General features: G+C 38.8%; 1 protein-coding gene, 1 long non-coding RNA gene and 1 pseudogene across 2 annotated transcripts; 2 read left to right on the top strand and 1 right to left on the bottom strand.

Annotated features, from left to right (window-relative positions):
• The first annotated feature begins 10,434 nt into the window (after positions 1-10,434).
• Positions 10,435-12,412, top strand: LOC119533810. The gene is made up of 3 exons (XR_005216879.1): positions 10,435-10,706; positions 10,933-11,117; positions 11,405-12,412. It is a non-coding gene; the product is annotated as an uncharacterized LOC119533810 (long non-coding RNA).
• A 14,952-nt stretch (positions 12,413-27,364) lies between these two features.
• On the bottom strand, positions 27,365-34,322 carry LOC119535200 (annotated as a pseudogene).
• Positions 34,323-77,753: 43,431 nt separating this feature from the next.
• ITGB1 (integrin subunit beta 1) lies at positions 77,754-130,625 on the top strand. The gene is made up of 16 exons (XM_037835592.1): positions 77,754-77,889; positions 101,292-101,358; positions 106,548-106,633; positions 110,329-110,551; positions 112,122-112,292; positions 113,206-113,444; positions 116,451-116,606; positions 117,406-117,501; positions 117,810-117,899; positions 119,380-119,520; positions 119,687-119,886; positions 121,399-121,637; positions 121,863-122,085; positions 122,752-122,984; positions 125,372-125,538; positions 129,382-130,625. Exons 2-16 carry the CDS (start codon positions 101,292-101,294, stop codon positions 129,445-129,447), a joined length of 2,397 nt encoding a protein of 798 aa, XP_037691520.1. The 5' UTR covers positions 77,754-77,889; the 3' UTR covers positions 129,448-130,625.
• The last annotated feature ends 13,554 nt before the right edge of the window (positions 130,626-144,179 follow it).

Below are 144,179 nucleotides of genomic sequence, written 5' to 3'. Positions count from 1 at the left end.
TTCAAGGAAGGCCTCAAATAAGAGGGAACATCTGAGCTGGGTCTTGAGGAGGAGGGGAGGGATGGGTGTTTCTGACAGGAAATAACATTTGTGAAGGCCCAAAGGTGTGAAGGTCTATGACACATTCAAAGAAGAGCCAGTAATCCAACGTGGCCAGCATGTGAAGTGCAGGGGAGGTGGGGGGTGGGCAGTGAACTGCAAGAGATGAAACCAGAAAGGCTGGTTGGGGCTGAATGAGGAAGGGCTCTGAATGAGATGGCAAGGATGTATACTTCCTTGGGCTAAGGGACCAGTTTGACTTAACACCTGCATGCTTCTTCACAACATGTGGCCATTGCTTGGCTCTTAGATGTAAAGAGGGCTTTTCCCCTGTAGATCTTGGTGGCATGTTCTTCAAATCCATTTCATTTTCCTCTTGGGCACCTAGTCTCCCACACAGCTGCACAGACCCATTTCTGTCCACTGATGTGTGGGCAAATGCCATGGATGCCACTTTCCAGAGCCTTCAGTGGGGAACCCTGAGGCTCCAGAAGGTGGCAGGGCCACCACGTGGAAGGATTGTGGGTCTCAGAATCACTGCAGGGGATAACATCCATCAAATACCCAAGCTGGACTATGACCTGAGTGAGAAATACACTTGTTATGTCATTGAGCTACAAATCACTGGAGATGTTCCTTATAGTAGTTGGCCTATCCTGACCGACTCCATGGGTGGAGAAGTTCTCAGGGGAAAGGTAGCTGCTGGCACAGATGGTATATCCCTATGTATGGATAAATACCAATGGCCCCTGTACCCATTTTTACAGGAGGACTCCCAGTGCCTGTAGGATGTTCTCTGACTCGAACGCAATAGCCACAAGTTTGTGGTTGTTCCCTCATTCTTCCAGCCTGGGTGGACAACCTCCACCAAACCAGGTCTCCAGGGAGGGCCCCAAAGCATCACAAAGTGCTTGGATCCTACTTCCCTTAAAAGTAGACCTTCTCCCCATAAAGTCCTTACAGGGTTCCTCCCAATTTTTCAGTACACTAAAGACAAGTTTCTAAAAAATAAACATGCCTGTGTTTAGAATACAATCAAGGCTGACACTGCATTCAAAACACTGGTGTGCTGGGCTGGGCTGGCCCTGGAGTGGAAAGAACTCTGGTGAGATCAGAAGCTCCCTGGCTCAGTCTGTTTCAGCTCCCCACCTGCTCCTCCCATTCTGCACATGTCCCTTGGGGTGTCAGACATGTTTCTATGACTCTTTCCTCAAGACCACTCTTGACTTTATTTTAACATGATTTAATCCATATAAATAAATTCATTTAGGGGATGTTTGAAAACTGCACTATTTAATAGTTCTAAGCTCCATACCTCTCTGGAGATAAGTCTGAATGCAATTTATGAAAAATTTTGGCAGACAAATCTGAGCCAGTTCTGCAGACAAGAGAATAGTTAAAGGAGAGTCCAGGATGAAAGACCTTATTTGGAATCTAATACTTGCCTGTGATGAGGTTGTCAAGTGTGGCTTTAATCCCTGTTTCCCCGACTGTGGTATTTAACAAGACCTGGATTCCTTTTTGAATCCCGAGATAATGAAAACTCTTTCAGGAGTTGTCCTGTAAGATTTTCTTATTCAGGTGTAAGATTTGGGAATTTGAAATCCTTTCATAATATGGCACCTTAGGCTTCTGTATTTTCTTCTGGGTAAAGACGTACTATAGCAATTCAGAAAGGAGGCTTAAACAGACTCTGTAGGAATCACGTTATTGAATACTCAATAGTTGGATTACATTCATGTTTCCAATAATCCTGCATTGAGCTTTATGAGCTCACAAGTTACAATAGGCATTGATTTAATGTATTATTTCTTGAATAAATCAGTAACATCATTTTTAAAAGCTTTATTATTGCCAAATTTGATTCTTCTACTAAAATTGTTGTCATTAGTAAATCTGCTGAAAATTTAGACAAGATGGTGCAAGTTATTCCACAAATATGAGAGCTCCTGGAGAACGAATCTGGAAAATGACTTGGCATCATGGAGTCAGATGAAGTAGGATGGCTTCTTGGCTCCCCACTAATAAGCTGCAAGACCTTGGACAAGGCCCTCAATCTCTGTGCCTCAATTTCCTTCTCTATAAAGAGAGCTACAACAGTAACTTTCTCATGAGGTGTGGAAATTGGATTATTTTTTCACAATTATTCATCCCCTTTAGACTTTCTCATTCTGTTAATTTTGGGCTTGGCCATGTGACTTGCCACAACGGGCTATGAGCAGATGAGACGTTTACCTCATCTGAGTAGGAGTTTTTAGAGGCATTGCACATTCCATACCCCTCTTGTTATGAACCCCTACCTTGAGATCATCATGTATCAGACAGTGGCTATTTCCTCAACCTGGATTCTAGAACGAGAAAACATGTGGAGCAGAGCCAAGCCGAGTCCAGCAGAGCTAAGAGTCCAGGACTTTTAGAGACAACAATCAGAACTGTTTTTTATTTCGAACAGGTGAAGAGGTCTCAAATTAAGACAAAGATTGGAGCAAATATCCAAACATAGTCCTTTTAAGTCTTCTGATTAGATGAATATGGCCCTCAATAAATTATCTCAGTTGGATCAAATGGATCAGGGAAAAAAACTAAGGGTGCAATCCCTCTGGAGCCTGATAAGCTCAAAGTACCTATAATTAAATCTATAATTGGAGGCCTTCCTCAAAAAGTTATGAGTGTAGAAATTGGCTTACTTGGAGCTGACTGGGTACAGACTGACTAAAAACAAAAGCAGTTTTGCAGAGTGGTGCATTGCCAAGGACATGGCCAGCATGGATTTGAAGAGCCTATAACTGTTCGAGTCTTAAAGAAACCCTTGGGTGTCCAGTTTTCTATGGGTAAGAAATAATCTGAGATAGCTTCTCACCCATAAACAGGATGTATTTTCCAGTGCCCTCTTCAGAAGAGGCCAAGGAAGATAATGGAAAAGGAAGGGCTGTCCCAAGGGTGGAATCAAGAACCACAGAGAACAATGGACTGAGGAGCTACTCCCAGAGAATGTAACTGTGACAAGCCAAGGAGCATTCCCTGCCATCAGGATGAGGGGCGTGGTGCCTCCCAGTCTTCCCATTTTTTAAGGTGTCCCTATTCTACCGTTGTATTATGTTGGGTGTCTGGGGGTACAGGGAGGACAATTTGTTGTTTTAGTTCTTAGGTCTCTGAGTCAAGAACAGTAAGCAGACATTTGATCACTAGATTTTGACTTCCAAGCTCGGTGCCTGGTAGTTTTCAGTATCTTGGAGAGAAGTGAAAGTATTTTGTGGGCAGAAGAGCAAATGGAGGCAGTCTGCATTCTTTTCTCACAATTATTTGTCTTCTCCCCACCTTTGCCAACCTTCCCCATTGATGGGGTAGACTTTAGGCTGGACCGTGTAACTTGCTTTGGCCAGTGGTGCAAGAGTGGATGGGAGGTTTGTCGAGTCGGAGCATGTAAGCCCTTTTGCTGCTCCAGAGAATGCTTCAACCTGGGTTTCAGAATGAGAAAACATGTAGGGTCCTGCCCCGCCCAGAAGAGATGCAGCGGACCCTCAGCCTTGATCAGATATGAGCCTGGGATCAGTATTTTTGATCCACTGAGATACTGAAGTTGTGTACTACAACAGCAAAAGCTAACGAATGCATGGAGATGTTTTGAGGATTTGATGCATGAATGCATGCAATGTGCTCACTACCAGGCCTGGCACATCCTAAATTCAAAATAAATTTAAATGCTGTCATTGGTGTCATCTCTATATCTCCATGTACCTAGCACAGCTCTAGGCTTAGAATTATCATTCTTAAACATGTATTGAATGATTGACGATGAATTATTGAAATGTATTCCTTTTGTAAAGTTAAATAAGATGACAAAAATCCTAGTGAGACCACTTGTAAATTGCAAGGGACATATTTTTAAAAAATCTATATTGAAATACCTGGAGTGAGGAAGCGTAGACTGAAAGATGGTTAAAACAACCAGTTAATATTTCTGCCCAATACTTTTTTGCTCTTCTAAAATAGGAGAGGCAAGTTTTCTGAGACAAAAGGGTGCTGGAACTGTAGGAAACCCTTTGTTAGTTTTTTTAGTGGCAGAAGGTAAAACTGAATCAGACACAAATTCTAATCTAAGGGGTTCTATGAGAACACCATCACAGGGCAAGAACCTAGCAGTCTTTCCTAGATTTTTAAAAAATATCCCCCATGCTGACTTTTGGGATGTTGTTGATGAGTTCCAAGATAATTTATTTTTGGACCTTAAAATGTTCCCACCAATAATAGAGAGTTTATTTTAAAGCTGTAGTAACAAGAAAGGAAGGGTGATAAATGTGGATAATAAAAATCATGGGGGATTTATTTGGAGCTCTTTAAAGTGAAGGGCAAATGCTTATAAGATTTAAACTGACCCCTTGGAAAGTCCCCGAGTGAGCAAAATGCTTTCATGAACCTCCCTCGTTCTGAGGCCTGGAAAGTTTTAAACCAGTACTAAACTGGGCAGTAAGAGTGGATGATTTTTTTTTTTCTTTTTTGAAAAAAAAAATATTATGTGCTTTCATCAATTGTTACAAATATTCCACACCAATGCAAGGTGTTAATAATAGGGTGGCATATGGGAATCCTGTATTTTAAGCATGATTGTTCTGTAAACCCACAAGTTCTCTAAAGAAGAAAAAAATACTTGTGTTAGTTTCCTAGGGCTGCTGTAACAAAGTACCAGAAACTGGGTGGCCTAAAGCAAAGGAAATCTGTTGTCTCACAGTTCTGGAGGCCAGAAGTTCAAAATCAGGGTGTCCGTCTGAAACCAGGGGAGAGGCTACTTCTTTGACTCTTCTAGCTTCTGGGGTTTGCCAGTAGTCCTTGGCATTCCTTGCATTACAGATGCAGCACATCTGTCTCTGACTCTGCTTCAGGTGGCCTTCTCCTTATATGTCTGCTCCATCTCTATGTCTGTGTGTGTGTGTCTTCTCCTTTTCTCATACGGACACCAGTGACATTGGATTAAGGGCCACCCAGTTCGGTTTGCCATCCTCTTAACTTGATCACATCTGCTAAGACCCTATTTCCAAATAAGGTCACATTTGCTGGTGCCAGGGTCTTAGGACTTGAACATATCATTTGGGGGACACAATTAAACCCTTAATAATGCCACATAACTTTTGTATAGTGAATTTAATTTAAAGGACTTTCACATCCAATTTCCCGTTATTCTCTATAGCAGCCTCATGAGTCTGCTATATGGACAAGATTGCTATTTCTATTTGACGGGAAACAAAATATAAACAACTCACATAGCTAGTAAGTGGCAGAGGCAGCTCATTCTGCCTCAAAACTGTTGCTTTTTTATGCATATAATCAAATCTTAATAAAAAGCTACCAATCAACTTCCAGTATTTAAATGGCAAGATAAAGATGTAGTGGCCCGCTTTCCGGAAACATGAGACAGATCTGAATGAGAATCACAGTTATCACATCAGTCCGCAAGGCAGGGTAGAGGTGAGATAGTGCTTGGCGTACAGCGATGCAGCTGCCGCTCTCCTTTGGGGGAGGAGAAGAAAGCGAAAAGAGCTCACTTACACCTCCGACTCTGTTATAAGGAACCTCACAATGATATGTCCCTGTCCGTGGCGTCTCTGGTCCAGGGAGTTCATCCTAATAAGGACGAGTGATAGTCAGATGCAGTGATCATGGAAGGGAGAATGGCAAATAAATAAGCACGCACCAGAGAAGTGCTGTTGCAGACCAGGTAAATAATAAGATGAAGCATATCACCATGGATTCAAAGAAGGCAGTGAAGCTGTTGATTTATAAAACAAGAGTTTAAAGTAGGGTTAAAAGGACCCAGGGAAGAAATGGTGGGGAAACAGGAGATGAAACCAGCCCTCACTGAAATCTGCAGGTGACTTTGGAAGTAACAGGGAGAACAAACGCCGCTGAAAGCACAGTAAGACCAGAAGGAGAAAAGTGAGAAGATGAAATGGAAATGAGCTAGAGTTGAAAGGAGAACCAGAATTCATAGGAGACTCAAAGCTAAATTTTTAATGGCACAGCTTATACCAGGGAAAAAAAAAAAAAAAACAACAGCAAATTATCAGCACTGGATGTATCCTAGTAAAGCCACTGGATATCAAAGATACTGAAAGATTCCCTGACAATGGAAACATTATGATAAACAACAAAATTCAGAGGAAAAGGGAATACAAAAAGGAAGATAATATGGATATGGAGATTTCCTTATCGCCTTTTCTTTTATAGCCAGAGATCAAAGCTGATAAACCAGTCAACACACATTTATTTAAATATGTAAATAAAAACACTAAGGAAAATAGTAAAAATCAACAATATCAGCTGGTAGAAGGGATGTTTGAGGGGAGAAAGTGGAAATTGCTGGTTTTAATATTGATTGTAGTAAGGAACCAAAGAATGCTGACCCAAAAAAGCAGAGGTATTATATAAGGTATACTATGAAGTAGTCTTATAACCACTAGAGAAAGAACTAAAATCTTTCATATTATCGGAAAAAAGAAAACAGGTGACATAGTGAAAGACAGAAAGCATTAATAAAAACAGGAAGCCTATCATTAATTTTGGCAAAAATAAAATCTGTCATATCCACTTTTAGAAATTTATCCTACAAATATAGTCATATGTGTGAATAATGTATATACAAAGATGCTGCCTTACAAACAAAGGTGTTTGTAGTACCAAAAGATTAGAAAAAATTTAAATATCCATTAATATGAGACTGATTGAATAAATTATAGCTCATCCACAAAAAGTAATACTATACAGCAGTCAAAAAGAATGAGGCAGCGTCAAGATGTATTGTTGGGTTAAAAAACAAAGTTTAAAACTATTTGTATAGTACACAATCATTTGCATGAAAAATTATATATACATTTAATTTGTCTATATATGTGGGTGGGAAGAGGGGATGTAGGCAAAGACTGTCTTTGGAACAACAAAGAAACTGGTAAAAACAGAAGTCCCCAGAGATAGAAACTCGGTCCTTGGTGATTAAGGTAAGAAGAAAAGTAACTATTCACCATGTACTCTTTATGCTTCTTGAATTTTGTACATGCACATATTTTACCTAATCAGAAACTAGACAAATTAAATAAATCATTTATAAAAGTCAAAAACAAATTACCAATTGGTTGACCCCGTTATGTAAATACCAGTTTATAATGACTTGGGAAGGAGAGGAGGTTTAACTCAAAGTAATTCTCACCCAGATCCTATCTGAGCATCTGGTTTACTCCTGTGGTTCATTGAGAAAGAAGGTTTCAATTTGGCTGGGAACCACTTAGAGCTTGACTTAGAGGGAACTTGAACAAACAGATCACACTTCCAAACTAGGGACATCCAGCCTAGAGCCTATATTCAGGAGGAGAGTAGTTTGTGATGTGCCAATTGGACACAAGGAAACTGAGCTAAATCAAATTGAGTTAGCAATCATAGTTAGACCGAAGCATAGTGTGACCGTGAACATGACAGTCCTACTTTTAAGGCTGTTGCTCATTACTTCTCATGGTTTAACCTTTCTAACTAAATGTTCACGCCCACTAAAAGCAGCCTCCTACAGATGTCATTGGAAGTGAGAAGCCTTTTTTGGCTTTGCCTGTAGTTCGTGGATCTTTTCAGCTTTTCCCTTTCTGCTAATAGTTGGTCATCTCTAGATCCAAGCCTGAGGGGCAGTTAACCCAAGACTGTTCATACAGTCTGCTCATCCACGATATGCCCTTTTGAGGCATGAGACAAGTCACAACTGCCTAGGGAGAAAAAAATGAATTTTAAGGGCAGCCTACACCTTGAGAGTTGAATGTGGTCCTTTAACGCCAACAATTCAATCTTTTAAAGGGCGTAACTCTGTTCTAATCAATCAAATGTTCATTTTCAATGGGAATAACTTTCCCTAGGCACTCAAGAAATCAGAACCTAGAGTCTTGTATATGAAAAGTCAATACGGTATTTTCTGCTAAGTTGATTTGGTCTTACAACCCTGCCCAGAATTTTTGTCAGCAGGAAATATGATGTTCCAGTATTCCACAGGGTGGGAAACACCATCCAGCAGCCCAAGTCTGTCACTTTAAATGGAAAAGATGTTGTTCCGGTTTGCTAATGCTTCACTGAAGAATACCCAATGGCGTCCAGAACACCTCGATCAGCTGGGAAGGCACAAGGCTGGTGTCTGCTGCTCCCAGGTTGCATTTCAAAATGGCATTCTCCAAAATGTCTCTGGGCTTCTCTCTCAGCCTTTTCAGCTCCTTGGGCATCTAACCGTCTGGGGGCCCTCTCTTAGTTTCTCCAGAGCAAACTCTGGGCTAGCATCTCTTAGTTCAGCATCGCCAAATGTCCTTCTGTCTGCATCTCCAAGCATCAGCCTTCAGTGGCCTTCTCCAAAATGTCTCTCTCAGCTGCTCTCCAAAATGTCCCTCTCTTATAGGTCCTCAGTGATTTAATCAAGACCCACCCTGAATGGGCGGGGTCAATATCTCCATGGAGATAAATTACTCAAAGGTCTAGCCCACAGTTGATTGAGTCACATCTCCATCGAAACAATCAAAAGATTAATGTCTGCCCTCACAAGATTGTATCAAAGAATATGACTTTTTGCGGGGACATAATATATCCAAACTGGCACAAATGTGTTTTACATTTGGGACTTAAGGAAAACAATTTCTGATAAATTTGAGAAGAATCAAAGATAAGCAATAACATTCAGTGTGCTTTTCAACCTCTTATCGCAGTTATATTGTTTTGTGATATCCATGTCCAAGGTTTACTGAGTAGATATTCTAGGACATAGGGAGTCCAAACATTCCTGGGTACAACTGTGGGTTGCTTTGCAGATATTGCTGGCTGATAAATGGGTCAGAAATCACAGACATGCTTTTAGCCCTTCGTCTTCTTCATTAGCTAAGCTTTGTGTGAAGTGTGTGAGAAGGAAGATTCATTATAATCAAATTAACTCACACAATGAAACTGACAGAACTAGACATTTTTATGGATACTTCCCCAAGGTGCTACATTAGAAATTTCTTCTGAGAACATTCAGATTTCCATAGGAGAAGAAAAATAATATTTTAGGTGAACATATTCCAAATACTGGATAGCCAATATTTGTTATGACATGGTGGAGAATGTTTCTTACTGTGCTAGCATATGGATGCTCGGCTTCAGAGCACAGTGTCCTCCCCCAACCCCCACCAGCCATGGGACATTTAAGGGATGGAAGCCATTTGACCCTCTAAGCCTCCAACAGGGGTCGGAAGGATTGGTCTGCCTTCCCAGGGGCCTGCTGGGAGGTCAGAATGGAATGACGATTGCATTCATGCTTTTGTAAGCCGTAAAGGTGATGTCATTACCGTTCGGGACGATCACAGCGGTAATAACTGGCGACTCCTCTTGAGTATTCTGCAGCTGACTCGTTATCTGACAAGTTCCTCAGGCAGTTCTAATTCTTATCTTAAAATTTCCTGCCACTATTATCATGAAGTGTTTTGTAAGCTTGGTTGGAAACCAAACTTCTTTATATTTTAATAGTATTATCTTAAAAGTAGTATCATTACATCTCATGACATTTTAGATTAGTTCCTATCATTTCATTAGACATGCAATTACAAAAAGTCACTTGTTACAACTGTGCATTTAGATTGTCTTTAAGCAATTGAGCTAGAAGCCTCTCTCTACTGCTTTTTGTTCAATTGGTACACAGGATTGTTCTAAATTGGTAGAACTGCATAAGAATCTTGTTAGCCTCTAGTTTCTTGATATTCAATAGGACTAATTTCAGTAATGCTGTCCCTCTGAACCGTTTAACTGCATGGGCATATGATATTTTCATTTTGCTACCGAGTTGTCCCGCTGAGCAAACCAAAGCTGTGGGGCCTACACCAGGCATGGATGGGAGAAAAACACATCAACGGAGGGACTGGACTTTATAAGTCTGTGCAAATGAATAAGGGCAAAAGACATCCTGCTCCTAAGCTGAGGAATCACCAAGAACACCCAATGGAAAATAAATCCATCATGTGGCCGGAGGAGAAAACTACCTAGAAAGCCTCCACACTCCCTGTAATTTCCTAATGATTTCGGTTTAAGACTACCCTGGCTGTCGTCGCCGTTTTTAATAGCTCATCACAGAGCGTGAGTCTCGGAGTCCTTGATACCTTTTTGCAAGTAAGAAAAGGCTGCAGTCAGATCTATGATTGTTTAAATAAATATAAACAAGCCAGTTTAGTCATTTAAATGGAGGGTTGTGCTGAAGAATGTCATAATATCTGTAAGAACACCAGTTTGTGGTTTTCAAAAAAGACAGCTGGGTGTGGGCTGAAAACGTGGCATAACCACTCACAGAGAACTGAAATCTCCAGGCAGGCGTCATAACCACAGGTCCTGATGATTATCAGTTGCTTGGCCGCTCCCTGCGATAGGCACTGGTGTCTGTTCTCTATCTGAATAGGAATATCTGAAAATAAAGAAGGGTTTCGTGTATTCCTTGAGCTGCCTCTCAGTGCCAGCCTGATGCAGCTGTGCGTGCCAGGAGGAATGCTCATCCGGGACGGAAATCCCTGTCCTGACCCTGTCATTGGCTCACTTCCTGGAAGACAAACCAGCAAATGCTCTGGGTCTTTGGTCCTTATTCTTAAATGGGAAGAACAACAGCAGCCCATCTGCCTTGCAGAATGGAGGGAAAGGTAAGGAAAGCCAATCCATAGGTGTGTAACTGGGCTCACAGTGAACCCAGAAACCTTGACTTGGTGGGGGCGGGAGGCTCCAAATGGGTAAGAAATAGTGTCTGACCTGGACCATCTCACAATATGAGATGGGAGGAGATGGGACTAAAATGTGAAATAATGGTAAAGCATTTGACAGTATTTGGACAAGCACTCTGTTATGAAATATAACCTATAATTCTTCTAGGACTTTCCAGGCAAAGGAGGGCACCAGGGGCCCTGAATCAGGAGGAGGACATGATTTGGCAAAAGAAGGGAAGAGCAGACATTCCTCTCGAGAGGAACTAAGTCAATGGAGACTTGAAGACAGCAGAGAGCAGAGCTCGTTCAAGAGGGCATGAGTGACAGGCAGAAAGTTCAAGAAGAGCAGTGGTAAATAATTTTATAGGTGGGATGAAGCCAGATAAATGCAACAATGAAACCAGACAGAAGAGGTGGTTTAAGAATAAAGAAAAATAGGGTTCCTGGAGGTTTTCAAACAATCATGACCCAGTGTTTAAGGAAGATTAGTCTGTCAATAGCATGGAGGCTGGTCAGAGCTAACCCACTGTGTCCAGTTTGTTGAGTGTTTGAACCAGGGTGACTACAGGAATGTCTCCTCTGTTTGAAAGATGCTTTCTCACAACGATATTTTTTGCTTGCTTGCTTTGCTTTATTAGGTTTCACTTCAAGTCATTTTTCCGCAGAGCATCCTGAATGCAGTTGACTGGTGTTAACTTCTACACCGTGTGGAGTTATTCATTCCTGCCCTACATTTTGCAATAAATTTTCAGCATTGTGTCCCTTTAATTCTTTTTGACATGTGGAACTCTGAAGCTGGGAAGGCAAAAGTGGTTCTAGAATTCACAGATCCTTACTTTAATCAATGCATTCCTTTTTTGAATTTTAGCTGTCAGATCTTAGCCATGAGACACAGTTCCAAATAAGAACACTAGATGGCAGACTATAATTACTTTCTGTCCATCCGTTCTAAATTAAAAAACAAAACAAAAAACAAAAAGAAAACAACAAAAGCCCCAGTGTGGAAAAACTAAGCACTGCTACACACATTTTTTTGTTCCCTGACCTCATGTAAGGAAATTCAAATTTTTATGTCTAACATCTGTCTGTACCCACTGAAAAAGTGGGGGAAATAGTTTCAGACCTATTAAGACAGCAGTTTTTTGCTTTGGTTTGGTTTGGGGTTTTTTGCTTGTTTGTTTTTAGGTGAGTTTTTTGTTGTTGTTGCTCGATTTTCTTTTAAGTGTTTTGTCCAGTGTAGGAAAGAAACCCAGAAATAGTGCAGGGAACAGATAATGGAAGTAGTAATGATGATGTTATGAAGTGAGATTATATTGATTATAATAGATTAATTTTTTTTGTTTTCTACAGGAAATGGGTAAGGCGGTTGGGGATGAACAAGGCAGTGGGAATTGGAACTGGACAGTGCAAGGTTTGATCAGGATAAATAGCAAAGGCCAAAAGCCACACAGCATGATCGCTAAAGAACCTTTGCCACACTTCCAGAATTCTCTTGGCATCCCAGGGCTCAGAAATGCTTCTAAAGTTACTTTAAAGAGACATCTAGCCAGAAACAAAGGCAAACACTATAATGGACTAACTACAATGTGTAAACTCAGAATTGAACCTTAGAGCACAGCTTATCAGGGGAACACATTGTAACGGTCCCTAGACTGTAAGCTCTTACAGCAGTCACATCTATTCCTGAGTTGTAATGGCTATCTCCAGATTCTGAGATGCTGATCCCTTTGTGTATAACCTGATCAATCCCTGGAATTTTGGGTGTCTGTGTGAGAGCTAGAACTCACAGCTAGAACTCAGCAGATATGAATGTCAGTGTTAGCACATATAGCAACTGTCAAAAAAGCTGAAAAGGAGTCCAGACTTCAACTAGAAGATATGAATGAAGCACATGTGGTTAGGACTAGGGCAAATCAGGCCAAAGGGTAAAGGACAATACTGGCTGCATTTTAAAACTTCAAATTCCATGTGAAACCAAGGGAAGAGATGGTTAGTTGGTGCAAGATCTATATTTCCTAAACAATTTAGCTCGTACAGTTTGTTCAAATACCATAACTGCATGGAACTTTTATTAACAAGTGAGACCTGGTAGGTTTGCATAGGTTAGTGTGAAACAAAGACACATCCCAAAGTAATTTGGACAGAGAATAAAAATATATATGCAGGGCCCCCCTGAGGAGCTGGGGGAAAATGCACAGGTGTTGGGCTTTCTCACCTGGATTGTTGCTGATGTTGTCACAAACATTGAGAGCTGGCAGTTTGATGTGCCGAGCCCTCTATCACGGGACTTGCCCTTATAAAGCTCATTACTGCAAAGGAGAGTCTAAACCTGCTTATAATTGTGCCTAAGAGTCTCCCCCTGAGTACCTCTCTGTTGCTCTCTCTAGCTAAGCCACCTTGGCAGGTGAACTCACTGCTCTCCCCGCTACATGGGACTTAACTCCCAGGGGTGTAAATCTCCCTGGCAACGCAGGATATGAGTCCCGGGGATGAATCTGGATCCGACATCGTGGGATTGAGAATATCTTCATGACCAAAAGGGAGAAGCGAAATGAAATGAAATAAGGTATCAGTGGCTGAGAGATTCCAAATAAAATAGAGCCGAGAGGTCGCTCTGGTGGGCATTCTTATGCACTATATAGATAACCCTTTTTAGATTTTAATGCATTGGAATAGCTAGAAGTAAATACCTGAAACTATCAAACTGCAACCCAGTAGTCTTGACTCTTGAAGACAATTGTACAGCAATGTAGCTAACAAGGGATGGCAGTGTGATTGTGAAAGCCTTGTGGATTGCACTCCTTTTATCCAGTGTATGGATGGATGAGTAGAAAAATGGGGACAAAAAACTAAATGAAAAATAGGGTGGGGGGGTTAATTTGGGTGTTCTTTTTTTGCTTTTGTTTTTTTTATTCTTATTTTCACTTTTTCTGGTACAAGGAAAATGTTCAAAACACAACTATATAATGGTACTGTGAACAATTGATTGTACACTTTGGATGATTGCATGGTTTGTGAATACATCTCAATAAAATGATTTTTATTTTTAAAAAAAGAGACATCTAGTTTATGCCTCTGGCTAGGACCATGCTTAAATCAGCTTAGCAGAGAGAAGCCAACATTGGACTTCAACCCTGCCTCCAATATTGAATTGCTTTGCAAAACGGAGTTAATATTTGGTTTTAGTCAACATCCTTTGAGTGCCTGTTTTGTGCACCACACTCTACAGTGATTACCCCTACATTGTTGTAACAGGAAGGTAATGACTATCAGCTCCACCCTAAAGGAATCTGAAGCCTACTGAACCCTGTTAGACTTTTGCATATTTTTAATATTCTAACATTCAAGATCTTTCTACTCCTTCTCTAATTGTATCTTGAAAGTATCATAAATATTGTTTTGAGTATGAAATGTGGGTGAAAATTCTATTAACAATTTCCTTGCAAAGTCTCATATTTTTACATATCATTCTGAATAAACTGGGCTTTTTTACGGCCACCTTCACGAGGAAAAACCTGATGACTTATTTGGAGTTGTGTTTCTGCACAGTGGAACATTATATGGGTTTGCTCCCTCCCTAAAACTCCTCTCCTTGCTCTCTCCATATTTTAAGCAGGGTGAGCTGTTCATTTACGTAAAAGCAGACAGCCTCCGGCCCTAATAAACGAATGGCCCAAGGACTGGCCCTCAGCTGCCCGGGTCAGCCGAGCCCCGCGCGCCTGCTCCGCGGAATGGCGGCGACGGCAGCCGTGCGCCTCACGGTTCTGGCGAGAATCACACGTGCTGAGGTACCAGGGCTCCGTGCGCAGGGAGCGGCGTGACCGAGGCCGGGCGGCGCGCGGGGCCCGGGGAGGCGGGCGGGCTGCGGGGCGGGGCCGGGCGGCGATTCCCGGCGGAGCCGCCACGTCGCCCAGGCCGCGGCCACCCCCTTCTGGCCACCCCGGGCCGGGCGACCGAGGGAGCGAGAGAGCGCTCAGTGGCCATCGCTGCTTCCCTTCCGGGGCTAGGTAAGAGAGCTCCGTGAAGATGCAACCGCCTTAATAACTGCCCTTCACCTGCACCAGGAGAGAAACTACAGTGGCCGCCGGGACTGTAAGGCTTTTGTTAGTGCGGTTCCAAGTTCCTGCGTTCCCGGGGAAGCCAGGCTCCTGTGTGAGCCTCATGACCATATATAGGTAGAAAACTGCAGGAGGAGGGGAAAAAAAAAAAAAAAAAAGCCGGAGGAGAGTCCTGAGTCAGCCGCCTTAAGGATGAGTGATGGTTGCGAGGGTCAGGACGAAATCTGCCCTCGGCAGACTTTTGCTAACAGCGTTGAGTCTGCAGATGATTCAAAAGAGAAATCAGACAAGGGAAGTGTCGCACATGCCAGCGCACTCACTGAAATCCGAAGGGTATAAGAGGTGTTAAACGATTGTTAAAATTCTGGAGCACTGATGGAAGACAGACGTTTCTGGAGGGATTTTTTTAAAATAACTTATTGTCTTTATTTCTATGTTTACTTATTTTTTATTTTAAGGAAACAAAAAACATGCTAAATAAAAGAGGCTAGCTTAGGATCTAGCACAAAATCTCTGAATCGGAAGCATTGCTTTAGGTTAAAAAATAATGCAAATATAGGTTCTAGGCATGAGGCAACCTTGCTGACAAGTCGAAATTATTACGTATGTGTATAATAACAGCTCTGATGTTTGTGACATGTTAGTCACTGGCAGACTGAAAAATAGATCAGTCAAGAATTTTAGCTGGACAGGTTTTAAGAGGAGGGAAAGTTGTTTAAAAAGAAGAGTTTCCTAGACTCTTGGGTGAATATTCAGAAAAAAAATTGAAAGATTTTACGTCTATTCTTGACCCTTCAAATTGCCAGTTTGGGCATAGCTCACTGTACCCCGCTATTCTGCTCATGAAATGGTAATGGCATCTATGTCTACTTAGGTTTTCATACTCTACTAAAATTTTCTGTTATCGTGCCCATAAAACATTTTGAATCTCTTAGAAGAAATGGATTCTCATTTGTTAGATTATTTCTGTCTCAGCTTATTATCATGATAATCAATATGATAAAGCTGTAACACAGAAAATTTGCACATTACAAAACAACCAGAATGAGCCACAGGCTTATTCTTGGATTCCATAAAAAAAATGGCAACGATCATAATATAGATCATGTCCTGCTACATGCTTTCTTCACTTAAGGAATATTGTATAGTTCTACAGATTAATATGAATAAATCAACCATACTCTTTTTATTGGCAACAAGCCTGGACTGAATATACTACAATTTATTTAACTTAACCTCATCTAGTTGAACTCAGGGTGTTTCCTTTTACAGAAAATGCTGCAGTGAACATCAGTGAATTTTTGCATACATGAGCAAGGATTTCCAAAAGACAAGCTTGTATAAGGGGAATTTCCCTTTTAAAACATTGTTATAGGTTTTCAAATGGTGCCACTTCTTCTCCCCACCACACCCTACCCCCCAAAATAAAACCACTTAGCAATGTAGGGACCCATGACAGCCCGAGTGTCTATTTTCTGTTCTTGGTGGTGCTGCTATAGTTCTTACTAGGGTAGGTTGAAGTTTTAACAGTTTAATCATTATGTTATTATGACCAGAGACATCCTCCTCCACGACAGAAATTTCTCATTTACTCCAGCCAATCAGTTCCCTTTCCCATGGGCTCTCCACCAAAGATGAATGAGAAACAGTGCCCACTTTATTATTAGCTACACAAGTACACAAGGATATAGAATGCTGGTAAAGCGGGTATCAGCATTTGGTTCAGACGTGAGGTACAGGAAGTGCCTCCCACCCCCCTCAAGCCCAAAGCTAATCTCAAGATTCTCACTTTCTGATGCAAGGTCCTGGTGCAATGAGGAGCATGCTCAGTGCCCCATGCAGAGAGTGGTCAGACATGAGTGGTCAGGCATCAGACGCAGAAAAGAGATGGAGCCAGCCATGGGTGCATCCCTCTTACCACCCAGTGCTGCCCACAAGAACATATGGTGCATAGTCTCCCTCTCTGGGAGTGGGGGTGGGTGGGGGGAGCTAGGAAAGGCCAGGCACAGGGGAAAGTGGCAGAAATCTCCCTTCCCCTACTGTTGTTCCTTTCCAACTTCTCTTTATTTATCCCTTATTGTTCAAGTTTTCATGTGGGTTTTTTTTTTTTTTTTCTTTTATTGACCAGGCAGTTCTATATATTATTTAATTCTACTAGAGGTAATAGTTTTATTTTAACAAGGAAATTTGAACCTATGTTTCTCTATCAGAATCGAATATCAAACTATAACTATGCCCTCTCCTCCCAATCCCAGTTGGAACCTTTTGTAATCCTTTATTTATCTCTCCTTCCTTCCCTTGTTTCCCCAGTTTTATTCACTGGGGAAATAATCTAGTCTTCCAGATTCTTTAATAGTTTCTTACACTATGCTTCTCCTTTTGCATAATTACTTTCTAATCACATCACAGTTCATTTGTCAAGTTATTTACATTTAACTCAAAGTTTTACTTGACTTTTACTACTGATCTTTACTCTGATTAAATTTTTATTGGCTGGAGTATTTTCATAAGTGATTATCCAAAAACATACATGGTATACTTTTACATTCAGAATATCAGAATATCTCAGATTCTGATCCCTTTTGCTAAAAACATTATAAATACTGCTCCATTGCCTTTTTGCATCCATTTTTACCAATCAGAATTCCAATAGTCTGATCTTCTTTCAACTTTAAGGAATTTGTTTTGTTTTGGCTTGGTTTTCTACCTGGATGATCATAAAATACTCTCACTTTTGTAACTAAATTAATGTCGCATGGCTATATTTAGATGTTAGGAGATAAACCCCAATGGGTCTCTCGCATTTCTGCATGTCTTGTAACAGCTTTTGTTGTATACCATCTTTTCAAGGATGTTTGTATAGCAAACAGTCTTGGAAGACTGAGATGGTATCTCCCTCTGGGGCAGAGAGAATTGTTTGCTGACCAGTAATTAATGATAAAGTCTCCTTCTGAAGATTGGGTAGGTTTTGCTTGCAGCCTCTTTAAAAAATTGGAGTTTCCTCATATCAGGGTTCCTTACCTGTGAAGCAAACCCACTGTGTGTGAATCATCTCTACAAGATCTGGGTGTCAAGGGGGATTGATGCAAACACGAAGCTCATGCTGCGTAATGTGCCACGGGTATTGAAGTCCTTTGTCTCTGACCCAGGGGTTTCATGTCTTCTGCCAAGATTCATAACAGGCTAACTTGTTCACCTGTAAGCAGGAAAAATCTCAGATTCTTCATAGTTCTTGATATTAGAAATGGCTTTGAAAGGTAAGACCATCATTCCTTGGTGAACATTTTTAACCTGAAGACACAAACCTTTCCTCAGCTTTGAGTAATTATATTCTACTATTTCATTGATGGTTCATTCCCATTACTTTCTTTTCCTCCATTTAGAGCCCTGATTACTGTAAAATTAGACTTCCAAATCTGGTCTCCAAGATTCTTATCTTTTCTCATGATCTCTTTCTCTTTCTTGGTCTCTCTCCTTCTGCCAAGATCATTCAGTTTGTGGAAGTGTATTATTCACTTGTTATTTAGACTTTTATTGTGGCAATTGTGGTTTAAATTTTTTCAAGGAATTATTTCTTGTTTTTAGAGTGTTCCTTTTTACTGAAAGCCAAACATTTTTATTGATATAATATCTCTCAAATCTCACCATGAATATGAACTAGAATGTTTTCTTCTAATATCTCTCCTGGTTCTCATTTCAGAGAGATACAATTGTTGTGAATGGCCAGCTTAGTGCCCTCTTTCAGATCAGATGATTTTATTTATATAGCTAGGGATTCATTGTTATTATCTAATTTAATCAGTATTACTAGCTGGAGTGAGTCTCTTTAGCACTTGCATATCTCTGGCTCTGGAGTTTCCTAGGAGGAAATGACCTGAGAGTTGACAAATAGGAATGATTGAGCCTTTCTGTGGGTGGGCTGGTGGTAAAGGGATAGGACAGGTGGAGGTGGTTCCCCCTCCCTGTGTGCCAGAGGACACTTGTCCAATATGCCCATTCCTCTCAGTCAAGGCAGGTAACAATGGGGTCAGCATGGCAAATGGAATTGTGCTTTGAGTACCCCAGAAAAACATGTTCTTAAAACTAACAGATTCCTGTGGGTGTGCATCCATTTTAAGTAGGACCTTTTGATGAGTTTACTTCAGTTAAGGTGTGGTTCACCTCACTCAGGAAGGGTTTAATCCTATTACTGGAGTCCTTTTTAAGGGGAATGAAATTCAGACAGAGAGTAAGAAAGCCACAGAGAGAGCAAGCCAGAAGCTGAACATCCACAGAACCCAGAAGAGAAGGGAGAGACCAAGAGATGCCTTTCCATGTGACAAGCTAAAGACCAAAGATTGCCAGCATTCAGCCCCAGAATGCCACAGCTTTGGGGGAGAAAGCACTGCCCTGATGATGCCTTGACTTGGACTTCTAGCTTAGCCTCAAAACTGTGAACTATGAATTCCCCATGTCATGGTATCTGCTTGAGCACCCAAGGAAAATTAAAACAGACCTTCACCTCTGGAAAATGGGCAGGTTTTGGCCAACAAGATCACCCCCTCAACAAGGTTTCAGGCCAAGTCACCTAAGGGTTTCTCCTAGGAAAGGTGTGCAATACCAGACAGCCTTTCTTGTAACCTATACAACCCTATACAACCTCAGTTTTAGTTTTTCTTGCTGCATAACAAATTACCACAAACTTAGTGGCTTAAAACAACAGAAATTTATCTCATAGTTTCCATGGGTCAGAGTCCAGTCACAGTTTAGCTGGATCCTCTGCTTGGGTCTCGCAGGGCTGCAGTCAAAAAGTATGAGCCACCACTGCAGTTCTCATATGGGACTCTGAGTCCTCTTTTGTTGAACAAAAGATACGCTCAAATCTTAATCCGTGCTTTTGTGGGTATGAACCCGTTTGTAAATATGACCTTTGAAAATTATTATTAGTCAAGATGTGGCCTTGCTGACATCTTGATTTTGGACTTTTAGATTCCAAACTATCAATAAATTCTTATTGTTTAAACCAATCCATTCTGGCAAACTAACATGTCTTCCAAGCTTATCGGATTGTTGGCAGAATTTGACTCCTGAAGCTAATGTCTGAGGTCCCTGTTTCCTTGCTGGGGACCTGTCTCAGTTCCTAAAGGCCACTTGCAGTTCCTTGCTGCGTGGCCCCCATCAGCAATTCACAATAGGCCTATTCGTTGTTTCCCAGGCCAGCAGGAGCACATCTTGCTGACTTCCAATCTCTTGCCAGTCTACCGCATGAGAATCTTATATAATGTAATGTAATCACAGCAGGACTATCCCCTTACTATTTGTTGTATGCCATTACCTATCAAGGGAATAACTATCCCATCTTCTTCATAGGTTCCTCCCACTCTCATGTGCATTGCAGGGAGGGACTCGGGAGCCATCTTAGAATTCTGCCTACCCCAATCTCTATGGAAGCAAAAAGTCTCACAAATATAAGAACACTCTCCAGTTTCCAGTGATGGGACAGAATTTTTCTTCTATCTTATTTGAGTCACCTAGTAAAGAACTGGGGGTATGCATTTAAGGTAGCACATTGAATTACCTTAAATTAACACATTGGTAACATATTCCAATTACCTCCTCTTTCTACCTTAAAGGCTTCATCAGCATTTATTAAATACCAGATAGTGCTTTAAGTGTTGTTTTACCTTTTTAAAAAAATATTCTTTAAAGAAATAACTAAACTGAAATTGTAAATAAAACTACCTTATAAGTTTGAAGAAGTGAACTTTTTAGATCAAAAATTTGTCTTTTAAATAATATCTTTGTCCCACCGTGGATCACCCATATGACCCTTTCAGGCAAATGTGGTATGTCTGGACAGTCATTGATATGGGATTAGGGAGTAACAGCCTTCTTGACTCAATAGAGGTTGATCTGAGATCCATGATATTCAAGATTGGTTATTAAGGAGGATATGGCTCAATCTGCACAAGAAAAACAGAGTCTCTAGGGAGGGAAGGACCTGATATCCCCCCAGCTCTGGCTTCCTGGAATCTAAGAGAGAGAGTGGTTTTGGTGTTATAGTATGGTCCAGACAAAAGTGCAGGGGCAGAGAAGTGCAAAGAGTTTTCAGAAATAAAATTATCTTGAGGAAAATGGGTGTACAAACTAGTAACCCAGGCTAAAGACAAGGTGCTCAGAATTTGTGGAGGAAAGCTGCTGTGACAGTGTGTGTGGCTGATGCTCGAAGAACTCCAAGCCCAGCCATTCTGGCAGACGCCGTGCCTGTGGCCTGGAAGCAAGGCTGGGCGTGGCCAAAGTAGCTGGAGAGGGAACCGGAGGATGGAGCATCGTCATGGTCCAGGGAGGAATGCGCTGGCTGTCAGTGCCAGGGAAGTATTGTTATAGAGTCAGCCAACCACATCTGCCACCACAGCATGTCAAAGATTCAACAGAACTCCATTTGGCAGCAAGAAATGATGGCAATGTTAAATTGTTCAGATACAAGTGCTGTCCTTTCTTGAGTATAGGGTGCCCCTTTAGAGGACAGTGAAGACCCAGGGGGTCCTTAGGTGAATCAAGGAGGGAAGATGCACTGGTTTGTATATATTATATCCCCCAGAAAAAGCCATACTCTTTAATGCAATCTTGTGGGGGCAGATGTATTAGTGTTGATTAAGTTGGAACCTTTGGATTAGGTTGTTTTCATGGAGATGTAACCCACCCAACTGTAGGTGATAACTCTGATTAGATGATTTCCATGGAGGTGTGGCCCCACCCATTCAGCATGGGCCTTGATTAGTTCACTGGAGCACTATAAAAGCTCAGACAGAAGGAGCTCAGGGTTAGCTGCAGCTGAGAGACACATTTTGAAGATGGCCATTGGAAGCTGACACTGACATTTTGGAGAGTACCATTTTGAAACGCAACCTGGGAGCAAGCAGATGCCAGCCACATGCATTCTGAGCAAACAGAGGTTTTCCGGATGCCAATGGCCTTTCTCCAGTGAAGGTACCAGATTGTTGATGTCTTGCTTCAGACACTTTTTGGCCTTAAGACTGTAACTTTGTAACCAAATAAACTCCCTTTATAAAAGCCAATCCATTTCTGGTGTTTTGCAAAAGAGCAGCATTAGCAAACTGAAACAGAAGGGAAGGGAGCACAAAGGAATGGTTAGACACTGGACTCCTACTGAACCTTGGAATTGAGAGTTTCCATTTACAGTGGAGAAAAAGAGTAATGGAACACCAATTCATACACGTGACACTGTTGATCTTAGAATGCTTACATTTTTCTTTTGTTTCCATCTGAATTCTTTGGTCTTGTTTTAAACTAAATTGCTATATATATTTGAAACTCAAGAATATACTCTGTGAAGAAGAGGGGTTTGGAAAGTGACCATCCATCTTAGACTCTATGGAAAAAAAAGGTGTTAGTTAACATCATACTTAAAGGATACTTCACCCAAAAGGTCCTATTTATGACTCCATGGAGCCATAGATTGAAGCCATAATACATTCAGCAGGTAACATGTAATCTCTGTGTACCTTCACTTTCTTATGATTCATCAAGAGCCTGCTGCCTTGGGAATATCCATCACGGGGTATAGCAAGGAGATACTACAAAAGTCTGAGTTGCTTTGCTTTTGTGTTAATGTTACTGGATTCTCATACTCATTTGCTCGCTCTCTCTTTCTCTCTCTCTTTCTCTCTCTCTCTCTCTTTAATCAGCTCCGTATCCAATTAAAAACTAGTTAGGCACAGTCTTAAACAGGTTTTTTATTCCATGTCTATTATTAAGCAAGAATGTTTCCACGCTTAACATACCAGCTACTTTATTATTTCCCCTCCACCATAGGGAAAATATAGTATTGGTCCTTAGAATTTAAGACCCCTTCACGTCCTCATGGTTCAGTTTGCGTTCCTGTTTCTTAATCAGATTTACCTTTTAAATGCAAGGTTTTAATACATGAAGTTTATTTTTCCATTGGAAAAGTTTTTAACAGTTTTAATTTTTTTTAGTCTACATGCCTTGGTAAGGTTATTCCTCTTTTAGAACAAACACAAAATGGGTGTCAATAATTGGTATTTCTGACTGATTCCTTGAACAATCAATCAAAATAACTAAAGTAGACTATACCTATATAAAACTCTGAAATGTCCTTGCTGTGACAGAGGTTGAAAAAAATGGCACTTTTGAAAAGCAGTGATGACAATGACAAAGATCAGAGAATTGCAAACTAAAGCCTGTGAACCAAATCTGGTCAGCTTCCTGTTTCTCAAAATAAAGTTTTATTGGAACACAGCCACACTCAGTTGTTTACATAATGTCCATGGCTGTTTTTACACCATAATGGCAGAACTGAGTTGTGGCAACAAAGACCATATAGCCTGCAAAGCCAAAAATGTTTACTATCTGGACATTTACAGAAATAGTTTACTGACCCCTGATCTAGGGGCTAAATACAGGGAAAAAAAATCGTTGCTCTCCTTTCCTGTAGTAATCATATAATCAGAACATTCTAACATATAAATATTCTGCACAGAATTGGAAAACAGGCCTTTAGCCTAATGCTAATAAAAGCTTTCAAATTAAAAGGTCACCGTGTGGTCAGGATTCTTTGCTGCTGGATGACAGGGAGTGTGAGTTAAGATTCCTCTGTCTGTGGAAAACAAAGAACAATTTGCTATGTCCAGATTTCTTAGGCACTGTAATTTGCTTAAGGACAAAAAATAACGATATATAAACAACAGATGACAAAATGATTCAGAACCTTTCCCCAAACTTTTGGAAGCTGATTCTTTTGGATCTAAAGTTTTGAGCCAGAGTACAACTAGGGGTAGAGCAGGTATAATTGAGGCCTTTTCCTCTCCTCCCTCTTTGCAGTCTTGGGACACTGTCCTGTAGAAGAAATGTTTAACACTTCCTGTCTGGGCCTCAACCTTCACCCATGGACCCAGTCTAGCCTGATTCTCGTTCTTTCAGCTACATAAACCAATAAGTTCCCTTTCTTGCTTAAGTACTGTCTGAGTTTCCTAACTGCAATGGAAAATACCCCCCAATGAGTTGGCTTTAACAATAGGAATGTATTGGCTCGTGGTTTCAGAGACTAGAAGGCTTGCTTCCCCCCAGGGTAGGTAGCATTCTGGCTGCCCAGCAATCTTTGAGGTGCTTGGCTTCCCCATCACAGGGCAATGTGCTCTCCTTCCCCTTCTGGGTGCCATTGATTTCCTGCTTCTAGCTCCTGCCCATGGCTTTCTCTCTCAGGACCCCAGTAATGGGATTAAGGCCCATTCTGATTCAGTCGGACCATACCGTAACCAAAAATAACATCTTCAAAAGATCCTGTTTACATTGGGTTCACACACACAGAAATGTGGATTAAGATTATGAACTCGTTTTTTTCTGTAGTACATAATTCCATCTACCACCAGTACTTTGAGGTGGGTTTCCATCACTTACAATCACATTGCTTCTTTGTATGGTCTTTTCTGCCTAACTTTCTAGGATTTTCACTCCCAGCAAGTTCCTCCAAGAGGACCTTGTGTGGTATTTAACATTACTCAGGCCGGTGTTAAAATCATAGTTCCAATATTTGTTAATTGTGTGTGGTTTTGAGCTTCAGTTCCATCCTCTACAAAATGAAGATAATACTAATTTCAATTCTGTTGTGATGATGAAAGGAGATTATATTTGTGAAGCACCAGATATAAAAGAGATGGTATGTGTTAGCTGCACGCCCTCCCCACATGGACATCCTTAGCCAAATCAGGAAGGAGGGAGTGAGAGGCCCTTTCCCCTAAACTCAATTCTTCCTACACATCCTATACACATTCATTCCTCTAGAAGCCACTCAATGGTCTCTCCTTTGGGAAGACTGCCCCACCACCCACCCACTTTACTAAGCTGAACTAGATGCCAATTCTCAGTGCTCTTACAGCCATCTGAAATTAGCACAATCGCACTTAATCCAGTTTTTAAGAAAATTTGGACAAGTTAGAAAATTATAAAGACAAATATAATAAATACAACAGCCATACTCTCATCACCCAGAAATAAGTAGAATATATCTGTATATATTCCAAAATTAGAATCAGTCTCTATTTTTCTCTCTCTCTTTCTCATTCTACATGTATCCACTATGCTGCTTTTAGTAGCAAGTAAACGAAACCTAGACTTAATGTTCAATTGGCTTAAACAAGAAGAAATACATTAACTCATGTAAGAAGTCCAGAAATAGCATGACTTTGTAAGCAGGGCAATTCGTCAAAAGTCAGTTTCCAGTATAGCAGCAGAAAACTGGGGCAGAGACAATTTGAATATTCCTTGAGTGCCATTATGAAGACAATACAGAAACTTGCCAACCATATCTAAATTGTTCAAATAAGTGAGTAAATTCAGCAAATTGGCCTCATGAGAAACTGGCTTGCTGTGGGAGGGCATTTGGTGCATTGCCTTTTGCCATTGACTTACTGCCACGCAACTCCAAGATTGCAGATCAGCCACACCAGCAATCGAGGTTTCTCAGTCTTTCTGCTTTCTCCCAGTCATGTCAGCTCAGCTCCAGTCCTGGCTGCATGGTGTCTGCCAGTTCTAAGTATTACAAAAACATTTAGTATAGGCAGGACCTTTGTTTCCTTGGGTCTGCTTTTAAGACAGTGAAATCTTTTCCAGAAGCCCCCTATCTATCCCCACTGTGCTGGTTTGGATATATTATGTCCCCCAAAAAGCCATGTTCTTTAATGCAATCTTGTGGGGGCAGATTTATTAGTCTTTTGATTAGGGTGGAAACTTTTGACTGAGTGTTTCCATGGAGATGTGACTCACCCAACTGTGGGCTATACTTTTGATTAGATTATTTCCAAGGAGGTGTGGCCCCATCCATTGAAGGTGGGTCTTGATTAGTTCACTGGAGTATTTAAGAGAGAAGCTAAGAGCTGACACAGGCCCAGACACTTGCTGATGCTGATGCTGATGCTTGGAGACATCTGGAGATGCCTGGAGTTGTGGACTGAAGGACATTTGGAGATGATAAGCTAAGAGATGAAACCCAGAGTCTGCCCTGGAGAAGTGCAGATGCCAGCCACGTGCTTTCCCAGCTGACAGAGGTGTTCAGACACCATCGACCATTCTTCAGTGAAAGTATCCTCTTGTTGATGCCTCAGTTTGGACACTTTTACGGCCTTAGGTCTGTAAATTTGTAACCTAATAAATCCCCTTTATAAAAGCCAATCCAGTTCTGGTACTTTGCATAAGAGCAGCATTAGCAAACGGTACACCCACCCCACTTCACCAGCCCAAACTGAATCACATACCCACGTCTCAACCTATGGCTGGCAAGGACAATTCATGGAAGCACATCGCTGGGCAGAGGAGGATCAAAACCTCAAGGAGAAGGGAGGTATGACTGTAGGAAATAGGTATGGGAAACCAACAGTTCTGCCTCCATAACTTTTTTACTTAAGGTATCATAAAAATTTCTTTATATCAATAAATAAATTTTGAAAACATGAGCTTAACTGAGAACATAATTGCATGAAAGCATCATGGTTTATTTAATAAGTTCCCTATTATTAGAGCTTTAGGGCAATTCCAATGTTTCACTCCTATAAATCACTCAGTTTTGTCCTAAAACTGTCAAATTAATGTCCATAAGCATGGTGCCTCCAGTAATGCTGTTACTGCTTCTGAAAAAAATCATGATCATTGCCGGTTAAAGATGCCAGTTATATTTCCTGACATACCATCCATGAATTAATAAATGATTGCTCAAGAAATGCTGAGCAAAATATATATATGCTTTTTTGGTTTATGCAACTTTTTTGAAGAAAAATAAATCAATTACAACAGAGCTGTCAGTTGATCACTCATCCATTGACAACTTGCATCATTTAATCAATGCTATATTAACTAATAGCTCCAAGCTTCCTAACAATTGAAATTAAACTTACAATTTGGAATACAAAGGATATGTGACTTCCAATTTCCATTTTCTGTAGAACAAGAATGGGTCATTCCTTTATTGACATGCATAAAATACATCAGATTTTCTGTTCTGCTGATGCCATAAATTCAATACCAATTCTTCAGCCACATCAGTTATGAGCAGAAAGTATATCATGTAACCTCAAATCTCTAACAGTGGAAGGCTTGAACAAAAATGGATGCCGCTATAGAGTAATGCTACTTCCTTTGATGTGACAACTGAACATCTATCTCCTCCCATTCAGATGACATCTTCATGTTAGAGCAATGAGGAATGGTTTTAGTCTCATAACCAAGTTACAGTGAAGACTTTGGCCATATAATACACATGCTCCATTTTTTTTTTTTAATTCTGAATTCTGGGTAACTGTTTTCTTGTAACTACTTTAGTTTCTCAAAGCAGTTATCGTCCAAAGCTGGAAGAACTTAAGCCTTCTCAGATGAGCATGTGAATGAATGGAGGGAGGTTAAAAAAAAATTAAAATTAAAAAAGAAGAGGTCTGATAGGGGAGCAGCTGGATAAGAAAATGAAAAAAGGAACAGTAATTTAAAGTTTATTCCAGCTATAATGCAGGTTATTCTGACTTTAAGGTAGCATCACATCACATACTTCTGAGCCCATTCCCAAGATATGCTGTTGTATTTATCTCTGCTGTTTTATAGATCACGCAATCTCTGGCACTAGGGGGTCATCTGGGTTTGGATCATATAGCAGTGAACAAATGGATAAAAGAACTTTAGAAATAGTTAAAGCAGGAAACCACTGTGATCTTAGAATATCAAGACAAATGCCACCATTACTGTTAATATTTGGATGATAAATTCTTGCTGTAAATGCAATCTTAGATGGTTTGAAGGGGTAGTTGCAGGAAAATGAATTGTCAAAAAGAATACACCACCTTGATATGGGCTGTCATTAGGCCCCATAACTGTGGCTTGCCAGTGAAACACATTATCCCCAACTGGACCAGCAGAACATTGTGCTGGGGGTCATGGACCAAATCACTAAGTTCCTACACCTTATTAATCCTTTTCAGCACATAGTTTGTGCTGTTTGTCTGGCTCTGCACTATCTTGGGGTGCCCTCAAAGTCCAGCGATGGGCAAGGATTGTATCTTCATCTCACACCAGCTCTGCCAGACACAGGTGCCAGGGTGACCAGTGGGCCAGCCTGCCTTCCCCTAGCCATCCACACCCACATGTACAGAGGGGCCGAGGCAGCTGGTGCCTATGAGACTCACACATACGACACCTATATATGCTTTTTTAACCTTTATTCCAGCCCCTATGTTGCCTTACCTTTTTCCCCCTAACTAGAAGCTTGGTCAATTCATTTCAACAAATATTTACTGGTAATTTTGTTGATAATTTACCGAATAAGACCTGGTCTCTGCTTTCATGAGATTACAATTTTGTGGGCTTTTACATGAATTAACTCTCTGCAGAAAAGGTCTCCCTTAGACTGCCCAAACTTCTGATTCATATATTTATTTAATATTTATTGAGTATCTATTATGTGCCAGGCCCTGTCAAGGATCTTAGTAATCATCTTAGGCGCTAAGAAAGAAGTCCAAGTAGATCTTTCAAAATAGTTTCTCCTGCCTTTTGTTCCCAGGCCCTTTGTCACTTAGAAAGGAAACATCTGGTACCCCTGCCTTTTTTTTTTCTGAATTGTTTTGAAGGAATAAATTCATGTATGCTTTCTCTTCTTTGGCCTTGTCACTGATGTCATAGATAGTGTGGCTATTTCAACAAAGGGCTAGATAGAGCCAGAAAATATTATTTTATAAACTTGATTTCCTGATGCAGTTTGTAGCTCTCAAACAAGGCAGGAAGTGCTGCTTACAATGAACTTTGCTGGCTGTAGCTGGAAATAAAATGGGGCCATTCAAAGACTGCTGACCAAGCAACCATGTTCTCTCCCAAGGGCCCTGGCCCTAGCAGGACGTGAGAGGCCTTGGAGCACTGGCCTCTAAATTGTGACTTTTGTTTCCTTTGGAATTTTGGGGGGTAGAATTTCATCCTTACAAATGGGAACTTAAAAATAAACAGTTCTGGAGTTGTTGCCTGTAAAGAAACAAACATAAATATACATTTCATTTTTACTAAGATAAAACTCTAAGAATCTTTCTATCTTGTAGTTTGTCAAAACCAATACAATTAATAAATTCTTTTGGCTTGAATAAATATGGTTGGAAGAAAGGAGTGTGATTCATAGAATTTTAGAGTGAGAAGGATCTTTGAATCATCTTGCCCAATGATGATTCAACTGTACATCAAAACAACTGCCCACCCAGACCAGCTGAATCAGATTGTCAGGGCAGCTCCCTGGTGTGGGAAATGCTGCTCTAATCTTCTCGTTTCAGATGTGGAAATTAATCCAAAGAGTTAAGAGATTTACCTAGAGTCACACAGTCAGATTACATTAACAGGGATAACAAGCTATATTTACGTGAGCATCCACTTCTTTAGTTTGTTAACAACAACAACAAAAAAAGGCAGAGAGGTTGGCTGAGAATCTTTTGCATCCTTGGAAGGAGACGACAGTCAATGAATCTCAGAGGCCCAAAAGGCATGGTCAAGGCAGAGTTCTGCACTAGGAAGCCTCCAGAGAGGGCAAGCTGTTCTCTGAGCACCAACATTGCGTCCTTTTCCCTTCCTGAGAGGTGTCCCAGCCCGTTCTTCCTCCTTCCTCCCCAGGAAGGGAGAGCTAGCAGGGCCCTGCAGAAGTGCTGCAGCACTTAGCACTACCACATTGCGATACTGCAGCGGGATCTGACAAATGCGTCTAAAGCAAGGAGACCATGACTCATGGGGAGGTAACAGTGACTCAGGGACCGCACCTTCCTCCACTTGGAGCTTACAGCCCTTTCTCGCACCGAAAGGCCCTAGTAGACATGTAGATTCAAATACAGCCGCCGGCCGCGTAGAGACAGCACGCGCAGGAAGGCACACCTACAGCCAGAGCGCATGCCAGTAGCCTCCGGCTGCTCCTTTCTGTTTAATGCTGGTAAATATAGAAAGAGGATGAATCTTACCCTCACCACATTCCCAAGTGTATTACAGCTGATTTTTTAATAAAAATAGTAGAAATACAGCAGAGGTTACATTTCTGAAGCCGTATGTTTTTTAAAAAGGCAAATTTGACTGCAACTGAAAGGAGAATGAGTTATGACTGTGTTCTCCATTAAGATGCATTTATTCAGCAACTTTTTATGGAGTACCTTCTATGCCCTAAGTCGTGTTCCAGGCATTGGGGACAAAGCATGCAAACATCCTTGCTCTCCTGGAGCTTACATTCTTAGCCTGAGAATCATAAATATCTGGGTAATAAACGAAACAAGTATAAAGAAAATGATTTCCTTTCCACAGAGTAAGACTTTCTGACTCCATGAAAGTCTGCTTAGGTCTACTTATTTTGATATTGAAAAGATCAGCAGTTTAATCAACAAGGACTATCTGAAATAAAAAGATTGTGGCATCCTCACAAATGGGAAGGACCAATTTGGTCAATTTCACTCTCACATATCATGTTAGACAGAATTCCGTAAAGCCATGCATTATTGTGAAAAACAAAATTGGATAAAGTCTATGACTGAAAGTCAAAATACACAATCTTTCACATTCCACTTTTTTACTCTTGTGTGCATTCTAAAGAATGACTGTTTTATGATTTTAACAATGATAATATTAGCAAGAGCAATAACTTATTTAGCATTAGTTATGTGCCAACCACTGTACTAAATGTTTTCTATGCATTTTTTAAAGGTAAATCCTCACCATAAACCTTTGAGGTAGGTCTTGTTATTCCCATTTTACAGGTGAGATAATTGCAGTGCAGAGAGCTTAAGTGTCATGTCCAAGATCACACAGCTCCAGAACCAAATTCTAACCCAGCCTGTCTGAGCCCCAAACCCCTGCTATTAACCAATGAGCTCTATATCCCCCCAAACATCCTTTTGAATCTGTCATGGATTTTGGGTGGGAAAAGCAAAGCACAGTAGTTAAGAGTGTGGGCCTTTGGTGTTGGGCACACCCACTGGGCATCCTGGCTCTGCTACACCATATCCCAGTAGGACAGCCACACTGAGCTCTTTGGGGATTTGGGGATAATCTATTTAAGTACTGGTGACAATTCTTGGATCTTCGCTTTCAATCAGTGTTAACTATGATAACCATGGCCAAAAAGATAATAATGGCAGTGACTATACAGGAACTTTGTATAAAGCCTCTCTTCTTATTTCATTCCCCCAAATTCTGAAGTTTGGGTGCTGGAGCTCCTAGGAACAATGATAAATTGTCATCAGATTTTGGGTTTATTTCTCAACTCATCATCACCCATTACCAAATTGGGAGGTAGTAGAGTATCATGTTAAAGAGCAGGGACTCTGATGCAAGATTCAGATTTAAATTGATTCTAACACTTACCAGATGTGCATTTTTGGACTAATCAATCATTGATGTCTAAGCCAATGATTTTCAAACTCTCTGAAGTATAAGATCAGTTCTCTCCTTCCCTTCCCTTCCTTCCTTCCTTCCTTAATTTCCAATCTATTGTGAACAATTTTTTTTTGCAAAATTCAGTGAAAATATCTCAGCAATGTCAAATACTATAAAAGTTCCTAAATGCTAACTCTCACTTTCCATTTTAATGTCACTGAGCACCGTTGACAGTTTGCAGAGTAGCATTGCTCAAAGCTTCTGTTTCCCAATCTATAAAATTGGGACTAGAATATTTATTTCATGTAGTCGTGAACAACCAATCGAAATAATGTAGATAAAGTGCTTAGCACATTAGGTGCCTAGTATGACATGAGCGCTGAGAATTAGGAGCTCTCCTTGCTGGCCTATGCCTGAAACAGAGTAGAGGGACCTAAGGAAGAGCTGTGAGAAGGGGATGCTTCCAGTGTTCATTTCTGGGTTAATCTTCTCATCTGTCTTTGGACAGCTGAATTGCTGACTGCATCTCCTGCTTGGGGGATGGATCCCACAATTCCCACTTTATCAGAAAGATTTTAAATGGGCTATGACCAGCCCCCGTCAAGCAGTGAGTCATGCTGAATGTCTGTGCATTTGGTTCTCTCAGGCTGCCGTTCCAAACACTGGATTTTGCTCACTGTAAGCATAACCCTAGAACATCACTACAAATAAGCAGTATAGACCGTGATGTGTTTGTCTCAAAGAAGTCAGTGCATTATGATCAGGATTTCAGTGGTGGCTCAGACATTAAATAGCTCTCCCTGGGGTGCCCAGTCAAATCAACCTGAGAAAACACCGTTAAAGGAACATATTTAATAACCATGTAATCACCCCCGTGGCGCCATTACCAGTTTGGCTTCAGGGGTGGGGTGAGTACAGGGCCAAAAAGGGCTTAAGGGGAGTGGGATACCTGTAATGATGCTCATCAGGGTAATTCATATAATGGATGTTAGCGAGTTAAACAGAAAGAGCAGCTGAATCACAGTGAGATTCTGCAGCCTTCAGGCAGTAATTCAAAGGCTGAATCAGTCTTGAACTGTTTAAACTTCGGTGCTGACATGAAACAGGGTGAGGCTCCCCGCTGGTGATATTTACCTGACCCTGGTACAAGCCAAAATTGAAGCACAAAAAACCATAAAAGAGGAAGAAGACAAATACCTCTAAGATTTGTCTGATGACTCGAGCCCTGAGTAATATCCTCAAAATTATGAAGAAGACAAGGCCTCATGGAACTAACAGCTGAGGCACGCCTGAAATCTCAGAGGGGGAATAAGCTCTCAGGATCCAGCTGTGTATCTAATTTAAGTTAATACCAAACTACATCCAATAATAAGTACAAAAACACTTTCCATAGGTTATTTATATTACACACCAACAAATCCTAATGTAAATATTCCTTTTCCTTTCAGCTATGACATGGAAATCTAAAATACTAAAAAGTGTCTGTGAAAGACAATTTTTCTAGCAAATATAAAGCACCTGAAATCTAATGATAACAGTAAAACACCATTTATACCTTATTTCTAACTCTGTATAGCCTTCCTGAAAAGGTGAAATCTTATAAGGGTAAAGTGGAAATAAATTTGGTGAACTTGCACCAGGCCCATGTTGTGAAATAAATACTTCAAGGGATAAACATTCATGCTAGGTAATACAATCCTTTAGGGCTTTAATTTAATTTGGTTGAGATATTGAGTACTGTCTGTGACACTTTATTACTAATTAGCTTTTAAACAATATACTTAAAAATAAATATTACAAAATAACTGACCCAATTTTTGCAAAAAGGAAAAAAGAAATGGAGACGAGGCCTGCTATAAATCTCAAGGGACATAAAGGACATGATAACCACAGGGATGTGGTGGTCTTGTTTGGCTCTGATTCAAACAAACTGTAAAGAATATTTGTGGAAACGATCAGGGAAATTCAATTACAGACTGAATAAATGTTACTTTTGTTGGGTGTGATAATGGCCTTGTGGTTATGTGAGACAATACCCATATTTTAAAATATACTGATGAATGTAACTGTGAAATGGACATAAGACTGGGTTTTGCTTCCAAATACTTCAAAAAAGGAAAAAAAGAGAGTTAGATGAAGCAGAAATCTGTTAAATCTGGTGATGAGTGTAGAGTGTGTAAGTATATTGTTCATAGTCTTCTCTCTACTTTGAAATATACTTGAAATTTAAAATAATAATAAATCACATGGAGAAACAGTATAATCTATCTCCTTGAAATCAAATAATAATAATAATGAACATAAACTTGAATAAATTGAGTTTTCATTACCAAGAATTACTTTTAAACATAGTGAGAGATAATTAACTACTGATTTTTAACACATTTCCTCTGCATTATAAGAGAAATGTAATATAATGATTTGGAATTTACAGTACTTACAATGTCAGAACCTTCAAGTTTTCATCATGTTTATAGATACATCTGATATTATCAAAAAATTCAGTTAATTAATAACAAAGTTTATTTTAACTTTACTTCTTAGCAACATAGCTGGCTAGCAGAATTTAGTTTCCAATGCTTTTGTTTCAAGTAGAATAAATCAAACTATCCCATCAAGTCATCTGGATTAAACTTATTTTATGCATCCATGGATCAAATTTATTTTATGCATCCATGTATAAAAGAATGCAAAGAAGAAACCAGAAGTCAGGATCCTAAATCTTACTTCTAATTTTAAAATTCAGGAAAATTCCCCTGTTGGGCTGGGGAGCAAACCCCTTAATCTTTTTCATAATTTCCGTGTCCCTTCTCAGAAAGAAATCAATAGCAACATCTTAGAAATTTCCTAGATGCTGCTGTTTTTGCTTATGCAACCCTTTGTTTCTAACCTGAATCTAGAACAATTCTTTCAGCCCCACCGTAATGAATGAAGTCATAACCACATACCTTGAGTATAACTGGCTCTTAAAAGCTCATTGCTTTTTCTTGGTCCTTTCACACAGAAATATCTCCTTTTACCTCCTAGTTGTTTTACCTTTGCACCATCCTATGTGTTTTTCTGCCTTCTGAGATTTGCCTGTTGCTTTCATTTCCTCTCTTTCAGAGTTCACCATGGTCTTTTTCCTTCCTCTCCACCCTCACTCACTTAGGCACACTTCTGCCCCTCTAAGTGGGTTTTCAAATCTTTACTAATTGGGATAGAGAGGAGTTATCAGTTCATGAATGAAAACATTATTAGAAGACCTCTAAGGAGAAAAAAACTAGGATGATACTGCAGATTGCACTTCACAAGTGAACACATGAAAGTATGTATACAAGATTTTTAATAATTTTATAAATAACTACACACACTTTGGATGAATAGCAAGCTGGAAAAGTTTGAGATCACTTATCAATATTTACTAGGAAAATACTACATAAACAAAATATTTTATAATGAAATTTAGAGCTGAAAATTCTTTCAATTCTGCACTGGTAATATAACAAGTTCAAAACCAAACTGAAGACCTACTTGAAACTAATGGCAGTATTGTCTCATTTTACAAACAGCATTAAGAATTTGAATTATAGAAAAAAGAAAAGGGGATTTATTTTCACTGAATTATAGAAAGTTCCAAATTTCAAAATATAAGTGTAGATGTTTGACACTGCTAACTCTGAAGATCTAATCAAAATGGAATAGCAACAACAGCTATTTCCTAACTACCTATTTTTGCGTAACATCCTGATTGACCAGCTGCGAGACTTTTAATATGCTTGACATGGTGGTGCTAATTTACATTGCAGCCCTGTTTCTGATTAGTCATCCTGTTGAAAAAACTGTGGCTCCAAATGTATGCAGTCTTTACGCCAATAATATCATTAAGTATTTCTTGTAACGTCTGAAAAAAAGCTGCATTCAGCTTTGCCAGCCTAGTGCTAGCCAAAATATTTCTCTTTAATAACCTAAGGAAAAGAGCATCCATAGTTCTGAAAATAAAAACGTTGAAGGAAGAGATGAGAAATCAGGCAGCACATCATTCGGGGGCTTAATGTCTGAATCAACTAAACTATTTAGTGGCACATAAGAATGTAGTCCGTTTTTAAAGATCTCCAGAGATTCACAACTTCAGTGACTAACACTTAATACACAATTCTTTGTATTCCCTAAGAAAGTTTAAACTGGCTTCCTCCACTGAGAAGCAGAATAGCGGGATCCCAGTGTAGTAGATCTGATATTCTTGAGGATATATATCCTGAGAGGGCCTGCATGTTTATGTGTTCCTGTACAGCTAGAGCACTGAGTGGCCATCTAGTGCCTGGGGTTTTCCATGCAGACATGCAAAATAACCCTAAAGATTTATCTCTCACTTGAGCAATTTTACACTGGCTGGAAGATCCTTGCTTCCCACTAGAACCACTTTCCTCTCCCACACACCAATAATTTCACATTCTGATATTTAATGTATTCTAAACCTCTCTTTTCTTTCTCAGAACTATTGTTTTGAGATCTCTTCATTCTCATCACCGACACCAAAGTCAACTTTTTTTCCTTTTTTAGGGAAGGGAGATTTTTCACATAAAAATAAGTTTTTTTTGGTTGTTGTTGTTTTTTTGTTTTGTTTTGTTTTGTTTTGTTTTGCCTTTTATTCCAGTTGCTGTTTTCAGTACCAAAGCAGAACAATTTGGCTGTGCTGAGATGTGGCTGTTCACAGTAACTCAGGATTCTGAGCCTGTCTCAGCAAAGGCTCAAATTACTCCAGTTCCTGAATTTTCCAGTTGCTCTTAAGCAATTGGAAAACCATAAATGTTAAACTGCTGACACCAACCAATGACTTCTGATATTTCTGGAGTCAAATTTTGCTCCCTGGCTTCTCGCCTCTGACCTTTATTTTCTTTGTGAGAGTGCCTGCATCGTCTTACATGCGTTCTCAGTAAATTTTTTACCTGCCTACTCTCAAAAAAAAAAAAATTTGCTCACAACTTAGGCCGGCTCTTAAATAGTTAAGACTTACAACTGGACCTCTCATTTAATTTGTTTTCTTCTTCTTTTTCTCTCTTGTCTCCCATTTTTAGCGTCTTAATTATATTCAGGTCTAATCTCTTTTAAGAGTTCTCCTCCTTACCAATTTTGGTCAGTAGGGTGTAGGCCCCAGACACTTTTCCCTTTATTCCAAGTGCCAAAGTGGAAATGCTCGTGTGGCACTCCTTTCCCTAATAGACACTTGAAGACTGTTTCCATCACCCAATCCTCTCTCCTCCAGCTTAATAGTCCCGCTTGCTTTATTTTTATTTTGCTTTTACTCTCCCATCCTTTAATCTTCTCTGTGGCTCTCCTCTGAACTCTCACCAAGTTAAGATGGTCCCTTTGTGCGGGGACTGAGCTTGTGCCTCGACTTACCAGGCCTGGGCCAGGGGACCTGATCACCCCCTGGGGAGGGTAGTAGGTACGGGCGTGAGTGCCCTCTGCAGCCCCCCCGAGCCTGAGGAGCGAGGTCAAGGCAGCTCCCTTTTCCTCACCCAAAATGCCACTGGCAGGGGAGGCTTGCCGGAGGAAACCGCCTTTCTCCCAACTGCCCTTTCCCCACTACCTTATCTTACCCACTCACTCCCTGGTGCCAAGGCCACTCCTGCCACCGCCAGTGCGCATGCACCGTGGCCAGAACAACCCCCGCCCGCTGCAACGGCTCCTGCGTCCTCTCAGAACCAATCCTAGCCCCTCTCCCTTCAGTATTGCCATTTTAGGCTACTTCACCTCCTTTCCAGCCCTGCCCCTCTTACCAGCCTATATAACCTGTAATCACCCCTGAATAAATCTCTTTGGCGCATACTCCTACTGGATGAAGAGTGTTTTTGTCCTTATCGCCGCCCTCCACACCTTGCACGCCTCTCGCCGAGGACCCTGGCCACGTCCTCCGCCTCGCCCTCGCCTCCGGGAAAGAGCCCCCGCCGCCGGTACCCTTTAAGCAGCCCCGAGAGCTGAGGGCTCGGCTACCGGCCGCCACTCCCCCTAGAAGCAGTAACCCCGACCGCAACTGGTGCCCCGTGTGAGGAACGTCTCCACACAACAGTTTGGCAGGTCACCCGCTCGCCCGGACGCCTCTCCAGCTTCCCATTTCCTCGCCTGCAAGGTAAGGGCCGCCTCTCCCTCGCCGCTTCCGGAGCCGTGGGAGGTTCCTTGCTCCGAAGCCGCTCCTCCCTTCCCCCACGCTCTCTTCATCCAGTAGGAACTCCTCCCTTCCCCCACGCTCTCTTCGTCCTCTTGTATGCGCACTTCTATGACCCCCGTTCCTCCTAACGCTCTCCCTCTTCCCCTCCATTACTTTGCTGTAGTTCTTTGTATCTTTATTTCCTCATTTGGTGCCGTGTGCCTCTTTGCAACTGCCCCCCCTGACTGCTCCCGTTGCCAAAGGGCACTGCTTTCTGCTTTCGCCGTCTCCTTCGGCCTTGCGGCCACAGTTTATCTCATTCTCTCTGCTCGGTAAACAACTCCTCCTCCTCCTCCCCGCCAGCCGGCCGGCCCGGCTCGGGAACAACTCCCCCTCCTCTCCCCTCAGCTATGGGTAATCGTATATCTACATGTCAGGCACCTCAAGTTCGTGCTCTAGCGGGTCTCCTAGACACGCATCGCTGTAAAGTGTCTGTCCGGCAGCTGCAAATATACTGGGATCTCCTGCTGCCCTTTAACCCATGGCTCACCATTTGCCATCTCTGGGACCCTGTTACTTATGATCGTCTTATTGATCGAGTCACCAACGCCATGGAACATAAGAGCAAGCGCTTCCCTCCCGGCTTGCTCCCCACTCTGATAACCATCCGCTCCTGCCTTCAAGGCTCCCTCCCCCCTGATCGAGGCCCCGTTAAATCCAAAGAGGCCCTATCAACCCAGCCAACAGACTCAGATAGCGATACTAATTCAAATCATGACTCGGACACGGAGTCCTTAGTCGAGCAGATTAACAACGCGCTCGAGGTGACTCCCAAAAAGCAAAATAATACTGCGCCACGCCAAGATGGCGAACTTCCTCCTTCTTCTTCCATCGAGGGGAGGAAATGCTCTGGCGATGACATCAGCCCTAAGCTGGGCCAGAAACCGCATACGCTTTACCCCGCCCTTCCACAGGGCGGAGCTAGTCCGCCATCTTATGCCTTGAACCCCACCCTTTCACAGGGCGGGACTGATCCACCATCTTGTGTCTTAGCCACGCCCACCGCGCCGCCATCTTGCGACGCTTGGGGCCTCCCACTCCCGCCTCTCCCTCCGGCAAGCTCCCCTTCGGAGCCGCTACCGGCAGCTGCCGCCGCTCCTCCCACCCTGCCGACTAACAACCCCTGGCTGCCTTCTACACCTCAAGGCAACCCTTGGGGCAACGCTCCCCCTACCCCCACTCCCGCGCCAAGCCCTCTGCAAGCGCGCCCTCCTTTCTCTCGTGCTTTTCGCTGTTTTCCTCTTAACCTTGCCCCCACCCCACAGAGGCCGCATGACTGGTATCCCATTGACTTAGATACTATCAAGCGGCTTCGCAAGGCCGTCAAGGAGGACGGGTTAGGTAGCCCATATGCTTCCCAAATACTGCAGGATCTCGCCATGAACTATTGCCTTCCCCAAGACTGGGCCTCGCTTGCCCGTTCAATTTTTAACCCCGGTCAGTTTGTTGACTGGCGTGCTCACTTCCAGGCAGAAGCAGCTAAGCAGAGTGAGCAAGACGCAGCCCTTGGAGTCTATCATCCCCCCGAAGCCTATTTGGGCACTGGAGCATTTCTAAATGCGTCTGCTTATCTTAATGTCCCTGCCACCTTCTGGACTATCCTCAGAGGCATCGCCCTACGCGCGTTTACCAATTGCTCTGCCTGTCGGCCTAATAAATTCACCAAGCTCTTCCAGGAGCCGAGTAAGCCTTTCGCCACCTTTGTCTCCAGAGTCGAAGAAACCTGCGCTCGAAAAGTAAGTAATCCCCAGGCCCAATATTACATGTGCCCATCCTCAAATCCTAGAAAATCGTACTGCAATTCCCCCAACGAGTACTACTGTGCATACTGAGGGTGTGAAACATTAGCCACTAATTAAAAGCCTCCTGTTCCTAATCATTACCTTACCTTAAAGTGGGCCCCTACAGGGTGCAAACTCCCTACTGTTAACTGGCTCGGCCAAGAAAGCGAGGGATCCTGCACACATCTTAATCTTACAGTGCAGCTCCCCACTGATCCCTCCTGGTTACTCGGTCAAACTTGGGGCTTCAAAATCTATGAGAAAGGAACCGACCGAGGATCACTTATTCTAATAAAAAAGGAGGCTGTAAGCCAACCATACCAAAATACTGCTTTAAAAACACCCTCTGGCATAGGTCCCAATAAAGTCATTAACCCCCTTTTTCCACAGCTCTCCAGCCTCACCTCAACTCCAACCAGCCGCACCTCAGCTACAAACAGCGCATCGCCAACCCCACCACCCCAGCTTCCTCTGCCCCCTTCTCGTTATTCCTCTCCCCTCCTCAGCCTCATCCAAGCCGCCTTTGCCTCAGTGAACTCCTCCAACCCCAATTTTACCTCCTCCTGCTGGCTCTGCCTCTCCACCTCTTCCTCACTGTACGAGCCCGTTGCCTCCAACCTCTCCTTTTCAGAAAGCACAGAAAACAGCCCCTCGGAATGCAATTGGAATACCTCTGCCGTCCCCCTGACCTTTCATTCAGTCTCCTATACGGGAAAGTGCGTCCGCCCTCGCTCCAGTAACTCTCCCGACCTCACTGCCTGTGCCAGCTACTCATCTCCTAGTAGCTCGGCAAAATTTCTCATTCCTCATAACTCCTCCCAATGGCTCTGCTCCTCTACAGGACTTACCCCCTGTCTCAGCACGAATATCATCAGTGAATATAAAGAAACTTGCCTCCTAATTGTCCTTATCCCTAGGGTCTTATATCATAGCGAAGAAGACTTCTTCCTCCGTCTGGAAAGAACTGCAGCTCCTGCCCTTCTACAAAAGCGAGAGCCCATCACCGTCCTCACAATTGCCTCCCTCCTAGGTCTTGCCGGCACTGGCACCGGAATCGCTGCACTAGCCAGTCAAGGCTCCGCCCTAACTCACCTCAGGGCGGCTGTTGACGAGGACATTCGTCACTTACAAAACGCTATTTACCATCTAAAAAATTCTGTCAATTCCCTCTCTGAAGTCGTGCTCCAAAACCGCCGAGGTCTTGACCTTCTCCTCCTCAAAGAAGGAGGCCTCTGCGCCGCCCTAGGAGAAGAGTGCTGTGTTTATGCCAATTCCACAGGTCTCGTCGAGGACAGCCTGAAAAGAGTCCGAGAAGGACTAGAAAAGCGTAAAAGAGATCGTGAAGCCACCAGTTATTGGTCCAGTTTTTTCACTCCCATCCTCCCATACATCCTTCCTTTTCTTGGCCCCCTATTAATAATTATTCTAGCTCTCATCTTAGGACCCTGCATCATACGCAAAATTGTCCAGCTTGTAAGAAAACAAACAGATGCCATTTTTTCCTCGTTCGTGCAAATCCAGTATCAGCGACTCGCCACCTCTGACGCCCCCCACTCCAAGATGACAGCCAACCCTCCGCGACCTCAACGCCACCGGTCAACCCGCCGACCGCGAGGCCCTTCTCAATCACCTGAACATCGCTCTCGCCTCGAGTTCCAGCTTCTCTGAACCCCTGAACTTTAAACCCCTGAACTTTAAACCCCTCACCTTCACCCAGCCTGCTGCAGCGAAGCCATTGTCAAGCGCCCGGGCACCACACCAACACTGAGCTCCAGCCTCGCTGAGCCACCGTCAACCCCTTTTTCCCTTCCCTTACCTCCCCCTTCCCTCACCCTTAGCGGCCTCTCCGGTAAAGCCTCTTCCTCTAATTAGAAAAGAAAGGGGAATTGCGGGGACTGAGCTTGTGCCTCGACTTACCAGGCCTGGGCCAGGGGACCTGATCACCCCCTGGGGAGGGTAGTAGGTACGGGCGTGAGTGCCCTCTGCAGCCCCCCCGAGCCTGAGGAGCGAGGTCAAGGCAGCTCCCTTTTCCTCACCCAAAATGCCACTGGCAGGGGAGGCTTGCCGGAGGAAACCGCCTTTCTCCCAACTGCCCTTTCCCCACTACCTTATCTTACCCACTCACTCCCTGGTGCCAAGGCCACTCCTGCCACCGCCAGTGCGCATGCACCGTGGCCAGAACAACCCCCGCCCGCTGCAACGGCTCCTGCGTCCTCTCAGAACCAATCCTAGCCCCTCTCCCTTCAGTATTGCCATTTTAGGCTACTTCACCTCCTTTCCAGCCCTGCCCCTCTTACCAGCCTATATAACCTGTAATCACCCCTGAATAAATCTCTTTGGCGCATACTCCTACTGGATGAAGAGTGTTTTTGTCCTTATCGCCGCCCTCCACACCTTGCACGCCTCTCGCCGAGGACCCTGGCCACGTCCTCCGCCTCGCCCTCGCCTCCGGGAAAGAGCCCCCGCCGCCGGTACCCTTTAAGCAGCCCCGAGAGCTGAGGGCTCGGCTACCGGCCGCCACTCCCCCTAGAAGCAGTAACCCCGACCGCACCTTTGCTCTGAAGCAATCAGTGCTTTACACAGCATTCTTTAAAGGGTCTAGTCAGCCTGTTTGTGTAATTGCGTGATAAAGAAAATAAACACCTCCACTGTGAAGGGCACTGAGCAAAGCCTCAGGGGAGTTGCCGTATCCCAACCAGGCCAAAAAGAATCTTTCCTAGAGCCAAGGAGCTCACACTTGTGGTATCCCAAGATATTTTAAAGGAAGGGAATTAAAATATCACCAGTACTACAATTTTCATCACAAATAATATCTCAGTTAATTTTCACATTACATATGTCGTCTCATTTAATTGACTATCTGCAAAAACCCTGAGAAGGAGGGCAATTAACGGATAAAAAGTTAAGGCTCAGAGAGATTCCAGCTGTGTCTGACCCTAGAGTGCAAACTTTTACAGTGTACCATGCTGTTTTGCAACATACAATGGACAATGGGGAAAAATGTGGAAATATTAAACTTACCCACCTGGGGAATTCCTCATATCCTCACAAACATTGGTGATTACCAGTTTAGTAGGCTGTGCCCTCGATCTTGGGACTTGCCCTTATGAAGCCTGTTACTGCAAAGGAGAGACTACGCCGACTTATAATTGTGCCTAATAGTCACCCTCAGAGAACCTCTTTTGTTGCTCATATGTGGCCTCTCTCTCTAAGCCGACTCTGCAGATAAACTCACTTCCCTCCCCTCTACGTGGGACACAACTCCCAGGGGTGTAAATCTCCCTGGCAACTTGGGACATGACTCCCGGGGATGAGCCTGGACCCAGTATCATAGGATTGAGAAAGCCTTCTTGACCAAAAGGGGGAAGAGAAATGAAATAGAATAAAATTTCAGTGACTGAAGAGATTTTAAATGGAGTTGAGAGGTCATTCTGGAAGTTATTCTTATGCATTATGTAGCTATCCCTTTTTAGTTTTCAGTTTATTAGAATAGCTAGAAGGAAATACCTGAAACTATTGAATTGCAACCCAGTAGCCTTGATTCTTGAAGACAATAGTATAACTAACTATACAGCTTATACAGTGTGAGCATGTGATTGTGAAAATCTTTTGTTCACAATCCCTTTATCCAGTGTATGAACAGATGAGTAGAAAAATGGGGACAAAAAGTAAATGAAAAATAGGGGTGAGATGGGGACAGTATGGGATATTTTGGTATTCTTTTTTACTTTTATTTTTATTTTTATTTGTATTTTTATTTTTTGGAGTAATGAAAGTATTCAAAAATAGATTGTGGTGATGAATGCACAACTATATGATCATACTGTGAACAACTGATTGTACACTTTGGAGAACTGTATGGTATGTGAACATATCTCAATAAAATCGCAAAAAAAAAAAAAATACAATGGTCAAGGAAAGACTCTTCAGATCCAGAAGCAGCCCACAAGTCTGCTTAGGGGCCTACTAAAACATCTGAAAAAAATGGCATATTGATCTCCCTGACTTTGCAGAAACCAAGAGCTTCATTTTCACCTCTTCTTCCCCAGTGTAATATTGCTTGGGTGGGTGGGGTGTTGGAAATATGAGAAAAGGTAGAGATAAAATTGATATGGTACCAAAGGTAAAATGTAGACTAGCTTTCTAAAATAGATTCTGGTGTATGAATGGGATTTCTAGAAGGCTAGATTCATGATAACTTATCTATGCAGTTTTGGGACTTAGGAATCTTCTTGATTCTCATAGAGAGAGATTTGGCTGCAATTTTTATACCAATAGAGTCTATAAGCCTGACATTTTAGACTAATATTTATCAACAGCTCTCCATAGTCACTATTCACCTGAATCCGTCCAATCTCTAGACATATAGCTCCCCATTTAGAATCTATGTAAATTATCTTATCTTAAAATTGTCATTTATTCTTTTTGGTTTTACATTCTTTCTTTCTTCTTTTCCACCCTCCCCCCACCCAGTGTACCAGTATGAGTTTGATGAAAATCCTATTTTCCACAGTGTTAGCTAGCCACACGGGTTACCCATAAATTATAAGTCTTCTCATACTGCCTAAAACTGACTCTTATAAAATATTTACATCTCTCTGGTTAAATCAGAATCACTCCTCACAAAAGAAACTCAACAATTTTAGAAGACATTTTTCCAGTAAGTTGTGAATATACCTCACAGTTTTGTACTTTACCCAATGTCTTCTCTTTAAAAAATAATACATTTTATCAGCTTACCAGTTTGCCTGAGCTGCTATGACAAAACCACACAATGGGTTGACTTAAACAACAAGCATTTATTGGTTCGTGGATTCAGAGGTCACAAGTCCAACATCAAGATCAACAAGAATACTTTCTCCCTGTAGACTGTGGCATTCTGATGCTGGCTGCCAGCAATCCCTGGAGTTCCTTGGCTTTCCTGTTACATGGCAGTGTCCTCTCCTTTCTTCTGACTTCTATCTTCTGCCTCTTTATAAGGCCTTCAGTAATCCAGTATAAGAGCCACTTTCATTTATTTGGCCACACCTTAACTAAAAATAACATCTTTAAGAGATCCTATTCAAAATTGGTTCACACCTACAGAAACATGATTAAGAATAAGAACATTTCTAAATTGGGTACAATATTCATTAATCTTCATTAATATTTTATACTATGATTATGGTTCAATAATAGTTAAAACACTAATTATTTAAAAATCAAATAAAATAATAAAAAATAAATGCAGCAGGCAAATCTACTCAAGGCATAAAATTAGAATAGCATTAGAAAGAAATCCAGGAATATGAAGGTAAATTTATTTTGGTGAAGTGGTGAGACTGTGAAGTGAGTAGATTTTATTTTAATTTCTATAAATTTTTAATGCAGCATTTGTAGTACATAATAATTTTCACCTCTTTGCTACAAAAATTTATAAACAAACACAAAAGTAGAGAATAATATATTGAACCACAATGTGCCAATCACCCTGGTTCAACAATTATTAATCTTTTCTCATGCTTACTTCATCCATCTTTTTCTTTTTTTTTCCCCTCTGTTATTAGTTGTTCTAGTTTCCTAGGCTGCTCCAAGCAAATATCATGACATGATTCAGCTTAAAAAATGGGAATGTATTCACTTACAGTTAGAGTCTGGGAAAATATCCAAATCAAGGCATCATAAAGATGATGCTTTCTTCCAAAAGACTGACTGCCAGGAATCCTTGACTCTTCTGCCACACGGCAAGGCACATGGCAGCAACTGCTGGTCTCTCCCTTTTCTTATGGATTTCATTGATTTTAGCTTCTTGCTTCCATGGCTTTTTGTCTGCATGTCTGAATTTCATTCTCTTATAAAAGACATCAGTAATAGTCTTAAGGCCCATCCTGGTTGAGGTGGGACACACTTTAACTGAAGTAACCCCATCAAAAGGTCCTACTTACAATGGGTTTATACCCACAGGAATGGATTATATTTATGAACATGTTTTTCTGGGGTATGTACACTGATCACAGCTTTTGATTAGTGAATTTGGATCACTTGATCCTGGTTCTGAGTGAAGCTGTTGTTTCAACCCATCCTGGACAAAGGCAGAAGCAGTCATTGTTTCTAACCTCCCTGGACAGGCGCAGAGATGGTGGGGATTTAAAGATGCAGTGCTTCTTCAGGGCTGCAGGGGACAGTTAGCTGAAGGGATGCATTTGCTGGACAGACCAGAAGAGCTCAGCTTTCGGGAGCCATAGGAGAAACTTTCGACACTCTTCCTGATCCCCTCCACAGGGCACTTTGGAGCTGGTTGCATCCCCTTCATGGATCCCTGGCCCTGTTCTGGTTGGGAAGACTGACTTAGGAATGTCCTCTCCCAGGTAACACTCCTCTCAGAATTTGCCTCACAGGCAAAAGCAACATAAGACAATGAAAGGAGTGTGAAAAACTACAGAGGCAGACAATCTGGGAAAAAGTCCTGCCAGGATGAAATAAATGGGAGAGGGAGGTCTGTCTCCTGGGAAACATAAGAGACAACCAAACTCTTGTAAACAGGGAGCTTTGGTTTGCTAAAGCGGATGAAATGTGATATATAAGAAATGGGCTGGCTTTCAACAATGGGGATGTATTAGTCCTAAGGCTATGAAAATGTCACCATTAAGGCACATGCAACATCTGCTGGTCTTTCTCTCCCATGTTTTATTGCCTTGGCTTCTGGCTTTTCTATCTATGGCTTTTTCTCTCAGCTTCTCTAAATTTCATCTCTTAGCTTCTCTGTGTGTTCAATCCTTTTATAAAGGACTCCAGCAAGTGGATTAAGACCCACCTAGAATTGAGTGGGTCACATCTCAATTGAAATGACTTAATCAAAAGGGTCCCACTTACAATAGTTCTGCATCCACAGAAATAGATTAAAAGAACATGGCCTTTTCTGGGGTACATAACAGCTTCAAGCTATCACACAGGAGAACTCCAAAACAACTAAGAAACAAAAGTACAGGATAAGACAGAGGCCCAGAAAGACAAAAACCCTGCATACTGCATTCTCCTTGGGCAGAAATTCCTGATAGGAGGGCTAAAGCTCAAGAAAATCTCTGTCTTATCACCAGCTGGCTACAAAACTGGGAAAAAGACACCCCAGGGAGTAAATCCCAGAGTTGACATTTTAAAATATTAAAATATAAATTACGCAACAAAAGAGTACAAGAAAAAGAAACAGAAATGGTGGTCCATCCAAAGGAAAAAGATAAAATTCCAGAAAACACCAACAAAGAAGACAAGAATGTGGATATATCAAAAAAAAAAAAAAAAAAAAAAAAAGGTTTAAAAATTTATCCTAAAAATGCTTAAGGAGATAAAGGAAAGTACAGAGAAAGAACTGAAGGATATCAGAAAAGCAATAAATGAGCAATATGAGAGTCTAAGTAAAGAGATAGAAATTTTAAAAAGGAACCAAAAAGAACTACTGGAGTTGAAGAACACAATAACTGAAATGAAAAATCCCCAGGAGGATTTCAACACTAGATTGGAGCTGGCAGAAGAAAGAATCAGCAAACTTGAAGACAAGACATTTGAAATGAGTCAGGCAGAAAAACAGAAAAAAAATATTAAAAGTGAAAATAGCCTAAGGCAGTTATGGGACACCATCAAGTGCACCAATATACCTATTATAAGTTCCAGAAGGAGAAAAAGAGAGAATGGGTCTGAAGTCTGAAGGAAAGTACTTCCCAAAGTTAGCAAAAAATGTGAATATGCACATCAAAGAAACTCAGAGAACACCTAACAGGATAAACATGAATAAAAATACACCCTGTCATATATTGATTACACTGTTGAATTCCAAGGACAAAGAGGAGTTCTGAAAGCTGCAAGAAAAAAAGCAACATGTCATGTACAAGAGAGTCTCAATTAGATTGAGTCTTGATTTCTTATCAGAAATCATGGAGGCAAGAAGGCAGTAGTTTGAAATACTCAAAGTGCTAAAAGAAAACAACTGCCAGCCAAGAATTTTATATAGAGGAAGACTCTCTTTCAAACATGAGAGGAAGCTTAAGACATTCTCAGATTAAAAAAAAAAAAAAAGCTGAGGGACTTCATCACCACTAGACCAGCCCTATAAACAATGCTAATGGGAGTTCTTCAGATGGAAAGAAAAGGACACTAGACTGTGGTTCAAAGCAGCATAAAGAAATAAAGAACTGTGGTAAAGGTAAACAATTGGATAATTACAAATGCCAATATTATTGTACTATATTGTTTGGCATGAAACTCCACTTCTTACTTCCTACAGGTTCTAAAAGGCAAGTGAATAAAAATTAATGATAAATATAAGTTTTTGAACATACAATGTACAAAGATATAAGTGGTAACAAGTGCTAAAACATAATGGGGGGGGCAAGAGGGGTATAGGAATTGTATATATGCATGCTACTGAAGTTAAGTTGGTGTCAAACCAAATATGACTGTTACAGATTTAGGATGTTAAATTTTAACCCCATGGCAACCATAAGGAAAACAGATGAAAAATACATCCAGATAGAAGTGAGAAAGCACTCAATAAGGCACAACACAAAAAAGCAAATGAATATAAAAGTAGGCCTTAACAACAGTGAGGGGCAAAAATGGTATAAGACTTACAAAGGATAAATAGCAAAATGGCTGAAGAAAGCCCTGTATTATCAGTAGTGACTTTAAAAGTAAAAGGCTTAAACTCTCCAGACAAAAGGCAGAGATTGGCATAATGGCTAAAAAGCATGACCAAACTATGTTCTTTCTGCAAGAGACTCCCTTTAAGTCAAAGATACAAGTAGGTTGTGGGTGAAAGAATGGGAAAAAACTTACCATGTAAGTATGTAATGAAAAAAGAGCTGGAGTGGCAATACTAATATCAGGTAAAATAGATCGTAAGTCAAAAACAGTTACAAGTGGCAAAGGTGGTCATGATATTCTGATGAAAGGGACAATGCAATAGGAAGATGTAACAATTATACATGTATATGCACCTAACAGCAGAGCCCCAAACTATATGAGAAAAATATTGAAAGATTTGAAGGGAGAAATTGATGGGTCTACATCAATAGTAGGAGACTTTAACACACCACTCTCAATAATGGATAGAGTAACGAAGTAGGGATTGAATGATACACTAAACCAACTAGACCTACCAGACATATAAAGAACTCTTCACCCAAGGAAAACAGAATACACATTCTTCTTGAGTGCACATGGATCATTCTCCAGAATAGACCATATATTGGGTCACAAAATGAGTCTCAATAAATATACAAATTTTGAAATCAAACAATATATATTCCCCAACCACAATGGAATGAAGCTACAAATCAATAATAGAGGATGAAATGGAAAATTCACAAATACATGGAAAATACCAAAATACTCTTAAACAAACAATGAACTAATGAGGAAATCACAAGCAAAATTAGGAAATATCTTGAGGTGAATGAAAATGAAAATACAACATACTAAAACTTATGGGATGCAGTGAAGGCAGTACTGAGAGGGAAATTTGTAGTTCTAACTGATTGCATTAAAAAAGAAGAAAGATGTCAAATCAGAGATCTAACCTCAAAACAGAAAGAACTAGAAAAAGAAGAGGAAACTTAACCCAAAGTGAGCAGAAGAAGGGAAATAAAGTTTCAAGCACAGACAAATGAAATAGAAAACAAAAAAAGCAAAAGAGAGAATCAACAAAACCAAAAGTTGGTTCTTTAAAAAGATGAAGAAAATAGACAAAATTTATGTAGACTTAGAAAGAAAAAAAAAGAGAAGATACAAATAACAAAAATCAGAAATTAAATAGGGGACATTACTATCAACCCTACTGAAATAAAAAAAGACTATAAGAGGATCCCAAGAACAACTGTATGCCAATAAATTAGACAACCTAAATGAAATGGTCAAATTCTTAGAAATATACAAATTACCTACTGTTTCAAGAAGAAATAGAAGATATCAACAGAGCAACTACAAGTAAAGAGATAGAATCAATAATCAAAAGCCTTCCAATAAAGAAAAGCCCAGGACCAGATAGCTTCACAGGGGAATTCTACAAAACAATCCAAAAAGACTTAAATCCAGTTCTGCTCAAACTCTTCCAAAAAAATTGAAGAGGAGGGAACACTCCCAAACTCATCCTATGAAGCCAACAACACCCTCATACAAAGCTAGAAAAAGGTACCACAAGAACAGAAAACTACAGACCAACACCTCTTATGCATATAGATGCAAAAATCCTCAACAAAATATAGCAAATTGAATCCAAAAGAATATTTAAAGAATTATACACCATGATCAATTGGGATTTATCCCAGGCATGCAAGATTGGTTCAACATAAGAAAATTAATTAATGTAATACACCACATTAACAGAATAAAGGAAGAAAACCACACGATCATTTTGATTGATGCAAAAAAGACATTTGACAAAATACAGCACCCTTTCTTGATAAAAACACTTAGAACACTAGGAATAGAAGAAAACTTCCTCAACACGATAAGAGCCTATTTTAAAATACCACAGCTACCATCCTACTTAATGGTGTAAGACTGAAAGCTTTCCCTCTAAGGTCAGGAACAAGGATGCCCACTGTCATCACTTTTATTCAACATTGTACTGGAAGCTCTTGCCAGAGCAATTAGGCAAGAAAAAGAAATAACAGTCATCCAAATTGGAAAGGAAGAAGTAAAACTTTCCCTTTTTAAGATGATACGGTCCTATATACAGAAAATCCTGAAATATCCACAGCAGAGCTCCTAGAACTAATAAATGAATTCGTCAAAGTGGCAGGATCAACACATAAAAATCAGTCGTGTTTCTATACTCAAGGAATGAACAATCAGAAGAAGAAATCAAGAAAAAATTCCATTCACAATAGCAACTAACAGAATCAAAGATCTAGGAATAAATCTATCCAAGAATATAAAGGACTTGTATGCAGAAACCCACAAAATATTGCTAAAGGAAATTAAAGAAGACCTAAATAAATGGAAGGACAGTCTATGGATTGGAAGACTAAATATCATTCAGATTCCAAAACTACCCATGGCAATTTATAGATTCAATGCAATCCCAATCAAAATTCCAATAACCTTCTTTGTAGAAATGAAAGAAGCCAATCATCAAATTTATATGGAAGCTAAGTGACCATGAATAGGTAAAGTCACCTTGAAAAAGAAGAATTTTTTCTTTCTGATCTTAAAACTTATTACAAAGTCACTGTAATCAAAACAGCATGGTATTGGCACAAGGACAGATATATAAACCAACGGAACAGAACTGAGAGCTCAGAAATCAACTCTCACATTTATGGGCAATGGATTTGGTTTTTTTTTTTAATTCAGTTTTATTGAGATATATTCATATACCATACAATTATCCGTGGTATACAATCAGCTGTTCACAGTACCATCATATAGTTGTGCATTCATCATCCCAATCTATTTTTTGAACATTTTCCTTATACCAGAAAGAGTAAAAATAAGAATAAAAAATGAAAGTAAAAAAGAACACCCAAATCATTCACCCATCCCACTCTATTTTTCATTTCATTTTTGTCCCCACTTTTCTACTCATCCATCATACATTTGATAAAGGGAGTACGATCCACAAAGTTTTCACAGTCACACTGTCACTGCTTGTAAGCTACATTGTTATACAATTGTTTTCAAGAGTCAAGGCTACTGGGTTGCAGTTTGATAGTTTCAGGTATTTACTTCTAGCTATTCCAATACATTGAAACCTAAAAAGGCTTATCTATATAGTGCTTAAGAATGACCACCAGAGTGACCTCTCAACGCCATTTGAAATCTCTCAGCCATTGAAACTTTATTTCGTTTCATTTCACATCCCCCCTTTGGTAAAGAAGATGTTCTCAATCCCACAATGCCAGGTCCAGGTTCATCCCTGGGAGTCATATCCTGTGTTGCCAGGAAGATTTACACCCCTGAGAGTCAGGTCTCACATAGGGGGGAGGGCAGTGAGTTCATCCACCAAATTTGGCCAGCTGATTTTTGACAAGGGGCCAAAGACCACTCAATTGGGAAAGAATAGTCCCATCACCAAATGGCACTGGGAAAACTAGATTTCCATTTGCAGAAAAAAAAAAAAAAGAGGGCCCCTATCTCAACTCTCACACAAAAATCAACTCAAGATGTATCTAAAACCTAAATATAAGAGCTAGAACAATCAAACTCCTAGAAGAGTTCCTGGAGGATCGCGGCTGGGCGGGGGGACCCACTCGGAGAACCCAGGGACACTATGCCAAGTCCAGTGGTTTGTGGGACAGTGAGAGAGAGGGTCTGGGGCTGAAATGAAATGAAGGCTTAGAATCTTGAGGCAGCCTTGAATCTCCGGGAGCCTGGGGGGTTTGAATATTAAAGCTTCCCTTCCTCCCTGGCCACCCGGACACATGCCCCACATTCAGGGCGGATGGCTCCAGCAACACACCCAAACTGAGTTCACCAACTGAACCCCACAAGAATCATTTCTCCACACACCACGGGGACAAGGTTGAGGAGAACTAACTTGAGGGGTATAGGTGACTCGCAGACGCCATCTGCTGGTTAGTTAGAGAAAGTGTACACCATCAACTTGTGTTTCTGAAAAATTAGATTGGTATCTTTTTCTACAACCTGAAAGAACCCTATCAAGCAAAGCAAATGCCAAGAGGCCAAAAAACAACAGAAAATCTTAATGCATATGATAAAACCAGATGATATGGAGAACCCAATTCCAAACACCCAAATCAAAATATCAGAAGAGACACAGTACTTGGCACAATTAATCAAAGAACTACAAACAAGGAATGAAAACATGGCAAAGGGTTTAAAGGACATGAAGAAGACCATGGCCCAGGATATAAGCAACATAAAGATGACCCTAGAAGAGCATAAAGAAGACATTGCAAGAGTAAATAAAAAAAATAGAAGATCTTATGGAAATAAAAAAAAACTGTTGGCCAAATTAAAAAGACTCTGGATACTCACAATACAAGATTAGAGGAAGCTGAACAATGTCTCAGTGTCCTAGAAGTCCACAGAACAGAAAATGAAAGAACAAAAGAAAGAATGGAGAAAAAAATTGAAAAAATCGCAATGGATCTCAGGGATATGATAGATAAAATAAAACGTCCAAAGACTCATTGGTGTCCCAGAAGGGGAAGAGAAGGGTAAACGTTTAGAAAGAGTATTTAAAGAAATTGTTGGGGAAAACTTCCCAAACCTTCTACACAATATAAATACACAAAGCATAAATGCCCAGCAACTCCAAATAGAATAAAACTAAATAAACTCACTCTGAGACATATTCTGATCAGACTCTCAAATACTGAAGAGAAGGAGCAAGTTCTGAAAGCAGCAAGAGAAAAGCAATTCACCACATACAAAGGAAACAACGTAAGACTAAGTTGTGACTACTCAGCAGCCACCATGGAGGCAAGAAGGCAGTGGCATGACATATTTAAAATTCTGAGAGAGAAAAATTTCCAAGCAAGAATACTTTATCCAGCAAAACTCTCCTTCAAATTTGAGGGAGAGCTTAAATTTTTCACAGACAAACAAATGCTGAGAGACTTTGCCAATAAAAGACCTGCCCTACTTCAGATACTAAAGGGAGCCCTACCAACAGAGAAACAAAGAAAGGAGAAAGAGATACAGAGAATTTTAACAGACATATATAGAACCTTACATCCCAAATCACCAGGACACTCATTTTTCTCTAGTGATCACAGATCTTTCTCCAGAAGGGACCATAAGCTGGGACATAAAACAAGCCTCAAGAAATTTAAAAAAAAAGAATTGAATATATTCAAAGCACATTCTCCGACCACAATGGAATACAAATAGAAGTCAATAATTTTTGAATTGTAACCCCACTATTTACTTCCTACATGATGTAAAATACACAAACTCTAAAGACAAATCAGTGATTTTGAACTCAATGTAAAATATGTAATTTTAGACAACTATATAAAGGTAGGGGAATGGAGGAGTATAGAAACATAGTTTATGCGTCCTGTTGAAGTGAAGGTGGTATCAAAGAAAAACAAGATTGTTATGGATTTAAGAGGTTAATTTTAAGCCCCACAGTAAACACAAAGAAATTATCAGAGAATATGACCATAGAGATGAAAAGTAGAGTATGGGTTAAGAGAAATGGGGGAAGGGGCAATGGGGAGTTAAGAAATGAGTGTAGGGTTGCTGTTTGAGGTGAAGGGAAATTTCTAGTAATAGATGGTGGGAAAGAGCATTACAACATTCTAAAAATGATTAATCCCACTAATGGAATGCTAGGGAGGGAGTGGAATGGGAAGATTTAGGCTGTATATATGTTTCCACAATTGAAAAAATAAATTAAAAAGACAGTCTAAATAGATGACAATTGAATGCCAAGGATGAACCTGGATGGGATCGGAGGATGGAGGACAGAAGGCTCAAAGGTACACAGTTGAGACATAAGGAAAAGGAAATATAGAATGTAAGCTTTGTATCATTGTTGAATCTCTTGTACTTCTTAGATGCACTTAATGGGATTGCATAAAAGAATGTTCCTGTTCATGGGAAGTGTATATGTGAATTATAGTGTTTGTTCAAGGATGTGTGCAGCTAGCTCTCATATATTCAGAAGACAGAGCAATAGATGATGGATGATAGAGAGGGAGGGAGGGAGGGAAAGAAATTGCGATGTGACAGCATGTTAAAGTTCGTGGATTGGGGTATCAGGGGAGGGGGTCAGGGTATGCTGGAGTTCTGTGTATGGGGTTTGTATTGTTTTTGCAACTGTTCGTATAACTTTGAATTTATTTCAAAATAAAAAAAAATGGATAATAGACTTGAATAGACATCTCTCCAAAGAAGATCTACAAATGGCCAGAAAGTACATGAAAAGATACTCAACATTAGCCATCAGGGAAATGCAATCCAAACTACAATGAGATACCATTTCACACCCATTAGAATGGCTACTATTAAAAAAAAAAAAAAAAAAGAAGTGTTGGAGAGGATGCAGAGAAATAGCAACACTCATTTATTGATGGTGGCAAAGTAAAATGGTGCACCTTCCAAGCCAGATGATTTAGCAGTTCCTCAGAAAGCTAAGTATAGAACTACATATGACCAAGCAATCCCGCTATCAGTTATACACCTAAAGAACTGAAAACAGGGACTCGACCAGATATTTACACAGTGATGTTCATTGTGGCATTATTCACAATTGCCAAAAGATGGAACCACCCAAGTGTCCTTCAATAGATGAATGCATAAACCAAATGTGGTACATACAAACAATGGAATATTATTCAGCTATAAAAGGGAATAAAGTCCTGATAAATGCAAAAACATGGCTGAACCTTGAAGACATCGTGTTGAATGAAATAAGTCAGACACAAAAGGACAAATATTGGATGATCTCATTGTTTTTGAAACAATTAGAAAAAGCAAACTCATAGAGTCAGAATCTAGAATATAGGCCACCAGGGGACAGGGGTGGGGGTGGTGATATACGGGGTGTGAAGTTAAGGTTTAAAATGTACAGGGTTCTATTTGGAATTAAGGAAATGTTTTGGTAATGGATGGTAGTGATGATAGCACAACATTTTGAACATAATTAACAGCATTGAAATGTATATCTGAATAAGACTAAAAGGGGAAGTGTTAGATTATGTATATGATAACACAATAAAATATTTTTTTAAAATTCATGGAACTACACTGCACAGTGAACCCTAACTTAAACCATGGACTTTAATTAATAGTAAAGTTATAAAAATATACTATTATCAATTGTAACAAATGTTTCAAGCCAAGGCAAGGTGTTGGTGGTGGGTGGTATATGGGAATCTAGTATTTTATGCATGATTTTTCTGTAAAATCACAACTTCTCTAATAAAAATTTTTTTAAAATAAAGTTGTTGAGTTAAATGAAAATTTTACTTATAGTAATTTCTGGCTTTAGAGTATGGACTACCTCAGAATATGCAACTTCAAATACCGTGTTCTAAAGTTACCAGAAATAGTTTTTTTCTCTCTATGGATATGTCATCAACTGATATACAATTGTAAAATTTCTTTCATTTTGGTTCCAAATTTTAAGAATTTTTTTCTTTTTTCCTTTTTTGATTTAATATTATTTTTGACATGAAAAACATTTACATGATTTCAAAGTCAAAATTATGTAAGACTTATTAAGGTAAGTTTTGTTTTCCTCACTATTCACTCATTCGATCTAAAGATAATCATTTTATTGGTTTAGGTTTATACTTCCAGTAATTCTGTCCACAGATATGAGAAAATATGCATATATATCGATATCCTCCCTCCTTTTCTTATGTAAATAATAGCATATTATATGCACTAATTTGAACATTGCTTTTTCACCTATACTATGGAGATTACTCTGCAGTACATAGACATCTTCCTTATTACAGCTGCAGAATACTCTATTGTTGGATGCACCTTGTTTCATTATGCCTTATTGATAGATATTTGGGTTATTTCCAATCTTACTTTATTACAATAATTCCACAGGGCATAATTTTGTGTGTATGATATTTTGTATTTTTTGTTAACGTATCTGGTCTAGAATACTAGAAGTGAGGTTGCTGGATCAAAGCATATAGGCATATGTGTCTTTTGTTTTGTTTCTTTAATGGAGATAAAATTCACATAACACAGAATTAATCATTTTAAAGTGTACAATTCAGTGGCAATTAATACATTCACAATTATGCAACCACCACCCCTATCTAATTCTAAAGTATCTTCATTCCCACTCAGAAGAAACCTTGTACCCATTAAGCAGTTGCTCCCCATTCTGTTTTTTATTATTATTATTATTATGATTATAACCATCCTAGTGGGTGTGAAGTGGTACCTCACTGGTTTTGATTTGCATTTCCCTAATAACTTGTGATATTGCACATCTTTTCATGTGCTTCTTGGTCATTTGTGCATCTTCTTGGGAGAAATGTCTATTTAAGTTCTTTGCCCAATTTTTAACTGTGTTGTTTGTCTTTTGTTTATTACATTGTAGAGTCCTTTATATAGTCTGGATGTTAGACCCTTATCAGATACATGATTTGCAAGTACTTTCTCTTATTCCGTAGGTTACCTTTTCACTTTCTTGATAATGTCCACTTTTAATTTTGATGAGGTCTAATTTATCTATTTTTATTCTTGTTGCACCTTCTTTTGGTGTCATAATTAAGAGTTTGTTGCTAAATCCAAGGTAATAAAGATTTAACTGTTTTCTTCTAAGGGTTTTTGTGCGTTTTACCACTTATATTTAGCTCACTAATTTTGAGCTAATTTTTGTATATGATATGAGGTAGGGGTGCAACTTGATTCTTTTATATGTAAATATCCATTTGTGCCAACAGTGGTCTTAGCACCCTTGTTAAAAATCTAAAGGCCATAGATACATATGCATATTAGCTTTTGATAGGAATTGCCAAATTTTTCTTTATCGGGGTTGTGCTATTTTGCATGCTCATCAGCAATGTATCACTGTGATGTTTCCCTAGAGCCTTACCAACAGTGTATGTGATCAAAATTTTTATGTTGCTCTAATAGATAAAATTGGCTTGTCAGGTTTTAAGTAAACTATCTTAACTGCAGTATAGAATACATAAAGAAAAACATGTAACACCAGCCAGATCACAAAATAGAACATTATCAGGACCCTGGATCGCCCTTCATGTCACCCCAATGGTAACCCACTACACCATATTGACTTCTAAGAACATAGATTAGTTTTGCCTACTTTTAAAATTTATTTAAAGGAATCATGTAGCATGCATTCTTTTTCTTTCTGGCTAATTTCACTAAGAATTATGCTTGTGAGATTCACCCATGTGGTAGACTGTAGCAGTAGTTCATTCATTTTAACTGCTGCATAGTATTTCATTGCATACATAGAGCAATAGAAAATAATATTTGGTTTACTATTGATGGACATTAGGGTTGTTTCCAGTTTGAGCTTATGACAAATAGTTCTGACAAGCATTTGTGTGTGTGTGTGTGTGTGTGTGTGTGTACACATGTGTTTCATTTCTATTGGCTCTATCTGTAGGGGCAGAATTACTGGGCATGTGAACTTCCAAACAGTTTCCCAAGTAGTTGCTCCAGTTTGCAACTCTGCCAGTAGTATATGAAAATTCCAGTTGCTCAACATCCTCACCAACACATAGTTTTATCAATAATTTTGGTCATCTAGATATTCTTTTTTTGGGATGTGTTTATTCTAGAAAGATTGAATTGTTTTTTCTTAAGGGTAGAGAGTTCTTTCTATATTCTACATATGAGTACTCTGTTAGAAATGTGTACTTAAATCTATTTTCCCATTTTGTGACTCATATTTTTCACTCTCTTTACAATATCTTTTTTTTTATCATCATTTTATTGAGATATATTCACATACCACGCAGTCATACAAAACAAATTGTACTTTCGATTGTTTACAGTACCATTACATAGTTGTACATTCATCACCTAAATCAATCCCTGACACCTTCATTAGCACACACACAAAAATAACAAGAATAATAATTAGAGTGAAAAAGAGCAATTGAAGTAAAAAAGAACACTGGGTACCTTTGTCTGTTTGTTTCCTTCCCCTACTTTTCTACACATCCATCCATAAACTAGACAAAGTGGAGTTTGGTCCTTATGGCATTCCCAATCCCACTGTCACCCCTCATAAGCTACATTTTTATACAACTGTCTTCGAGATTCATGGGTTCTGGGTTGTAGTTTAATAGTTTCAGGTATCCACCACCAGCTACCCCAATTCTTTAGAACCTAAAAAAGGTTGTCTAAAGTGTGCGTAAGAGTGCCCACCAGAGTGACCTCTCGGCTCGTTTTGGAATCTCTCTGCCACTGAAGCTTATTTCATTTCCTTTCACATCCCCCTTTTGGTCAAGAAGATGTTCTCCATCCCACGATGCCGGGTCTACATTCCTCCCCGGGAGTCATATTCCACGTTGCCAGGGAGATTCACTTCCCTGGGTGTCTGATCCCACGTAGGGGGGAGGGCAGTGATTTCACCTTTCAAGTTGGCTTAGCCAGAGAGAGAGGGCCACATCTGAACAACAAAGAGGCATTCAGGAGGAGACTCTTAGGCACAAATACAGGGAGGCCTAGCCTCTCCTTTGCAGCAACCGTCTTCCCAAGGGTAAAACTTATGGTAGAGGGCTCAACCCATCAAACCACCAGTCCCCTATGTCTGTGGTCATGTTAGCAACCATGGAGGTGGGGTAGGCGAATACCCCTGCATTCTCCACAGGCTCCTCAAGGGGGCACTACATCTTTTTTTTTTTTTTTCCTTGTTTGTCTTTTTTCTTTTTTTTTTTTTAACTTTCCCTTCTTTTTTAAATCAACTGTATGAAAAAAAAAGTTAAAAAGAAAACAAACATACAATAAAAGAACATTTCAAAGAGACCATAACAAGGGAGTAAGAAAAAGACAACTAACCTAAGATAACTGCTTAACTTCCAACATGTTCCTACTTTACCCCAAGAAAGTTACATAATATAGCAACATTTCAGTGAACTTGTTCCTACTACATCCATCAGAAATTAACAGACCATAGTCATTTCTGGGCATCCCCAGAACGTTAAATAGCTTATCTGTTCTTCTTGGATTATTGTTCCCCCTTCCTTAATTGCTCTCTACTGCTAGTTCCCCTACATTCTACATTATAAACCATTTGTTTTACATTTTTCAAAGTTCACATTAGTGGTAGCATATAATATTTCTCTTTTTGTGCCTGGCTTATTTCGCTCAGCATTATGTCTTCAAGGTTCATCCATGTTGTCATATGTTTCACCAGATCGTTCCTTCTTACTGCCGCGTAGTATTCCATCGTGTGTGTATACCACATTTTATTTATCCACTCATCTGTTGAAGGACATTTGGGTTGTTTCCATCTCTTGGCAATTGTGAATAATGCTGCTATGAACATTGGCGTGCAGATAGCTGTTCGTGTCACTGCTTTCCGATCTTCCGGGTATATACCGAGAAGTGCAATCGCTGGATCGAATGGTAGCTCTATATCTAGTTTTCTAAGGAACTGCCAGACTGACTTCCAGAGTGGCTGAACCATTATACAGTCCCACCAACAATGAATAAGAGTTCCAATTTCTCCACATCCCCTCCAGCATTTGTAGTTTCCTGTTTGTTTAATGGCAGCCATTCTAACCGCTGTTAGATGGTATCTCATTGTGGTCTTAATTTGCATCTCTCTAATAGCTAGTGAAGCTGAACATTTTTTCATGTGTTTCTTGGCCATTTGTATTTCCTCTTCAGAGAACTGTCTTTTCATATCTTTTGCCCATTTTATAATTGGGCTGTCTGTACTATTGTCATTGAGTTGTAGGATTTCTTTGTATATGCAAGATATCAGTCTTTTGTCAGATACATGGTTTCCAAAAATTTTTTCCCATTGAGTTGGCTGCCTCTTTACCTTTTTGAGAAATTCCTTTGAGGTGCAGAAACTTCTAAGCTTGAGGAGTTCCCATTTATCTATTTTCTCTTTTGTTGCTTGTGCTTTGGGTGTAAAGTCTAGGAAGTGGCCTCCTAATACAAGGTCTTGAAGATGTTTTCCTACATTATCTTTTAGGAGTTTTATGGTACTTTCTTTTATATTGAGATCTTTGGTCCATTTTGAGTTAATTTTTGTGTAGGGGGTGAGGTAGGGGTCCTCTTTCATTCTTTTGGATATGGATATCCAACTCTCCCAGCCCCATTTGTTGAAAAGACCATTATGGCTCAGTTCGGTGACTTTGGGGGCCTTATCAAAGATCAGTCGGCCATAGATCTGAGGGTCTATCTCTGAATTCTCAATTCGATTCCATTGATCTATATGTCTATCTTTGTGCCAGTACCATGCTGTTTTGGCAACTGTGGCTTTATAATAAGCTTCAAAGTCAGGGAGTGTAAGTCCTCCCACTTCGTTTTTCTTTTTTAGAGTGTCTTTAGCAATTCGAGGCATCTTCCCTTTCCAAATAAATTTGATAACTATCTTTTCCAAGTCTGCAAAGTAGGTTGTTGGAATTTTGATTGGGATTGCATTGAATCTGTAGATGAGTTTGGGTAGAATTGACATCTTAATGACATTTAGCCTTCCTATCCATGAACATGGAATATTTTTCCATCTTTTAAGGTCCCCTTCTATTTCTTTTAGTAGAGTTATGTAGTTTTCTTTGTATAGGTCTTTTACATCTTTGGTTAAGTTTATTCCTAGGTACTTGATTTTTTTAGTTGCTATTGAAAATGGTATCTTTTTCTTGAGTGTCTCTTCAGTTTGTTCATTTCTAGCATATAGAAACATTACTGACTTATGTGCATTAATCTTGTATCCCGCTACTTTGCTAAATTTGTTTATTAGCTCTAGTAGGTGTATCGTTGATTTCACAGGGTTTTCTAGATATAAGATCATATCATCTGCAAACAATGACAGTTTTACTTCTTCTTTTCCAATTTGGATGCCTTTTATTTCTTTGTCTTGCCGGATTGCCCTGGCTAGCACTTCCAGCACAATGTTGAATAACAGTGGTGACAGCGGGCATCCTTGTCTTGTTCCTGATCTTAGAGGGAAGGCTTTCAGTCTCTCACCATTGAGTACTATGCTGGCTGTGGGTTTTTCATATATGCTCTTTATCATGTTGAGGAAGTTTCCTTCAATTCCTACCTTTTGAAGTGTTTTTATCAAAACGGGATGTTGGATTTTGTCAAATGCTTTTTCAGCATCTATTGAGATGATCAATCGATTTTTCCCTTTCGAGTTTTTAATGTGTTGTAATACATTGATTGTTTTTCTTATGTTGAACCATCCTTGCATGCCTGGAATGAACCCCACTTGGTCATGGTGTATGATTTTTTTAATGTGTCTTTGGATTCGATTTGCAAGTATTTTGTTGAGGATTTTTGCATCTATATTCATTAGGGAGATTGGCCGGTAGTTTTCCTTTTTTGTAGCATCTTTGCCTGGTTTTGGTATTAGATTGATGTTAGCTTCATAAAATGAGTTAGGTAGTGTTCCATTTTTTTCAATGTTTTGAAAGAGTTTGAGCAAGATTGGTGTCAGTTCTTTCTGAAAAGTTTGGTAGAATTCCCCTGTGAAGCCATCTGGCCCTGGGCATTTATTTGTGGGAAGATTTTTGATGACTGATTGGATCTCTTTGCTTGTGATGGGTTGGTTGAGGTCTTCTATTTCTTCTCTGGTCAGTCTAGGTTGTTCATATGTTTCCAGGAAATTGTCCATTTCTTCCACATTATCCAGTTTGTTGCCATACAGTTGTTCATAATATCCTCTTATAATTTTTTTAATTGCTTCAGGATCTGCAGTTATGTCACCTTTTTCATTCATTATTTTGTTTATATGGGTCTTCTCTCTTTTTGATTTTGTCAGTCTAGCTAGGGGCTTGTCAATCTTGTTGATCTTCTCAAAGAACCAACTTTTGGTGATATTTATCCTTTCTATTGTTTTTTTGTTCTCTATGTCATTTATTTCTGCTTTAATCCTTGTTATTTCTTTTCTTGTACTTGGTTTAGGATTGGTTTGCTGTTCATTTTCTAGCTTCTTCAGTTGATCCATTAGTTCTTTGATTTTGGCTCTTTCTTCCTTTTTAATATATGCGTTTAGTGCTATAAATTTCCCCCTTAGGACTGCTTTTGCTGCATCCCATAGGTTTTGGTATGTTGTGTTCTCATTTTCATTCGTCTCTATATACTTAGCAATTTCTCTTGCTATTTCTTCTTTAACCCACTGATTGTTTAGGAGTGTGTTGTTTAACCTCCAGGTATTTGTGAATTTTCTAAGTCTCTGATGGTTATTGACTTCTAATTGTATTCCATTGTGGTCAGAGAATGTGCTTTGAATAATTTCAATCTTTTTAAATTTATTGAGGCTTGTTTTATGTCCCAGCATATGATCTATTCTGGAGAAAGTTCCGTGAGCACTAGAAAAGTATGTGTATCCTGGTGATTTGGGATGTAATGTCCTGTAGATGTCTGTTAAATCTAATTCATTTATCAGATTGTTTAGGTTTTCAATTTCCTTATTGGTCTTCTGTCTGGTTGATCTGTCTATAGGAGAGAGTGATGTGTTGAAGTCTCCCACAATTATTGTGGAAACATCAATTGCTTCCTTTAGTTTTGCCAGTGTTTCTCTCATGTATTTTGTGGCACCTTGATTGGGTGCATAGACATTTACGATTGTTATTTCTTCTTGCTGAATTGCCCCTTTTATTAGTATGTAGTGGCCTTCTTTGTCTCTCAAAACATCCCTGCATTTGAAGTCTATTTTATCTGAGATTAATATTGCTACACCTGCTTTCTTTTGGCTGTAGTTTGCATGAAATATTTTTTTCCATCCTTTCACTTTCAGTTTCTTTGTGTCCCTGTGTCTAAGATGAGTCTCTTGTATGCAACATATTGATGGTTCATTTTTTTTGATCCATTCTGCGAATCTATATCTTTTAATTGGGGAGTTTAATCCATTTACATTCAACGTTAAAACCGTGAAGGCATTTCTTGAATCGGCCATCTTATCCTTTGGATTATATTTGCCATATTTTTCCCTCTCTCTATTAATATCCTTTATTGTACCCATACCGAATCTCTTTAGTACTGAACCTTTCTCCAAGTCTCTCTGTCCTGTCTTTGTTTCTCTGTCTGTAGGGCTTCCTTTAGTATCTCCAGTAGGGCAGGTCTCTTGTTAGCAAATTCTCTCAGCATTTCTTTGTCTGTGAAAAATTTAAGCTCTCCCTCAAATTTGAAGGAGAGCTTTGCTGGATAAAGTATTCTTGGCTGGAAATTCCTCTCACTCAGAATTTTAAATATATCGTGCCACTGCCTTCTTGCCTCCATGGTGGCTGCTGAGTAGTCACTACTTAGTCTTATGCTGTTTCCTTCTATGTGGTGAATTGCTTTTCTCTTGCTGCTTTCAGAACTTGCTCCTTCTCTTCTATGTTTGACAGTGTGATCAGTATATGTCTCGGAGTGGGTTTTTTTGGATTTATTCTATTTGGAGTTCGCTGAGCATTTATGACTTGTGTATTTATGTTGTTTAGAAGATTTGGGAAGTTTTCCCCAACAATTTCTTTGAATACTCTTCCTAGACCTTTACCCTTTTCTTCCCCTTCTGGGACACCAATGAGTCTTATATTCGGACGTTTCATATTATCTATCATATCCCTGAGGTCCATTTCGAGTTTTTCAATTTTTTTCCCCATTCTTTCTTTTATGCTTTCATTTTCCATTCTGTCATCTTCCAGGTCACTGATTCGTTGTTCAACTTCCTCTAGTCTTGTACTATGAGTGTCCAGAATCTTTTTAATTTGGTCAACAGTTTCTTTAATTTCCATAAGATCATCCATTTTTTTATTTAGTCTTGCAATGTCTTCTTTATGCTCTTCTAGGGTCTTCTTGATTTCCTTCATATCCCGTACTATGGTCTCATTGTTCATCTTTAGTTCTTTGAGTAGCTGCTCTAGGTGCTGTGTCTCTTCTGGTCTTTTGATTTGGGTGCTTGGGCTTGGGTTATCCATATCGTCTGGTTTTTTCATATGCTTTATAATTTTCTGTTGTTTTTGGCCTCGTGGCATTTGCTGAACTTGATAGGGTTCTTTTAGGGTTTGTAGACCAGTTGAAGTCCTTATCTCTAATTTATCAGATCTACAGCTTCGTGGAGTACACTTTCTCTAACTAACCAGCAGGTGGCGTCCACGAGCCACCTGTTCTCCACAAGCCAGATCTCCCCTGCTTAGCCTTTTTCGTGAGTGGGGGAGTGAGTCTTGTGGGGCCCAATTGGTGTACCAAGCTTGCGTGTGTAGTTGGTGTTGCCTGCCCTGTATGTGGGGCGTGTTTCTGGGCAGTCGGGGAGGGGGGGTGGCCCTAACAATCAAATCTCCCTGATGATCCTAGAGTTTTAAAGCTGCTGCAATAGTCTAATCCTTCAGTTCAGTCCTGCCACAGTTTGTCTCTGCCACTGACCCACAAGTCTTTGGTATTGGCGTATGGCTCCTGAGACTTGCAAGTGGGCCCCTCTTCCAGGCTGTGCACCCCGGGTCCTCTGTTGAGGGATGACTGTGCTATGTCACAGGTGAGTGCCGTCCCCCCAGGGCAGTTCTGGGCTGCTGGGCTGTGTAGGGAGGCTCCCAGTCTGCTCAAATGATGGCTGAATGGGGCTTTGTTAATTCACACTGCTCCACCTTCCCAGCTCTGGGACAATCAGCTGAGGTTGCAGGGAAGGCTAATGTCCACGCCCAGTTTTGTGGTGTGTGCCTGTTATTTGAAGCACTTCCGTCACACTGGGTTGTCTGGGGCAGCTCTGGGCTATGGGGCTGGCGATGGGCAGGAGTGTTTCCTGTCCACCAGGATGGTGGCTGTGAGCGGACACCCCCCTTTTCTTGGGAAGTTGTGTTGTTTAGTGAATTTTCTCAGCCACTGGATTATTGCCTTTTGTCTCAGAGCTCTCTTAGTTCTGCTCTTGACTTGACGTGCCCAAATTGCAATTCTTTGAAGCTTTCTGTATTGAGCTTCTTAGAGTAATTGTTTTAGAAAAAGCAAAAAGGATTTAAAAAAAAAAAAAAAAAACGGCCCTCCTCAGAGATCTAATGAGTTATTGAAATGCTAATAGACAAAGCAACCAGGGCCATTAAGGAAAGGTGCACAGGGCAGAGAGATCAGCTTTGCTTCGGGATTTGCATATGCGCCTCAAGGCCTGAGCTCCACCCTTCCCCTTTCTGTGTTCACCAGAACTCCAAAAATCCTCTGCTTTTGTTTTGGAGTTTTTCGTGTTGTTTTTTTTCTATGCCTGTCTCCTCTCTGCTGGGCTGGCTGCTCTCAGAGTCTCTGGTGTCTGGTCTCAGTCTATCTATGGTTGGAGTTTGAATCAGTAGAATGAGTTTCCGATAAGAGCAGCCACTGCAGTTCTCCCTTCTCCTTCCCGGAGCTGACAGCCCCTCCTCCCCCGGGACTGAGCCTGGCAGGGAGGGGCGCGGGTCCCCTGGCCGCAAAAACTTACAGATTTCGCTGATCCCAGCAGTTCTACGTTTTCATGAGTGTTGTATGAAGTATGCCCAAAGACAGATTGCTCTGTGGTGTCCAGTCCACGCAGTTCCTGGCTTTTTACCTACTTTCCTGGAGGAGTAACTAAAACTTACAGCTCACCAGTCTGCCATCGTGCCCCGCCTCACTCTCTAGCCTACAATATCTTTTGATGAAGAGAAGTGCTTAGTTTTAATATAGTCAAAAGTACACTTTCCTTTATTGTTAATGCTTTTAAAAGGTGAACTATTTGGGTAAATATTTCCTTACCCTTTTTATTTACATTTGTCTGGTATAATATTGCCCAGACTTTCACTGTTTTAGAGTTTCTGTATTACTTTGTGTTAAGTGAGTTCCTTTAATAGTGTTTGATTTATTTAAATACATTTTTATTGAGATATATTCACATACTCTACAATCATCCACAGCATACAATCAGCCATTCACATCACCATCATATAGTTGTGCATTCATCACCAGAATCACTTTTGAACATTTTTCTTGCGCCAAAATAAATAAATAAATAAATAAATAAATAAATAAATAAATAAAATAAAAGTAAAAAAGGAACACCCAACCCAAAACATTCCACTGCCCCCCCATCCCACCCTAGTTTTCATCCAGTTTTTGTCCCCATTTTTCTACCCACGTGTCCATACACTGGACAAAGGGAGTGTGAACTGTGAGGTTTTCATAATCACACAGTCACACCATGTAAGCCACATAGTTATGCAATCATCTTCAAGAATCAAGGTCCTCCAGACTGACCTCTTGACTCCATTTGAAATCTCTCAGCCACTGAAACTTTGTTTCTTTTCACTTTCCCCTTTTGGTCAAGAATATTTTCTCAGTCCCATGATGCTGGGTCCAAGATCATCCCCGGGAGTCATGTCCCATGTTGTCAGGGAGATTTACAGCCCTGGGAGTCAAGTTGCATGTTGTGGGGAGGGCAGTGAGTTCACCTGCTGTGTGGGCTTAAACAGAAAGAGAGAGAGAGAGAGGGCCACATCTGAGCAACAAAGAGGTTCTCTGGGGGAGACTCTTAGGCACAATTATAAGTAGGCTCATTCTCTCCTTTGCAGCAACAAGCTTTACAAGGGCAAGCCCCAAGACCTAGGGCTCATCCTACTAAACTGTCAGTCCTTAATGTTTGCAAGAACACCGATAGCATAGTGTTGGATTTTACTTGAGCATTCTGATTTTTTTTTAATTTCAATAACTGAGTTAATCACATTTATATTTGCTGATACATTTTGTATGTCTGGTCTTGTTTCTGATGTGTAATTTCTTATATGATATTATTTTCATGGTGTGGTCTATTTTTTTACTTTTTAAAATTGGTGTTTAGGAAGGTTGGCATATTTTTTCTAATGGCTATATTTATAGTTATTTGTTCTTTATATTATACTCTTCCCCCCCTCCCTTTTTTAAAGATACTGTCTATTGGTTCCCTTTTTTGAGCAGTAATGAAATACATTGGCAACCATTCTTCTTCCTCCTCCTACATGTACCCCAAATCCAATTTTAGTCACCAGTATTCTCTTTATTTTATCTTTGTACCGCTCATCTTTTTGGTAAGTTGTATTATTGCTACACTGTCAAAGCATACAACACTTACATACTATTCCATACCCCTTTCTCACCACCTTTTAGTCTTAGTTTTACAATTAAACGTAGTCCATGATTACTGCCAAAAGTTGTGTCATGGCTTCTCCAATCAAATTTTGGTTGTCTGAAGCTTATTTTCTAACACATTATTCATGAAGAGCTCATGAAACAGTATTCCCTGAGTTCTTGAACTATCCTAATTATACCTGAAGAAAAATTGGGTTGGACATACAATCCTTGGCTCAAGTTTTTGTTCCTTATTATTTAAAAAACTCCAATGGTTTTGGTCATAAAATGTTGCTATCAAGAAGTCTGATGCCAATATGATTTTCTTTCCTTTATAATTGACTTTAGGTAGTTTCCTTAGATCCTCCAAATTATTTTATCATTGAATTCCAATAATCCAATAATTTTTGGATTCCAATAATCCAAGAAAAGCTGAAGTTAATTATTCCAGTTTGCTAAAGCTGCCAGAGTGCAATATACCAGAAATGGATTGGTTTATATAAAGGGGTTTTAATGGGTTATAAATTTACAGTTCCAAGGCCATGAAAATGCCCCAATTAAGGCATCAACAGGATGACATCTTCTCTGAAGCAAGGCCAAGGCATCTGGGGTTCCTCTGTCACATGGGAAGGCACATGGCTAGAGTCTGCTTGTCCTCTCCTGGGTACAGCTTCTGATTTCTGTGGCTTTCTCCAAAATGTCTCTGGGCTTCTGGCTCAGCTTCTCTCTTCTGGCTCAGCTTCTCTCTTAACTTCTCTCTTAGCTTCTCCTGGGGGCAAACTCTGGATTACGTATCTTAGCTTCTTTCTTAGCTTCTCTGCTTGTTTCTCCTGGGCTATTTCTGTCTAAGCATCCCTCTTAGCTTCTCTCAGCTCCTGTGGGTCCTCCTTGCTTCTCCCAGGGGTAAACTCTGGATTACATATTTTAGCATCTCTCCAAAATGTCTCTCTCACTTTCTCTTGGGGGCAAACTCTGGGCTTCATCTCTTAGCTTAGCATCTCCAAATGCCTTTCTGTCTGCATTGCCAAGGATCTGGGTCTGTGTCAGCTCTGAGCTCTCTTTCTCTCCTTGAGCTCTCTTAAGGACTCCAGTAAACTAATCAAGACCCACTTTGAATGGATGGGGTCACATCTCCATGGAAACAATCTAATCAAAAGTTCCCACCCACAATTGGGTGGGTCACATCTCCATGGAAACAATCTAACCAAAATATCCCATCCACAGTAAGTCTGCACCCACAAGATTGGACTAAAAGAGCATGGCTTTTCTCGGGTACACAGCAGTTTCAAATTGGCACATTAAGTTTGATATTATTTCACATTTGTGTCATGCTTTGCAGTTGAAAAAGTAAAGCATTTTAAACTCATTGTCCCATTTAATTTCACAGCTATCATGAGCGATAATCTGAGGTGTTATATCCTAATCTTAAAGCTAAGAATGGATTCAGAGGCTAGAATTGATTTGCTCAGTGTTAACACATTTAATAAATATTAGAGCCAGCGGGAACACATTTTCTGACTTCTACTGTGGTGTGCTTTTCACTGTACCACACTAAAGAAAACATTTTCATTTAAATTAGGAAAAAAAAAAGAATACGGAGAAGTTTTTAGGAGCCCAACAAGAAGGCTTCAATTATTTAAAAAGAAAAAGAAAAAAATAATGTGAAGTGAATGAGAAAACTTAATCTATGGTAATGTTTTCCAAATAAATGAAATAAAAAGGCTGTGATAATTTCGTGATATATATTAGTAAACAGAATATATTTAAGAGCAAGATTAAGAATGGAAGCCACACTAAACAATTACTTTCTAAGATGTTATTTTAAATGTTACTTTGTAATCTTCACAAGGTATTGAAGCAACCTTCATATTTGTTATTAATTCAATACTGAACAAAAGTATTTAATTCGTTCAGTAAGTATTTCTTTTCTGCCTACAAGTGTCAAGCACTTCTGGGAGCTGGCACTAGGCAGAGTAGCTGTAGTCATGGAGTGTGCATTCCAGTGGAGGAAGATGGAAAATATTCAAAGAGAGAAAAACATAGGAAAATTAGAGATAGTGACCAGTGCCATGCAGAGAATTAATTCTGGGAGGCTATTTTAGAGTGGAAGGCCTTCCAAGGAGGTGACAATGAAGATTGACAAGGAGGAGGTAGACATGCGAAGAGCTTTCCAGGCAGAGGGAGTGGCAAGCACAAAAACCCAAGTGTAGGAACCAGCTGAATGAGGTCATGGAACAGAAAGAAGGTCATTGTGGCTAAAGCATAGCGGGCAAGGGGAAGATGGCTTAAGATGAGGTCAGAGAAGAAGGGGCGATGGTAAGTTTTATTTTAAATATTAAAAGAAACAATATAATCTGACATGTAAATTCTGTGCTATACATACAAGCACATAAGAAATGGTCACTGCTCTCAAGGAGGAGACCTCTGTAAAGTCCCTACGAGAATGTATGTAACTCGCTAACTTTGGAGTGATTTGGTTGAACCATATTAGCCAAGACTGTATGCCTGTTTACGCATAACAGTTATAATCTCATTCCATCCTTTCCATTTCACTGCCTTTCTGAAGGCAGAAAATGTGATGAGTATTCTCAGGCCAGGGCAGACACTGCCTGTACAATTCATACAAGTGAGCACCTGTGGAGAATGCAGGGGTATTGGCCTACCCCACCTCAATGGTTGCTAACATGACCACAGACATAGGGAACTGGTGGTTTGATGGGTTGAGCCCTCTACCGTAGGTTTTACCCTTGGGAAGACGGTTGCTGCAAAGGAGAGGCTAGGCCTCCCTATAATTGTGCCTAAGAGCCTCCTCCCGAATGCCTCTTTGTTGTTCAGATGTGGCCCTCTCTCTCTAGCTAAGCCAATTTGAAAGGTGAAATCACTGCCCTCCCCGCTACGTGGGATCAGACACCCAGGGGAGTGAATCTCCCTGGCAACGTGGAATATGACTCCCTGGGAGGAATGTAGACCTGGCATCGTGGGATGGAGAACATCTTCTTGACCAAAAGGGGGATGTGAAAGGAAATGAAATAAGCTTCAGTAGCAGAGAGATTCCAAAAGGAGCCGAGAGGTCACTCTGGTGGGCACTCTTACGCACAATTTAGACAACCCTTTTTAGGTTCTAAAGAAATGGGGTAGCTGGTGGTGGATACCTGAAACTATCAAACTACAACCCAGAACCCATGAATCTCGAACACAATTGTATAAAAATGTAGCTTATGAGGGGTGACAATGGGATTGGGAAAACCATAAGGACCACACTCCACTTTGTCTAGTTTATGGATGGATGAGTAGAAAAATAGGGGAAGGAAACAAACAAACAAACAGACAAAGGTACCCAGTATTCTTTTTTACTTCAATTGCTCTTTTTCACTTTAATTATTATTATTATTTTTGTGTGTGTGCTAATGAAGGTGTCAGGGATTGATTTAGGTGATGAATGTACAACTATGTAATGGTATTGTGAACAATCGAATGTACGATTTGTTTTGTATGACTGTATGGTAAGTGAATATATCTCAATAAAATGAAGATTAAAAAAAAAAAAAAGTGAATGTTCTCCAAGATCAAAAAAAAAACAAAAAACAAAAAACAAGTGAGCAGACAGGGCAGTGCAGTGAATTGACATCTGGATGCTGGGGTCATACCACCTGCACCCCCATCTCAGTTCCATAACCTGGCATTTGTGCAGCTTAACCTGTCTTGTCTCCTTGTCCTTACCTATGAACTGTTGATAATACTAATACTGCTTCATGGGATTGTTGTGTGAATTAAAAGCATTAATAGACATGACATGCTAAAAACAGCACATGGCCTATAGTAAGGGCTATGTAAGCTTCTGCTCTTATTATTATAAACAAACACAAGCTTCCTACAGGCAGCGGGCTCCCAGGCAGCTAGAGAGAAGAGGTTGGGTTGCACATTCTCTATTTTTCTTCCAAATCCCCCTGCAGAGAAATGAGTGAGATGGCTAAGAGATGCCAAGAAGGAAATGCTGGTGAGAAGCGGCATGCTGCAGGAGCAGGGAAAGAAGCATTCTCTCACTAATAGCCATGGCTGCATAGTTAAGAATGGCAGAAGTGAAAATAATCATCGTAGTTTATAAACACTTGTGACACTTTAAAAAACAACTAAAATGCTCAATTATCAAAATTAAATATTCAAAATACTACTAAATTATGGCACACTAAGCAGATTAAATGTTTAAAATTGGAAGCATATTTTAGAGGCCAATATTTAATTAAAACATGTTAGTTCAGACATAAAATGTGCAAAGATAATAGATTCTATGCTAGAATATTTAGAGTGGGATGGTATTATTTTGATAGCTTTGTGGATTATGAGATCTGATACAAAACATACAATCAACTGATCAAGTATAAAAGAAAGGAGAAAACCCCACTAATTCGTTGATATAAGCACAAAGTCATTCTATTATGAGATGCTTGGGAGAATCTATTCTTTGGAAAATGTTCTTTGGAACATGAAATGTCTTGCTTTAGTCATCTTCTTCCCTGTTTACCTTTTATTCATATCTTTTCACTGAGTCCTCAACCTCAAGCAATTTCAAATATATTTCCATGAATGGCTTCCAGAACTAGTAGTTTTATATCTTTTAACCTTTGGATTGAATATATAAAAGTTCAGTAATTCTTTTTTTTTTTTTTTTTTTTTTTTTAACATTTAAGGCCAAGAGCTCCTTGGAGTGTTCTGTGGAAATTTCTGATGGCAATCAACTAGAATGAATTAGAATTTATACAGCCAAAATAGATACTTGCTAAATTGCTTAATGTATTACAAGTTCCTGTTATTGTTTGTGATGATACCAAGACAACTCAATTTTCATCACTTCTCTGACCTAAATGAGAAGAAGCTGCAGTGCAATAGTATGTATTTTCTTTCTACTTTGGAACACACCCTGGAAGTAAAATTTTACTCAGACTAATTGAAGGCCATAAATTTGTTGGAGGATAATGAATGATAGATTGACTGAATAAAAACCATATATACATATAGTGAAAATAAAATAGTACAGAAAAGTAGAAAAAAGAAATGTCCTCCTCTTCAAGTCAATTCCATTTCTTTTGACAATATGTATTCCCTTCAAGAAAAAAAAATGTATGTATGTATAAACACACGCATGTGGATTTATATAGGTTTTTAAAAATTTACACATAAGGGGTTATACCATAACGTGTTCTGCACCTTGTTCTTTTCACAATAATATATAAGAAATATCTTTCCAAATAAAAACATTCAGATCTATCTCATTCTTTTTAAGTGCTTTTGATTATTCTATTCCATGGATACAGAAGAATTTATTTAATCCATTATTTAATCAATGAGCCATCAGCAACATTTACTGGTGAAATTTTTATTGAAGTGTTTCCTTTCCATAATCAATGTTCTGACTGTAAGGAAAAAAAAAACAGTTTAGTTGACATTTTTGGCATGTGGAAGCTACTTACTGGAGAAGTATAGATAAAGAACGATTTATCTGATCACAGAAGGAGAATGATAGGCGAGGACTTCAGTATAAACTTATTTCATAAGAATACAAAAATAGGAAAGGGCTAAACCGTCAAAACTTTTCAGACTAAGATTATTTCATTATAGCACAAGAAAACAACATAAAATGTCAAATTCTTTCAATTTAAAGCTTTACCCAGCTGGCAGCTATAAGCAGTTCTAAATAGAGAATTCTTGCAATCACAGAGGAAAAAGCCTATGACATCAGCCAACAACAATGCAGAAACCTTAAAGGAGAAGTGCTACAGGGCTTGTTTTTCCAAATGCTATGGGGAAAACATTGTTAGGAAATATAATTAATATTTATTTAAAATTGTTATCAAATCAATTAAAAATTTATAACAGTTTTTAATCAGGGTGATTTTTAGATATAATCTGAAGGCATTTAAATCCTAGTATGTAAACTGGAAATGTGAAATAAAAACTTGTTTCTCTTTGAAGTGTAGTTTAACCTTCAACAAAAAAACATAAATAGCACTCTGTTTAGGTCTGTGGTTTGGACTTAAAAGATTGTACTTTTTTCTCTTCTACCTCCTGTGGGTCAAATAACATTACAATGAAAATCTTGTTATAACAAAGTATTTGCCAAGTACTATCTGATGTTTAAAAATTTTATTTAGATAAGACTAATCAACATGCAACTCAAAAGGACAACAAAAAAATATTTGTTTCGGCACTCAGAGTAGTCTGTAAAAGGGACTTCTCATCTGTACTTAAAATAATGATTCTAAATGTTTTGGGGTCAAGATTCTGTTGAAATCAGAAAAATGCACATATATACATATGAAATTGAGTCTAAATTTAAGGGAGTTCACGGACTCAGTGAATCCCATGCATAGGCCCAGGCAAGAACTGTCTTAAAATATGGTATGGAGATTAGTTTGGGGTGGGGAAGCTCTTAACATGCCAAACAAACATACCTTTTAACTAACCCCGCCTCCCCTCTCCCTAATGCTCGTTCATGCATTTGGCCTAATATCAAGCTGCTCCTGATTCAGTATTGCAACTGCCAATTTCTCTCAAGATACTCTAAAGTAGTTAAATGAGGAGAGAAATAGTGTTGTTTTACGGTCACTAACCATAATTCCTCCGTAGCACCATCATTTCCTGTACTGTGTGACCCTGGTTCCTAAAAATAGCTCCAGTGCTATTCAATTGCTTATATTTGGCATATTCTTCGTTCTTATTTGGGAAGGCACATTCTCTTCTCCAGCTGAAGAAACTCAGCTTTGAAAAGAGCTGCCTGAAAACACTGTTCTCTCTGGGCTGTTCGAAATGTTCAGCATCCAAATGCTGGCAAGGAATGCTCACACCCAATGGAGAAAAAACGGGACACTATATATGGAAAACAGGAACCAGAACCAGTTGGGGTAGGCTTATTCATACATAATCCATAGTCAAAGCCATAGTCCAGCAACTGTTAACTATCTAGAAAAGGAAAACACTTAACAGCTAGCCTAAACTTTCCCGGGCCAGACTCTTCTGCTATTTTCCACCTTGCTTTTAAATAAACAAAAGAACTAAGCTAAATAAAGCCTTGGGACAAGTTAGTCAATTCTCTAGCACATACCAAGCATACCCAGTTAGTAAATGCCTTGTATGAAAATGACACTCCTTATATATCTATAACAAGAGAACCTTGAGCAAATTTAATTTTTCATAATTCCTCTGGTAATTGTAATAGTGTTTTGAGGAGTATTGACAAAATTGAAGGCCTCAAGGCAAAAAGAAAAAAAGTTGCAAAATAAACAAACTTCCAGTTTCTCTGCATTGTATGGCTATTTGCATGTTATTTATATTTTTGGAGAAAGAAAAAGGAGGAACTGGAAGGACAGTCTGGCCCTTTCTTGATTTTCGAAATGTCATTAATTCCCAGGGCTGCTTTTTACCAGGGCACACAGATTTGCATTTTAAAAGAGGGGGCGTTAGTTCCTTAGGAAAAGGAATGAGTTATTTATGATTCAAAAGCATTTGTACATTAGTATTACAGGAAGTTATCAACCTCTATTTCTTCTCTCCCCATCCCCTCATCTTTTTTCTTTTTTTCTTTTTCTTTTTTTTTTTAATGTTTAAAGGACTTCCATGTAGCTGACAGTGGCGGATGAGAAAAATATCTGGGTCACTGCAAAAACAGTGCTTAGAAAAGTAGCTGAAGACTTGCCTAACCACCGTCAAGCAATTAGCTCCTGAAATCTTCACATATATTTACACTGGTGTTTCAAACCCAAGTCAGGTTGATCAGTCAGGCTAATTTCAAGGATTTTTCCTTAATTAAACCTTCCAGATAGGGCATTTTCATCACATGTGAACTGCCTAAATCTGCAGCTGCCCCCCAACCCACCTCCCTTACGCACTTATTTTCTTTACACTAATCATCAATGTTGGAATTGGTCTTCACTTAGAAACTTGGAACCTGATTTGCAATGTGTCACTATGTATGCCCTTTGCATTTCTAAAATTACTCCTCCCATTCCTCACTGTCAGGACACCTTGATTTATAGAGTGACCATATAATTTATCATCCAAACCAGGATGCACTTTAGAGAATGAAAAGGGGTACTATTAATAATTATGCTTGGACAACAGACAAACTGGGGCTAACTTGGCCATACCAGGACCCAAGGGCACCCTGCTTATTTAAAAATTATCTGATATGAATTGTGCTAGATTGTGCCAGTCAAAGGCCATCCCCCAGAAAAATATGGTCTGGGATGTTCTTCTATTCTCACAAATCAGATGTTCACCCAGTGTTCTAACCCACTTTCCCTCTGTTGGTTACTATACTTGAAAATTGATTTATAAGTGAATGTGTACTAAACCATTTGCCCATAAAAGTTTGTACTCTTTAAGGTTGTTTTAACTCCCTGAGATTGAAAAGTCTTCAAGTTATAATTGGATAAGCTTTAGTTTGCGGGAGGGTATAACACTTGAAGGGGTAAGTCCCCGGACTGTTCAGCTATCCATTCCTGAAGCCAATCTTGACTGGATCTCACTCCCAATCTTTTATTCCTTAATCATGTAACTCAATATAATCGCATAGGTCTAAAGATCAGTAATTTAACTGTGACCTCACACTTTGAAGGAGATAATCAGGTTTCTAGAGAAGCCTTTTATCTTGTTTTCATCCAATTAAATATAAGTGGTTCCTTTCATTAATGTATGCTGAGCCTATAAGTACAAACTGAAATAGGGAATAAATGCTGATTGAAACAAACCTGGGTATCTGATAAAGTCCTGAATATGTTCGATAAAATTGGGGACTTTACTTTGGAAAACAGTAGGTAAATAAAAATACATTTTGAAGAGCATATAGTAATATGGTGCTAAACTAAAAGAAAGGCCAACATAATAATGACATAATGACTTTAATGAGATGGCAGGAGATTTATAATAATGGGGAGATGGTGTAGGTAAAGTATGGATTTTTCTTTAATTCAGGATACTAATAGCTGTTCTATCATGCAATGATCTTGTGATGTGACTTGTACTATTCCTATTTATTGATTTCCTGTTTGGCATAGTAGGACTGGCCAACCTTGCTTAGAATATTCATAAATTTTATATTAGCTGTCCATCTATTAATATTTGTTATGAAGTTACAAGTGGGGTCATACTTTTAACCAACTGCTGCTTTTTTTTTTTCAAGAACATGTTCTTTAAAATTTCTCTTTTCCTCAAAATTCATGATCTCTGAACATAAATTACTCCTGTTGCTTCAATTTAGTCAAATGCACTGGTCTTGTCCCAGGGGAATAAATAATCTATTTGTTATTTATCAAACAGCTGAGTCCTTACTGTGTGTCCTGGAACAGTGCTTGACGCTAGGGTTCTGAGGAACTAAGTTGTGCAAATGTAAACCTCTTAATGTTTTTGTGGCAAAGGTTGCTAGTGTCTTCCCAAATCACAAACAGGGAAGGAAATTCCAGAATATGTAGTGCAAACCAAGCACAGATCAATGAATCTACGTTTTGAATTACAGGTTCTCCTGTGCTGAGATTGAGCCAATTCTGGTTAATTTTGAACAGTGGTAAAACCATTACCTTAAAATTCAGGAACGTTGAACTGTAGTGGAGCTTTACCATTGGGATGTTAATACGGGAACATCATTCTGCCTCTTAAGCTTGGTCCATCCATTAAGTGAGAAAAATAATGCTCATTTGGTATAAGTCTTCAGAGACTGGCTAACCAATGGCTTTGATTTTGCTGGTGAGCAATGTGCAAATTTTTCATAGATGGAATTGCTATATTTTCTCTTGTATTGTTTACTATTGGCAGCCAAACACGTATCTCAGCCTCTAATCTCCCACAAGAGAAACAATCCCTCTGTTTCATAAATGTGACCATTTGAGCTCTATTTCCAACAGCCTGCTGCAGCTCACCGGGTGGCAATTCACATTTTCTGCTAACAGGATGGCAGCTTGCCAGCAACATGTTCTGAGTTACCAGGTTTCAGTATGATGCCTATTGGTACAGGTTTCAGTCCTCTTAGCAAAATGAGCCCAGCCATTCTCATAACTGAATGTTTCCCTTCTCTTTTCAGTACTTCTCCATTCCCCATCCCCATCCTACTAAAACAGGTGGTAAGAAGAAACAAAAAACTGTACTCTTAAGGATGAAATTTTTTTTTCATCCCTGTTCTACATAAATAGGCCTCCCGATAAATCTATCAAAAGCAACTAGCCAACGTCACTCTCCAGTTCTTCACTGAAATTTCCTCCCATCTTCATCTTCTTTCGCACCCACCTCCTTCCCGATCGATCTTCACCTTTGTCAAGAGACAGTCAAGCAAACTGGCTTCTTGGTTGAACTATCACTTCAGAAACATAATACTGATTTTAGCTCATTCGCTTCCAAAAGGAGGTCGTTGTTTTGAGCCCCACGGCGACCCGTAGGGTGGGTGACTACCGTCCGTGTTTGCCTGGAACCTGGGGGTCCCCAGGATGCTGGACTCCAAGTTCTCAAAACGGACAGTCCTGAGCTTTTGGGCTCTCGTAGGAGAGTCCAGCCCCAGGTTCCCTTTGGGCCTTCTCCCCTGGGAGGATAGTACAGCTCGCCAGGGCCGTGGGGACCTCGAAGCACACCCAAACAAACCCCTCCCGTAAGAGAAGATGGAACCGAGGCACGACGAAGGCCTCGGCCGGGTCTCTTTCCCCGCCCCCCGCGGCCTCCTCCAGGGCCCGCTCCCGCCCAAGCAGCTCCTTTGGCCCCGGCCTTCCTTCCTCCTCCCTCTCCAGCCACTCCTCCTCCTCCTCCTCCTTCCCGCTGCGGGCGCGGCCGACCGAGCCCGGGAGGAATGCGTTTCCGCAGGGAGAAGGCGGTGACGGCGGCGGCGGCCGCGGCGCAGAAGGCGGTGCCGGGGATCGTTTCCTGCGGCGAGGGGACTCCGGGCCGCCGTGTCCCCTCCTCCCGCCCCCGAGGAGGAGGAGCCGCAGCCCGAGAGCTGGGAGGCCGCGCCAGCCCCTGGATAGGCCGAGCGGAGCCGCGGAGGAGCAGGCCCGACCCGACCGCGCCCCGGGCCCGGACGCCGCCCGGAGAAGGTAGGACCGCCGGTGATCAGCGAGGCGAGCGGCCGGGCAGAAGCCGCAGTCTAGGGCTTCTCTGCGCGGCCGGACCTCGGGCCGCCCGAGACGACCGAGGCCTGGACCTTTGTATGGGGCGAGGGGACAGCCACCGTGGGACAGGGTGGGCTGGTGGGGAAGGGGAGGGGTGGGTCCTGCCTGTGCGCTCGAGAGGAAGTCGCGGCGCCGCCGCCCCCGGCCCTCTTCAACCTTTCGCGGACTTCCCGTCCACTCCTCCGGCGCGTCCTGCTCCGACCCAGGTTTCCTCTGTTTTGCTCCTTCTCCAGCCTCGGCGCCCAGGTCCTGCTCCTGCTCCGAGCGGAGGGTCGCGGGCCTGAGCGCTGTCAAACCGGCGGGGTGGGGCTCCCCGACGGGCCTCGGACACTCCCGCCCTTCCTAGTGTCCCTCGCCTCCCGGGGGCCTGAGCTTCCCGCGCTGAGACACGGATTCCCGCGCCGCGCGGGGCGCGAGTTCGGTCCCGGGGAGTGCAGCTGAGAAGGCGGGTCGAGGCCTTTTGCGGGCCCCTCGCTAACCCCCAGCTCTTTGACCGGTCCATGACGATTCCTATCCCTTTGTCTCATTCTCCACCGCTGGCTGCTTTTCCTCTGCGTACCGATGAGCCTAGTGATTAGCCCCGGCGGTCGGGAGAACTGTGTGTTCTTCCCACTTCCAGGAGTTGAACCCTGGATCTGGGAAGAACCGTGGGGTAGGCTCCAGGAAGAGGTTGGCTCTTAGGGCCCTTGGGAAAGGCGGCGCAGTGGAGGCATGTGCTTTTCACGTAACGTACTTATGGGTATAAAACACAGAGTGCCGCGGAGGGTCCCTGCTGAGTGCCATGGGGAAGCCCCGGGAAGAGCCGGGCTCAGCCTGCTCGGCCCTCCGTCCCCGCAAGATCCACTGCCCCCCCGCCTGAGACCCTTCCCTGCGGACCATTTCCTATGCTGGGTGTTGGTTCATAACACAAGTTGGATTTATCAGAATCCTAGTATTTAATGCTTATAAATTTTTATGTCTCAGATTTGTGCTTTGAGTCAAAACCCAGTGCTAGTTGTGTGATCATCAGTAAATTGCACACTCTAAGCTTCCACTTTCTAATCTGTAAAATAGGAAAAAGAATACCTATAATAATAAAATAGTAATTATTACAAGAATGACAGTGAGCGAGTGCCATGCTCTGCTTTTTCTCTGAGCACTTTACATGTATTATCTCATTTAATCCTGGAAATAATCCTATGAGGTGGGCACTATTTTTAATCTCATTTTACAGATGAAGAACCCGAGGCACAGGGAGCATAATAATTGGCCTGTGGTCTCCCAGATAGTTAGGGGAGACCCTGTTTGAACCATAAGTGACCCTTCCTAATCTCAGTATCGTGTGAAAATCAAATGTAAAATGTAAAACACCTAGCTTAGAGTAGATGCTCAATAAACATTGAGTCCTTCCCGTCTTGTTTTATTAAAAAAAAATCTCGAAATGTAATTGAGAAGTCATGAGTAAGGTTTCTTTGGGCCTGCATTCCATATAGATATTTAGGTGGGTAGAATTACTGAATTGTTAGTTATTTTATGTTATTGTTTTGATGGGGCAAAAATAATAAATGCTAAATGAATTTTGTGCGTCTTAAACTGCACACAACATTTACAATAGGTTGTATAGTAGATCCCTTTTAGCAGTGATTAAGGAATTGTAGTTGGAATATTGGGACATCAGGCCCTAAGGGCACACAGGATTGCCACCATAGTGCTCATATTTTAAAATAATTTTGGTTCACTGATTTTAAATGAATGACTGAAAATGATGAAATTATAAATAGAAAACATCAAGCAGATGGATCCATACTTTGGGTACAGGCATTTGGAGATAAAGCCATTTTACATATCCAAAATTCTGCGTAAAATGGAAGATGTTATTAGAATGCCAGTTAAAAAAAATATAGGCAATGTGGTTAATCCTTTACTTCTTTAAACAGAAAGCAAATAAACTCCAAATTAAGTCATCTATGTTGACTTCACAGACTTAAAATCATAAGTATTTGTGATGTTGATTTTTTTCTTTTTTTACAGAATGTTAAGTTCTATATTAAGGTTATTTCCTAATCCTTTCCATATTCTGCACACGGAAAGTATGGAATCAAAAATTTTGACAGTCACTGGATTAGTAATTTTAAAAGTAATTTCTTTTTAACTTTCTGGCTCATATAATTTGTCTGCTCCTAAATTACCATCACGGAATGAAAATGCAGTTTTATATTGGCGTTGATAACTTCCTAACTCCAGGAGCAACCCCGAGGACAGCTGATCACTGTATAGTAATGAAAATTAGACAAAAACTTTAATGTAGGTGTTAGTATTCATAAAAATGTTTGCCACCTAAATATTAGGTTTGGTTTCTTGCCAAATAAATTGTGGCTTACAGCATCTGGGGAGTAGTATGGTACTTTATCTGAAGAACATGTTTTTCTTTCATGTTGTATTAAGAAGACTGGTTTGCTCTGTTAACTCTACTGCTAGAGTGAGGAATTGAAACATGTCTTGTACCTGGTAAAAGTTTCAGAGAACTTTTGAGTTCTGAGAATTTAAATTTCTGAATGTATGAAAAGCTAAATTTATCTAAGAGAGAGTTCATATGGACTGTTGTTAATTTTTACATTTCCCCACTCTACGTAGTAAGCTGGAATCTACCAGGTTTTGGGCAACTCTGGACATATCACTCAGTAAAGTGAACTAATCGTGCATTCATCTCATTTGGAAAACAAACAAAAACTTTGGGAAGATTAATATTACATATTAGAATGTGCTACTCAGTTGAATGCAGCAGTTTTTAGGAAGATGATTAAGCTCATTGCTTCCCATCAATGTTATTTTACCGCAGCAGAAAGTGACTCCTCTGCTTGTCTTTCTAAAATCTTTTGATTTCTGATGTTCAGAGTGTAGATATTTGTTGCCCTTATTGTGCTTTATTCCACTTTCAAGATATATGTATCTTTCTTTGGGGACCAGGTTTGCCCTCCCCCTTCCCTGTGTAAGGACCATTTAGAAAGTGTTTTTACTGACTTAGAAAGACTAAGTAGAAGCTGACTTTATAGATTTTAATCTGGTTTGCTCTTTCTTGTCTTTATGCTTTCTTCTGTGGACAGAGCAGTGCATTATGATTAGTTAACCCCAGTAAGCTGAGTAACTCAGCTTGCCAAGGTCATTTTTAAATGTAGAGGCTATACGTATTTTATATAAATGTGTTACAATGGAATCTTAGAGGATTATAATAGTGTTGTCTATTTGGACTTTGGTTATATGTTGTGGGATTTTTGCCTTTTTTGTGGGGCAGAGTGGGAGTCATGGGGTAGAGAGCATGGGTTGGCAGGGTTAAGGGTAGAAAAGGGTAAATTAGCCTTCCAGATCCTGAAATGGTAACAGTATCTATCGATGTAGAAGACAGAAAGAATATCATAGAGTGTACCTAGATTAAAGGAGGTGCAGTCCATAAAACCTAGGCTGTTAGCAACCTTAGACTTTTCAATAGATAGGTGAAAAAATGTAATGTCTTTTACAGAAGCTGTTTGCAAAAAGAGCCAAATATACTTTGTAAATTTCTCATCTTTTAAAACATGGTTAATAAGACTTTTACAGAATTAGGTTTCATTTATAAAATAGTATTATGTGATCTTTTTAGAAGTCAGTTGCCGTTAAACTTTAATTTTGGTTTGTGGCTTTAGAAGATAGATTAACTGTATTTGGCAGTATACTAAAGCATGTGTACATCAGCTCTTGAAATAGCTGTGTATATGTGCGGGTGAAAAGAGACTGCTTCAGTTATACATACATACATGTGTGTGTCTATATACAAACATACACATGATATATATACATATATATATAAATTATATAAATATAAATCTATATATTTTTTGCCCATAAGGACCAGCCTCATTATATATACAAATCTACAAAGCAGAGGATTCCTGGAACCCATTAGAGGGCAGGATGAAAATGTTAAGTTAATATTATATTGTTTTCTATTCTCATCTTTATAATGTTCAAAATTTTTTTATGACTTATAATATCTTACTATATTGCTGCAGAAGTACATGAATTTTAATATATAAATACATGTGCATATATTTTGGGTACGTGTGCTCAAAATTTCTTTAGTGATAAAGGTGCTAATCAAAAAGCTTTGTCAGTCCCTGGTATGGGATGATTTAGATGGGGTACAACAACTGCATTTAGGAGATAGAAATGATAGGATTTGGTGTAGAAAGAGAAGGAAAGGAATCTGATGTTCACAGGTTTCTGCCAGGGGCCCCTAGGTGGAGCCATTCACCTAGGTAGGCATTATGGCCACCAGGGTGATGCTGGTGGGACTGCAGGGAAGGGAAATGATGAATTGAGAATGTTGGGGCTTTCTTTCTTTCTTTCTTTCTTTCTTTCTTTCTTTCTTTCTTTCTTTCTTTCTTTCAGTGGGACATAGGTAGATTTGTCTAGAAGGCAGTTGAATACACAGATTGGGGGCTCACAAAAGAAGTCTGGTTTGAAGATTTAGATGTGGTAATTCTTATTCTTGAAGTGCTAGTGGAAGCTATAGGCCACATATGAAAACACCAAGGAGAGTGTGTAGCTTGAGAAAGGGGCCAGGGAGAGAACCTAGAACACTGTTAAAGTCAAAAGGTAGCTGGAAATCAGGGAGTCTGGAAAAGCATTTCCCTTCCCAAATTTGTCCTCTGAACTTCAATTCCTTTGAGTGACATTTTAGTGGGTTACTTGGGTATTTATGGGGTTTTCCTCTGAGGCACATTTGAGTTACAGTCAAAAAGGCTAATAGTGGTAGTTTATTTTTTGATGCATTATTAGAGAAACAGTTTGATGTAATAAGGGCTTCTCAGCTGGGAGGTGGGAAACCAGGTTTCACAGGCTCTGCCGCTGAAAATCCGGGTGACCTTTGTCAGAATACTTACCCTTCCAAGGCTTTTGTTACTATATCTACACTATGAAATGGTCTCTTAGTTTCCCTCATTTTAACATTCTGCGAATTGAAGGATAGCTGCCAGATCTTAGATACAGATCTAAGCACTGTAGAGGGCAGTTCTTTTCTTTCTCCCATGAGCAACCATTTTCTTATATTATGAACAGAGAAAGAAGGTGCTATGCTAAATTATCCCTTGAAGAGAACATGTCAGTCCTGACCAGCCAGATCTGTTACTTTCTGTTCTTTGTCAGGATGTCTCTGAAGTACCTTACATTTTAGTTTGTGTACTGAGTCCCAGTTACCTGAAAAATGCTGTGCTGAGCGCATGTAGGTCAAGAAGTTGATGTGGTTCCCTTGAATATATTGTCTAGTTGGGACAAGTTGTGTTCAGTTTAGGGAAAAATGTAACAAATACAAAAGAATATTTTGCATAATGCACTGTACCAGATAATATACTCTAATAGTTCTTTAAAAAAAGATCAGTGTTGCCGTAAATGGTTTTGGAAGGCTTTGTGGAGGAAATGGGGCCTGAGCCTGGAATGGTATGAACCAAGATATGGATGACACATGGTTGACATATTCAAAGAACCTTACAGTTGCAAGGCAGGATGAGAATCCAGTCCAATTTAACAAGTATTGTTTGGCTACTATTAAGTCACCTATTAAGTGGCTATTAAGTGACTATTAAGTCACCTATTAATGATTATATGTATAAAAATGAAGGGTATATAAAATGAAGGACTAGATTCTTGCCCTAAAACTCTAGTCTGGTGAGAGATACAGACATGCATACAGTTACTTGTAATGGAAGCTTAAATAAAAACACTATATTGTTGAGCATCATTGAAAGCTTGTCATTTACTGGCTAGCACTATCTAGAATATGCTTTGGGACCTCAAAAAAAGGAGTAGTTAATTTTGCCTATTGTAGTTGGTGAAGAGATGAAGAGCCGAAGAAGTCCAAAAAACAAAAGTCAGAAAGGTAGGAGAAAAATTAGTATTCTGTTTTTCTGTTTGTTGTAGAGGCCTAGGGAGTATAGTTTCAGTGCAGTGGTGAGTAATTACATTCAACATTTATTGTATGTATACTCTTGGCTAGAATGGAAGTCACATTTCAGTAAGTGTTGTTTATTGAATGAATACTTAAATAACTTACACATGTATTTTGAAGTTAGGAATAGTAATGTATTAGCTCTTTCTCCTCTATTCAATATTTTATGATTTATGTATGATTCATTTTATTTCATTTTATGATTTCATTGCTTCTTAAAGGGGTGGGAGTAGTAGATTATTGGAGGAGGGAGATTGTACTTTGAAAAAGTGTGTTCACTATTATAATTTTATATTTGGAAAACAAAACAAAAAACAGTAGGAAATGAAGTTGATGCTTATTAAAGAAGAAACACTTATTAGTCATTCAGGTTCTTATTTTTAGAAACCAATGGCCAGCAAATGAATCTGAGAGCAAGAAATTTCGACAAGTGAATGGTGTGCTTTAGAATACTCTAAAGATGTATTGCTAATTGTTTTCACATTCATGATCGCATTCTCCCAACAGTTCTGAGGTAGATATTACTCCCAACTTACTCATGAGTAAAATGAGTGAGTTATTGATTTCTCCTATGTTAAGTTTGGTTTTAAAACATTTGTTGTGTTTAAAAGGTGATACACTTAAAAGGTAGATAAAATTAAGCAATTTGAGAACTGTGATGGTGAATTTCATGTGTCAACTTGGTTAGGTTATGGTGTCCAAGTGTTTGGTCAAGCAAGCATTGGCCTGATTTTTACTGTGAGGGTATTCTGTATTTGGATTTAAATCGTTAGTCGTTCATGACTGGTAGTATCTACAATTAACAAAGGAGATTGTCTTCAGCAGTGAGAAGAGTCTCATTTAATCAGTTGGAGGACTTTGTGCTGTTTTGAATCTATGTCCCCTACAAAACCCGTGTCCTTTAATACAATCTTGTGGGGGCAGATTTATTAGTCTTTTGATTAGGGTGGGACATTTGATTAGGTTGTTTCCATGGAGATGTGACCCACCCAACTGTAGGTGAGACCTTTTGATTAGATTATTTCCATGGAGGTGTGGCCCTACTCATTCAGGATGGGTCTTGATTGTTTCACTGGAGTACTTAACAGAACTCAGGAGCCGACACAGACACTGACGCTTGGAGATGCAGACAAAAAGATGTTTGGAGATGCTCAGCTAAGTGATGAACCCCAGAGTTTGCCCGGGAGAAGCTAAGAGAGGACCCCCAGATACTTAGAGAGAAATGCCCTGGAAGAAAGAAGCAAGGACGCACAGGAGCTGAAAGAGAGGAGCAAAGACAAAAGTCCACAGACATTTTGGAGAAAGCCATTTTGAAATACAATCTGGGAGCAAAGGACCAGCAGACACCAACCACATGCCTTCCCAGCTGACAGAGTTGTTCCAGATGTCATCATCCATTCTTCAGTGAAGGAATCCTCTTGTTGATGCCTTAGTTTGGACACTTTTATGGCCTTAGAACTGTAAATTTATAACCTAATCCTCTTTATAAAAGCAAATAATTTCTGGTATTTTGCATAACCAGAACAGCCTTAAAGCGAGAATTGAGGATTTCAGCAGACAGAAGAATTTCTCTCTCATAGCCAGCTTCTGGAGAATTCGTCCCTTCATTGGCATTTTCAGTCTGAGGCCTGCCCTATAGAATTCCAATTTGACAGTGTCCACAGTTGTGGAAGCCTATTATACAGTAAGTCTCTTGATACTTACATATATATATCCTGCAGTTCTGTTTCTCTGGGGAACCCCAACTAATACGAGAATATAACTGACAATTCTCCTTACTTGAACTTTGTAGAAAAAAATCTTGCTTTCAGGTGCTTATTGATGCCATTAATCTTCTTTTGCTACCAGCATTCAAATTCTCTTTTTAAAATTGTCCCAAAGTAGGCTTTCTCAACCAAAGCAGTTGCTAGCTGGTTCTTCTATTCTGCATGCTGGGAAAGTAACAGTCTACAAACAGCAAGTGCAAAGAAGGAGAAGCTCCTTAGGCTGGTTTGAAAAAATCAGATAATGTCCTATCTTTTAAGTAGAATGAGGAGCTGAAAAGAATTTAGAGAAGTTCAGGCAATTTTTCTTGCTCCTTTTGGATCAGCCCTTCATATTATGGCTTAATAGATGTGTTTAAAGCATTTATTATTTTTCTGCTTGTATTTTAAGGCCTTCTTTCTGCAGTCCTTGAGTTGATTTTTATGTCTCCCCCTGGCCCCTAATTTTTTTAAATTTAATGCTTAATTCCTCACCCCCCCCCCCCATTCTCACATAAGATTATCATTTGTGTGGAAGGGGGGGTTACAGCAGTTATTTATTTCTAGGACCACCATTGTCCAGCTCTATCATTGCCTTTCTGATTGCCTTGAATTACTCTTTTGAATTCTGTGTGATTTTTTCTTCATCTGCTCTTCCTCGTATTTATTAGTTCTGTAGAGAATTTTGTCCTAAATTTCTTCCTTATGTTGATTCTGTTGCTTGTATTTATTAGTTCTGTAGAGAATTTTTTCCTAAATTTCTTTCTTAGCTCTGAACACTTTTCCTCTAGTTTTGTCATCTTATTGTTTTTGATCACTGTAAAATGAAATTTGTTTGAGATTGTCTGAATTCCTTGAAGAGCATAATGAATTGTCTCAAGTTTCTATTTCCAGAGAAGAGCCTTCACTTTCTTCCTTTCACTTTTTGTCCTGTAGAGTTTTTTCTTAGTTGTTAAGTCCCATGCCCTTACTTCCCCCACCCCTGACATATTTATCTTTGGGTTCTTGGCACACATGCAGTCTGGGCATTTTTTATCTTTCTTGCTCTTGTGGACTTAGTGGTGATAATTGTTGCTCCTCTGTATTCTCATATTCTTTTGTAGAAGATGAACAGTTGCTGGTGATCAGTTTTGTCTCCAGCTTGTTATTCTGGAATTTTCTTGAAGTATCTAGCCCTTTTGTGAACTGTGTCAGTTTCAAATCCTTACACTATTTCCTTGGGAGCCCAGAGCCTTGGAGCAGCCAAGCCCCTGTTACTGGAGCTAATTGCCTCAGGCTAATATTGTCCTCGGGCATGAAGGGGTCACTAGTCTCCTCCTGGGTGGGAGTAGTGAATTTTAGGAGGCTTTACAGTTCAGACTGCTGTTCTCTTTAGCCAGGGGAGGGGAAAAGCATTTCACCTGGGTTGCTATTTTGTACCTTGCCGTGATATGCTGTGCCTCTTCTTGTCCTCTTGACTTTTTTTCCTTCTTTAGCCTTCCTGCTAAGTTGTGGTTAATGATTAGCTCTACCTCTTTATTTGTGCCTCTAAATACCTCCATAGTCAGCACCGCACCTCTTCCTGCCAGACAGAGGAAAAAAATTGTTGTGTTCTTCATGTTCTTCTAGGGGCAGGAAAGGCTCTCTCATCCTGGAATCAGTTCATCCCAAAATGTCCACCGCTCAGGTCTCACAGGGGCGAGTCAAGGTTCCTTCCTCCCACTATCTCCTTCCACTTTTGCTTTATTACACCCAACGTGGGAGATGCTGGAGGAACCTCATGGTATTTCCTCAAGCTCTGTGTTCTTGTTCTGAACTACATTGATTTGTAAACATTGATCTCTCATATTGGCCTATTTATTTTTTCTCTTTTAAAAGCAGGTACAGAAAAATGATGGTGGAATGAACTTGGGATGAATCCAACTTTATACTCTTTTTAAGTGAGATTTATGATACATCTCAGTACAGACAGCAGAATCTTTTCCCCCAGTAAGGTGAAAAGATTTGCAAATGATAAAGACAGAAAAGGAAGCAGATTGTTTCCTGCAAGAGAGTATTTGCTTGCTGAGAACTTTTAACCTTTCTTATTAGAAACTTGTTTATCTGAGATTATGTTATGATTGGAAGCTTGGGCTTTGGTGTTAGTCTGTGTTCATATCCCAGTTCTAGGGTCACATATATCTGCTACATGGTTGATATATAATAAATAGTTATTGACTTGAATTTAATTATTTGTATTAGACAAAAAAATGTGCTCATCCTATAGAAAGAAATCTTTTATGGATTACTTCTTTTGGTACCAGGTAGCTTTTGGGCACCTTGTTTTAAAATTTGAAATAGACTCAATGTCGATTGTTTGTATAACTGCATGGTTTGTTTTTCCAAGTAATTTTTCTCTAAACTGTTTAGTGAGTACCAATATAGTACATGTAAAGTACCTAAAGATTTTATATGTAACTGTAAAAGGAAATGTCAAATGATTTATTTGTAACATTGTTAAAAACATTATTAAATAATGAGTGTGTATTTAAAAGTTTGAATGGGACATAAAACTTATGAATAAAGAAGAGTATGCAGTGGAGATTAAAGTAATTATGGAAACCTTTTGACAGTGAGAATAACTACATACTTCTTAACCACTAGAATGAGATTGTTTGGAGGAGGTGTTTAAGATTATTGCTCAGTCAATGGAAATATGATCCCTTAGATAAAATTGAGTATTATAAAAAGTGACCTTATGGTAAAATGCTTTTGTAGGAATGAGACACAAAACCTGCATTCATACACATGAAATGAGACATTTAAGTAACTTTTGTCGGCCTCCATTCAGTTTGAAGGCTAGACAAATGAAACCACTGAACATTGTAAGCCTTTTCCATTTCTGTGTTCTGAGTCAGTTCTGACACTAAAGGAATGTTCTTTCTTTTAAAATAGTGATGAAGTAGGCCTTCAAAAAATAGATTAATAAAAAGCAAAGTTAGGTCACAGCCTCTGAATTCCGATGACCTGGTTTCAGTTCTACCTGGGCAATTTTGGAGAATTATTTAACCTCTGTGTGGTTTGGTTTCATTATCTGTAAAGCAAGATATTATCATTCCTAATATCATAGGATTACTTGGAAAATTAAGGACCTAGAATAGCACCTGATAGCTGCTGCTATTTTTATCATCATGATTGTTATAATTATAGTCATTTGAAAGTGTTGAAAAAAGAATATAATTTTTTAAAGTTGTAAATGAGGTAACTTTGTTACTAGTTGTCTTAAATCATCAGAACTCAGTGTACTGTACAGTTCTTGTTGTGCTTGGTCTATGTCTAGAATGAGGTGGTTTGCCTTCTAAATGAACAAATAGACGGCCCATTTTTGAGCAGTGGGCAGCAATCCCTCAGTGAAATCAAAGTAGTAATTTTAGTTGAGTAATATAACACAGAATTCTGATTCAAGTCTCTAATAGTAAGATGTCCTTTTGGGGCAATACTTCTGTTAGCCTCTTTCAGGTTTGCTTCCCCATGACAGAAGAAGCCTCACGTTGTTCTTCCTATTTTTGTTTTTGTTAAGTGTGTTGCCCCCCAGCCTGATCTATTTTCTAAAGGTGGTTCATGATATTAACATTCAGAAGTATCTGTATTTTATCTCACCTGGTGGTAAAAAGCACAGTAATATTTTTCTCCTTTTATTTCTTTATGTACAAATTGTTAGCAACTAATGATTAGAAAACACATTAAATAGAATGATCCTACTTAGATGTGGAATCTAAAAATGGTATTATAAGTCTTAATATTGAGGTTGTCAAGTTGAAAATAATTATCTGCATAGCTACATTAATATATATTTTTTGCCATTGCATTATGTTGTTTCTAACACTTAACTTTTATCCTTTCTTCCATATTTTACGTCTCCCCTAACCTAGATCTAGCTAAAGTTTTCTGTTATAATTGACTGAGAAAAGCCAAACATTCAAACATATTTACATTCAGTTACTGCACTCTATGTTGTTATTAATAATAATAATAGCAGCAAGTAACACTAGGTATGGCTTACAATGTGCCAGACATTGTTCTAAATGCTTTACATGTATCAACCTATTTAAACTTCACAAAACCCTTATGAGGTAAGTACTACTGCCACCGTTTCATAAGTGGAGAAACTGAGAACAGATTAAATAACTTTTGATTACCATCTGCCGCGTTGGTGGTTGAGTGGGGATTTGAATCTGGGCATCCTGACTCCTCGGTCTGTGCTCCTAGCTCTGCTTCGCATTGGTTTACAGTGGTGGACGCTTCAAATTACCTGCCCCGTGAAACTTACTGATTTTTCTCTTTTGATATGTTGGACTATCTCCAGTTATCTTTATCACCAATTATCATTATCATTAGTTTCTTCATTTATTAAACATTAAGACACTGTGCTGGATACAGAGGACACAAGGGAATGACTTCTAGGAAATGACAGTTCTTAAGATGTCAGCCACACATTTCCATAGTAGATGGGTAAGAGATACATATGTCTTAAATGCTAAATCTTTTAAATAAAGATGATTTACATGTTTGAATATATATGAACCTGTACGTGAGTCATGTGGCTTAGTCTTTCTTTCCTCTCTAATTCCTGCTATCATTAGGGGACCTCAAAAGTTCTTGCAGATGATACTTCTTACACCCTGGTGCAGCAGCTTTCTTGACTCTTTTCAGTGCCAGTGGCCTTTGATCATTGTTGACAGAAGCATTTCCTATCCTCCTCACATACTCTCAGTCTTCCATCTGATTGCAGCTCCTGTTGCTGGGAATGGTTCTGTGTCTCACTTCTTGCTGACTGCATCTTGCCTCAAGTGCCTTAGTCTTTTGTTTTCTACCTTGGGGTTTCTCCAGCAAGTCCTCTTGTCCGTTCGTGGTGTGAGAAGCTGGTAGCCACCTTTTGGGCATATCCAGGGAGTTTATGCCCCTTGGACAACCTTTTACTTGTGGAAGACTGGAGTTGATGAATTTACTTCTCATGTTGATCCTGCTGTGGACAGACTATATAGTCCCTCTCTCTTTCTTAGAATCACCTTCCAAATAAACCACCTGCATACTAATCTTGTGTCAGGTCCTGTTTGGGGGAAGAACCCAGGCTAAAACAATCACCTGTTGTTACATCCTTGATTAGACCTGTTCATCCAAGACTTTGTGTCTGAATTTTAAACTAAAATGTCTTACTCTCTAGCTCTTTTCATTTACTTGTTTACATTATCCCCTTTTCTCTCACTTAACCATTGTGATCTCTAATTCTTTGACTTTTTCCTCTTTTTTTTTTTGTTACTTGTTCTGGTTTGCTAATGCTGCCATTATGCAAAATACCAGAAATGGATTGGCTTTTATAAAGGGGGTTTATTTGGTTACAAATTTACCTTCCTGAGGCCATAAAAGTATCCAAACTAAGGCATCAACAAGAAGATACCTTCACTGAAGAGTGGCCAATGGTGTCCAGAACGCTTCTGTCAGCTGAGAAGGCATGTGGCTGGCGTCTGCTATGCCCGGTTTGCATTTCAAAATGGCATTGTCGAAAATTTCTCTGGGCTTGTCTCTTAACCTCTTCAGCTCCTGGGCATCTAACCATCTGGGGGTCCTCTCTCAGTTTCTCCAAAGCAAACTCTGGGCCAGCATCTCTTAGCTTAGCATCTCCATACATCCTTCTGTCCACATTTCCAAGTATCAACTTTTCAACAGCCTTCTCCAAAATGTCCCTCTCAGCTGGTCTGAGTTCCTTCTATTTGTGAGCTCTTTTATAGGACTCCAGTGATTTAATCAAGACCCACCCTGAATGGGTGGGGTCCATATCTCCATGGAAATAATTTAATCAAATGTTTTTGTCCACAGTTGATTGAGTCACATCTCCATGGAAACACTCAATCAGAAGATTCCAACCTAATGAACACTTAATATGTCTGCCTCCACAAGATTGCATTAAAGAATATGGCTTTTGTGGGGACATAATATATACAAACCGGCACATTTGTAAACACCACAACTTCTTTGTCCCCCTTTTTTCCTTCTGTACCTGCCTGGAAACCAATGGATTAATGTGGTGATTTTAGTTTGGAGTCTGAGGACTCACAAGGGAATTCTCAGTGATTTGAGCATTTCTAGAAGAATTTTTTTAACTTGTATTTTCATGTTAATGATGATAATAACAACATGATGATAAACCAACATTTGGATTATCTGGTTGATCACCCTGTAACCAAGTACTGGTTTGTTTGTATTTAATTTGTAGTTTAATTTTGATTTTACACTGTATAAGAGCCATGAGCATAAGGCATTTTAATACCTAGCTTTACACTGATTTATATATACCTAAAATAATTTAAAATTGTTATCACTAGGGATCTACAGTAACTTTTTCTATTCAAAGATGTTCTGTGTATTGAATAATTCTAAAAATTCTTCCTTTCTGAACTTCTGAATATTGTAGGAGTAGGAGGAAAAAAAAAGCCATACAATTTAATATAGTTCAGCAAAAGATTTCAGGTTTCTACTTTCATCCACTACTTTCACTTCTAGGTGCTGTAGCTGTGAAAAAGGTCACACCAAGGCTCTGTCCTCTTGAAGCCTAGAACCTGCCAGGGAAGAGAGGTATTAAATAATTACTAGTGAGATTGTTGCAGATGGGCCTTTATAAATCAGGGGGCCCAGTACCTGCTAGAACTTCAGCATTGTTCTGCAATCCTATTGCATCTTCCTGATTTTCTTCCACCCCCCTAGCCCTACCTCCTTTTCTCAGCAGCTGACCTTGCTGCCTATTTCAGACAAAAATAAAAACAAAACAGGTTGTCATGTAGGAACTCTCTAGGTTTTTACCTCCTGCCTTGACTGAGAGGATAGATATTGCCCCTCCTGGTCACTTTTGGCTCCATCAGTTCACTTCTCTTTGCTGTGTCTTCCCCTCTTCAAGTCTGTCCTCAGCTCACTTCTTTTCCTCAGCACCTGACCACTTTCATAACTTCCATTACCACCCCAATAATGACAGCTCTCGAGTCTGTATCTCTAACCCTGGCCAAGCTCCTGAGATTCAGGCCCATATGTCTTAACTGCCTAGTGGGTCTCTTTCTCACATTTCACACAGGCAGCTTACTACACTGCACATTTCTAAATCAAAACTCACCATTTTCTTTCCTACTTTTATTCTCCTTCCTATAACTTCTCTCTTTGAAAGTAATGGTTATTGTAAATTCCTTTCATTCTCTCATCCTCCCTTTTTCAAGCAACCATCAGACTCCCCATTTCTACCTCCTGATTACTCAGGTTTGTCTTCTTGTCATAGCCACTATCTGAATTCTGACATTTGCCACCTCTTATATGAACCTTTGCAGTAAATTCCATACTTTTCCCCTAGCTCCTGTCTTGCCACCCATTCTCTACCCCACTAATTTTCTGATATGTATATGTAGTCGTGTTATTACTGTGCTTGTCTGGTCTCAGTTCCTGTTATTTCCAACCCACATGTTAAGTCTCAGAAATACTTAAGTATTTTAAGATTCTTTTTGGCCTCTGATATTTTAAGATTCTAAAATAATATATTTTATACTTATGGTAGAACAGTATGAGGATAAAGTAATCACTCATAATCCTACCAATCAGGTGTGACTACAAATAACAAATATATTTTTTTCTAGTCTTTTATCTGTAAAGAGAAAGAAAGCAAGAGAGAGAATTCCAATTTGGGGGAGAGGCACCCAAACACATGTGTTTAGAAATAAGATTAGAAAGAAGTTATTATGGTTCTTCTCAGTACTACATGGCTTTGCATGTGCAAGCCTCTTGCTTGGAATTAATCTTCTTTCCACTTGTCAGTCTACTCATCTCCTATTCACTTTCAATTCCAGCTGAAAGATGACCATCTCCGTGAAGCCTTTGACCTCTCCCAGGCAGATCTGGGTGTCCTCAGTACTCTTGATCCTTTTCTTCCTTATAGAAACCATCACTTCCTACTGTAATTACTTGTATGTTTGTCTTTGTACTGAACTGAAAGTTCCCTTTATCTTTGTATCTCCAGGTCTGGCAGAAAACCTTACATAGAGGAAGAACTTCCAGAGAAGTGGGGGGAAGCCAGGAGAGTCCAAGGGAATGGAGTGTGTTAGAAAGAATGGTGGATAGTATTGCTTTGTGTAAATCTTGTGAGTGGTTAACTGATGTATCCCAAGTGTATTGTAGGTAGTCAAGAATTTTTTAAATGAATGACCAAATGCAGAGGATAAGATAAAGCCTGGAAAGTGTTTTTTTGCAAAACTAGTTTCACATGCATGGTAGGGAGAGGATGCCAATTATAGTAGGTTGAGAAGTGCTGGGAGGTTAGGAAATAGAGAAAACCAGTGTAGACAACTCTTTCTAGACCTTCAAGTATGAAGAGGGGAGAAAAGAGGGACTGGGACAGAAGCTGAAAGGTGTTTCTCCCTGCTGACCCCTTATATGAGCTGTTGTGTGTGGAATGCCATTGGTTAGAAAACTTTTTAGGGCACCATTTCTCAGCTTGAGTCACCTGGAGTCAAAGCTGTGCCTCTAGAGCCTGATTTTTAGGCCAGGGGTAGGCACCCCAAGTAGATCTGATGCAGTTGTTCCTGGACCACACTGAAAATACTGCCTTACAGGCTTTGAGATACAGAAAGCTGTTGATGCCTTCTTCCGCGTCCCCACACACATGCGGAGGGGTGGGGGCATCCAATACCTTTAAAGACTCAAGACCAGTAGGGGAGGCTGTCTTGTCTTCTCTGTCACCTTCTGTTTACTGTCTGGCTCTGCTGCTTGTTTCCCCCACGATCACGTCTCACTTTTTTCTTCTAAGCCTCATTGTCTTTATAGCTCTTCTTGTTTCTTAGTTGCTGTCTTCTTTTGTCTCCCTTGGCTCCACGTTTCTCTGAGGGAAAGTCTAGCCTTTTATAGGCATCACCAGCCAATGATTGTGTTGCTCTGTTTCTGGCCAGTGAGCTGACCAGTCAGAGGCAAGTTCAAATCTGTTCTTAAGCAGTTTCCAGCTGTTCTCCTTATTCTTCTCAGCTGTTCTCCAACACTAAGGCCTTGTTTTGCTTGCATCTGGGTTTGGAGCTGTTCCATGGCATGAGGGTTTCAGAAGGCTGATCTTTGGCTTGCCAAGATTTATAGAAGGAAAAGGACAGTGGCATTTAATGTAATATTTCAAAGCTAAATAGTCTCAGAGTATTAGGAAATATGTTTTCTGTTACCTAATAACTCTGTTTTAGTGATACTTCTGTGAATTAGATGATATTTTAAAAGGTTTTTAAATAGTTATTAAAGGCCTGAGTAGTATCCTGATGAGACATGTATCAGTCCATTTATGGAACAAATATTTGTTCTGCTCACTTAGTGTAGAAACTGCCCAGATATTCCATTCTCCACAGTGATGCATTTCTTCAGGAGTCTTAATGTTCCTTTTAGTCATAGCTTTGGAATTGATAACATTACTTGAATCACTTAGCATTGGTCTAAGTGGATTTATTACACATTGAAGCTTTTCGGCAGGCTTTAAAAGGTGAACTGCTAGGTCTTCCACACTCTGACACTCTGCTTTCGTTGGTGTCTTGGCTGCAGCCACAACCAACTTTGAGCAGAACTGTAAGCTTGGGGCATGAGCTGGCGGCCTCACACAACTTGCTGGTCTGATCCCAAGTGCAAAGTGGATGACTCTGCATGTTGTGTTTATAGCTCTCTCTGGGAAGCCCCATAGAGCAGAGGAAAGCAAGGATCCCAGGGGTTGCTCTAAAGCACAAGGCAAAGCACTTCCTCAGAACTCTGGAAATAGCATCCTGGTAGGTGAACTCTTGAACATGGAGGCTTTTAAGAGAACTACTATGTTAATGTGGAGTTAAAGGAAATTTACCAAGAGAAAAAAAATCCTGCAGCTATGTCCTGCCCTGCCATAATTGTTTTCATTAAGAAAGCAAAAAAAAAGAAAACACTGTGACAATAAATAAAAAAAACAGAGAAGGAGGAGCAAGATGGCAGCATAGAGAGGGGTGGAATTTAGTTAGTCCCCTGGAACAACTAATAAACAACCAGGATCAAGTAGTAAATAATCTGGAACAACTGCTGGGGGACAACTGTGACTGTCCACACATCGTACACCGACCTGGATTGGGTAGAATGGCTGAGATCACAGCATAGGGGACCCGCGCCAGGAGTCCCCTCCTCCCATGGCAGGTTGAGCTGCGGGACCTCGCTGTAGGAGAAAGCAGCATTCTTGGAGCAAGTGGGTATAGCTCAGCCCAGCTCCAGCTGGGGTTTTAATTAACAAATGAGGACTGCTGAATACAAGCTACAAACATAGACAAACCCCTAACAAGCAGCAAAGTGCCCTGAGGTTGTTCCCAGTGGAGAGGAGGTGGGGCTGACAGAAAAAAAAATTAATTAAAAAAAAAAGAAAGAAGGAAAAATACAGAGGCCTTTAGATACTGACCCTAGAGAGCCAGAAAATACCTGTACCCCGGAAAAGGGAGCCCAGAAGACCGGGTGCTCTGTCTGACCAATGGGTGAAACTGGGGGGCCGTGGACTGGCTCTAGAGGGGGGCTGTCTTTCCCTTTTTCTCTCTCTCAGCCTCTGTGGCTCAGTGGAGAGAGCCTCAGCCATTTTCAGTTTGCAGTGCTCTGGTGGAGTGAACAGAGTCCAAGAGACAAAGGAGCTATTCAAATGCAGAAGATAAACTCCCTAGGGGGTGTATCCTCCCTAAAAGGAAGGAGATGGGGCCCAGCTCTAGGTTGGCCTGCCCTTTAGAACTCAGACCCAAGGGCCTGGGGGAAAACAGTCAAAACAGAAACAAACTAATCTAAGAATTAAAGGGGCCACACCTCCTTACACCAGTGGGGAGCAACAGGCTGACAGGTGCCACCTGCTGGGCAGGTTAGGAAAAGCACAGTGGATAGAGGCCTCACAGGAAAGTCTGTCAATTTTCTAAGACACATCCTCAGCAAAACTTGACTCTGAATATAACCCACTCTAAAACCTGAACCCAGTCTGGTCTGTGAAAATGGGGAAACCAAACGCCTAGACAACAGAAAACTACAAATTACATTAGGAAAAATGAAGATATGGCCCAGTCAAATGAACAAACTTACACCTCAGTTAAGATAGAGTTGAGATATTGTTTCACTTTAATGAAACAATCAGTTAAAGATTTTCAAAGAAATATGCTAAATCAAATAAAAAAAGCCAAGTCAACAAGTTCAGGGAAGATATGGCAAAAGAGATGAAGGATATAAAGAAAACACTGGGTGAATATAAGGTAGAAATTGAAAGTCTGAAAAACAACTGGCAGAATCTATGGAAATTAAAGGTACAACACAAGAGATGAAAAGCAATGGAGATATACAATAGCAGAGTTCAAGAGGCAGAAGAGAACACTCAGAAACTGGAGAACAAGACGCCTGAAATCCTACACACAAAAGAACACATAGCAAAAAGAATGGAAAAATATGAGCAACTTCTCCGGGAATTGAATGACAACATGAAGCACATGAATGTATGTGCCATGGGTGTCCCAGAAGGAGAAGAGAAGGGGAAAGGGGCAGAAGCAATATAAAGGAAATAATCGATGAAAATTTCCCATCTCTTATGAAAGACATAAAATTACAGATCTAAGAAGCGCAGTGTACCCCAAACAGAATAGATCTGAATAGACCTATGCCAAGACACTTAATAATCAGATTATCAAATGTCAAAGACAAAGAGAATCCTGAAAGCAGCAAGAGAAAAGTGATCCATCACATACAAAGGAAGCTTGATAAGTCTATATGCAGATTTCTCAGAAGAAACCATGGAACAAGAAGGCAGAGGTATGATATATTTAAGATACTGAAAGAGAAAAACCACCAACCAAGAATCCTATATCTGGCAAAACTGTCCTTCAAGTATGAGAGAGTTTAAAATATTCTCTGACAAACAGACAATGAGAGAGTTTGTGAACAAGATACCTGCTCTACAGGAAATACTAAAGGGAGCACTACAGACAGTGTTCTAGTTTGCTAATGCTGCGGAATGCAAAACACCAGAGATGGACTGGCTTTTATAAAAAGGGGGTTTATTTGTCTATACAGTTACAGTCTTAAGGCCATAAAGTGTCCAAGGTAACACATCAGTAATCAGGTACCTTCACTGGAGGATGGCAAATGGCGTCCAGAAAACCTCTGTTAGCTGGGAAGGCACGTGGCTGGCGTCTTCTCCAAAGTTCTGGTTTCAAAATGGCTTTCTCCCAGGACATTCCTCTCTAGCAAGCTTGCTCTTCTTCAAAACGTCACTCACAGCTGCACTCCATCCAGTCTCTTTGAGTCAGCATGTTTTATATGGCTCCACTGATCAAGGCCCACCCTGAATGGGTGGGGTCACACCTCCATGGGAGTATCCCACCAGAGTCACCACCCACAGCTAGGTGGGGCACATCTCCATGCAAACAACCTAATTCAAACGTTCCAACTTAATCCCCACTATTCTGTCTGCCCCACAAAATTGCATCAAAGAATATGGCTTTTTCTGGGGGACATAATACATTCAAACTGGCACAGACAGATAGGAAAAGACAGGAGTGAGAGGTTTGGAACACAATTTTGGGTGATGGTAGCACAACAATGTAAGTACGCTGAACAAAGATGACTGTGAATATGGTTGAAAGAGAAAGGTTAGGAGCATGTGGGACAAAGAAGGAAAGAGGAAAGATAAAGACTAGGGCTGTATAACTCAGTGAAACCTAGGTTGCTCAACAGTTGTGATAAAATGTACAAATAAGTTTTTAGATGAGGGAGAACAGATGAATGTCAACCTTGCAAGGTGTTAAAAATGGGGTGGTACTGAGGAAAAAATATAATCAATGCAAACTAGAGACTATAGTTAACAGAAACAGTGTATTATGCTTCCTTTAATGTAACAAAGGCAATATGCCAAAGCTAAATGCCTATAAGAGGGGGATATAATGGAGGGGTTGGAAATCTTGGCATTGGTGATGTTGTCAGATTCTTTTATTGTACTTTAGTTTAATTCTATCTTTCCTTTTGTTGCTATTCAGCTGTCATTTTTTTTCTTTCTTTTTCTTTTGTCTCTCTACCTTCTCTAACTCTTCCTCCTTCTTTGTGGAGGAAATGGAGATGTCCTTATATAGATAGTGGTGACAGTGGTGAATGCATAAATATGTGACTATACAGGAAACCATCAATTCTTTACTTAGGATGGAATGTATGCTGGGTCAACAAAACTGTCTTAAAAAAACCGGTTGATGAAGAAACCTTGAGGGTACTGTATTGAGTGAAATAAGTCAGACACCTAAGAACAAATATTGTATGGTCTCAGTGATATGAGCTAATTATAATATGTAAACTCATAGACATGAAATATTTTACCAGGGTATATATAGAACAAGGCTAAAGAATGGGGAGTGGTTGCTTATTATGAGCAGGACATTCAACTAGGTTGAACTTAAGTGTTTGGAAATAGAGGTGATGGTAGCATGTTATTGTGAGAATAACTAACAGTGCTGAATGGTATGTGAATGTGGTGGAAAGGGGAATCTTGAGTCATGTATGTCACCAGAAGGAAAGTTGGCATTTAAAATATGGGAATGTATAAAACAGTGAATCTTGTGGTGGACAGTGTCTGTGATTAACTGTACTAATATTAGAAATCTCTTTCATGAACTAGAACAAATGTATGATACTATAACTAGAAGTTAATAATGGAGGGGTACATAGGGAAAAATATACCTATTGTAAGCTATGTACTACAGTTAGTTGTATTTTAAGATTCCTTCATTAACAGTAACAAATGTACTATACCAATTCTATGAGTCAATAATGGAGCGGGGAGTGGTTAGGGGTATGGGAGGATTTGAGTTTTCTTTTTTGGTTTTTATTTCTTTTCTGGAATAATGGATGCACAGCTGTATGATGGTACCATGGGCAATTGATTGTGCATGTTGGATGATTGTATGGTATGTGAATAATCTCAATAAAATGAATTTAAAAAAAAAAGCTTAAACAAGACAGCACTAAAAATAAAATCTTGCTAAAAACCTTTAAAAAGCAAACAAACCAAACAAAGCTTTGTCTTTAATTCACATAATTCTTCATCCCCAGGTCTCTTTGGTTACCTTATGTTTGTATACTTTTATTTTTACTTACTTGTCATCTTAATATATACTTTGTATCCAGAATTATTCTATAAGCTTTTTAATGTTGCAGCATTTTATTATTTTTTATGACTGCCTATTAGTCAATCAGGTTGATACAGTTAGCTGTTACCCTATTATTGGGTATATGATGTTTCCATTTTTTTTGTATTGTATATATACTATAGTACTATAATGAACTTCTTGTGTGTGTGTGTGTGTGTGTGTGTGTGTGTGTGTGTGTGTGTGTGTATCACCTTTTATTTTAATTGTTTCCTTAGGACAAACTTAGTAGCTGGGTTACTAAGTCAGGGTAGAAACATTTCTTTTTCTGGTTTTTGATGTAGGTTATCAAATTATTTCCCCTAAGTTGTACCAGTGTACAGAGCTACCAGCCCCCTCTGCTGTATGTTTGGATGGATTAAAGAGCCTCCCACCACACCCTTTTTTTTATTGGCCAGTTTATCTTATATTGCTTTAGTTTATATTTCTTTGATAACTAGTAAAGCTAAACTTTTTTTTTTTTTTTGATATATATTTGCTTATCTTTTTTAGTTCTTCTTGTGGGGGACAGATATTTATGCCAAATTAGTCAAGTGATAGGATCAGCAATCCTTGGCTGTTGCCATCTCTGACCCCATCTGCTAAGGTATAGATTAATATGACATCTTTGTGCAGAAAATAGGTATAGACCTGATGGTTGGGAGTTGGGTATTCTGTTTAATACAATTTTTTGATTCTTCACGAGTTATCAGGCTATTGTAGAGCTTAACCATTTTCAAAGATTTAGAGTCAAATATAGTTCACTAAATCAAATTATACAGAATATTAAGTTTTCTTAATATTATATTTCTTTATATTCAGGAAGGGACTCAAGGCTCAGGGTCTTTTTATGAACATTTTTTTTTTTTGGTTTAGTTTGTAAATCTGGAAAGTGTAGCAAATTGAGCTGAATCTTTTACTAATTACATGGATAAAAGTTGATTTCCTTAAAAATGAGAAGCAATAACAGAAAAGCAAACTTAAAAATTGAGTCAGGGCCTTGTGCAGGATGTTGGTCTCAACCTAAGAGAAAGAAAAACTGTCAAAGGGTTGCAAGCAGGGGGATGACTGGTGCACCCATCACTGGATATACCCTAGGACCATGGGAGGAAAGGGCCAGAGTGAGATCCCATGGGATAGAGACTGCCAGTAGCTTTTAGGGTTTTATGGAATACTTGACAATGGTATTCTTTTTTGAGCACCATTAATTATGTGGTGAAATTTATTTTATTTGGGGAAAGGGGGGACATGATATGGTTGCTATTTTAGTAGTGCAGCTGGAAGGTAGGTAAGGGGCTGGGAAGGAGAGGTAGATGAAGAGGATGTGGCAAGGGGGTTGGAGAGAAATGGTTCAAGAGGTATTAGGTTTATAAATCAGAAGATAAGGTGGGGCACATTTTATATTCAATGTATTTTCTTATTTCTTTGTTATGTTGTTAAGATAATGATGTACATTTTATATTTCAGATGAATTTGCAACTGATTTTCTGGATTGGACTGATCAGCTCAGTTTGCTATGTATTTGGGCAAACAGGTAAAAAAAAAAAAAAAAAAAAAAAAGGTTTTTATAGCTGTTTTTTCATTTGGGATCTTGCATCACTCTTTGGCCAGTTAAGATTTCTGAGTAAAACTAAGTCAGATCATGCAGCTCCTGAGCCCTGCAACTGCTCCACCTCCCTCAGACCAAAAGACTTACAGGGTCCTGTGCAGTCAGGTCCCCCAGTTGCTCTCACCTTCTCTCTTATTCTCTCCTGCATGCCCCCTTGCTTCTCAGAAAGGGCTTCTCTGCCCTTAGAGCCTCCCTTGTGCCTGGTTGTCCCTGCAGCCAGAAGTGTTATCCCTTCTTCAGCTCTTGGTTCCAGTGTTATCTTCTCTGTGAGGCCTCTGCTGGCTACTATATTTATAACCACATCCCAAACCCCCCAAACACACATTCCTGCCCCCTTTCCCTGCTTTATTTATTTTCTTCTTAGCATTTTATTACTTTCTAACATGTCCTGTGTTTTCTTTATCTGTCTTATTTGTCTATTTTCCATACTAGACTGTAAGCTCCATTATGATAGAGATTTTGTTAGTTTTCTTCACTGGTATATTCCTGTTGCTTAGAAAAGTGTATGGCACATAAAAGCCTTTAAATAATTATTTGCTGGATGAATGAATGAGATTACGGGTGTTCCCACCCAGTGATCCTCACCCCTTTAAAGTTGTTTCTACCCAGCCTTTCTGTCTTGACAGCCCTGCTTATTTGAGTCCCTCTGTCTCTAGTTTCCTTTAGCAGTGGCTCTTGAGGTAGCTCGTTAATCTATAGTGAAGCTCCTATTGTCTTCCATTTTCTTAGGTTTTCTTTGGTCTTAAGACTGTTTTTCCTAACTCTTCATAACTTAAAAACCCCATATATTGACTTGCTGCAGCTATATTCCAGCCTCTTAAACATACAGCTGAATACCTGTGAGGCCAGTTTTGTTGGGGCCAATCTACCTGCCATCCACTCTGCCCCTTCCTGAGTCTAAAGGACTTTGCAGTCTCTTAGCTGACCCAGTTTCCCTGTTGTCTCATCCTGGGTTCACAAACTGAAAAGGCATCACCTTTATTTGATGGTACCTGGTTCTGCCACTCTCCCCAGTTGAGTCTCTCCATCTTCTACATAAGTAGCATCTGTGCAGTTAAGTTGGAATAGTGGGCAGTTCTGTAGATGTGAGTAGTAGTGGTTGTTTGTTTAGCTTCACTTAATTTATGAGTCCTGGGTGAGATGAATGATATGATGATTGTAAATTACAAAATGTGTACATGTACTAGAATGAAATTGTATGTAATAGAAGAGATTGTGTTTTAGAGTGTGTGTTGCAAAGATAATTTCTGTGTGGGAAGAGGGAGAGGGCAAAGAATTATATGTGTTACAGTTAGCTTAACTTTAATACAAATTTAAGTTTGGGAAAGATTGGAAAGAAAACAAGGCCAAATATATATATTATATTAGAAAAGGGGCACATAGCAGGGAAGAAATGAGCAAAAAGAAATTTAACAGAAGATAAATGAGTAGGTATGTGTATGGTGTATGCTTATTGTATGAAAGATGTCATTTTTAATGTTATTTTAAATATATATTAGGGTTGTTTTAAGTGCAAAGAAATGCAAAGACGAAAACAAAAATGACTTATAATGTTCCTGCCCAGATAATCCCTGCTGACATTTAAAAAAAAAATCAACTACATGTGTGAGAGTGTGAGAGAGTACACATACAGACAAGTAAACAGAAAATGGAAATGAAACAGTACAGTAATATAATGAGTAGTGAGTCTCTTCTCTTCTCCACTTTCCAGTCCTCCTTTCTTCTGTAATATGTAACAGTATCTTCTGACTTCTTCCAGAAAAAAATAGTTATATGATTATTCTCATATAGTTTCTATATATTTATTTATTTGCATATATTAATGTACCCAAACAACAGCAATTATAGTTATTCCACTATATATCCTTTCACTTTTTGTCCTTTCATTCATGTTTTATCTAGATCTTTATATATCAGAACATAGAGATCTGCCTCTTTTTTTAATGGCTGCATAATATTTCATAGTTTGGATGTACCTACAATTTATCAAACCATTTCTTTAAAAAAGACACTTTGTTTTTGTTTTTACAAAAAAGGTTTCAATGAATATCCTGTATTTTTGTCTGCTCTACATTTATCTTGATGAAATTTTGTGAATGAACCCGTAATACTGATTCCTAGCAGAGATTACTGGGCTAAAAATATGTACATTTTAATTTTTAATAGATATTCCCAAATTGTAGTTGAGAAGGAGATTTAGTTTTTCAAAGAAATATTACTGATGGTCAAAAAGGTGAAGTATACTAGGTAAAGTGGTATCACATAATAAAGGGTAGAATTGTTAGACCCTTAAGAACATATAACCTGTGGAGATTGAAACAAATAGTGAAAATGCTTTGAGAGGTAAATATTCACTCATTCAACAAATATTTATTGAGTGTCTTCTAGGTGCCAGGCATTGCTTGGGCACTTGGGATATATGAGAGAACAAAATGGACCAAAAATCTTTGCCCTCTGGAAGCTTATTTTCTACCAGGGGGAAATAGAAAATATGAATAGTAAATAAGTAAATTATAGAATATGCAAACAAAAAAAAGAAAAAAGAAAAAATATAGCAGATTCAGGGGGTTTCGGATTATGGCATTGGAGTTGTTGCAGTTTTAAGTAATCAAGGTAGGACTGTTGAAATGATGTCTTTTAACAGGTGAAGGCAAGGTCTATCTGGGGAAGAGAGTTCCACCTGGAGAGAACAGCCAATGCAAAGTTCCTAGGAGTGGAGCACACCAAGGAAGAGCATGTCAGTGTGGCTGGTGCAGCGTGAGTGAGGAAAAGAGAAGTCAGGAGATAAAGTTGGAGTTGGGTGTTTAGAGTGAGTTGTGTGTGTGTGCAGATCTTGTAGGTATTAGAGACCTCTCTAAAGACTTTGGCTTTTACTCTGAGTGAGCAGAGGAATGTGACATGATCTGTCTTGTATTTTTGAAAGATCACTCAGACATTGTGATGGGTGGGGGGTGAGAGTGTGGAGAGTAGGGTAGACCGAGATAGGAGGCTTTCGCTGTAATCCAGATAAGATATTAAGGTTGCTTGGATCAGGATGGTGGCAGGGCAGGTGGTGAGAAACAGTTGATTTTGGATAGACCTTATTCCATTGAATATAAGAAGCCACTGTAAGGACTTTGACTTTTACCCTGAGAAAGAAAAAATGCTGCCCTAACAAGTATGTTATGCTGTTGACTATAAGATACATCTCAATTTCAGAAGTGTAAAAGTTTTAAAATAAGCTTGGCAATGTATTTTGATATAAAAGAAAGTAGCCAAGGAGCAATTGGAAGGATGAATTACCATCAGCTGAGGTGAAGACTATTAACAGATGGAGCTGATTTTGTGGGAAGAATCAGAAATTCAGATTTGTACATGTTAAGTGTGGTGTTCATTAACTCCAATGTGGTAACAGCAGAAAACCAATTTTAAAAAAAGACTAGTATAGAAATTCTAGAGGAAAATCAAAAGTGTATGATGACAGACAAATTGGCTAGTGAAGTTCTAAACTGATTGGGGAAGTCCACAGAAAGATCTGCGAGTTTAAGAGAGGGTTAGAGGGTTCAAGTGAGCAGAGAAGAGGCAAAGGCAAGGGCAGTGGGAAATACTTAAAAGAAAATAAACATTTGGAATTGTGAACTATGAACTGTCCACAACTGTCTAAATAGTGGAACCAAGAGTAATTGGCTTTCTAGATATTCTTGTTCTTTGATCTAAAAGTCTTACAAAATGCTGGCATTATCCAGAAGGGGAATGAAAATAAAGTGGAAATATATTTAGCTGAAATGTTCCATAAAAATATGAAAAAGGAGAAACCTTAAATAACTAAAAGTTGGATTGATATTCTATGAGCAAAGATTTTTAAAATTAAAAAGTTCTGTGTGTTATTGAAGGTGTGGTGAAATTGGTAGCTGTATGCTGCTGGTAGAAGCATAAATTAATATATTCTGTATAGGAATTAGTATCTATCAAGAATCTTAAAAACAGTAATACTCTTCAACTTAGCATTTCTTTTTCTTTCGGAATTTGTTATAAGGAAACAATTAGATGTGTACAAAGGTTTGTGTGTAAGTTTGGTCATCAGAGTGGGCATGTCAGGTGCTGTATATGTCTGTGCCAGTCTCTGCTTGGAGTGATCGGGTGTGCATGGAGTAAGTGTGAACTGTGCACATGTACAATTGGAAACAATATAAATTTGATCACCAATAAATAATGGTATGTTCATAGAGTAAGATATTATATGATCATTAATTCCATATTTTTGAAGAATACGTAATGATATGAAGGGAACACTTAGGATAAGGTATAAAAAGCAGTAAAAAAATGCTGTATATATAAAGTAAGTCTTCAATTTCATTTTAATATTATGTCTCTGTATGCTTGCTCCTTGTTATTTCTTGATCTATCTGAATAGAAAAAATACTGGAAAGAAATATATTAAAAAGTTAGCAGTTGTTTCTTACAGTGGATTATGGGTGGTTTTTAGTTTGTTCTGTAAGCTTCTATGTAGTTTCCAGATTTTCTGTAATGAGCATATGTTACAGTTATAATCAGAAAAGGTGCATTGGAGACAGTCCATTTAGTGCTAACCACGTGAAAGGCATGGATTTTAAAAAATGTAAGCCATTCTTTGAACACAGAGTCTGAAAAATCATGAGATTATGGATTGCAAGAATATGTACTTTTCATTTAATTAACATGGTAAAAATGAAAGGAAAGCCACTGAAAATGCTTGTGGGGGTAGGCAGTATGGTCAAGCAAGACAGATAAAAGGAAATAACATTTTATGCGTTGGTAAGAAAACTCATGACGTTTATGACCACTCAAAATGGTAGATTCTGAAATTATGCCTTTGGAAAGAAGGATAAATATGTCTAGATAGATTAATAGTTACCTAGTCTTTGATAGAGAAGGTGAGAAAGATAACTGTGTCCTTCGGTGGCTCTCTGTGCCATGGTGGTCCTGCTGTAATCACGGTCTTTTGGGGTTAGGTCTGGATCAGCTTAGTAACTAGACTTGTACTATTCCTGTTGAACATTTCCTATATATTGAATGATTTGTCATTGCAATCCTGGTTTTTCATTATTTTGTCTCTTGAAACTTCAAGTAAAGCCATTCTTTCTTTTTCCTGATAGATGAAAATAGATGTTTAAAAGCAAATGCAAAATCATGTGGAGAATGTATACAAGCAGGGCCAAATTGTGGATGGTGCACAAATTCAGTAAGTAAGGTTCTTTTTCATTTATTCTCTAGTAATTTAATGTTGCCCAATGCCATATCCTTGGGAGGGGCTAGATATGAATTTTCATTTAAATTAGTATTTTGTGAATAAGCATCAACCATGTATAAAAAAACTGTGTGATGGCCTTGAGCCTAGTTAATTCTCTCCAACACAATGCCACTAGCCACATGTGGCTTTTGAGCCCTTGAAATATGGGTAGTCCCAATTGAGAATTGTTGAGTCCAAAATAGGTAACAGATTTTCAAGACTTATAAAAACATCAATAATTTTTTGTATTCATTTCATGTTGATGGTAATATTTTGGATATATTGTTAAAATTGATTTTTCCTGTTTCTTTAACTTTTTTTTAATGTGGCTACTAGAAAATTTGCAGTTATATATGTGGCTTGCATTTTATTCTACTGGACAGCTTCCCCAAAAAACAAGGTGTTTAGTTTTCAACTGTTTTAAGGTTTCTCCCCCTTTTTGAGGGGGAAGTATAAATTAACCTTCCCAGTTATATTTAATTTAAACTAATAAAGGATTGATTTGTATTCTAATATAAACTCACTGAGGCTAGGCTTTGAATTTTATTAAATTTCGTAGCCTAAAATGATGCCTTCCACAAAGTTTACTAACTGTTAAGTGAATGAATGAATGAATGAGTCAATAGGAAGTAAGGAGAAGTTATCTTGAAGTTACATAAGTTTTTTTACAGAGTAAGTCAATAATACCAGAAGGTCAAAAGTTTATTGTTTATGTTTTCAGCTGGGCTTTTAGCCCAAATTTCAAGCATCTTGCTGTTTGTTTGTTTGTTTGTTTGTTTTATATTTTATTGCTAAAAATGTCAACGGTCATCAGAGCCTTCAGCAAGTTGTAATCTTTTTTCTGGTGGAGGGTCTTGCTTCCATGTTGACAGATGCTGACTGATCAGGGTGGTGCTTGCTGACGTTTGGGGTGACTGGGACAGTTTCTTTTTTTTTTTTATTCATTTTATTGAGATATATTCACATACCATGCAGTCATACAAAACAAATCATACGTTCGATTGTTCACAGTACAATTACGTAGTTGTACATTCATCACCAAAATCAACCCCTGACACCTTCATTACGAAACACACAAAAATAACAAGAATAATAATTAAAGTGAAAAAGCAATTAAAGTAAAAAAGAACACTGAGTGCCTTTGTCTGTTCGTTTGTTTGTTTGTTTCCTTCCCCCATTTTTCTACTCATCCATCCATAAACTAGACAAAGGGGAGCATGGTCCTTATGGCTTTCTCAATCCCGTTGTCACCCTCATAAGCAACATTTTTATACAATCATCTTCAAGATTCATGGGTTCTGGGTTGTAGCTTGATAGTTTCAGGGTATCTACTGCCAGCTACCCCAATTCATTAGAACCTCAAAAGGGTTGTCTATATTGTGTGTGAGAGTGCCCCCCAGAGTGACCTCTTGGCTATAATAGTCATATAATCATGTACTATATTGCCTTTTTTTTTGTATTGCCTGGAGGTTTGACCTCAAAATTTCAAGTATTGGCTATTATTGTCAATAAGGCTTTTAAAGTAATTTTGGCAGAGAATAAAAATATATTTGCAGGGCACCCCTGAGGAACTGGAGGAAAATGCAGAAATGTTGGACTTCCCCACCTGGGTTATTACTGAAATTCTCACAAACTTTGAGGACTAGCAGTTTAGTAGGACAAGCCGTCAATCTTGCAACATAAGACTAAGTAGTGACTACTCAACGGCCACCATGGAGGCGAGAAGGCAGTGGCATGACATATTTAAAATTCTGAGAGAGAAAAATTTCCAACCAAGAATACTTATCCAGCAAATCTCTCCTTCAAATTTGAGGGAGAGCTTAAATTTTTCACAGACAAACAAATGCTGAGAGATTTTGCTAGTAAAAGACCTACCCTACTTGAGATACTAAAGGGAGCCCTACTGACAGAGAAACAAAGAAAGGAGAGAGAGGTATAGAGAATTTTAACAGACATATATAGAATATTACATCCCAGGTTGCTGGGACACACATTCTTCTTTAGTGATCACGGCTCTTTCTCCAGAATGGACCATATGCTGGGACATAAATACAAGCCTCAATAAATTAAAAAAAAAAAATGAATTTGTTTAAAGCACATTCTCTGACCACAATGGAATACAAATAGAAGTCAATAACCATCAGAGGCTTGGAGAATTCACAGACACCTGAAGGTTAAAAATGAGGGGGAGATGAAAACATTCCCGGATAATCAAAAGCTGAGGGAATTCATCACCAGTAGATCAGTCCTATAAGAAATGCTAAAGGAGTTGAGCAGGCTGAAAGGAAGGGACACTAAACAATTGACTGAAACTACATGAGGAAATAAAGATTTCCAGTAAAGATCACATGGTAAATATAAATACCAATACTACTGTATTTTTGATTTGTAACTCCACTATTTACTTCCTACAGGATCTAAAATACATAATCTAATGATAAATCAGTGGTTTTGGACTCAATGTAAAATATGTAAGTTTTGACAAGAACTACATAAAAGTGGGGGAATGATGGAATATAGGAACATAGTTTATGTGTCGTATTGAAGTTAAGGTGGTATCAAAGAAAAACAAGATTGTTATAGATTTAAGATGTTAAATTTAAGCCCCACGGTAAACACAAAGAAAGTATCAGAGAATATGACCATAGAGATGAAAAGTAGAGTATGGGTTACGAGAAGTGGGGGAAGGGGCAATGGGGAGTTAAGAAATGAGTGTAGGGTTTCGGGTTGGGGTGAAGGGAAACTTCTAGAAATGGATGGTAGGAAGGTGATAGCGTTGCAACATTCTAAATGTGATTAATCCCACTAATGGAATGCTAGGGAGGGGGTGGAATGGGAAGATTTAGGGTGTATATATGTTTCCACAATTGGGAAAAAAAAAAAAGTCTAAATAGGTGACAATTAAATGCCAAGAATGATCCTGGATGGGATCTGAGGATGGAGGAGAGGAGGCTCAAAGGGACACAGATGGGACATCAGGAAAAAAAAAAAAGGAAATATAGAATGTAAGCTTTGTACCAATGTTGAATTTCTTGGACTTCTTAGCTGCACTTAATGGGATTGCATAAAAGAATGTTTTTGTCCACGGGAAAGGTATATGTGAATTATATTGTTTGTTCAAAGATGTGTGCAGCTTGCTCTCATATGTTCAGAGGACAGAGCAATAGATGATGCTAGATAGATAGGGAGGGAGGGAAAGAAAGAAATGGTGGTGTGACAGGACGTTAAAGATGGTAGATCAGGGATCGGGGGAGGGGGGTCGGGGTATGCTGGAGTTCTACGTATGGAGTTTGTACTGTTTTTGCAACTGTTCCTGTAAGTTTGAATTTATTTCAAAATAAAATTTATTAAAGTAAAAAAAAAATAATCACCAAGAAATTTCTAATAATTAGGTAGTCTGAATTAGGAGGTAAAGACAATTAGAATGTACTCTTAGGCCAGTCCTATTACTTTCTAGAAAATAATTTTTTTGTTTGTTTGTTTTTAAATAAGAACACTCATGAATGTTCTTGGATGAAGAGAACATTTTGTTTAAAATCCAGAAATGAGGTATTAGATATTTCAGGTGTTTCATTTTGCAATTGTGATTACCCAAAAGTTTTGATCATATACTTTTTATTCATATCCGTATTTTATATGTCATTTAGACATTTTTACAAGAAGGAATGCCTACATCTGCCCGATGTGATGATTTAGAAGCCTTAAAAAAGAAGGGTTGCCATCCAGATGACATAGAAAACCCCAGAGGCTCCAAAGATATAAAGAAAAATAAAAATGTCACCAACCGTAGCAAAGGGACAGCAGAGAAGCTCCAGCCTGAAGATATTACTCAGATCCAACCACAGCAGTTGGTTTTGCAATTACGATCAGGTACAGAAATGCAACTCTATTCATACCTTCATTTCTACTCCAGTTATTTTCACGTGAGCTTTATGTGAGCCTCTTACCATTTTCTTCTGAGGGTTCGTTTTCATTTGTAGTCTGGTACTCAAATGAAAACATGGAACAGGTTAAATTTCAAAAAATTTTTGCAGATACAACAACTTGTAAGACATATATTTGGAATGATATTAAATGTTGCCTAATGTCCAAAGTAAATTCTGATAAAGATTCAGAAAGTATTAATGGGATATTAGTAACTTAACATATCCATCCGTTAGTATAATTATATTATATGATATAAAACTGAGTAAAGACAACATTCTTTTTCTTTGAATTTATTTAGTATTGTCAAAATATTAGTTTTTTTTATAGGTATCTATAACAGTCCATCCTTAAAAAAGGAAAAACCCTCCTTCTATCTTTTGTTGTTTCCTTCCTCCCTCTCTTTCTGAGCTCCTTGGAAGAATGGTATGACTCTTTGTTTTCATGTTTTTACCTCCCTTCCATTTTCTACCCAATCAGGCTTCTACTTGTAAACCTCCTGGCAGTGTTCCCCCTCACATTGGAACCACAAAATCTAGTGGGACTTCATCAGGGTCTTTTTTTTCCCCCAGCCTTTCTGTACCAAGTGACTCTTTGAACTTCTTCAAGTGTGCCTCTCTTGGCTTCCATGATATCACTCTTAGTTTTTCTTCCTGTCTCTTATCATTTCTTTTTAGTCCTTTTTGTGTGTTTTTTTCCTTTCCCCTTTATGCAGTCCACTGAAATGTTGGTTTTCCTCTTATGGTTTAAAAACCATTTGTGGGCAGACACCTTACAAACATATCTGTAACACACACATTTCTCCTTAGTGCCAGACATGTTTATTCACCTGTCTACTAAAAATCTATACAGAGAAATCCACAGGTTCAAAATTTAATGATTTTCACCCAAACCTCCTTCTTCTCTGTTTCCTAAGATATTGTACCTAATATCTCTTATAGTTTCATTCTCCTTATTGTTTTAGCTCAGGTCTCATCATCTGCCTCTTGGATTTCTGCTGTAGTTTCTTAACTGGTCTCTTGGTCTCTGTAATCCACTTTTCCACTTTTAAAACTTTTTGCCAGGTTTTCTAAAGTAAAAATCTGATATTATTTGCTTGTATGAAATAGTGTTTCCCATTACAGGAAAAACATTCCTTACTTATGCCTTTATCTCCAAAACATCAGGTGTACCCACAGTGCCCTGCCTTGCCCACTCCTGTCTAATTTATGGTGTTCTATTTGCTTTCCTCCCCCATGGTTATAAATCGACTGTTTGTCTATCTTGCCCACTGTAGATTAGGGATGTTGTCTTTTTCATCTTTGTTTCCCCAGGGTCTACATGATAAGTATTTGTTGCATGAAATGGAATAGGTCTATTAGAGTGACCTATGGTGCTCCCAGTTTTTGTACAATTTATAGCATTTAATGTATTTCATTCTGTAGTGTTAACCATGTAAGTTCAAGTCATTTGGTTTTTCTCCTTTGTTTTTAATTGCTGGCAAGCTAATTTCATTTCCTAATTTCTGTTTAATTAGGGGAGCCACAGACATTTGCATTAAAATTCAAGAGAGCTGAGGACTACCCTATAGACCTCTACTACCTTATGGACCTCTCCTACTCGATGAAAGATGACTTGGAGAATGTGAAAAGTCTTGGAACCGATCTGATGAATGAAATGAGGAGGATTACTTCAGACTTCCGAATTGGTAGGAATGTTAGGAGAATTTGTAATTTTTTTTGAGTAAGTCTTGGCAGTTCTCAGAGCCCTTTTGTATTTTTTCCTCCTTTTTTCTCCACGATGTACCCATCAGTTAATAGGTCAGTTTTTAGCCTTTTCTTTCGGAAAGGAAACTGACAGTCCTGTCACACAGCTCACAGTCTTTCTCCTCCTGGTCTGTTATTGACTCTGTAACAGTAGGTTACTGTCATTTTTGATGCAGATTATACTATATAAATCATGAAAATCATGCTTGTTTTCATAGGAATTCATTCATTCATTGTTGATCTATTTTATAAACATGTTTATTTCACTCTTTCATAACCACAATTATTTTGACCACACCTGCATGTGCAATGTAATCTCACTTCAGACCTAGATCTTTGATTTTATTATTTATCTCCTTTCCAAACTTGATTTTTTTCCTATTTCATGCATTTCTAACTTAATCTCTTTTCTGCCTGCTTCTTTCTACTCCTGGGCCAGCAGAAGTTTACAAACAGAATACTGGAAAGATTTGATCGTCTTCTTGAGACCTAAAAGCTGCCTTTTAAAAATGAGTTCTATTTTAGTGGGAACATAAAAAAAATTGAATCCCACTTACTTAAAAGGAAGCATGGTTTAAATACAAAAGAGGCAGGAAGCTCTTAACTAAGTTAGTCTTTTTGACGTTATCAGGATTCCAGAATATTTATTTATTTGTTCTTTCATTCATTCAACCTGTAGTTACTGGGAGCTGTATGCTAGGAAAATGAATGTGAATTATTTTTAAAGTAGGATATAAGAAAAATATTGACTTGCATGTGGTAACATACTTGGTATTTTTAAAATGCAACTTTCTGCACATGTATGCGTTTATATGTATGTATGTATGTACGTATATACATTTTTTTCCTTCACAGGGTTTGGCTCCTTTGTAGAAAAAACTGTGATGCCTTATATTAGTACAACACCAGCTAAGCTCAGGAACCCTTGCACAAGTGAACAGAACTGCACCAGCCCATTTAGCTACAAAAATGTGCTCAGTCTTACTGATAAAGGGGAAGTATTTAACGAACTTGTTGGTAAACAGCGCATATCTGGAAATTTGGATTCTCCAGAAGGTGGTTTTGATGCAATCATGCAAGTTGCAGTTTGTGGAGTGAGTACATTTATTTCCTACAAGGCGATTTTTTTTTGTCTGAATTTTAAGTGTGATTTTATTCTCAGTTAGTAGGAAAAAATATCCTTAATTACCGTATCATGCTTCATTAGCCCAGAGAAATACGGGTTTTATGTTCCCTCCTGCTTCAGCTGCTTTAGAAAAACATATTTAATCATTATGTCCTTATTTAAACAGGCAGTTAGCTCATTTTTACAGGATTTTTAAAAGCCAGCTTGCTAACCAATCATTTGAAACAATGGATCAACTTTGCTGGACTTTAGCTGGTGTACTGGGTTTTAGAAGAGGCCCAGGTATCCTGACTCTCTGACTTTGTATCATAGATGGAATTGATGTTATCTGAGGCATCACCAGGAACCTTAAAAGTGTTCAGATAAAGTAGTGTCTCAGATATTATTTTCTTTGGGTCGGATTTTTCTGCCCATAGTCTTTGAAAAGGGGATAGAACTTTTGTTTAAATCCTAATTTGTTAGCTGTATGAGAACATGTATTTTTGAAAAGTCATAAACTATTTGTAATTTTGATGGCAAGTTTTTCAGTAGTCATTAGCATATCTATGTTGGACCAGCAATTACCGTTTTATGATCTATTTACCAGCTGAGGATTTTGAGATGACTTTTTTTAGTGATATAGCTGAGGCCACTAGCAAACTTTGTGAAGCAGACAGTTTGTCTTAAGTGCCTTACTACTCTCTTATTATTATTCTTTTTCCTATTCCCTAGAGGATCTTCCTTGATTCCAGATTCCTCTTAAGGGTTATTTGTCACTTGATTTTTGCTATAGGGTTAACTGATATCCAAGATAAGTGAAGCAGTATGGTATAGTAGTTAAGAAAACAGAATAACAGTATAAACCTCTAGGGTAAATTATTATGAAGTCTGAATGCAGTAATTCATATGAAGTGCTAGTAAACACTTAACAGATATTAGCTACTATGTTATTATTACCTTTGGCTTCTCACTGAGGTGGTTGTATTGTAATGTTAGTCTCTATTTTAAAGCTGAAGAGAGAGTAGTATTCCAGGTAGTGCCTCATCTGGCACCTCTTTTCTTTCCAGCCATTCATTTGTGATCCTGTTAGCAGCTCCCTAAGGGGAGAGCGTTCTCTGGGCTAGATCTCACTACTCCTCAGCCAACAAGATGAAAACAAGACTTAGCATACATTTCCACTGTCCTCTTTCTCTGCAGTGCTGAGAGTAACTGTTCCACCTCCTTCTGTAGTACAAGAGCAATAGACATTTTGCTTTTGAAATATTGCCAGCATTAACAAACCTAATTCCTGCCTTCAAGGAATTTACAGTCTTGGGAAGATCTAGACAGATTTATTGAGTAAATGTAGACAGATATAATCACAAAATTACTACTGAGAGAAAAGGAATGTTAGGAATTTTACTGCTGCCTTAAATTCTTTGTTGAATAAAGAAGAGGATAAAATAAATAAGTGAACAAATAAACGTTATGGATGAGTTAGAATGGTTGGAATTAACTAGGGCAAGCTCTTGGAGCAGATAACTTTTTCTGTAATTAGAAAAGGAAGGCCTGCATCAACGTGCATTTTATGGTAAGAACTAGATGAAAGTGGCAGGATGCAGGGGTATAGGAACATAGTTTATGCACACTATTGAAGTTACATTGGTATCAAAGCAAATGAGATTGTTAGAGATCGAGAATGTTATATTTAAGAAAGAAGATATCAGAGAATATGCAAGCTCATAGAGAAAGAACTTAAGAATACAGACTGCCTGGGGCAGGGAGCAGGGGAAATGGGGAGTTAACGCAAAATGGATGCAGGGTTTCTGTTTGGGGAGATGGGAAAGTTTTAGTAATTGAAGGTGGTGAGGGTACCACAACTTAGTGAATGTGATTAATCCCAGTGAAGGATATGCTTGGGAGTGGTTGGGATGGGAAAGTTAATGGTGTATATGTGTTCCCACAATTTAAAGAGACAGTGACAAAGGCAATACATGATTCTGGATGGAATCTAACAAGAGATGAGAGAAGGCTCAAAAGAACATTAATGGGACATATGAAAAAATTGGAATTTAAACTGTAAGCTTTATATCAATGTTAAATATCTTTAACTTGATAACTTCACTTAAAGTAGATACGTAAGTGAATATTCTAGTTCTTAGGAGATGTATGTAGCAGTATTAAGTATTCAAAGAATGTGATGTATACGTCCTATTCTCAAGTGTTCAGAAAATGGATCGACAGATGGATAGATAGGTAGATGGATTGATAGACTGATGTATAGCTAAAATAATGCAGCACATGAGGTAAAATGTTGAAATTGTTGGTTTTGGAATATGGGGGTGGGGTGTTGGGTTATGTTAGAGTTTTCTTGTATGGGGTTTATATTTTTTTAACTGTCCTGTAAGTTTGAAAGCATTTCAAAAATAAAAAGTTAAAAATATAAAAAAAAAAGAAAGAAAAAGCAGAGGGAAGGGGGAGGGAAAACAAAAAGGAAATCCTAGTATGGATGGCAAAAAAAAGAGTATGTGGTTTGGAAGATAAAGCAAGGCCGGATGGCTGCATGGCTGGATGGCTGGGTGCAAGGCATCAGCAGTAGAGTAGGGTATATGGGCTGGGCTGAGACACCTATTTATTCAGCAAATACTGATGGAGCACATAACAATGTGCTTGAGATGTGATAATGAACAAAAACAGATGCCTTCCCTTCCCACATGACATTAATGTCCAGTCTAGCAGGGGAGATAGATGTAGCTTTTTAAACATACAGTTTTTAAAGAGCTTCTAGAAATGGACAGCCAGGTAAGATACAGTAGTGCAGTGGATTGGGGAAGCTTTATTCAGTGGGCTCTGCATTTATCAGCAAGATTGTTACTAGCATCGGGAACAGAGAAGGCCAGAGTTTATGTTATGTTTATGTTTAGGTTAAAAGTGCAGTAGTAGCCTGTATGAAGACTCAGAGATTTAGGTTGAACCAGTGTTAGTGTTTCAAAATTGAAATTTTTTTCTTTCCAAGTCATTGATTGGCTGGAGGAATGTTACACGGCTGCTTGTGTTTTCCACGGATGCTGGGTTTCACTTTGCTGGAGATGGGAAACTTGGTGGCATTGTTTTACCAAATGATGGAAAGTGTCACCTGGAAAATGATGTATACACAATGAGTCATTATTATGTAAGTACTTAATACCTTACATGTTGAGTGGGTTTATGTTAAATTTCAGTGCTTGCTCCTAAGAGTATTGTAGGTGACTGACTTGTGGGTTTTTTAGGGTTTGGTGTTTTGTTATTTTGTAAGTGTGAGCTCTAACCCAGTGTGGAGGAAAGTTAGTATTGCTATTTCTAAAGATGTGGCTTTGTGTTTGCTTCCTTCCGCTTAGACAAGGGCCTCACTGGGCAGAAGGAACTGCCTCAGACCTCATTTTTACTACCCCCTTTTGCCCATACCTGGGTCTCCTGTCACTTGCCTACATCATTTGGCAGCAAATTTGATAATGTTTCTAAACAAGCAATTTGTCTAGGCTTACACTCTTTACCTTATTTTATATGATTTTTACAAGTGGGTATGCTGCCTTTAAAATTGAGAATAAAGATTGGCAAATTATTCAAGTTCTAGAAGAAATCCTTGGTGAATCTTGGTCTGCTTCTTAAGTGATAGATATACAACTTTTAGTTACTGGCAAATCTTTCATTTCATTGTTCTTACATTTAATATACACAGATAATCTTGCTTTTTAAAAACCTATTATTGAAATTTTCATACACACATAAAAGTGAGGAGGATTAGGAACCCCCAAGTACACACTGCCCACTTCACCGGTTATTTACACTTGATACTCGTATTTCAGAGCAGTCTTTGTAAGCAATCCAGAGTTTTATATGCAAATCATTCTTATTTTCAAAAAGTTCTTGAAAACCTGGAATAGATTGGAAGGGCATAACTGCATACTAAGTATTATTATTTGATTTCTTAGGATTATCCTTCTATTGCTCACCTTGTCCAGAAACTCAGTGAAAATAACATTCAGACAATTTTTGCAGTGACTGAAGAATTTCAACCTGTTTACAAGGTAAATATGCATGAGACAAAGAGGAATATATTTCTAGATCTTTTTTGTTTGGTTATTAGAAACAAAATCATATGTCTGAATTGAAAGGTAGAAAAATGCCACCAGGTAGACAGAATGAATTTTACAAAAGTGGTTTATAGTAATTTTTAATCACATATTATAAAGTTACTTGTTTATTTCAAGTCTGTCTCCTTAAATTATTTAGGCAATGTATAGGGAACTAATATTTTAAAAGAAATATTAGATGCTAATTGGTTGAAATGAATGAATAGTATTTGTATTTTCCATGTTTTATTTTTTAATTGCAGGAACTGAAAAATTTGATTCCTAAGTCAGCAGTAGGAACATTATCTGCAAATTCTAGCAATGTAATTCAGCTGATCATTGATGCATACAATGTGAGTACATTTTAAATGAGATCAGTTTTTGGGATACACTGCTCCAAGAAAGTAAAACTCCTTTTACATACATGTTAGCAAGTCTGGAGGATAACATTAAATTTGAATTCTGTAAATCTGGAGGGAAAAGTATGAAAGTATACTTATGAAAGTATCATTACTTGCATAGCCTAAACAAAGCAAAAATATGAAAAAGGCGTGTGGGGAAAATTTTAAATACCTGTTCGTAAGTCATTAAGCAGTTGGTCTTCTTGTTGTAAAGCCAGTGCAAAACATACTTACATTTAGATTTATAAGGTTCCCTTAATTTTCGTTCCCCCCTCATGTATCTTTTAGAGATTCATTTATTTTGATGAATTGTGGTAGAAAAGCTGTTTTCTAATTCTTTTCTTGCCATATAGTCAGAGGATATAGTTTTATATTCTAAAGATACTTACGTGCACACACACACATAACACCCATACATGCATATTCTATATAAATATAAAAATATATAACAACTATTTTAAAAAAGTTTTCAAAGATTTCTTTTCCCCACACATAGAAGGAAGTTGAATTGAAATCAAAGAGAAGTTGTTTTCTCCTTCCAGTGCTTGTCTTATACCTTAATTCAGAGTATCTTTAATGATACCCGTTAAACATTGGTTAATAATCACCTTAAGTACTCTGAAGCAATGTTTGTATATTATGGTAACTATTGTGTACTGCACATACCTCCACCATCACCCCTAACCCTTTGGCAGGTTGAATTTTAGACTTTTTTTTTTTTACTTCATGCCATGGGAGTCCAAAAATGTTTTAAAAAGACCTGACTGAGAGAGGGGGGGAGGGGGAGAGAGAGACTTTTACATTTTCAAGATTACAGTTGTTCCTTGTCTTCCCTGCAGTTCTCTTATCTCAGCAGAACATTATTGTAACTCCTTTCCTTGCAGGGGTGTGAACAAAAGATCACTTTCCCTTGTAGATGTCTCCTTTTGTCCTGAGAGGTCTGATATTGTAAATGGCACTGGCCTGATTCCTTCCCTCTTGGGTATGTGTGTTTGTTTGGCCAGGGTACCATTGGCTCCTAAGTCTGTTTGTTCCCAGCCTGTGCAGTGGAACGTTTCTAGTCTCAGATGAGAGCCGTATTGCCTCATGTGGAAAGAAGAAAGTTCTTGTGAATCCACATAATTAATATCAGGCTTCTGTGCTGTGTTCATTTATCATTATGGCATGATCATTAATATTTCCATTCAATAATTAAAACAGAAATACTTTTCCATTTTTTACATTATTTTAAAGATTCAGTCCTTATTAATTAGAGCCTGTTTCTCTGGGTTCTATTTTTTCTAGTCATTGAGTTGGATTTGGCTTGGAAATATTTTATTTAAGTGATAATGTTGTTTTAACAATTCATTTTACCCAGTGGTTTTATGTAGTCAGCTTGTTTTATAGTAGAATTTCATTTGATTTCTGTATGTATAATTAGCCTTTCTTTTAGTCCCTTTCCTCAGAAGTCATTTTGGAAAACAGCAAATTACCAGAAGGAGTAACAATAAATTACAAATCTTACTGCAAAAATGGGGTGAATGGAACAGGGGAAAATGGAAGAAAGTGCTCCAATATTTCCATTGGAGATGAGGTATGTTGTATAAACATTTGTTGAAGAAAAGAAAAAAGTTGCTTGTTTATAAGCAGTTTAGTTTATAATTTAAGGCACTGAAAAATGAGTAACTTTTTGAAATATTTCTTAGCAGATTTAAACTAGTTAGTAACTTAGTTGTTAACTTAAATCTCTTTCTTGCAAGGTTCAATTTGAAATTAGTGTAACTTCAAATAAATGTCCAAATAAGAATTCTGAAACTATTAAAATTAAGCCTCTGGGCTTCACTGAAGAAGTCGAGATTATTCTTCAGTTCATCTGTGAATGTGAATGCCAAAGTGAAGGCATCCCTGGAAGTCCAAAGTGTCATGAAGGAAATGGAACGTTTGAATGTGGAGCCTGCAGGTAAGCTGGAGAGTTGGAAGATGGCAGAGAGAAGTATATTGGCTTAGAAGATTATAGGCAGGCTATGTTTTGGTATATTCAGAGATAATCTCTTTAGAGTAAATAAATTATGTGTTCCAATCCCTATTGCTCAGCAAAAGGTCAGTTTGATGATGCTATGCATGATCTTTATAGAAAGTCCTTCTCTTTAGAAAAAGTCCTTTTATACTCAAGAAAAGTCTTTATTCTAAAGTGAAAGCCCTTATAGCCTTGCAAGAAGTATATTTCACAACTTATTACAGTAGCATTGGGATTTTTTTCATTGAATACCAATCTTAATTTTCTAGCACTAAATTGGGTTATGGAAAATATGTTTTTCCAGAATATTTTTTTATAAACTATCAAACTGATAGATTTTGTGTGGGAAATGGAATTAGGAAGCATAAAAGAGTGTTTACCTTCTACTTCATATTGTCTGTATTGGTGGAATATTTTTTTAAAAAAAGTATGTTTTATAAAATTAAAAAGAGAAAAATGTATTTTCGGAAAGTAGAATCTATCATTAACAAAATTTGAATAAAATTATTTTAAGTTTTATTTTCACAGTGGTTACTTTTTTAATAAAAAATAAAACCAATTATATGTTAAATATGGCTTTCTCCTTAAAATAGGAGAGGGGAGAGCATTTTACTCTAAATGCCAACATCAGATGATTGGGTTTAAAAAGGATTATTAACCATGAAGAAAATAAGTGGCTATACTTTGTCCTCAGTTATTAAATGTCATAAATAACATAAATAAATATGTACATTTTCCATGTTGTACATATCCTGTTTGAGTCATGTAGATTTATTTTTAATAAAATATCATTTAACCAAAAAGATTAGCTTGGAAATATTTTGCCTTTCTTCTCTTTATATATTTACCTGAGAGAGAACCAGTGTATCCAATCCATGATCATTGGGTCCTCTAAAAGTGCCCTTGGTGGCCCCATGGGATATGTTTGTTTTTCAACAGTAAATTTTGTTTTCAGATGATATGCTCAGTATTTTTTCTTCAATCTCCATACCCTTTTCTGGGTATATCTGTCACTTTTTTTTTCATATTAACCATTGAAACATTGCTTTAAATTTAGAGGCACTTCACTTTTCTGTCTTGAGGTTAAAGTACAATGTATTAGCATATTATTTGAAACGATAACTAACATACTCTTTAAAAATGAGTTTATCCTGTTTCCCTGTTCAGTGCATGACTGTACTTTTGTCTTGATCAAGGTGATTATTTTCCTGAAAAAAGATTTTTCCTGCCCTTGCATGTGGGCCATGTGACCTGGAATGGCTGGTGTGCATGCGCGTGCACTTTGCTGCACGTGTCTCTGCTGTGTGTGGCATGAACACTCACATGTAATGTACTTGTAATTTGAAGAGACTGCTCATGCTGTTATTTTCTCTCACATTCTTTCTGTGACAACATGGTTTATTCTTTTAAGGTATTTTTATTTTATGTAATTGCAATTTTGAAATTTTTCTATAGGTGCAATGAGGGACGTGTTGGTAGACATTGTGAATGTAGCACAGATGAAGTGAACAGTGAAGACATGGATGCTTACTGCAGGAAAGAAAACAGTTCAGAAATCTGCAGTAACAATGGAGAGTGCGTCTGTGGACAGTGTGTTTGTAGGAAGAGGGATAATACAAATGAAATTTATTCTGGAAAATTCTGCGAGTGTGATAATTTCAACTGTGACAGATCTAATGGCTTAATTTGTGGAGGTGAGAATAGGTTATTAAAATGGTTATTAAAAACGTGATCTCCTATAATATGATGGAAAATGTTAAGAGTTTACCTGGTGAATAGACAGAAGAGGGGCAGCATTGACAGACAGTCCATCCCTTGGGTACATTTTATTCACTATTGTTGCTTAGAGTTTTACTTTTAAATCAATGCTGTGATTTTAAATTTTTTACCAGCATTATGAGAAATATTTGTAATTGCAGGCAATGGTGTCTGCAAGTGTCGTGTGTGTGAATGCAACCCTAACTACACTGGCAGTGCTTGTGACTGCTCTTTGGATATTACTTCATGCAAGGCCACAAACGGACAGATCTGCAATGGACGGGGAGTCTGTGAGTGTGGTGCATGTAAATGTACAGATCCGAAATTTCAAGGGCCAACCTGTGAGATGTGTCAGACCTGCCTTGGTGTCTGTGCTGAACATAAGTAAGCATTTTCTAATTGCTTGAATAATTGATTTTTTATTCTCTGCTGACCTAAGTAGGCATTATCACTAGGACCAGAATAGTGCAAATATTAGGTTACACTATATGTAAAAATCCTGCCACACTGAAGCCCCCTCTTTAATTCTTAAAAAATTCTTTCTCAGTAGCTAGTGTGTGTTACATGATTAATTAAAGTGTGTCGTGTGTGAGTTGTAGTGTTATTTTTATCTGAATTTGCTATATTGTTAAATTGGCATAACCAATTGCTTAATTACTTACTATCTTGATTAAACTAAACAAAACAAAATTGAAGGTTTTCTCCTGAACCTATTGAAAGTATTCTCCTTAACTATTATTGTACCAATAAGTACCACATTGTTTTAATTATTATAGTTTTATGCTTGATAGGGCTAATTTAGTCTTACTCTTATTTCTTTGTTGGGATTTTAATTTGAACCACAATAAATCTATAATTTTATTTGGGAAGCTAGCATCTTTTTATTCAGAAATGTAGTATGCCTCTCCATTTATTCCAGTCTTCTTTCATAGCCCTTGGTTCAGCTGGTCACATGGGTCTAGCCGACAAAATAATTTTTAAGCAAATATTTATTTTAAATGTATATTTTTAAATTATCTATTTTAAATCAAATGATTTGTGTTTTAACAGAGAATGTGTTCAGTGCAGAGCCTTCAATAAAGGAGAAAAGAAAGACACATGTGCACAGGAATGTTCTCATTTCAACATTACTAAGGTAGAAAACCGGGACAAATTACCCCAGCCAGGCCAGGTTGATCCTCTGTCCCATTGTAAGGAGAAGGATGTTGACGACTGCTGGTTCTATTTCACATACTCTGTGAATGGAAACAATGAGGCTATTGTTCATGTTGTAGAGACTCCAGGTATAAAACTGATCATTTCAAACATTCTTTTCGTTTTCTTTCATTTCTTGGTTCTCTTCTGATGCCTAGATTATTTTAAGTTCAAGCTGGGAAAATTTCCATCTCTTAAAGCTTAAAGTAATATTTAATTAACCATATAAGAAATAAGAAAAAGAGAAAACAAGTTTTAAGTGTTTTGAGTGCAGAGTGAAGATTGAGGTATTCCACAGAAGGCACTTAGGAGATGCTTAATAGAAGTAATGTCATATTGATAATACTAAAATTCAAGCTTGATTTAGGATTAGATACTGAAAAAGCTAATTTGTTAAAGGATATTAGAAAGCATCAAATTTGTTCACTTCTCAGAAGATGGTACATTTTTATCTTGGCTTTTCTATTAGCTTTTTGTGGATTCTTTGGAATTTTCAATGTTCATGTACAGGATTTTTTTTGTGCATAAGTTTTCCTTTTTCTTGAATGAATACCGTAAGTGGGATTTGGGGGCTTATGGTCAGCCTATGTTTATAAGAAACTGCCAAACTGTTTTTTAAAGTCTGTACTGTTTTATATTTTCTGACATGTATTTTGCAAATATTATCTCCTAGTCTGTGCCTCCTTGTCTATTTTCTTAACAGAATCTTTTGAAGACTGGAAGTTTTTGATGAAGCCCAATATATCAGTTTTTTCTTTATGAATCTTGCTTTTAATATTATATCTGAGAAATCTTTGGCTAACCCAAAGGATTTTTTTTCTGTGTTTTGTTCTAGCAGTTTTATACCTTCTGGTTTTACACATAAGTCTCTAATTCATTTTTAATCTTTGTTTATGGTGCTAGGTATGGGTTGAGGTACAATTTTTTGCCCATGGATGTCCACTAGTTCCACACTGTTAGTTGAAAAGTCTATGCTTTCTCCACTTCCATTGAAGATCTGGTGTTGGCAACTCTCTACTCTGTTCCACGATTTGTGTGTCTGTCCTGTAGTCAGTACCACATTGCCTGGATTACTGTAGCTTTATAGCAAGGCTTTACATAGGTAGTATGAGTCCTCTGACTGTGTTCTTTGTTTTTTTGAAACACTGTTCTAGTTCCTTTGACTTTCCAGGTAAATTTTAGAATTAGCTTATCAGTTTCTACAAAAATCCTATCAGGATTTTGACTGTGATTGCATTGAGTTTATAGATCAGATTGGGGGAGAACTGAGTCTTCCAATCAATGACCAGGGTATTTCTCTCCATATTTCAGGTCTTCTTTAGTTTCTTTCATTAGTGCTTAGTAATTTTTAGCATATAGATCCTGCACATATTGTTAAATTAACACATAAGATTTCATGATTTTTGATGCTATTGTAAATGGTACTGTTTTTTAGATTTCAGGTTCCATTATGTAGAAATACATAGAAATTTCAATTCCTTATAGAAATAGAGTTGATTTTTGTATATTAACCTTATAAACTCACTTATTAGTTCTTGCAGCTTTTTTTTTCCAACATAAGAAAGGTGGTATTGTTGTTATTTTTATTTTTTGTTTTTTTATTCATTTTATTTGGATTTATTCACATACCATGCAGTCATACAAAACAAAGCGTACATTCAGTTGTTTACACTACCATTATATAGTTGTACATCCATCACCAAATTAATTTTTCAACATTTTCATTACCACATGCACAAAAATAATAAGAATAAAAATTAAAGTGAAAAAGAACAATTAAAGTAAATAAGAATACTGGGTGTTTTTTTTTTTTTTCTTCTCCTATTTTCTACTCATTCATCCATAAAGTAGACAAAGGGGAGTGTGGTCCACATGGCTTTCTCAATCACATTGTCACCCCTCATAAGCTGTGGGTTCTGGGTTGTAGTTTGATAGTTTCAGGTATTTACTGCTAGCTGTTCCAATTCGTTAGAACCTAAACAGGGTTGTCTATATTGTGCATAAGAGTGTCCACCAGAGTGACCTCTTAGCTCCTTTTGGAATCTCTCTGCCACTGAAGCTTATTTCATTTCCTTTCACATCCCCCTTTTGGTCAAGAACATGTTCTCCATCCCACGATGCCAGGTCCAAATTCCTCCCTGGGAGTCATATTCCACATTTCTAGGGAGATTCACTCCCCTGAGTGTCATACCCCACATAGCGGGGAGGGCAGTGATTTCACCTCCCAAGATGGCTTAGCTAGAGAGAGAGGGCCACATCTGAGCAACAAACAGGCATTCGGGAAGAGGCTCTTAGGCACAATTATAGGGAGGCCTAGCCTCTCCTTTTCTTGGAGCTTTTTAGTGTATTCTTTGGGGGAGTCTGCTTTCATGTATCTTGGATTTTTAGTCCTGTATTTTTTTTATAAGGCACTGCCTGTTGCTTTGTGGTTACTTGGTACAGATTGTCTCTTGTGTGCTTATTCTTTATCTTCCAGAGTGTCCCACGGGTCCAGATATCATTCCAATTGTAGCTGGTGTAGTTGCTGGAATAGTTCTTATTGGCCTTGCACTGCTGCTGATTTGGAAGCTTTTAATGATAATTCATGACAGGAGGGAATTTGCTAAATTTGAAAAGGAAAAAATGAATGCCAAATGGGATACGGTAAGTTGCAAAAATATGAAGAAGGAAAAATAAAAGATGTTTTATAAAGTTAAATGTAACACTTCAAAAACTGCTTATTATTTCTAAAACTGATTATTAAAGTCCTCTTTAAATATTTTATTACCCCTGCAGTTCAATATTCCGAGAACTTAATATTGATGAAAAGCAAACAGTGTCTTTTAGGTATATCCCATTGAAACAAAACATTATAATACTGTATCTTCTGGTTACTATGGATGCTATACTTCTTTAATAGTTTTGATCTGAAAGGCTACAGAATGTATGATTCCGTTTACATTACATTCTGGAAAAGTAAAAGCTAAAGGTACAGAAAACAGATCAGTGGTTGCCAGGAGCCAGAGTCAGAGGAAGGCTTGACTACAAAGGGAACAAGAGATCTTTTGGGGATGATCTAACTATGTTTAGAAATGCTCAAACTCTATACTTAAAAAGGATATATGTTACAAATTATATCTCAGTCAACCTTGCTCTATAAAAATTTTTAAAAGATTTCACTTAGTGACTGAAAGTTTGTACTAGCATTTCGTCTTTCAAATATGAAGTCAGAGGGTGGGGTGGGCAAATGTCCCTCGTGTATTTATCTTTTGCTGCAAGAAAGCAGTGACAATCATCAGTATTTTTAAATTGTAAATGAATCTTATTTGCATTTGGCTACAATTAGTTTGAGTTGTTTTTAAAATTATAAATTTCAGAGGTGTAGAAATAGTTAAATATTTCTTTTATAGTGTTTAAGCACTATAAATACCAATTTTCTTTCCGATGAAATCATTGGAAACTTTCTTTTAACTTTAGCAAGAAAATCCGATTTACAAGAGTCCTATTAATAATTTCAAGAATCCAAACTATGGACGTAAAGCTGGTCTCTAAGTTGCCGTTCGTATTTTCTTTTATTTTCTGTCTTCGCATGTGAACTTTTATCCTTTTTACTGCACCGTGTGTCCTTTATCACTATTGCTATCTTTAAAAGTCTGGCTTTATTTATATGGCTATACTGTGCTTTTTCGTTTTGTGTGTTAATTTAGAGTTAGTGTCTAGAAGGGCTTTAATGTAAGTTATGTGGTATAGAAGCAACAGCTATGATATAATGGAAAGAGAATGTGCTTTGAGGTCAGACAGACTGAGGTCAAACCCCAGCTCCTCCACTTTGAAAGTAGAATGGCAGTGAGTCACTTCGCTCCCCTGAACTTCAGGTTTTCACACCTTCAGCATGGAGTCAGTAAGATATATTGTATGGGGTGGGTATTTTTGGCAAATGAAGTACAGTATATTAAGTCAGTCTCACTACAGTTTTATGCACTAGGTGGTGGTATTCCTATATAACAAATTGCCACATGTAAATTTTAGGGTTGAATAGTGAAAATTGAATATCAAATCCAGACTAAAAAGATAGAAAATTAAATATAACCTGGTGTAACGTTTATATAATACAACTACAGTATCATTGTTATTGGTTCTAGAAAGTTTTTGAGATTTGTTAGTTCTTGATTTGTAGCTTGAAATTCAAATAAAAGCCAGAAGAGTTTATGTTATGTTTTCTGTTAGTTATTGAATGATGCTAATTTTCAAATCTAAGACTGAACTTTTTATTTTAAGGTAATCAAGACTTCAAAAAGTCCTAATACACTTTTAAATAAAAATTTATTGGAAAATTTTGCAGTTATTATCAAGTCTTGATTTTCCTATTCTTTAAGCTAGGTTGATTAAGTTATTTTGGTGAATGTATGTTTTACCTGATGACAGATTTACCATCTGCTCTTATCAGTAGTGGACAGTATTTTCCTTATGTTATTTCAAACTGTCATATCTGAATTTTGATGAAATGCTTCCAGCATATTTTAATATGATCATGGAAGCCCCAAAAAGTTGTGGTTAGAACCAAATTCTCCTGACTAGTGATCCAGAATACTTCTTTTCTTCTGAACTGATTGATTGTAATAGAACCTGGAATGAGTCAACTTTTTTTACTTCTCACCTTACTATACTGATGATGGTGGTGGTGATAATTATAATAATAGTTAACACATAATACTTAATGTCTCAGGCATGGCTCTAAACACTTTACGTATACTTCATAGTGAAAAAAGTGGGAACTATTTTGATTCCTATTTCACATAAGAGAAAAGGGAGGCACAGTTAACTGATCAAGTTGAGTAACTTGATCAGGTTCACATAGCTAAGCTATTTAGTGGGAGAGACGAGATTCCAATCCAGGCAGTTGGGCTTCAGCTAACTTTGTATTGGTAGCAATCATATATATCTAAGATACTCTGTGACCTGGTTAGGGATAGTTAGACAGTCATTTTTAGAGGGAAACTGATTAACAATGAAATTGCTTAGACTTGTATGTCAAGAACAAGCAAGTATTGGCAATTGCACCTGGCTCCTTCTCATGTGGAAAAAATTCTATTTGTACTAATAAAAGGTGAAGTTTTCTACTAAAAGGTGAAGTTTTCAGCCTTTGTGTACATTTAATTGTACTTTGAAGGAAGTTATCAATACTTATTGATATTGTTTATATTATTTAACTTAGTTTTTGACTAAAATATTACTTCTTCAGATTAAGCATTTTCTGTAATTTAAGAGGCAAAAGTTTATTCATTAGTGAAATTCAGACAAATTAACAGTTATAGATTATTCTGAGGTATTTGCTCAAGAGAAATTAAAGTAGGAATTAATAGAAATTAATGTTATTCATTAATTTCAATTAGAAACTGAAAAAAAATCATGGATTGTAAAGAACTTTTCTGATATAGAATAGAGGTTTGCCACTCAATTAATTATGTAATTAACATATTTGGGACAGGGACAATTAATGTGGTTATTTTAGCACCTAAAACAATTGCTCCTCCCCTGAGTTTGTGTACTCAGCAGTAGTACATTTTATATCTAGTACCTTGAAATGATGTCTCAGCCACCATTGTCAACCCACTCCAGAGTGGGCAGGAGTATGGCAGTTTAGTGAGTATGGAGGGCTTCTTGATTTAAATAAGCTTTGCTTTTTGTTGGGATTGGGAGGGAGGAGTGTACTCTGTGCAATGGAAACTAATAAGAATTATTTTAGTTTTCTTCCATTTAAAATGATGCCTAATGCAGATAGCAAGTTTAATTTTACTTCTAACCTCGCATGTTAACAGTTTGAATTGACTTTGAAATGATAAATGTAAATGTTTGTGTAAATGAAAAGGCAAACTTTTCTTCAAGGTAAGTGCTTCCATATACATTATACTTTGGATTCATCAGTAATGTAGAGGTTTTTTGTTTGTTTTGTTTCTCTCTTACAGTTCTTAAGGATTCATTCATATATTACATTTATCTAATATGTTCTTTTTAAGAAAATAAAGTGATTTTTTCCAAACATCTTTGAAAGAATGGGCAGTACCAGCTAGCCTCCTGTGCAGATAGGAGGATGGAAATAGAGTGTAACCTGTTTGCCCTCTTTAGCATGTTAAGAATGTAGTCTGCGGAGGTGTCTGTCCTCCAGTTAGGAGTAGAGTTCAGAATTTATTCTCTATAATCTTATCATCCAGGTTATATAGAGTTTGTCTCTGAGGGAATAAATAACCAGTTAAGTTGTTTTTTCAGGAAGAAGGGCAAACTGGCATGTCTGATAAACTAACAGCCGATCTGAAATCACAGTGGTTTATGTATGGAGCAAAAGTTTCATATTTGTTTTAAAGGAAACCTTTATTAATGCCTTTTCTTGAGTGTGATATCTGGACAGATAAAGTGTAAACAAATTTTTTAAATGATTAACTAGTAATTTATAAAACAATATATGAATTTACTAGAGTAACTGATAATTTTTTTCTCACTTTTTTTTAGGGTGAAAATCCTATTTATAAGAGTGCCGTGACAACTGTGGTTAATCCGAAGTATGAGGGAAAGTGAGCACTGCGTTTGTGCAGATTTCACAACACTGAATGCAAAGTAGCAATTTTCATAGTCACAATAAGGTAGTGTTAGGGTAACATTGCCATGGTTTTACTCATGTGCAGGTTTTGAAAATGTACAATATGTATAATTTTTTTATTTTTATTTTTTGGAAAATAATGTTATAATCAATGCCAGGGACTGAAAAAAAACTTGAGACAGGATGGTTATCCTTGTCAGCTAAGGTCACACTGTGCCTTTTTGACCTTTTCCTCCTGGACTATTGAAATCAAGCTCTTACTGGATTAAGTGATATTTCTAGAGTGATTGAAAGGGCAATAGTTAAGGAAATCAGCATGATGAAAGTTTCTATTAATCAAGTATTATAACTGAATTTTAGCTTTACAGATACGTCAGGATTTGTTTCAGTTATACAGAATCCAAAGTAAATGTCCTGCTAGCTAGTATAGAATTGCTTTAAATTTATTATTTTGTTCGTTGCCTGTTGGACATGACTGATAACTTATCTTGAAGATGTGTGTTTTGGGAGTAAACAAGTATCAACTAGTTTTAAAATATTTGAGCTACAAAGGCCGAGAATTCAGAAAGTTAGGAAGGAAAAACAAATAGCTTTAAAACCGTGTGCCATTTCAAGAGTTACTTAATCTTGGTAACTTTTATGCTTTCTCTTTATAAATTCAAGCTTTGGATACAAGTACTGGGAAATTTTCTGCAAAAAAGTCCTTGATTTAGCATTATTTACATAAAGGCCTTAATTGACATAGTATTTGCTGAATGGGGACATTTTGGGTTAATTTTTTTCTTTATTCTTTTTATTTTGTTTAAAGCCTGGTGCTTTTTATCATGTCTTCTAATCTTTTAATGTATTTGTTTGCAATTTGGGGTTAGACATTTTATCAGTACGTTTTCTTTGAAGGTTTAGCTGTAAATTTGCCTTCTTAATGAATATGTGAAATTGTGCTGTGGCTTGTGCAACAGCTCTCACTTAAGCAAGCCTTCCTTTCAGTTAATGCCATAACAGACCACTGTACATTACCTCTCACTGTTTGAGTTGTCCATCTTGTTTCATACTAGTCACATTCTTATTTTAAGTGCCTTTTAATTTTAATAGTTCACTTTTTACAGTGCTATATACTGAAGTTATTTATTAAATAAAAGTGCCTAAAATACTTAAATTGGATGTTTGGGCTCTATATTGACTTTGTCAATTTGTGTACATGAAGTTTTTATAAGTTAAAAAGGTTGGGAAAAACAGTTCTGGTTGGTACTTGATTAAAAGTTCTGGTTGAGTATTTCACTTAAGAAGTGAAAACATATTTCACTATACATATGGAAGAAAGGTTTGCTAGGGATATAAGATGAGTGGTATGGTAAAATGCAGCTTTTAAGATTATCTTCTGGCTTTCTAAATACAATTGGCTAGTTCCTCAACCCTCTGCACTGGGGTAGGAGGTAAGTTCCATCCCTACATTAAGCAGAGCTAACTAACATCATCAGCTGTTATTAGAAGCCAGAAATGATATAATTTTATTTAAGCAAAGAAGGTATTGTCACTTTTTCTGGTAAAAATTAGGGAAATTTATTTTCATCTCACTTTGGTTTATTTCAATTAGAAAACAAGTTTTCATAAACAATACTTGGATAGAGCTTATTAATAAATATATTCCTTCCTAGAGCATACTACAGATGTTAGAAAGATTTTGGGGTGGGGGGGGACTATCTTAAAAGTTTCAACCTTACCAGTCTTTCTCATTTGATGCCCCCCATTCTTGTTAATTGATATCCATTTTTACTCATTCTACTTATGTGTGTTTCCTAGCTTAGACTAAAGCATCTTTGAGTTGAGAACTATACATTTTTACTAGTTTGTGAGCTCCATGAGAAAAATTATCTTGCTCATTTACTTCTCCCTTTTTTATCCTGCTTCTCATTTCCCACCACCCACACTCCTTACACTCCTGCTTATCTCAACTTATTGCTTATACATTAGGCATCACTGACTGAATTGAATTACATATTTCTGTTCCTGTTCTTGCAAAGAGATTTTTATAAATATAAGAATGAACTCTTCTATATATGTGATTATTTTTTCTAACCTCTTTCTTAGAGGCTGAAATATGGTGGATTTTATATTATCATTTAGAAACAAAAAGATTTTCTGACTGTAGAAATCCCTGTATTTGGAAGCTATAGGAATTGGATAGAGTTTATTTCTCATGCTAACTGTAAGAGCATTAATGTTTGAATAATTTTAGGCTTACACGCACACACACGCACACACACACGCACACACACACACACACACACCCCATATTGAAATGCTTTGTTGATTGAAGCCATGTTGAACTTTGCCAGTAAAATTTTTTTATTTTCCCAGTAACACATTCTGTTTTCCAATGAAATGCTTTCCAAAAAATAGGAGTCCTTAAAGTAAAGTAGCAGTTTATAAATTCATTCAAACTCTATAAATTGTAAGTTTCCTGTATACATTACTTGTTCAGTGGCTTTAATGAGATATTTTACAGTGTTTCCTTGACATTTTGCAATGTTCTTTTTCAATGAGGGTGAATTTCCTTGATAAAGATGCCCAGATAAAGCCCATGAGCCACAAGAAGGTCATCATACCACTTAAAAAATCAATTATGGTCAATTTTTTATTTTACCTTGGAATTGGCATTTCCCCCTTCTGTTGCCTAGTAGAATTTAGATGTAATCTTGAGTAGAGGCCATTTGTCTTTAGTTTATTGCTTTTCTCCTTGAAGGCCTAGATATTTCTGACCTAGTATGTTCAAAGGAGTTCAGAAACAGAAAGACTGTATCTCCAGAACTCTTGGAGCCTATAAAGATAATTCAGTGCTTTATAATAGCCCTCAGGTCTCCAGGATTCTTTTGAGAATTTAGGGAGAGGGGGGAAGTGGCCTCCAAGTGATCAATGGGAGCAAGTTGAGTTAGATCAAGGGTAAATAGCCTATAAGGCCCCTTCCCCTGTGGGGGTGATATGTTATCTGAACTAGAATATTTGGGGCACAAAAAGGCTCAGATGAAAAATGAGAGAAATATTATACAGTTGAACCCAGTCATAAATGAAAACCTTATATGTTTCCTCCCACAATCTCTGTCTTCAGTGGATTTTAACTATATTAAGAATTTATGTGAATTTTTCAAGGGTATAGAGCTTCCATAAAAGGTCATTACTGATATTTAATTTTTATTGACTTGTCTATTTATTCTGGGTTATGGTCTTATTAGGACTAATTGTAAAACATATTGTCATATTAAATAAGAGTTAACTTTGGATTATTTTGTTAGTGAAAACTATTCAGAAGACAGAGATCCCGTAATTTAATCTATTGCTTTATTTTGATAGTTTACAGAAGGTAGAGTTGGTCTAGAATTGGTCTCTGATATTATGTGCAGTGGCTGACTTTACATATTGAAAACAATGTTATATTAATGTTATTTACTGACCAAGATGATTCCTAGGGAAATAAATAACCAACATTCAGGTCTCCTGCAGCAGCCAATTACCTGGCCCCTCAAAAGCCATTTAAAACACAAATTTGATCATGTTATCCCCACACCCCTACTGCAGCCATACTTTCAGATCCTCACACATACCTCACAGCCTTTGATCTTCATGTTTCTGTCTTATTCCTAGATTTTATAGTTACATTGGGACAGAGACATATGTTTTTTTTTTTGTTTTTTTTTTTTTTTTTGTTGGAATGGCTTTTTATTTTTTTATTTTTATTTTTATTTTTTTTTTAATCATCATTTTATTGAGATATATTCACATACCACGCAGTCATACAAAACAAATTGTACTTTCGATTGTTTACAGTACCATTACATAGTTGTACATTCATCACCTAAATCAATCCCTGACACCTTCATTAGCACACACACAAAAATAACAAGAATAATAATTAGAGTGAAAAAGAGCAATTGAAGTAAAAAAGAACACTGGGTACCTTGTCTGTTTGTTTGCTTCCCCTACTTTTCTACACATCCATCCATAAACTAGACAAAGTGGAGTTTGGTCCTTATGGCATTCCCAATCCCACTGTCACCCCTCATAAGCTACATTTTTATACAACTGTCTTCGAGATTCATGGGTTCTGGGTTGTAGTTTAATAGTTTCAGGTATCCACCACCAGCTACCCCAATTCTTTAGAACCTAAAAAAGGTTGTCTAAAGTGTGCGTAAGAGTGCCCACCAGAGTGATCTCTCGGCTCGTTTTGGAATCTCTCTGCCACTGAAGCTTATTTCATTTCCTTTCACATCCCCCTTTTGGTCAAGAAGATGTTCTCCATCCCAGGATGCCGGGTCTACATTCCTCCCTGGGAGTCATATTCCACGTTGCCAGGGAGATTCACTTCCCTGGGTGTCTGATCCCACGTAGGGGGGAGGGCAGTGATTTCACCTTTCAAGTTGGCTTAGGCAGAGAGAGAGGGCCACATCTGAGCAACAAAGAGGCATTCAGGAGGAGACTCTTAGGCACAAATACAGGGAGGCCTAGCCTCTCCTTTGCAGCAACCGTCTTCCCAAGGGTAAAACTTATGGTAGAGGGCTCAACCCATCAAACCACCAGTCCCCTATGTCTGTGGTCATCTTAGCAACCATGGAGGTGGGGTAGGCGAATACCCCTGCATTCTCCACAGGCTCCTCAAGGGGGCACTAAATCTTTTTTTTTTTTTTTTCCTTGTTTGTCTTTTTTCTTTCTTTTTTTTTTTTTAACTTTCCCTTCTTTTTTAAATCAACTGTATGAAAAAAAAAGTTAAAAAGAAAACAAACATACAATAAAAGAACATTTCAAAGAGACCATAACAAGGGAGTAAGAAAAAGACAACTAACCTAAGATAACTGCTTAACTTCCAACATGTTCCTACTTTACCCCAAGAAAGTTACATAATATAGCAACATTTCAGTGAACTTGTTCCTACTACATCCATCAGAAATTAACAGACCATAGTCATTTCTGGGCATCCCCAGAACGTTGAATAGCTTATCTGTTCTTCTTGGATTATTGTTCCCCCTTCCTTAATTGCTCTCTACTGCTAGTTCCCCTACATTCTACATTATAAACCATTTGTTTTACATTTTTCAAAGTTCACATTAGTGGTAGCATATAATATTTCTCTTTTTGTGCCTGGCTTATTTCGCTCAGCATTATGTCTTCAAGGTTCATCCATGTTGTCATATGTTTCACCAGATCGTTCCTTCTTACTGCCGCGTAGTATTCCATCGTGTGTATATACCACATTTTATTTATCCACTCATCTCTTGAAGGACATTTGGGTTGTTTCCATCTCTTGGCAATTGTGAATAATGCTGCTATGAACATTGGCGTGCAGATATCTGTTCGTGTCACTGCTTTCCGATCTTCCGGGTATATACCGAGAAGTGCAATCGCTGGATCGAATGGTAGCTCTATATCTAGTTTTCTAAGGAACTGCCACACTGACTTCCAGAGTGGCTGAACCATTATACAGTCCCACCAACAATGAATAAGAGTTCCAATTTCTCCACATCCCCTCCAGCATTTGTAGTTTCCTGTTTGTTTAATGGCAGCCATTCTAACCGGTGTTAGATGGTATCTCATTGTGGTCTTAATTTGCATCTCTCTAATAGCTAGTGAAGCTGAACATTTTTTCATGTGTTTCTTGGCCATTTGTATTTCCTCTTCAGAGAACTGTCTTTTCATATCTTTTGCCCATTTTATAATTGGGCTGTCTGTACTATTGTCATTGAGTTGTAGGATTTCTTTGTATATGCAAGATATCAGTCTTTTGTCAGATACATGGTTTCCAAAAATTTTTTCCCATTGAGTTGGCTGCCTCTTTACCTTTTTGAGAAATTCCTTTGAGGTGCAGAAACTTCTAAGCTTGAGGAGTTCCCATTTATCTATTTTCTCTTTTGTTGCTTGTGCTTTGGGTGTAAAGTCTAGGAAGTGGCCTCCTAATACAAGGTCTTGAAGATGTTTTCCTACATTATCTTCTAGGAGTTTTATGGTACTTTCTTTTATATTGAGATCTTTGGTCCATTTTGAGTTAATTTTTGTGTAGGGGGTGAGGTAGGGGTCCTCTTTCATTCTTTTGGATATGGATATCCAACTCTCCCAGCCCCATTTGTTGAAAAGACCATTATGGCTCAGTTCGGTGACTTTGGGGGCCTTATCAAAGATCAGTCGGCCATAGATCTGAGGGTCTATCTCTGAATTCTCAATTCGATTCCATTGATCTATATGTCTGTCTTTGTGCCAGTACCATGCTGTTTTGGCAACTGTGGCTTTATAATAAGCTTCAAAGTCAGGGAGTGTAAGTCCTCCCACTTCGTTTTTCTTTTTTAGAGTGTCTTTAGCAATTCGAGGCATCTTCCCTTTCCAAATAAATTTGATAACTAGCTTTTCCAAGTCTGCAAAGTAGGTTGTTGGAATTTTGATTGGGATTGCATTGAATCTGTAGATGAGTTTGGGTAGAATTGACATCTTAATGACATTTAGCCTTCCTATCCATGAACATGGAATATTTTTCCATCTTTTAAGGTCCCCTTCTATTTCTTTTAGTAGAGTTATGTAGTTTTCTTTGTATAGGTCTTTTACATCTTTGGTTAAGTTTATTCCTAGGTACTTGATTTTTTTAGTTGCTATTGAAAATGGTATCTTTTTCTTGAGTGTCTCTTCAGTTTGTTCATTTCTAGCATATAGAAACATTACTGACTTATGTGCATTAATCTTGTATCCCGCTACTTTGCTAAATTTGTTTATTATCTCTAGTAGGTGTATCGTTGATTTCTCAGGGTTTTCTAGATATAAGATCATATCATCTGCAAACAATGACAGTTTTACTTCTTCTTTTCCAATTTGGATGCCTTTTATTTCTTTGTCTTGCCGGATTGCCCTGGCTAGCACTTCCAGCACAATGTTGAATAACAGCGGTGACAGCGGGCATCCTTGTCTTGTTCCTGATCTTAGAGGGAAGGCTTTCAGTCTCTCACCATTGAGTACTATGCTGGCTGTGGGTTTTTCATATATGCTCTTTATCATGTTGAGGAAGTTTCCTTCAATTCCTACCTTTTGAAGTGTTTTTATCAAAAAGGGATGTTGGATTTTGTCAAATGCTTTTTCAGCATCTATTGAGATGATCAATTGATTTTTCCCTTTCGAGTTTTTAATGTGTTGTAATACATTGATTGTTTTTCTTATGTTGAACCATCCTTGCATGCCTGGAATGAACCCCACTTGGTCATGGTGTATGATTTTTTTAATGTGTCTTTGGATTCGATTTGCAAGTATTTTGTTGAGGATTTTTGCATCTATATTCATTAGGGAGATTGGCCGGTAGTTTTCCTTTTTTGTAGCATCTTTGCCTGGTTTTGGTATTAGATTGATGTTAGCTTCATAAAATGAGTTAGGTAGTGTTCCATTTTTTTCAATGTTTTGAAAGAGTTTGAGTAAGATTGGTGTCAGTTCTTTCTGGAAAGTTTGGTAGAATTCCCCTGTGAAGCCATCTGGCCCTGGGCATTTATTTGTGGGAAGATTTTTGATGACTGATTGGATCTCTTTGCTTGTGATGGGTTGGTTGAGGTCTTCTATTTCTTCTCTGGTCAGTCTAGGTTGTTCATATGTTTCCAGGAAATTGTCCATTTCTTCTACATTATCCAGTTTGTTGCCATACAGTTGTTCATAATATCCTCTTATAATTTTTTTAATTTCTTCAGGATCTGCAGTTATGTCACCTTTTTCATTCATTATTTTGTTTATATGGGTCTTCTCTCTTTTTGATTTTGTCAGTCTAGCTAGGGGCTTGTCAATCTTGTTGATCTTCTCAAAGAACCAACTTTTGGTGATATTTATCCTTTCTATTGTTTTTTTGTTCTCTATGTCATTTATTTCTGCTTTAATCCTTGTTATTTCTTTTCTTGTACTTGGTTTAGGATTGGTTTGCTGTTCATTTTCTAGCTTCTTCAGTTGATCCATTAGTTCTTTGATTTTGGCTCTTTCTTCCTTTTTAATATATGCGTTTAGGGCTATAAATTTCCCCCTTAGCACTGCTTTTGCTGCATCCCATAGGTTTTGGTATGTTGTGTTCTCATTTTCATTCGTCTCTATATATTTAGCAATTTCTCTTGCTATTTCTTCTTTAACCCACTGATTGTTTAGGAGTGTGTTGTTTAACCTCCAGGTATTTGTGAATTTTCTAAGTCTCTGATGGTTATTGACTTCTAATTGTATTCCATTGTGGTCAGAGAATGTGCTTTGAATAATTTCAATCTTTTTAAATTTATTGAGGCTTGTTTTATGTCCCAGCATATGATCTATTCTGGAGAAAGTTCCGTGAGCACTAGAAAAGTATGTGTATCCTGGTGATTTGGGATGTAATGTCCTGTAGATGTCTGTTAAATCTAATTCATTTATCAGATTGTTTAGGTTTTCAATTTCCTTATTGGTCTTCTGTCTGGTTGATCTATCTATAGGAGAGAGTGATGTGTTGAAGTCTCCCACAATTATTGTGGAAACATCAATTGCTTCCTTTAGTTTTGCCAATGTTTCTCTCATGTATTTTGTGGCACCTTGATTGGGTGCATAGACATTTACGATTGTTATTTCTTCTTGCTGAATTGCCCCTTTTATTAGTATGTAGTGGCCTTCTTTGTCTCTCAAAACATCCCTGCATTTGAAGTCTATTTTATCTGAGATTAATATTGCTACACCTGCTTTCTTTTGGCTGTAGCTTGCATGAAATATTTTTTTCCATCCTTTCACTTTCAGTTTCTTTGTGTCCCTGTGTCTAAGATGAGTCTCTTGTATGCAACATATTGATGGTTCATTTTTTTTGATCCATTCTGCGAATCTATATCTTTTAATTGGGGAGTTTAATCCATTTACATTCAACGTTAAAACCGTGAAGGCATTTCTTGAATCGGCCATCTTATCCTTTGGATTATGTTTGCCATATTTTTCCCTCTCTCTATTAATATCCTTTATTGTACCCATACCGAATCTCTTTAGTACTGAACCTTTCTCCAAGTCTCTCTGTCCTGTCTTTGTTTCTCTGTCTGTAGGGCTCCCTTTAGTATCTCCAGTAGGGCAGGTCTCTTGTTAGCAAATTCTCTCAGCATTTCTTTGTCTGTGAAAAATTTAAGCTCTCCCTCAAATTTGAAGGAGAGCTTTGCTGGATAAAGTATTCTTGGCTGGAAATTCCTCTCAGTCAGAATTTTAAATATATCGTGCCACTGCCTTCTCGCCTCCATGGTGGCTGCTGAGTAGTCACTACTTAGTCTTATGCTGTTTCCTTTGTATGTGGTGAATTGCTTTTCTCTTGCTGCTTTCAGAACTTGCTCCTTCTCTTCTATGTTTGACAGTGTGATCAGTATATTTCTCGGAGTGGGTTTTTTTGGATTTATTCTATTTGGAGTTCGCTGAGCATTTATGATTTGTGTATTTATGTTGTTTAGAAGATTTGGGAAGTTTTCCCCAACAATTTCTTTGAATACTCTTCCTAGACCTTTACCCTTTTCTTCCCCTTCTGGGACACCAATGAGTCTTATATTCGGACGTTTCATATTATCTATCATATCCCTGAGGTCCATTTCGAGTTTTTCAATTTTTTTCCCCATTCTTTCTTTTATGCTTTCATTTTCCATTCTGTCATCTTCCAGGTCACTGATTCGTTGTTCAACTTCCTCTAGTCTTGTACTATGAGTGTCCAGAATCTTTTTAATTTGGTCAACAGTTTCTTTAATTTCCATAAGATCATCCATTTTTTTATTTAGTCTTGCAATGTCTTCTTTATGCTCTTCTAGGGTCTTCTTGATTTCCTTCATATCCCGTACTATGGTCTCATTGTTCATCTTTAGTTCTTTGAGTAGCTGCTCTAGGTGCTGTGTCTCTTCTGGTCTTTTGATTTGGGTGCTTGGGCTTGGGTTATCCATATCGTCTGGTTTTTTCATATGCTTTATAATTTTCTGTTGTTTTTGGCCTCGTGGCATTTGCTGAACTTGCTAGGGTTCTTTTAGGGTTTGTAGACCAGTTGAAGTCCTTATCTCTAATTTATCAGATCTACAGCTTCGTGGAGTACACTTTCTCTAACTAACCAGCAGGTGGCGTCCACGAGCCACCTGTTCTCCACAATCCAGATCTCCCCTGCTTAGCCTTTTTGGTGAGTGGGGGAGTGAGTCTTGTGGGGCCCAATTGGTGTACCAAGCTTGCGTGTGTAGTTGGTGTTGCCTGCCCTGTATGTGGGGCGTGTTTCTGGGCAGTCGGGGAGGGGGGGTGGCCCTAACAATCAAATCTCCCTGATGATCCTAGAGTTTTAAAGCTGCTGCAATAGTCTAATCCTTCAGTTCAGTCCTGCCACAGTTTGTCTCTGCCACTGACCCACAAGTCTTTGGTATTGGCGTATGGCTCCTGAGACTTGCAAGTGGGCCCCTCTTCCAGGCTGTGCACCCCGGGTCCTCTGTTGAGGGATGACTGTGCTATGTCACAGGTGAGTGCCGTCCCCCCAGGGCAGTTCTGGGCTGCTGGGCTGTGTTGGGAGGCTCCCAGTCTGCTCAAATGATGGCTGAATGGGGCTCTGTTAATTCACACTGCTCCCCCTTCCCAGCTCTGGGACATTCAGCTGAGGTTGCAGGGAAGGCTAATGTCCACGCCCAGTTTTGTGGTGTGTGCCTGTTATTTGAAGCACTTCCGTCACACTGGGTTGTCTGGGGCAGCTCTGGGCTATGGGGCTGGCGATGGGCAGGAGTGTTTCCTGTCCACGAGGATGATGGGTGTGAGCGGACACCCCCCTTTTCTTGGGAAGTTGTGTTGTTTAGTGAATTTTCTCAGCCACTGGATTATTGCCTTTTGTCTCAGAGCTCTCTTAGTTCTGCTCTTGACTTGACGTGCCCAAATTTCAATTCTTTGAAGCTTTCTGTATTGAGCTTCTTAGAGTAATTGTTTTAGAAAAAGCAAAAAGGATTTAAAAAAAAAAAAAAAAAAAAAAAAAACGGCCCTCCTCAGAGATCTGATGGGTTATTGAAATGCTAATAGACAAAGCAACCAGGGCCATTAAGGAAAGGTGCACAGGGCAGAGAGATCAGCTTTGCTTCGGGATTTGCATATGCACCTCAAGGCCTGATCTCCGCCCTTCCCCTTTCTGTGTTCACCAGAACTCCAAAAATCCTCTGCTTTTATTTTGGAGTTTTTCGTGTTGTTTTTTTTCTATGCCTGTCTCCTCTCTGCTGGGCTGGCTGCTCTCAGAGTCTCTGGTGTCTGGTCTCAGTCTATCTATGGTTGGAGTTTGAATCAGTAGAATGAGTTTCCGATAAGAGCAGCCACTGCAATTCTCCCTTCTCCTTCCTGGAGCTGACAGCCCCTCCTCCCCCGGGACTGAGCCTGGCAGGGAGGGGCGCGGGTCCCCTGGCCGCAAAAACTTACAGATTTCGCTGATCTCAGCAGTTCCACGTTTTCATGAGTGTTGTATGAAGTATGCCCAAAGACAGATTGCTCTGTGGTGTCCAGTCCACGCAGTTCCTGGCTTTTTACCTACTTTCCTGGAGGAGTAACTAAAACATACAGCTCACCAGTCTGCCATCTTGCCCCGCCTCGAGACATATGTTTTGACTCACCGTTTTATCCCTAGAACAACATACAGCACAAAGTAGGTGACGAATAAGTATTTGTTGAATAAATGAGTTAGTTTCCATTAAGTACCACTACCACTTAGCAGCAACTGCAATCGTATACTCTGTTTTGCTACCAATTATAATAGACAAACTGTCCCCTCCATCTCATTGTGTCCAATTGCTTATAAGGATTCCAGTCATATTGAGCCCACCTTCATTCAGTTGGCCTCACCTGAACTACTGACATCTTCAAAGAGCCTATTTACAAATGAGTTCACATACACAGGACTTGGAGTTAGGACTTCACAGTGTCTATGGGAAATGTCATTTAATCCTTAACACCTAGTAACATAAGCAGTTCCCCCCCTCTTCTGCGTTATCAATACTCCCCTCCCTTCTGGATTATTCCCATCAGTAACAAACTCTCTGTAGTTACCACCCCCATTACTGTATTCCCTTTTACAACTCTAAAGAGTTGTTTATATGCCTTTATTCCCATTCACTCTTGAAACCACTTGAGTAGACTGCTTATGTTGCCAGGGTCACCAGTTTTTTCCTTATGTGAAATTCAGTGTTTTTCCCATTGAATTTAAGTCTTAGTATCTTATTAGACCTCTCAGCAGCATTGAATATAGTTGAGGACTCCCCCCTTCTTAAAGCACTTTGCTTCACTTGGTCTCCAGGATAACACACACTCTTGGTTTTCTCTTACCCACAGACTGCTCCTTTTGGTTCATGTTTATCTCCAGCTTCAGAATAGGTGGAGTGAACTTAGTCTTTGGATCTCTTCTCTTAACTATACTAACTCCCTTGGTAGATGAATCCACTTTCATGACTTGAAATACTCTCTCTTTGCTAACAGTTTCCAAATTGATATTTCCAGTTGTACTGGTTTGAATCTGTTATGTACCCCATAAAAGACTATGTTGTTTTAATCCACTCTTGTCGGGTCAGACTTATTGTGGATGGGATCTTTTGATTAGGTTGTTTCCATGGAGATGTGACCCACCCAGTTGTGGGTGGGACCTTTTGATTAGATTATTGCCATGGAGTTGTGATCCTGCCCATTCAAGGTGGGTCTTAATTATTTTATTGGAGTCCTTAAGAGAGCTCAGGGGGAGAAAGAGAGAGCTCAGAGCTGACACAGACTCAGATGCTTAGAGATGCAGACAGAAAGACATTTGGAGATGCTAAGTTAAGATGAAGTCCTGAGTTTGCTCCAGAGAAGCTAACTGGACGCAGAAACTGAAAGCAATGCAACTTAGGAGCAAAGAACCAGCAGAAGCCAGCCACATGCCTTCCCAGCTGACAGAGGTGTTCCTGATGCCACTGGCTTTTCTTCAGTGAAGGTATCCTCTTGTTGATGCTTTAGTTTGGACACTTTCATGGCCTTACAACTGTAACTTGTGAATTAATAAACCCCTATTGTAAAAGCCAGACTCTTTCTGGTATATTGCATTCCAGCAGGTTTAGGAACACCAGGTGAGAACTTTCTTTCCAAGTCTAGACACATTTAACTGCCTATTAAACATCTCCACTTGAATATCTAATAGGCATATTGTTCCAACCTGGATTAGCTCCCAAACCAAAGAGCACACCTGGCATAGAGGTACCCATGTATTTAATTAGGGACTTACACACAGGAGACAAATCTCCCTGATTGAAGCAGTTCAGGAACAGTGAAGTCAGCATTCTGCACAGAGAGCTGCTGGGGGGTGGGATGGGGGTGGGGGTGGGGTTGGTCCTTTTTAAAAGTTTGTGACAATGGAGTCTCTCACGAGATTTGGTAACAACAAGGTCTCACAAGGTTTGTTTACAATAGGATCTCATGAGCTTCGTTACTAACAGTGATTAGGGGAGGGAAATTTTAATGCTTTCCCCCCTGGGGAGGAGGGTCCTGTTGCCTGGTTATGTAGGGGCTGCATATATCAGTAATGGAGGAAGGGGTGGGGCCCAGGGCTCTGGGCCCTCACATTCCATCCCCATGCAGAAGACTACATTGACCATAGGACAGAAGAGACAATAGAACACTAGGGATCCCCCTCCCACTCACCCCCCACCACCACCACAGAAATAACTGCCCCACAAGGAGATGCCACTGACAATTGGTAAAATCTGTGATTTTCAGTCTTACTGTCTGATGTGTTCAATTCCGCCAAGCCAGTAGGGTGTTCCATGCAGTCCAATTTGCAGGGTTCCAGTCCAAGAAAGGCCAGTAGCACCCGAAGGTGGCAGGCATGTCTGTGAAAACTCAACATTGGCCCCAAGTGCTATGGACAAAAAGGAAAATGTTTATGGGGAACAGTAAGGGGCAATTACTACTGATCTAACAATATACAAGCTAAATTTCCACTAGTGGACAGAAAAGTTTTTAAGGAACGGGTGCTATGCGGGGGTTTTAGACACCACACTTTCCCCCCCTGCAGTTGCAGGGAGTCTGCTGGAGTTAAATCTATGGTTAGCTTAGGCAAAATAAGTGTCCACAAAATCATACATACAGTACCTTGAAGTATGAGGGGTGGGGGGGCCTGGGTTAGTTATATGTACTTTTGGCATTTTGTGTTTAAACTGTGGCTTAGTGCTTAAATTTTAGGTGACCCTGATACACCATGGCTTAGGATTCTGAACCAGCATGGCTACATTGGCCAGTACCACAGTTGATCGACCTTTTCCCCAATTTCTAATGCTTGCGGTGCAAGCAAAAGCAAATTATTTTCATTACCTCTTCACACTTGTAGCAACGCTGTTCCCTTTACCATATTCTCAGGGGTTGCATAGGTCCAGCTGTTACTAATTCAATGGGAGCAGGGGGGCCCTGAATTGAGGTTGGTGAGGGCCAGATAAAACTGGCTGTCCACTGCCGTAGAGATAGCTTATCTTTTAAAAGTTCATTCATTCTTTCAATTAACCCAACTGCCATGGGGTTGTAAGGCAAATTGAAGACATGTTTAGTAGCCCAGGCTTGGGTTAGTTGTTAAGTAAAGGGGGTCGCTCTATCATTGTCCACATGTATGGGGACCCGAGAAGGCACTTAGCTTTTCTAGGCTACGTATTGTAGTGTGTTGGTTAGTTTTCCCTCCTGAGAAGGCCAGCAACAGTACAGTGGCTGTGTCTACGGTTGT

This window comes from Choloepus didactylus, chromosome 5, assembly GCF_015220235.1.
Source record: "Choloepus didactylus isolate mChoDid1 chromosome 5, mChoDid1.pri, whole genome shotgun sequence".
Classification (NCBI taxonomy): Eukaryota; Metazoa; Chordata; class Mammalia; order Pilosa; family Megalonychidae; genus Choloepus; species Choloepus didactylus.
Note: the sequence above shows the minus strand (reverse complement) of the source record. Positions and strands in the feature narration are given on the sequence as shown.

Excerpts from the sequence above, each read along its gene's own strand:
- ITGB1 (XM_037835592.1), top strand. The coding sequence starts at position 101,292 with ATGAATTTGCAACTGATTTTCTGGATTGGACTGATCAGCTCAGTTTGC. Across the intron at positions 101,359-106,547 it reads CTATGTATTTGGGCAAACAG|ATGAAAATAGATGTTTAAAA; the intron begins GTAAAAAAAAAA and ends TTTTCCTGATAG. Across the intron at positions 117,502-117,809 it reads AATTTCAACCTGTTTACAAG|GAACTGAAAAATTTGATTCC; the intron begins GTAAATATGCAT and ends TTTTAATTGCAG.